This window comes from Oncorhynchus clarkii, chromosome 9, assembly GCF_045791955.1.
Source record: "Oncorhynchus clarkii lewisi isolate Uvic-CL-2024 chromosome 9, UVic_Ocla_1.0, whole genome shotgun sequence".
Classification (NCBI taxonomy): Eukaryota; Metazoa; Chordata; class Actinopteri; order Salmoniformes; family Salmonidae; genus Oncorhynchus; species Oncorhynchus clarkii.
In genome coordinates this window covers 19,181,607-19,320,001 of record NC_092155.1, presented here as the reverse complement: position 1 = coordinate 19,320,001, position 138,395 = coordinate 19,181,607, and the positions used below count along the sequence as shown (strand labels likewise).

The 138,395-nt window shown below is 43.9% G+C and overlaps 4 protein-coding genes and 2 pseudogenes across 6 annotated transcripts in view; 4 read left to right on the top strand and 2 right to left on the bottom strand.

The window, feature by feature from the left end:
• LOC139416061 (neuroligin-2-like) overlaps positions 1–13,384 on the top strand; it is a 272,768-nt gene extending 259,384 nt beyond the window's left edge. The window contains exons 5-9 of one of the 2 annotated variants that reach the window (XM_071164311.1): positions 17–202; positions 7,004–7,269; positions 7,616–7,769; positions 9,019–9,385; positions 12,391–13,384. In XM_071164311.1, coding sequence (XP_071020412.1) covers positions 17–202; positions 7,004–7,269; positions 7,616–7,769; positions 9,019–9,385; positions 12,391–13,219 — 1,802 coding nt within the window. In that variant the 3' untranslated portion in view covers positions 13,220–13,384. Of the gene's footprint in view, positions 1–16; positions 218–7,003; positions 7,270–7,615; positions 7,770–9,018; positions 9,386–12,390 lie in introns of both variants that reach the window. The other variant, XM_071164310.1, reaches the window with a different exon arrangement.
• A 15,284-nt stretch (positions 13,385–28,668) lies between these two features.
• Positions 28,669–48,078, bottom strand: LOC139416042 (up-regulator of cell proliferation-like). 2 transcript variants are annotated; one of them, XM_071164284.1, is made up of 4 exons: positions 47,753–48,039; positions 45,698–45,773; positions 40,527–40,629; positions 28,669–34,001 (listed from the first exon to the last, which is right to left on the bottom strand). In XM_071164284.1, the coding sequence occupies exons 2-4, from the start codon at positions 45,713–45,715 to the stop codon at positions 29,314–29,316; spliced, it is 4,809 nt and encodes a 1,602-aa protein (XP_071020385.1). In that variant the 5' UTR covers positions 45,716–45,773; positions 47,753–48,039; the 3' UTR covers positions 28,669–29,313. The 2 variants fall into 2 exon arrangements, with proteins under 2 accessions (XP_071020385.1, XP_071020386.1); XM_071164285.1 differs by lacking the exon at positions 45,698–45,773 and having other exon boundaries at positions 47,753–48,078.
• Positions 48,079–50,088: 2,010 nt separating this feature from the next.
• On the top strand, positions 50,089–90,884 carry LOC139416040 (interferon-induced very large GTPase 1-like). The gene is made up of 8 exons (XM_071164282.1): positions 50,089–50,381; positions 50,733–50,830; positions 54,901–54,992; positions 59,338–59,464; positions 60,195–60,452; positions 60,564–60,824; positions 60,932–63,405; positions 88,617–90,884. Exons 1-8 carry the CDS (start codon positions 50,260–50,262, stop codon positions 90,882–90,884), a joined length of 5,700 nt encoding a protein of 1,899 aa, XP_071020383.1. The 5' UTR covers positions 50,089–50,259.
• Positions 90,885–92,871: 1,987 nt separating this feature from the next.
• On the bottom strand, positions 92,872–98,339 carry LOC139416041 (perforin-1-like). The gene is made up of 7 exons (XM_071164283.1): positions 98,215–98,339; positions 97,429–97,799; positions 95,549–95,712; positions 95,217–95,436; positions 94,980–95,119; positions 94,433–94,856; positions 92,872–93,729 (listed from the first exon to the last, which is right to left on the bottom strand). Exons 1-7 carry the CDS (start codon positions 98,219–98,221, stop codon positions 93,271–93,273), a joined length of 1,785 nt encoding a protein of 594 aa, XP_071020384.1. The 5' UTR covers positions 98,222–98,339; the 3' UTR covers positions 92,872–93,270.
• A 4,212-nt stretch (positions 98,340–102,551) lies between these two features.
• LOC139417492 (endonuclease domain-containing 1 protein-like) lies at positions 102,552–103,793 on the top strand (annotated as a pseudogene).
• Positions 103,794–109,942: 6,149 nt separating this feature from the next.
• On the top strand, positions 109,943–112,299 carry LOC139417491 (endonuclease domain-containing 1 protein-like; annotated as a pseudogene).
• The last annotated feature ends 26,096 nt before the right edge of the window (positions 112,300–138,395 follow it).

The following is a 138,395-nucleotide window of genomic DNA, read 5'->3' as shown; positions in this document are numbered from 1 at the left end:
CCTCACCTTTGTAAAGGTTTCCTGAGTACAGGGGACCAGTCAGCCAAGGGGAACTACGGTCTGTTGGACCAGATCCAGGCTCTGCGTTGGCTCAATGAGAACATCGGCCATTTTGGGGGCGACCCCGAGCGCATCACCATCTTCGGCTCCGGCGCCGGGGCATCCTGCGTCAACCTCCTCATCCTCTCGCACCACTCCGAGGGTAAGGGGCACACTGGTGGGTTACATTCATATTTTATTTGATTTACTTCTCAGTTCTTAGATGACTTACTCTTACCCGGTAGAACAAGGGTACATGGATATACTATCTGGTTACTCCCAAGGATGGATTGGTTCAAAGTGAGTTTGGAGTGACATCATCTTATACCCCATAGAATACCAGAGCCAAAAGTAGTGCACTACGTAGGGATTAGAGTGTCATTTGAGACAGAAGATCAACATTTATATTGAGAGCAATGTGGTCCAATGACCTGCAGGGAAACCTTGACAACCGCACTCCTCTGCGTTGAGCATATTATACTGACAGGTATACTCTGACCCCTCTGAGAGAGAGAGAGAGAGAGAGAGAGAGAGAGAGAGAGAACGTGAGTGAGACTGTGTAGAGTGAGAGAGAGACTGTAGAGAGAAAGAGAGAGACTGTGTAGAGAGAGACTGCAGCGAGCGAGAGAGAGAGAGCGAGAGACAGTAGAGAGAGAGAGAGAGAGAGAGACTGTGTAGAGAGAGAGAGAGACTGCAGAGAGCGAGAGAGAGAGAGCGAGAGACGAGAGAGAGAGAGACTGTAGAGAGAGAGACTGTAGAGAGAGAGAGACAGAGAGAACGAGAGTGAGACTGTGTAGAGCGAGAGAGAGAGACTAGAGACAGAGACTGTGTAGAGAGAGAGAGAGACTGCAGAGAGAGAGAGAATGAGAGACTGTAGAGAGATAGAGCGAGAGACTGTAGAGAGAGAGACTGTAGAGAGAGAGAGACTGTAGAGAGAGAGACAGTAGAGAGAGAGATATACTGTAGAGAGAGAGAGAGAGAGAGAGAGAGAGAGACTGTAGAGAGAGAGAGAGAGAGAGGCTGTAGAGAGAGAGACTGTGGAGAGAGAGAGAGACTGTAGAGAGAGAGAGAGAGACTGTAGAGAGAGAGAGAGACTGTAGAGCACATATGTCAGAGTCAAGGCCCGCGGGCCACATCCGGCCCGCAAGAAGGTTTTTTACGGCCCCTGGGATGATCTTGATTTATTATTAGAACCGGCCCGCAGCAAGCCGGCAGCCCGCAGATCTTTTACACGCACCAATACTACATTTCCCACAATGCAAAGGTGACGCACCGAGCAGTAGGCTGCTTCATTTCAATATTTATTGGCACAGCAGTCGTCAGCATCACAGTAAAATTAACTTTCAGATACCCATCAAAAATGGCAAAACGGAAGGTGGATACTGAGAACCGGGGGTTTCAAACAAGGTGGGAGTCGGAGTATATGTTCACGAAGGTAGCTGGAAAACCTGTGTGTCTTCTGTGTGGAGAAAGTGTGGCGGTACTGAAAGAGTATAATCTGAGACGACATTATGAAACGAAACACGCGGACAAAAACAAGAATATGGACATGGAACAAAGGCTACAAAAGGCAGAGGAATTAAAACGAGGCCTCAAATCTCGACAGGCTCTGTTCAAAAAAGCCAAATCACAAGGCCAGGCTGCTGTCAAGGCCAGTTTTATTTTGGCAGAAGAGATCGCTAAATCAGCCCGGCCATTTACGGAGGGGGATTTCATCAAAAACTGCATGATTAAAGTTTGTGACGAAGTTTGCCCAGAAAAAAGGCAACTCTTTTTAAATGTGAGTCTGAGCAGAAACACCATTGCCGAGAGAGTAGACCAGTTGTCCATCAATCTAAAAGAGCAGCTTGTGAAAAAGGGAAAAGATTTTATTGCATATTCCTTGGCTGTGGATGAGAGCACCGACATTTCTGACATTGCCCAGTTGTCAATTTTCATCCGCGGAGTGGACTCCAACCTAAGCGTGACAGAGGAGTTTTTGGCTTTACGTCCTATGCATGGCACAACTACGGGGCATGATTTGTATGAAGAGGTGTCAAGATGTGTAAATGAGATGGAGCTGCCTTGGGAAAAACTCGTGGGTTTGACAACCGACGGAGCACCTGCGATGTGTGGACACAGGAGCGGACTGGTGGCGAAGATACGGGAAAAGATGCAAGAGGAAAACGCGACAGGTGAGCTGACAGCTTATCATTGTATCATACACCAGGAAGCGTTGTGCGGTAAAGCCTTGAAAATGGAGCATGTAATGAGCATCATCACGCGCACAGTTAACTTTATCAGAGCCAAAGGTTTGAATCACCGCCAGTTCAAGGCATTTCTGACGGAGTTAGAAACGGAGCATGGTGATTTGCCTTATCACACAGAGGTGCGATGGCTAAGCCAGGGAAAGGTGCTTCAAAGATGTTTCGAGCTTCGTGAGGAGATTTGTCTGTTCTTGGACAGCAAAGGGAAAGACACAACACAACTCCGAGACGAAATGTTTCTGTGTGAAATGGCTTTTCTGTGTGACATTACGAGTCATCTGAATGCAATAAACTTGCAGCTGCAGGGTCGGGATCGTGTCATCTCTGATATGTACAGTACAGTGAAGGCATTTAAAACCAAACTGACTCTGTGGGAGACGCAGATGCGGAAAGAAAATTTGAGCCACTTTCCCAGCTGCCAGACCATGAAAGAGAAGCTCTCTACCAGTGCGTTCCCGAGCACACAGTTGGCTGATAAAATAGGTATGCTTGCCGCTGACTTTCGACGCCGATTTGCTGACTTTGAAGCACAAAAAAGCAGGTTGGAACTGCTCGGTAACCCATTTGCTGTTGACGTGGAAAGCTCACCACCAAACCTCCAAATGGAGTTGATTGACCTCCAATGCAATGATGCACTGAGGGCAAAATATGCGGCAGTGGGTGCTGCGGAGTTCGCCCGTTTCCTCCCCGGCACAATGCCCCAGCTGCGCATCCAGGCTGCTCAAACGTTGTCTATGTTTGGCAGCACATACCTGTGTGAACAACTGTTTTCTTTGATGAACCTGAACAAAACATCACACAGAAGTCGACTTACTGCTGAACACCTCCACTCAATTCTGAGGATTTCTTCAGCTCAGAGCCTTACCCCGAACATTGATGAACTTGTGGAAAAGATGGGACACCACCAAGTATCACCCTCAACCTCAAACAAGTGAACATTACTGTGCAATCACATATTTAGAGTTTTTACTCAGTTCAAGTTTAAAAGTTAAAATTTAATATTTGTTTTCACTGCATGTTACTTCTCCTTAAACAAAGTGTTGTTTTTGATTAATAGATTTTTGCACTTTATTTTTTTGTATTTCAATCCAATTATATTTTAAAAATATTTCAGTTGAGTGGATGATAGAAAATTGCTATTATTGTTTTTTCTTTGAAGTAAATTTAGCCCACTTTTGCTAAAATAGAAAATATAGTCTACTGATGGTGCCTTGAATACCGGTTTCTTTCATTTAATGTTCATGTTATGGGGATATTTATATAAAGGAAATTTGTCTTTTGTGTCTGTTGAAAATTAAAGATTACTGACAGAGCCATAAGAAAATATTGCTTTATTTATCTGATCATATTGTAATATATTTGTTAGGTTTTCAGTAGGTTCAATTAGGTTCACTAGACTATATGCGTCATTTAAAAATTTTTCAATGAACATTCGAACAGTCCGGCCCTCGTCTTGTAGCTGATTTTTTTATTTGGCCCTCCGTCCATTTGACTTTGACACCCCTGCTGTAGAGAGACTAGAGAGAGAGCGAGAGGCTGTAGAGAGACTAGAGAGAGAGAGCGAGAGACTGTAGAGAGAGAGAGAGAGAGATGCTGTAGAGAGACTGTAGAGAGAGAGACTGTAGAGGGAGAGAGAGAGAGAGAGAGAGAGACGGTAGAGAGAGACAGTAGAGAGAGAGACTGTAGAGGGAGAGAGAGAGGGAGACTGTAGAGAGAGAGACTGTAGAGGGAGAGAGAGAGAGACTGTAGAGGTAGATAGAGAGAGAGAGAGAGAGAGAGAGAGAGAGAGAGAGAGAGACTGTAGTGAGAGACTGTAGAGGGAGAGAGAGAGAGAGGGGGAGGCTGTAGAGGGAGAGAGAGAGAGAGAGAGAGACTGTAGAGGGAGAGAGAGAGAAAACCGTAGAGAGAGATAGAACCGTGGAAAGAGAGCGAGAAAGACTGTAGGGAGAGAGATAGGCTGTAGAGAGGGAGAGAAAGAGAGAGAGACTGTAGAGAGAGAAGGAGAGAGGGAATGTAGAGAAAGTAAGAGATGTATTTTTTCTGTGTTTGTGTGTGTGTGTGTGTGTGTGTGTGTGTGTGTGTGTGTGTGTGTGTGTATACATGAGACTGTGAGTAAACAACCAATATAGTATGTGCATGTCCTCCTTTCCTACCCTAACATACATGTCCTCTCCTCCTCTCCTACCCTAACCTACATGTCCTCTCCTCTCCTACCCTAACCTACATGTCCTCTCCTCCCCTAACCTACATGTCCTTCCTACCCTAACCTAAATGTCCTCTCCTCCTCTCCTACCCTAACCTACATGTCCTCTTCTCCTCTCCTACCCTAACCTACATGTCCTCTCCTCCACTCCTACCCTAACCTACATGTCCTCTCCTACCCTAACCTACATGTCCTATCCTCCACTCCACTCCTACCCTAACCTACATGTCCTCTCCTCCCCTAACCTACATGTCCTCTCCTCCTCTCCTACATGTCCTCCTCTCCTACCCTAACCTACATGTCCTCTCCTCCTCTCCTACCCTAACCTACATGTCCTATCCTCCACTCCACTCCTACCCTAACCTACATGTCCTCTTCTCCCCTAACCTACATGTCCTCTCCTCCTCTCCTACCCTAACCTACATGTCCTCTCCAGTCCTACCCTAACCTACATGTCCTCTCCTCTCCTACCCTAACCTACATGTCCTCTCCTCTCCTCCCTTAACCTACATGTCCTCTCCTCTCCTACCCTAACCTACATGTCCTCTCCTCCTCTCCTATCTTAACCTACATGTCCTCTCCTCCTCTCCTACCCTAACCTACATGTCCTCTCCTCCCCTAACCTACATGTCCTCTCCTCCTCTCCTACTCTAATCTACATGTCCTCTCCTTTCCTACCCTAACCTACATGTCATCTCCTCCTCTCCTCCCCTAACCTACATGTGCTCTCCTCCTCTCCTACCCTAACCTACATGTCCTCTCCTCCTCTCCTACCCTAACCTTCATGTCCTCTACACTCCTACCCTAACCTACATGTCCTCTCCTCCTCTCCTACCCTAACCTACATGTCCTCTCCTCCTCTCCTACCCTAACCTACATGTCCTCTTCTCTCCTACCCTAACCTACATATCCTCTCCTCTCCTCCTCTCCTACCCTAACCTACATGTCCTCTTCTCTCCTAACCTACATGTCCTCTCCTCTCCCCCTCTTCTACCCTAACCTACATGTCCTCTCCTCTCCTAACCTACATGTCCTCTCCTCCTCTCCTACCCTAACCTATATGTCCTCTCCTCTCCTCCTCTCCTACCCTAACCTACATGTCCTCTTCTCTCCTAACCTACATGTCCTCTCCTCTCCTAACCTACATGTCCTCTCCTCTCCTACCCGAACTTACATGTCCTCTCCTCTCCTACCCTAACTTACATGTCCTCTCCTCTCCTACCCTAACTTACATGTCCTCTCCTCCTCTCTCGTCTCGTCTCATCATTGACTCATCTCCTCTGCTGCCACTCACCCATACATTAAAACCAGTTCTCTCTGCTGTCAAACCCATCTTCATCATAATCACCGTCCTCATCGTCATCTAACACCAGCCCTCCAGACTACAACTCCTCCACCTGTCACTCAAAGCTCCCGGGGTGCCAGGTAAGGAACACTCTCGCTCCCCACGGGGAACACCAGTCATGTCATCCCACCACTCAACAAATCAACTGTGGCATGATACATGTGTTTATGGAGGAGAGGTGGATGAGAGGCGAGGGAGAGAGGAGGGGGAAGGGGGATACAGATCGTTATGATGAGAGTGGGAAAGGGAGGAGAGGGGAGAAGAGGGGGGAGGTAGCAGAAGGGAAGATGCACTGAGAGAGAGAGGGAAGGAGGAAAGAGAGAAACTGATTAGGATTTAGGATGAAATATAGATGAGTCACCTCTCTCCCCTTTCTCATACTTTCTCTCACTTACTCCCCCCCCCCCCCCCCCCCCCCCCATGAGGAGTAATGCTGAAGTAGCAGGTCGGCTGAGCCACGCGCTCCCTAATAGTCTTCCCTGGGAAAGAGGCTCTGCTCTGCGTCACTGCTTAATTATTCACCAGGAATCTGCAGGAGAGGGAAGGAGTGTGGAGGAATAGAGCAATACGAAGGAGGAAGAGGGTGAAGAATGAGAGCTCCCCCCTGTAACGAGGCACCACAGTAGTTCGTTTTCACCGCAGGACAGACAGAGAGAGAAAAAGAAAAGAGAAATCTGTAGAAAAGAGGAAGGAAATGTGTTTCTTTAATAAGAGACAGACTGTGCAGTCCCCCATCGATTCCCCAGTCCGGGCTGAATCTCATACAGTATCATCTCAACTATGGAGTTTAAAGCGCATTACTTTCTATCTGATTTTTTTACAGTGACTAAGAGAGGGAAAATAGAGAAATCCGTGGAGGGAGAATGGAACAAACGTTCACCACCTAACTAAGTATTCTTTAGAAAATGATCTTATCTTTTTCTGGAAGGAAAGTAGACAAGGAGAAGAAAGCCACTTTAGACTATAGAGACACAACCTTGGCTGCCACTGTAGTAATCGAACATGTACAGTACACTTTGGGCCGTATTCAATTTTCAGACAAGAAAAAGGGAATATCCGCTCACCTTTTTTCTTGTTTTGTCCTGCTCCTGATATTACATTGGACGTTCATAAAACCTCCTCCTTTCAGATTCACTCGTCTAACTTCTCCTTCCACTCTCTGTCCTCCAGGGTTGTTCCAGAGGGCCATAGCCCAGAGTGGCTCAGCCATCTCCAGCTGGTCGGTCAACTACCAGCCCCTCAAGTACACCAAGATACTGGCCCGGAAGGTAGGCTGCAGCCACTCAGAGACGGCAGAGTTGGTGGACTGCCTGAGGAAGAAGAACTTCAGGGAGCTGGTGGATCAGGACATCCAGCCGGCCCGTTACCACATCGCCTTCGGACCCGTAGTGGACGGAGACGTGGTGCCGGACGACCCTGAGATACTCATGCAGCAGGTGGGAGTAAGGAGCAGGGGGCGGGTGTATTGTTGGAGGTGGGGATGGGGTGGAGGTTAGTGTGGCTATATTAGTCATGGCTCTCTGACCGCAGAGACGTATTCTATTGGTTCTGATGAAATCTCAGTGCCAGTTACCAAGAGTAACGTAAAAAGATTAAGGTTATGATAAGACATTACTATAATGGTTAAGTGTCATTTAAGACAGGTTTATATTTTATGCTTTTTGGTGTTAATAGTGCTTTTCAAGGAGCCCAAAGTGCTTAAAATGTTATGAGGCAGCAAAATCTCATGCACTTCTAATGTGTCTACATACCTAACATGTCCTTCCCTCGTTGTGCCACAAGGGGGAGTTCCTGAACTATGACATCCTGATAGGAGTGAACCAGGGAGAGGGGCTGAAGTTTGTAGATGACAGTGAAGACAATGATGGGATCTCAGCTGCAGCGTTCGACTACACCATCTCTAACTTTGTGGACAATCTCTATGGATATCCTGAGGGTAATGGTCTCTATATCCCTACTAATTGTAAACTGTCATTGTCAAAGCATATAGATTCAAAGGTTGTAAAGATGGGTAGAGGTCTGTCCGTGATAAAGAGATGCTCTGCTTTTTTGACACCACACTCCACAAAGCAAGTCCTGCAGGCTCTAGTTTTATCTCATCTTGATTATTGTCCAGTCATGTGGTCAAGTGCTGCAAAGAAGGACCTAGAAAAAGCTCTAACACTTACCCCACCAGACATGCCACCAGAGGTCTTTTCACACTTCCCAATTCCAGAAAAAAATTCCAGAAAATGTACAGTATTATATAGAGACATGATTTCATGGAACTCTTCAAGTGAACAGCAAACCTTTTTTTTTTTTAATCAACACGGCGTGGACGATAACTGCTGCTATCGCAACAGCTAATGGGGATCCTAATAAAATACCAGAATACCAATACCAATTCATGTGCAGCTTTTTATAAAGTATTGAGTAAAGTAACAATATAATAACGATGTAAGAATATAATAACAATAATAATAATATCATAACAATATAATACATAACCTCTAGAGAGGAATGATGTCTCAAATCCAACTTTACTATTTGGTAAAAACGTCTCTTTAAACTTCAATTCACTATCATGTGCCTTTTTATCTGACCCCCCCCCCCCCCCTTTCCCTCCCATTCTCTCCCTTTCTATACTCTATCTCTATTTCTCTTTCCCTCACTCTCTCCCTTTCTATACTCTCTATTTCTCTTTCTCTTTCCCTCACTCTCTCCCTTTCTATACTCTCTATCTCTATTTATCTGTCCCTCACTCTCTCCCTTTCTATACTCTCTATTTCTCTTTCCCTCACTCTCTCCCTTTCTATACTCTCTATCTCTATTTCTCTTTCCCTCACTCTCTCCCTTTCTATACTCTTTATTTATCTTTCCCTCACACTCTCCCTTTCTATACTCTCTATCTCTATTTCTCTTTCCCTCACTCTCTCCCTTTCTATACTCTTTATTTATCTTTCCCTCACACTCTCCCTTTCTATACTCTCTATCTCTATTTCTCTATCCCTCACTCTCTCCCTTTCTATCTCTATTTCTCTTTCCCTCACTCTCTCCTTTTCGCTCATCTTCTGGCTCCATCTGTATCTCTCTTTCTCAACTTCCCTCTCTTGAATTGTCACTCTCTCTTGTGTCCAACCTCCCACCCTCCCCTCTCCCCACTGTCCCTCTCCTCCCACCACCCTCCTCCCACTCCTCCCCTCTAGGTAAGGACATCCTGAGAGAGACCATTAAGTTCATGTACACTGACTGGGCCGACCGTGACAACGGAGACATGAGGAGAAAAACCCTCCTCGCCCTGTTCACGGACCACCAGTGGGTGGCGCCAGCGGTGGCCACGGCCAAACTGCACGCCGAGTTCCAATCTCCTGTTTACTTCTACACCTTCTACCACCACTGTCAGACGGAGACGCGGCCGGAGTGGGCGGACGCAGCCCACGGGGATGAGATCCCCTACGTGTTCGGGGTTCCCATGATCGGAGCCACCGACCTTTTCCCCTGCAACTTCTCTAAGAATGATGTCATGCTCAGTGCTGTAGTCATGACGTACTGGACAAACTTTGCTAAGACGGGGTAGGTAGTGAACGGTAGAGGGTAGAAGGTGGAAAGAATGGGGGCTTTGTTTGGTTTGCTCTCTCTGCTCTTGAGGACTATTTAATTTAGGGCTCAATTCAAACCGTATCGCCAAAATTCAGCACTATAATGCGCTTGAAATGTAAAGGTTATTTCCGATTGAGCCAAACTGCAGCTAACCTATAAGAATCTAAGCCCTGTCTAAGCCCTGTCTAAGCCAGGGGGGGTTCCACTAAGCTATATGGAATTGTTTTAAGAAGGTCATACCAAGGATTTCGATTTTTGAAGTATCCCAAAAATTTGATGAAAAATTATGTTGGGCCTTACTGCTCTTAGCCCAAACAAACGCATTGAATAACAGATAGTCCTTACTGCTCTTAGCCCAAACAAACACACTGAATAAAATATTCACTACATGAAACAACAGATAGTCCCCAAGATCAGGAAACATTTGTTATTTGTTTTTACATGTGTTTAACCCCCTATTTTTGGCACTAAACAGTCTCCATATGTACTTCCATACATTTTATTCAACTGGTGCCGGGGGACCTTCAGACGAGTCTTGTGAGGCCTGTGGGCGTCCGTCAGAGAGTAAACACTACACTACAAATGATTTTGTGATAAGACCGATTTCCAGATGTCTCATGGTCTGACATACACCACTACAGCTCTGTCACCTTTCACCCCAGATGTCTCATGGTCTGACATACACCACTCTAGCTCTGTCACCTTTCACCTCAGATGTCTCATGGTCTGACATACACCGCTCTAGCTCTGTCACCTTTCACCCCAGATGTCTCATGGTCTGACATACACCACTCTAGCTCTGTCACCTTTCACCCCAGATGTCTCATGGTCTGACATACACCACTCTAGCTCTGTCACCTTTCACCGCAGATGCGAAAGTGCAAAATGTGGTGGATTGAGACGCATCCAATTTATGGGGACGTGGACATCAACCTTAAGGGGTGAATGCAGTCTCCGCTAGGCAGGAATGTAGCCTTTAAATGTAAATTGCACTATACCGCTGAACTTCAGCGATACGGATTGAATCGAGCCCTAAGTCTATGATTTCCAGCCAGAACAAGTGTATCATACTATATACAGAGCAATAAGCAGCAAAGGAAACATGAAGTCATGGAGTGCTCACAGGCAACTACACACAAACAAGATCCCACAAAAACCAGTGGGGAAATGGCTGCCTAAATATGATCCCCAAGCAGAGACAACGATAAACAGCTGCCTCTTATTGGGAATCATATCAGGCCAACATAGAAATAATTAACCTAGATAGGAACACCCCCCCTAGTCACACCCGACCTAACCAAAATAGAGAATAACAAGACACTGGGGGCCGGCACACTTCAGGGCGAATGCGAGGAGCAGGCACAGGACGTACCGGGACCGGGGACACGCACTTGAGGGAGAGTGAGAGGAACAGGCACAGGACGTACCGGACTGGGGACACGCACATCAGGGAGAGTGAGAGGAGCAGGCACAGGACATACCGGACTGGGGACACGCACATCAGGGAGAGTGAGAGGAGCAGGCACAGGACGTACCGGACTGGGGACACGCACATCAGGGAGAGTGAGAGGAGCAGGCACAGGACGTACCGGACTGGGGACACGCACATCAGGGAGAGTGAGAGGAGCAGGCACAGGACGTACCGGACTGGGGACACGCACATCAGGGAGAGTGCGAGGAGGAGGCACAGGACGTACTGGGCTGTGGAGGCGCACTGGAGACCTGGTGCGTAGAGCCGGCACAAATCGTACCGGAACGGTGAAACACACTTTAGGGCGAGTGCGTGGACGTACCGGACTGGGGAGGCGCACTGTAGGCCAGATGTGTGAAACTGGTGCAGATGACACCGGACTGGTGTCACGCTCCTCAGCACGCCCGCTCTGCAGCCCTCTCATCGCCACCACCTCTCTCCGGAATCTTTTGTCGAGTTCCTCCTTCGACTCCCTGACGGTCTCTGGCTCATTCCTCGGCTCTGCCGACCACCCCGTGGTGGCATTTGTTTGGTAAAAACAGTAGGATAAATACACATGTAGGTAGAGTCCATTCTCCTTTTACTCCCTTTCTTTTAAGAGCTTTGTCCCAATGGACCAGTCAGTCGATGCCCCCGCCCCCAAAATAACTAGGGCTAACTTTTGGGCTTACTCTGTGGCTGCGAACCCCGGCGTTGTCTCTGTCCTCCCTTCTCTCCCTGCATCTGCTTCCATGGAAGGCTTTCGTCTCCAGCCATAATTTCCTCCCAAGTCCATGATGTCTTCTCCTCCTTTATCACCTCCCAAGCCCAAGATACCTTCTCTTCCCGGGCACGCTGCTTGGTCCTGTTGTGGTGGGATCTTCTGTCACGATCGTCGTACGAACTGGAAATATACTCAGCCCAACGTGCAGCGTGATTTGGGTTCCACATGTTTAATAAAGGAAACTTACAAAAACAGCAAAGGAAACATGAAGTCATGGAGTGCTCACAGACAACTACACACAAACAAGATCCCACAAAAACCAGTGGGGAAATGGCTGCCTCAATATGATCCCCAATCAGAGACAACGATAAACAGCTGTCTCTGATTGGGAACCATACCAGGCGAACATAGAAATAATTAACCTAGATAGGAACACACACCCCCCCCCAGTCACACCCCGACCTAACCAAAATAGAGAATAACAAGGCTCCCTATGGTCAGGGCGTGACATGGTGATCTTAACTGACCGAAAACAGGGAATTTTTACTAGGATTAAATGTCAGGAATTGTGAAAAACTGAGTTTAAATATATTTGGCTAAGGTGTTTGTAAACTTCCGACTTGAACTGTATGTATGAAGCTGTGAAATGTATTGCGATTTTGAGGTATTTTTTTTCATGTTTTAATCTCAAATTCAAGAGGTTGTTTAACAGGGAAATATACTATATAGTGTCTGTGTGTAATAACTTTGGAATACCTTTGATTTAAATAATTTAAATGAGATTGGTATTCATTTCTCCTCCAGGGACCCCAACCTGCCGGTGCCTCAGGACACCAAGTTCATCCACACCAAGCCCAACCGCTTCGAGGAGGTCATCTGGACCAAGTTCAACTCCAAGGACAAGCAGTACCTCCACATCGGTCTGAAGCCCCGCGTCAGGGACAACTACCGAGCCAACAAGGTGGCTTTCTGGCTGGAGCTGGTCCCTCACCTACATTCCCTCCATGACGAATTCCCCCCCACCACCAGGCTACCTCCAGGCAGCACCCGCCCCCCCGGGGTCCCCTGGAAGCCCAAACCCCGCACCACAGGCCACCCGTACCCCACATTCCCTGACCCCGTGGAGCCCTACGGATCAGAGCGGCCCAGACTGGACCTCTTCCCCGGTGACACACGGGATTATTCCACAGAGCTGTCGGTGACAGTGGCGGTGGGGGCGTCGCTACTCTTCCTCAACATCCTGGCATTCGCCGCGCTCTACTACAAGCGGGACAAGCGGCAGGAGATGAGGCGCCACCGGCTCTCCCCGCAGCGCCACGGCGGGCCCGCCAACGACCTGGCGCACAGCCAGGAGGAAGAGATCATGTCCCTGCAGATGAAGCACTCGGAGCATGACCCGCACCACGACATGGAGCCCCTCCGGCCCCACGACATCCTGCGGCCCGCCTGCCCGCCCGACTACACTCTGGCCCTGCGGAGGGCCCCGGACGATGTGCCCCTCATGACCCCCAACACCATCACTATGATCCCCAGCACCATCACCGGCATGCAGCCCCTCCACCCCTTCAATACCTTCCCCAGCACCGGCCACAACAACACCCTGCCCCACCCCCACTCCACCACACGCGTATAGTAAAGCTAGAGCTCCCCCTGGGGGACCGGTGGACCAACTACTACGCTCTCTGGCTCCCTTTGTATGGATATCTCTCTCTCTCTCTTACTCTCTGTTTCTCCAACCGTCAGCCTGCTGCCCTGATGCTGTGTACTTCCTACAGTGCCACCTGTTGAGGTTAAGTGGAAGTGCAGCTGAACTGCAGGGGCAGCAGATGTTAAGGGGGGACATTGAGACATTTAGAAACTATTTTGATGGGGTCTCGTATTCTCTGACTCTGACAGCCCCCAGACCTTGCCAGAGGACAATCCTCTTACTGTGCTTTTCATTTTGTTGTTTTTTCATCCCCCTTTTTTATCTGTTTCTGTGCTGTAATAGGGCTGGAGATAGTTTTTTGGGGTGTTGGGTAAAGTGACCTCTGATATATTGGAAAACCTCTATCTCTCTACTCATGTCATCTGCTTACTTGATATAGTGTTTTCCCTTTTCTACGTCCATCTCTTTCCCTCTGTAGTTCTAAACCCCCCTCAAATGAACCCCTCAGCCCACCCTTAGGAATTGTTGGGAGTCTTTTTCATACAAGGCGTACAGTACATACAGTTAGCATCTATCATGAAAATATTGATATTCTGATATCGTCTTTCTACCAGCATTCTTGGTGCCAAGTACTGTGTTGTTTTCCCATAGGAGGGAACTGAGAGAGAATCAAGAGTGTGGAGCTGTATCAAGATAGCCTACTGACAGTGTTCATGAAAAGTGCCAATTTGGCCTATCTTGTGTGCTTTTTTCTTTGATTGTTTGATTGTTGCTTTCAGTTCTTATTTTTTTTGTGGAAAGAATTTTAAGTATATAGATATATAGTTATATATAAATGTGTACAAAGAAGAAGATATATAAATGGCTTTCTCAGTGGGGGATCTATGCATGAATTCTTTTTTTAAATGATGATGGGGGAAGGACACTGGATAGTCAATGTTTCCACACTTCTCCTGTTTTAAACCATTTCTATCGCTTTTTCTTCCTATTTTATTCTTCAAAAACAAAAAATGGAGGCAATTAAAAAAAACTGCACGGATGCTTCTTTGATTTGCACAATTATCCTTTACAACAAGAAGAACCTGACTGGAACAAACATGAATAAAATAATGATCATACACCTTGAATATACAACACATTGCGTATCATCACCATCTCCCATGTTCATTGCTTACTGTCTACTATTGCACCATAGACCACATGCTACCCCAACCAAATCAACTACCCCAGTAAATCAAAACAACCTTTATTCTTACAACACATATCAGTCACACAGAGACCCCTCTCTCCCTGCTCTGCTATCATCAGGCCAGGGCCCCTGAGGGCCCCTCTTATGTAATGTGAGATATTGGTGCCACTCTAGCAGCTCTGTCTTTGTCTCGTAATAACCAGGCCATCCACTGAGCCCTGGGCCCCTGTCTCTCTGTGAGTCATTATGGCAGGCATGGAAGCCATAATCTGCCACTGAAATGGCATCCTATTCCCTAGTGCACTACTTCTGGCCAGTCAGGCAAAAAGTAGTGCCTTATAGGCATTAGTGTGTTGTTTTGGACACATTTCTAGAGGTATTGGTGTCCATTATGCTCTGGTCAAAAGAAGTGTACTATGTAGGGGATAGGGTGCCCTATAGGTATTGCTGTCCATTATGCTCTGGTCAAAAGAAGTGTACTATGTAGGGGATAGGGTGCTGCAGGTAGAGATATTGAAGAGATACAGTACTCAAGTCTTGGAGGCTCATAGAATGTTACTTTCCTAATTCTGTTAGTAGGAAGGAAAGAAAAAGACGGGCAGTTCTCACTCTCCCTCCTTCTTTCACACATTCTGTCCTATTCTGTCCTATACCTCTATTTCCAGCACATGCATATTCTGTTTGATGTGTGTGTGTGTGTGTGTGTGTGTGTGTGTGTGTGTGTGTGTGTGTGTGTGTGTGTGTGTGTGTGTGTGTGTGTGTGTGTGTGTGTGTGTGTGTGTGTGTGTGTGTGTGTGTGTGTGTGTGTAGGTGTGTGTGTGTGTGTGTGTGTGTACGTACATGTCAGCACAGCTTCACCGGGGCATGGGTAATTAGAGTGCATGGAGAATGATGGAGGGAGACAGAGAGGGAGAGAGGAGAGAGAGACAGACGTCTCAACTCAGAGGCTCATCCCCATGATGCGAACAGTACTCCAAAATAACATTTCTCCAACTGCTTACACACACACATTCTATTTTCCCTATCCCTTTCTCCTTTCCTCCACCAGTAAACACCAACATTTAACTAACTAGGCGTAATAGCTACATGAATGTGAGGAGTTGAGTAGAACTCACATACTTTTAAACTCATAACTCTGCTGTGTACAGTCATTCAACCCTGCATCTCCTGACCCTTAATCCCTGACCCCTCACCCTGCTGACTCTGTTGCTCCCACAACCCCTTAGCTCTACTGCTGTATATGTAACTCTAAGCACACTGAGCAAGACTGGGGGTCTGTCAGCCAGGCCATGGTCTTTGATAACAAAGCTGGGAGAGGACCTTAGACCAAGAGGCAACAAAGTGATCAGTTGTTGCTGGGTTTTAGTTTTTCTTATTTTTATTTTTTTTTTACAGGGAAAAACACATAAAAGTCGAGGGAAAGTCTATAGAGAACGTCCCCGGCTGTAATGCTCTAATATGGCCAGTAGAGGGGGCCGACGGGTTAATATGATTAATCCCACTGAACAGAACTGTAGAGCTGTGAGTGTGAACCCACAGTTCACTGTATCCTCTATGGGAAACCGTTAGAGACCATGTTGTGTCTATGCTTGTGTTTTTTTATTTGGTTTCTATTTCATTAATACTTGAGGATTATGGAAGTTGAGGGGAGTATGTGAGAGAACACAGTGGTAGAGTCAGACTGTGTTAGCCTACTGAGAGAGACAGTGTGTGGTGGGGAAATGATCAGCTGCACAATATACTGTAACATAGACTGGACTGGGGTTGTGGTCAGTGGGAGCTAGAGAAGACTTAACACAAGCTGTGTTCTTGGACTAGAAGAAGAAACCTGGGAGAGAGACTCAAAGCATCCAAGTCATCATCACAACCTTAAACAAAGGGGAAAGGTTGTGGGATGTAACTGGCCAACTGGGACAGTGGACAGACTTATTTCATCGATGGGAGCAATCGGAGTCTGTCCTATGAAGAGTCGCTGTGCCATTATATTCTAGTGAACTATTTTATACTTATTCATGTGATGTCGCAGAGGAAACTACTACAACTACAACAAAACAGAACTTCAGCCAGTAGACAGAAGCTATTTATTTTTTTCTGTTATTTTCCTCGACTATTTTATAGGTTTACACACGAGAGGGCGCCATGGTGACACACAATCACCATAACAACGTACCTGTCATTCTCTGAACATTCGGAATGTGGAGGAATACATTGTTGCGACATAGAGACACGTCAAAAAAGAGGCGCAAAACTGTACATTTTTAAGTGTAAGAACAAACAAACAGGCAGAAATATTTGTAAATATAACGTTTCTTGTTTGTTTTTTCGAGTGAATGAAATGACTTTGTGACAACACCAGAGACAACAGGTGCAAGTTGAAAAGGGGCCACCAGCTAGTATTGTACCTTCACTGTACACCATTTGAATATATTCAGATTCTAGTTCTATTAGCCCCGTGTTGTCAGTGCAGGATGTAACCAAGTTGTGCAGAAGTGGGTAGACAATGGACATTCAGAACAAAGTCATAGAGTTGTCTATGTAGCATCTTGACTGCTAAAACCTGTGAAAGCACTAAGCAAACACTGTAGCAGGGATACTGACGCATTCTTACCCTGTGCTGTTGTTTATATGGTCTCTCTCCCACATTCAAATGGGACAATGATAACTGCAGGCCTTTGTTAGCTGTCTACCACACCAGCATATCTGTACGATGATGCAGGATACCTTAAAGACAGAATCTGTCGTTCCCACTTCCCCCTATGGCAACTACAATGCAGGGACACTTTTACCGGAAATTAAAGTTACAGAGTGCACCTTTAAAAACAACCTTGTGACTTCTGGAGTCCGGATATTCACTCCCTGTTGACTTCCGTATTGTAGCTTAGCCCCAAAATCACAGGGGGATAGAGAAACGAGGGCTTTACGTAACCTAAGATGCCTCTGATCTAGCCTAGTCCCAGATCTGGTTTTGCCCTCTTACCAACTAATACAGTCATTGTCACGACTAGGAGTTGACTAGACAGAACAAACAGATCTGGGAGCAGGCTACCTCTTATCCTCATGGGAAATCACATACTGCGGGTGGGTCACATGTGCCCCTGTATACACTGCGTTACGTACAATGTGTGTAGGTGTCCTGTTCATGTAGGTTGTGCTACATGACCTCATCATAAGCTATTGGTACAGCTACACTTGCCTTCCAGGTGGAGAGGTGTGGTGGGAATGAGTTGCTTTAGCCACTGCACGCCTAGTGGCCAGACGGTTGTGAGTGTATAAGTGAGAGCATGTGTTAGGATAGCTAATGTGTTGTGTATGCGTTAGGTGTGTACTCCATTTTGTTGTAGCCTTGGTTTGGACTGACACAGAGGGAGCAGATATCTAGTGTTAGTTTAAGATGACTTTCAAACAATTGAACCGACCCCCCCCCCCAAAAAAAAAAAAAAATCCATATTGGATTTTAATGTATTATTCCTCGCACTCAGACCACGATGAGAGTCATTATTTTTGGTCCTAAACCAATTTTGTTGACGGTGTGTTGATTTTCAATGATAAATCAGTTGTTAAATGATTATAAAGCAGTTATCATAGTTTTATAGATTTGCCGGAGCGGTGCTCTGTTGGGATAACACCCGAAATAAAAGGGGCAGTACGTAACAATGTTTCATGTAGGTGAACTTCCTGCCTCGCTTGTGACTACGTGTCATGGTTGACCTTCAAAACAAAGAAAGGTTTGTATATGTTCTGGTCGATGTGCCTGAGTCCAGGTACACTGAAGCACATGACCAATAACCCTGGGAAACATTCAGAGTTGGGTGTCAGTTCGGCCTGCATAGCAACATTTGCACCTGTTGTCTTCTTTTACATTTCTTTATTGAATTAAGAAACCCAAGACTTGAGATGAAGAAAACATGTTAAAAATTCATTTCAAAAAAGAGCATTATTAAACAGGTAAAATCAAAGTATATAAACAAGGTGATGATATTTCTGTTTAGTTATGACACACTGTATGCTGTGATTCTGATGCGAGGCGCATAAAGACGTCCATAGCCAGGCTGTCGCGTACGTCTCTTCATTTACCTAATGCACCCCCTCAACTTCATTCAGAAGACTGCTTCTTCCAGTCGAGTACGTCTCTTCATTTACCTAATGCACCCCCTCAACTTCATTCAGAAGACTGCTTCTTCCAGTCGAGTACGTCTCTTCATTTACCTAATGCACCCCCTCAACTTCATTCAGAAGACTGCTTCTTCCATTAAAGCCCCACAAAAGTAAAAATGCACTTTTTCCAGCTGAAAGACAATCCCCAGAGTTTACCCATGATGTTGCACAATGATTTAAGCCAATTAAACATTGTTTTAGTCAAAGTATGATATGGGTTTGAAGTGGGAAATCCGAAGTGTGAAAGTGTTTCCCCTTTGAGATGACGTGCTAATACTTTTCAGACGACGTTTCTTTTCAGGGCTGGGTTTTATTTGCACGTTACCACCCACCAGCATGGCATTGTTTTATTTAGTTACCTCCCACCAGCATGGCATTGTTTTATTTAGTTACCTCCCACCAGCATGGCATTGTTTTATTTAGTTACCTCCCACCAGCATGGCATTGTTTTATTTGCACGTTACCACCCACCAGCATGGCATTGTTTTATTTAGTTACCTCCCACCAGCATGGCATTGTTTTATTTAGTTACCTCCCACCCACCAGCATGGCATTGTTTTATTTAGTTACCACCCACCAGCATGGCATTGTTTTATTTAGTTACCTCCCACCAGCATGGCATTGTTTTATTTAGTTACCACCCACCAGCATGGCATTGTTTTATTTGCACGTTAACACCCACCAGCATGGCATTGTTTTATTTAGTTACCACCCACCAGCATGGCATTGTTTTATTTGCACGTTACCACCCACCAGCATGGCATTGTTTTATTTAGTTACCACCCACCAGCATGGCATTGTTTTATTTAGTTACCTCCCACCAGCATGGCATTGTTTTATTTAGTTACCTCCCACCAGCATGGCATTGTTTTATTTGCACGTTACCACCCACCAGCATGGCATTGTTTTATTTAGTTACCTCCCACCAGCATGGCATTGTTTTATTTAGTTACCTCCCACCAGCATGGCATTGTTTTATTTAGTTACCACCCACCAGCATGGCATTGTTTTATTTAGTTACCTCCCACCCACCAGCATGGCATTGTTTTATTTGCACGTTACCACCCACCAGCATGGCATTGTTTTATTTAGTTACCACCCACCAGCATGGCATTGTTTTATTTAGTTACCACCCACCAGCATGGCATTGTTTTATTTGCACGTTACCACCTACCAGCATGGCATTGTTTTATTTAGTTACCACCCACCAGCATGGCATTGTTTTATTTAGTTACCACCCACCAGCATGGCATTGTTTTATTTAGTTACCACCCACCAGCATGGCATTGTTTTATTTAGTTACCACCCACCAGCATGGCATTGTTTTATTTAGTTACCTCCCACCAGCATGGCATTGTTTTATTTAGTTACCACCCACCAGCATGGCATTGTTTTATTTAGTTACCACCCACCAGCATGGCATTGTTTTATTTAGTTACCTCCCACCAGCATGGCATTGTTTTATTTAGTTACCTCCCACCAGCATGGCATTGTTTTATTTAGTTACCACCCACCAGCATGGCATTGTTTTATTTAGTTACCTCCCACCAGCATGGCATTGTTTTTTTAGTTACCACCCACCAGCATGGCATTGTTTTATTTAGTTACCTCCCACCAGCATGGCATTGTTTTATTTAGTTACCACCCACCAGCATGGCATTGTTTTATTTAGTTACCACCCACCAGCATGGCATTGTTTTATTTAGTTACCACCCACCAGCATGGCATTGTTTTATTTAGTTACCTCCCACCAGCATGGCATTGTTTTATTTAGTTACCACCCACCAGCATGGCATTGTTTTATTTAGTTACCTCCCACCAGCATGGCATTGTTTTATTTAGTTACCACCCACCAGCATGGCATTGTTTTATTTAGTTACCACCCACCAGCATGGCATTGTTTTATTTAGTTACCACCCACCAGCATGGCATTGTTTTATTTAGTTACCTCCCACCAGCATGGCATTGTTTTATTTAGTTACCTCCCACCAGCATGGCATTGTTTTATTTAGTTACCACCCACCAGCATGGCATTGTTTTATTTAGTTACCACCCACCAGCATGGCATTGTTTTATTTAGTTACCACCCACCAGCATGGCATTGTTTTATTTAGTTACCACCCACCAGCATGGCATTGTTTTATTTAGTTACCACCCACCAATATGGCATTGTTTTATTTAGTTACCTCCCACCAGCATGGCATTGTTTTATTTAGTTACCTCCCACCAGCATGGCATTGTTTTATTTAGTTACCACCCACCAGCATGGCATTGTTTTATTTAGTTACCACCCACCAGCATGGCATTGTTTTATTTAGTTACCTCCCACCAGCATGGCATTGTTTTATTTAGTTACCTCCCACCAGCATGGCATTGTTTTATTTAGTTACCTCCCACCAGCATGGCATTGTTTTATTTAGTTACCTCCCACCAGCATGGCATTGTTTTATTTAGTTACCTCCCACCAGCATGGCATTGTTTTATTTTGTCACCCCCCTTCTAGGCCTACTGTATATAGTAGTAACCTCAAGGGGTGGGTGAGGCCAAGAGCACAAATCTGTAGGAAGTGTTTGGAGCTGCTCAAAATAGGATATCATCAGGTCCCAGGTGGAATAAAATGAGTTTACCCTTGAATGGTATACTTAATTTTATTCCAATTTTAGGAACAGCATCAAATCTTTGAGCCTAAGGGAGGATTGATAGATTTCCAATCCAATAAAATCCTTCTGCGGGCCAACATGGAGGCAAAGGCAATGACATCTAGCTGTCTGTTGGTCTATTGCTGTCTTGTTCTCCAAAAATAGCCATTTCTGCGCGAGGCTGCAACTCTATGTTACATGCTTCAGAAAGGGGTTTAAATCAATAAAATAGACCAATAGTCTGCCAAGCGGGGACCAGAACATGTGAGTCAAGTCCGCCAAGGAGCTTTTACACCAGTCACATGTACCATCAATATTTGGGTAGAATTTGGACAATCTGGCCTTACTGGAACGGATACAGTGAAGTACCTTAAACTGTATAAGCCTGAGCCGGGCACAAGAAGAGCTTCCATTTACCCGAAGGCAGGCACTATTACAGACTTTTGTCACAGATCTCTCCACCAAGTTCCTTTTTCCACTCAGATCAGATTTTATTGAATGATGGGTTGTCAAGGGACATGGTGATCTAAAAAATATGGGATGAATCCCTTTATGATAGAATTGGAAAAGTGGGGCTTTGAGTCAGATTTGGAAATACGTAAATGCATTTGAATGCTGTAGATTACATTTGATAGTGAGGTCATTGAAATTGGCATAGGTGCCATCAATATAAAAGGTCAGTAAACTTAGTAGTGCCATTCATCTGCCATAGCCTAAAAGATACATCCAGTTTGCCTGGAAGGAAGAGGTGATTATTACATACAGTGCATTCAGAAAGTATTCAGACCCCTTGACTTTCCTGATCAATCTACACACAACACCCCATAATGACAAAGCAAAAATAGTTTATATTTTTTGTATTTAGTAAAAATTAAAAACAGATATCTTATTTACATACAGTTGAAGTCGGAACTTTACGTACACCTTAGCCAAATGCATTTAAACTCAGTTTTTCACAATTCCTGACATTTAATCAGAGTAAAAATTCCCTGTCTTAGGTCAGTTAGGATCACCACTTTATTTTAAGAATGTGAAATGTCAGAATAATAGTAGAGAGAATGATTTATTTCAGCTTTTATTTCTTTCATCACATTCCCAGTGGGTCAGAAGTTTACATACACTCAGTTAGTATTTGGAAGCATTGCCTTTAAATTGTTTAACTTGGGTCAAACGTTTCGGGTAGCCCTCCACAAACTTCCCACAATAAGTTGGGTGAATGTTGGCCCATTCCTCCTGACAGAGCTGGTGTAACTGAGTTAGGTTTGTAGGCCTCTTTGCTCACACACGCTTTTTCAGTTCTGCCCACACATTTTCTATAGGATTGGGGTCAGGGCTTTGTGATGGCCACTCCAATACCTTGACTTTGTTGTCCTGAAACCATTTTGCCACAACTTTGGAAGTATGCTTGGGGTCATTGTCCATTTGGAAGACCCATTTGTGACCAAGCTTTAACTTCCTGACTGATGTCTTGAGATGTTGCTTCAATGTATCCACAGAAATGTCCTGCCTCATGATGCCATCTATTTTGTGAAGTGCACCAGTCACTCCGGTAGCAAAGCACCCCCACAACATGATGCTACCACCCCCGTGCTTCACGGTTGGGATGGTGTTCTTCAACTTGCAAGCCTCCCACTTTTTCCTCCAAACATTATGGCCAAACAGTTCTACTTTTGTTTCATCAGACCAGAGGACATTTCTCCAAAAAGTACGATCTTTGTCCCCATGTGCAGTTGCAAACTGTAGTCTGGCTTTTTTATGGCAGTTTTGGAGCGGTGCCTTCTTCCTTTCAGGTTATGTCGATATGGGACTCATTTTACTGTGGATATAGATACTTTTGTACCTGTTTCCTCCAGGATCTTCATAAGGCCCTTTGCTGTTGTTGATTTGCACTTTTCGCACCAAAATACGATTTCCGTCTCTAGGAGACAGAACGCGTCTCCTTCCTGAGCGGTATGACGGCTGCGTGGTCCCATGGTGTTTATACTTGCGTACTATTGTTTGTACAGATGAACGTGGTACCTTCAGGCGTTTGGAAATGGCTCCCAAGGATGAACCAGACTTGTGGAGGTCCACCATTTGTTTTCAGAGGTTGATTTCTTTTGATTTTCCCATGGTGTCAAGCAAAGAGGCACTGCGTTTGAAGGTAGGCCTTGAAATACATCCACAGGTACACCTCCAATTGACTCAAATGATGTCAATTAGCCTATCAGCTTCTAATGTCATGACATCATTTTCTGGAATTTTCCAATCTGTTTAAAGGCACAGTCAACTTAGTGTATGTAAACTTCTGACTCAACGGAATTGTGATACAGTGAATTATAAGTTAAATAATCTGTCTGTAAACAATTGTTGGAAAAATTACTTGTGTCATGCACAAAGTAGATGTCCTAACCGACTTGCCAACACTATAGTTTGTTAACAATGTAAAGCTCCTGACTTCATCTTTAAGTATTCAGACCATTTGCTATGAGACTTGAAATTGAGATCAGGTGCATCCTGTTTCCATTGATCATCCTTGAGATGTTTCTACAACTTGCCTACACACTTGTCTATAAGGTCCCACAGTTGGCAGTGCATGTCAGAGCAAACACCAAGTAATGAGGTCGACGAAAGAGTTCCGAGACAAGAACGACAACCGCTGAAACATTCATTCTATAACAAATGAATGAATGAATGTCACTCTGAACTATCCCCTCTAACCGAGAGAGAGAGAGAGAGAGAGAGAGGACGAAACTCTCCAACAGAAACTAACTTTTCACCAGCGATCAAGACGACACACTGAGCGTAAATATATACAGTGCCTTGCGAAAGTATTCGGCCCCCTTTAACTTTGCGACCTTTTGCCACATTTCAGGCTTCAAACATAAAGATATAAAACTGTATTTTTTTGTGAAGAATCAACAACAAGTGGGACACAATCATGAAGTGGAACGACATTTATTGGATATTTCAAACTTTTTTAACAAATCAAAAACTGAAAAATTGGGCGTGCAAAATTATTCAGCCCCTTTACTTTCAGTGCAGCAAACTCTCTCCAGAAGTTCAGTCAGGATCTCTGAATGATCCAATGTTGACCTAAATGACTAATGATGATAAATACAATCCACCTGTGTGTAATCAAGTCTCCGTATAAATGCACCTGCACTGTGATAGTCTCAGAGGTCCGTCAAAAGCGCAGAGAGCATCATGAAGAACAAGGAACACACCAGGCAGGTCCGAGATACTGTTGTGAAGAAGTTTAAAGCCGGATTTGCATACAAAAAGATTTCCCAAGCTTTAAACATCCCAAGGAGCACTGTGCAAGCGATAATATTGAAATGGAAGGAGTATCAGACCACTGCAAATCTACCAAGACCTGGTCGTCCCTCTAAACTTTCAGCTCATACAAGGAGAAGACTGATCAGAGATGCAGCCAAGAGGCCCATGATCACTCTGGATGAACTGCAGAGATCTACAGCTGAGGTGGGAGACTCTGTCCATAGGACAACAATCAGTCGTATATTGCACAAATCTGGCCTTTATGGAAGAGTGGCAAGAAGAAAGCCATTTCTTAAAGATATCCATAAAAAGTGTTGTTTAAAGTTTGCCACAAGCCACCTGGGAGACACACCAAACATGTGGAAGAAGGTGCTCTGGTCAGATGAAACCAAAATTGAACTTTTTGGCAACAATGCAAGACGTTATGTTTGGCGTAAAAGCAACACAGCTCATCACCCTGAACACACCATCCCCACTGTCAAACATGGTGGTGGCAGCATCATGGTTTGGGCCTGCTTTTCTTCAGCAGGGACAGGGAAGATGGTTAAAATTGATGGGAAGATGGATGGAGCCAAATACAGGACCATCTGGAAGAAAACCTGATGGAGTCTGCAAAAGACCTGAGACTGGGACGGAGATTTATCCTCCAACAAGACAATGATCCAAAACATAAAGCAAAATCTACAATGGAATGGTTCAAAAATAAACATATCCAGGTGTTAGAATGGCCAAATCAAAGTCCAGACCTGAATCCAATCGAGAATCTGTGGAAAGAACTGAAAACTGCTGTTGACAAATGCCCTCCAACCTCACTGAGCTCGAGCTGTTTTGCAAGGAGGAATGGGAAAAAATGTCAGTCTCTCAATGTGCAAAACTGATAGAGACATACCCCAAGCGACTTACAGCTGTAATCGTAGCAAAAGGTGGCGCTACAAAGTATTAACTTAAGGGGGCTGAATAATTTTGCACGCCCAATTTTTCAGTTTTTGATTTGTTAAAAAAGTTTGAAATATCCAATAAATGTCGTTCCCCTTCATGATTGTGTCCCACTTGTTGTTGATTCTTCACAAAAAAATACAGTTTTCTATCTTTATGTTTGAAGCCTGAAATGTGGCAAAAGGTCGCAAAGTTCAAGGGGGCCGAATACTTTCGCAAGGCACTGTATATTGATTGCAATTGTTCCAGAATGAGTGAGTGTTCATGTGCAAAGGATTAGCATTTCAATTGTTATAATTATCACTCTGTAGTGACTTCTTAGTCAACCCCCACTTCCCCTTTTGTCTAACAAGCCGCCATGCCGGTTTAGCCCACTAGGGCACATTCTCCTATCATTTCATGTAACCACATTTACTGTTTGTTTATGAATTTCTGTGAATTACTTAGTTAGTAATAAATAAATGATTTAAAACAATTGATGTATGGACGACTCATAGTGAAGACTGGGTTCGTGCAGATAACCAACAATTTACGACGTTTGGAATAAGACTAACATGAGGTAAAGTAAATAATTCATTAATTCGAAGACTAATTGATCAGATAAAATATCTGAAGTTATTTTAGGAAATGATAACTTTGTAATCTGAATATTTTTCCTTGGCGCCCCGACTTCCTAGTTAATTACAGTTACATGATTAATCAGTTGATCGCGTGATACTAATTACAGAGAATCTTTGATAAAAACTATAAGTCAATTCAATTTAATGATAGTAAAGACACGACAGTGATTTCAGTTTTTTTTCATAAGTTTGCAAATATTTCTAAAGCTGTTTTTGGTTTGTCATTATGAGATATTGTGTGTAGATTGATGAGGTGGAAAAAACAATTTAATCCATTTTAGAATAAAGCTGTAAAGTAACAAAATGTGGAAAAAGTGAAGGGGTGTGAATACTTTCTGAAGGTACTGTATAGGACCTTGAATAGAGAAATCACAGAATTTAAAATGTTCACATAATTGAGCCAGCATTTTAAGAGTATTGACAACAATTTGATTGGATGTAAGTGGAAATTGGAGGTGACTACAGCTGACGAAGAGGAAGAGAAACCGGAGTTGGCTTCTGGTTGACACCAGTCAGTTACTGGGGTGCGAAGCCAGTAAACAATCTTTTGTATATTCGCTGTCCATTAATAATACAAACAGTTATGAAGGCCTAGTCCTCCATGTGTTTTCTCTCTCTGGAGGAATGCTTTACGTATTCTTGGACTCCCACCGCCCCATAAAAAAAAGTTACACTTATCCACTAAAGTGATCAAAGACTTTGGTAGAAAAAGAGGAAGACATTGGAACAAATACAGAAATCTGGGCAATGCATTCATCTTGACACAATTTATTAGCTAAAGTCAAATGGAGAATACTCCATCTCTGAAAGTCCAGTTTAAGTTTGCTTATCAGGGGAATAAAGTTATCCTCATGGAAGGAGGACATGGTACGGGTGATATTGATCCCTACATATTTAAAGCCAGACTTGGACATAGGAAATGGAATAGTTTCCTGTGGAATGTGTAAAGCTAATTCATTAATAGGAAAACATAAACTTTGAGAAATTCAATTTAAAACTAGAAAACACACCAAACCTACGTAGTAGGTCTACTATATCAGGGACACACACTTCATTGTCTGAGATGTATAAAAACAAGTCATCTGCATACAAGGAAACGTTGTGTTCCAGTCCCCATCTGTAGATACCACGTATTGAGGGTGTGGCCTTTAGCACAATAAAAGGGGTGTAACAGAGGGGACATTGGACATTATTGGCGTCTGGCCCTTGATAATGGGAAATACTGTGAACAAAGTTTATTTGTAAGTACTGATGCCTTAGGTGATGAGTACAACAGTCGGACACGGGAAATTAAGTTTGCACCAAAGCCAAATTTTCCCCGTACAGAGCATTAATATTCACATTCTACCCTGTCAAATGCCTTCTCCGCATCTAAAGAGATATTTACTGCAGGAGAGTGTATGACATTAAGCAGATGTTGAATGTTAGAAAAGGAGTGACGACCCTTAATAGACCCCTTCTGAGCCGTTGAGATGATGTCTGTCATATTAGACTATTCGAGAGGTGTGCAATTTCACTCACATTTTTACATCTGCATTTAACCGTGAGATCGGTCTGTATGAGGCACACTCAGATGCATCTGTGCCGGGTTTTAACAAAAGTGTGATCGACACCTCTGTCAGGGTTTGGGGTAAAACCACCCTGGTCCAGGGCGTTTTCAAACATTTCAAGCAGGAGGGGTGCCAGTTTGGAAGAAAACTCGATTGCGTAGCCATTTAGGCCAGGGGATTTCCCACTTTGCATGGCTGTAATATAATTAATAATCTCCTCTAACCGCAAAGGTTGATCAATTTCCTCTCTCTTTTCTGTACTAAATGGTAGGAGTTTACAAATTGTCAAGAAAATCATTAAAAATGGAATTGTCTTCAGGTGATTCTGATGTGTAAAAATCTTAGTAAAATGTTTTGAAAGTATTATTCATTTCAATGGGACTAACTGTTAAAACACCCGAGGTTTTGTGAATTTGAGGGAGAGAGGCAGATTTGCACTTGATTGATGAGTTAGAAGTCGACCAGCATTTTCTCCATGCTCGTAAACAAAACGGAGCTTGCGGAGGAGCTGCTGCTCAGCCTTATCTGTGGATAGCAAATTCTACTGAGTTTGAAGCCTATCTCTGTAAAGTTCTGGTGATGGCGAGGCGGAGTATTGTTAGTCTAATTCCAGAATGGCGTCGTTGTTTATTGAGAGTTTCCCAAAGTGTCAATGGAAAAATGTAATCTGTTATTTGTCTCAATAAAGACATAATTTGCATTCGATAGAACGGTGCAGAATGAATTGTTCGAAAGTAAAGATGTGTTAAGTCTCCATGGGGGGGCGAGAGCATGACATTGTTTATTAATCAGAAACAACTGCAAAGTCCTTCCTCATCATGAGTTGCGACTGAGCTGAGCCAAACTGCCTCTTGACGTCCCCTTGCCTGAGCCATCGGAACAAATAAAAATAGGGGGTGAAAACTTATGTTGTTTTTTTACCAGAAATGTTTTGAGTTAGTCTGTATATATATACATATATATATACACATCAAGAAACTTGTGAGAACCTCTGTTTTTATATTACTTTGAGGTATTAACAGACACTAGTAAATATTCCTATAATATTATTAAGTACTACTTTCTTACAGAGAAACAAACAGACAAGCAGACTTGAGTAAGTTTATTTTCATTAAATGAAATGTGTAGGTATGTTAGAATCTAAGAGAACATTGCCATTTCAATGATGATCCTTTTCAACACTGAATCACATCAGTAATAGGGTAATAACAATGTGTGGTTTGATCCGTAACAAAATTAAATGAAAATGTTAACCCTATTCACCACATAACAACCAAAATATATATATTTTGAAATATATATAGGAACATTTTGACTCCCAAAACGTATAAGGCATGAATAAAATGCAATGAACATGTACAATTTTGAAACTTGAATTCTTTTTACTTACAGAAGTGAAGTTCTTAAGCATTAAAAAACTGATTTAGCCTCAGAGCCTAGTACCCTAGGTAGACTGATTCACAGTAGGATTCATTATTTAGCAAATAAAACCCACAATATGGCCAGACAAGTATCTAAGGCCAAGTGCAAGACAGATTATCATACCAGACACCATTCCATGGCTTTTTTTTATTGGTAGATTTCAAGGGCCCATGTCTTGACTGAAAACTAAGAATACTTGTTTGGTGTTTAATCTAAGAATGTTCCATGCAGTCTCTTGAGAAGTATTGATGTTTCGGGACTCAGTCAAACCAAGTTAAGGCTACTGCTCTTTGAGGCAATTTAGAGAATCTCACTTAATGCTAAAAGACTCTTTTATGCTTCTTTCTGCCTGTTGCTTTGAGATCCATTTCCAGGCAGGGGGAATATCTGCAGGCAGTGCATCATACTCTTCGGCAAAGTGCTTGTTGAATTTTGCCATCACAAATTTCCAGTAGTCCGAGGCCTGTATGCTGGAATCCGCAGGAATAAGCCAGTCAGGGTAAATGTCCCGGTATTTCTTGTAAGGATGCCACTGTCCACGTGTTTTATAGCATCTGAAGGCGGTATCATTGAACACTGAAGAGGAGCAGATGTCAGTGACAAGATTTCTTGAGCCCTCAAACCTAAAACGACCAAGTCCCTCTGGTCGATGTATTGAGGCACAGTGGTTTGTGTGGGCTTTTCCTCCTGCCTCGCACGGTGCCTTGCAGAATGGACACTGCTTCCCACAGCCAAACACTTTTGTGAACAGCTCGTTCTGTGGCTTGATGTTCTGTCTTTCCAATTTCGTTTTCACATCCTTTGCTCTTTGGAACTCTTCTCTCAGCGACTGTTCCATATCCACTACAGATATTGTAAGCCAGTGGGCAAACGATTCCTGTTTGGAATTGTTGAAGATCATGGTGGCTTCCAACGCATCTTGTGGAAGCACCAGCTTCTCTCCTAGGAGCCTGCATATGTCCTTAATGAATTCCTTTATGTTGCCCTTCTCATTCATCTGTGCTTTTGTGATTGCCTCAGTGATGACACTGATGATCCCTTTGAGTTGACAGTCTTCCAAATCAAAAATGTTGTTTCCTTGTGAGAAGCGCTTCAAGATTTCATCCAAAATCCAATTCTTGACAAAGCCTTCGTAGTCACAAATGTAGCTCACATAGTTGGCAAAGTTGAATTCTGACAGTAGTTGCTTCAAGATAGAGTACTGGAAAAATGCCCGAGAGCTGAATTGAAAGGCATTCTGTCCCATCAGCATTACATCAACAATTTCCGGACCCAGGGAACTGGCAACATAGGCTTTTACTGCTGGTTTGAGACACAGGGTGGTGAACTGCTCAGCTTTCTTCTGACACTGATCTTGTCCACTGACCAAGTCTTTGAAGTCTTCCAAGTATTTATCTTTAAACTGTTCAAGGCACAAACGAGGATTATTGTCAGTTATGAACGTTTCATGCAGATCCTGGAAAGTCCTGGCTGCAAACCCACAAATGTGCAATTTGATGTTCAGTTCAAATTTGAGGCTTTTGTCAAGTTCTTTGTTGGCATCCAGCTTCTCTTCAATCATGTGCAGAATCTCTTGTATGTATGTTTCATGGTAGTCTGTTTTCTTTTGGACCTTCTCGAACACAAACTCTTTGCATTTGGCTATAAGGTTGTCTGCCATGGCCTGGGTTTTTCTTGTGTGCTCATCCATGTAAAACGCCTTTACTAATCTCTTGAAAACCCCCTCTGGAGTGACTATGAAGGGTTCTTCTCCATGATCTTTAAGTTTCACTTGGTTCAGCTTTTCATTCACTGAACTTCCCTTCTGCACCATGTTAGACCGAAGCTGGTTGAAAACATCACTCAAAACATCTCGTGGCCTCAATCCTTCAAAGTTGGATAGCTCATTCACGGTTTCCTCCCATACCTTTTCAAATTCTTTATCAAGGTCCTGCTCAGACCACCGAGATTTACTCTTTCTGCAGTCCTCAAGCAACCTCAGCACTTTTTTCTCCATCACAGCTGTGTGGTTCTTCTTTATTGTGTCAAGCTTGATCATTCCTTTTCGAATCTCAAAAGCAGCTTCCAGTTTACTCATTATAGAGTTTTCCATCTCCCTTTTCATACCTTTGGTGCTGTTTGCAAAATCCTCTCTGTATCTCTCCACAAGATAGACATGGCCCTCTGTCTGCTCGTAGTACTTGGACAGGTTGTCAAGAATGGTCTTCTCCCATTTGATAAGTTCCATTGAGGCTTCCATTTTCAATTTGCTGTGAAAATCCCTCATGTTGTCCATCTGGTATTTCATCGCAACTGTCCCAAAGTTGGAAATCCTTGTTTCAGCATTTGTTGTCCATGTGTGCATGTGCTTTTTGAATGACCATTCCCACTTACTGAACTCAACACACAACTTCATGTAGGCATCAGCCACCAGGCTGTTTCTGAAGCTGAAGATGAAGTTTTCATACTTCACAGCATTCCAAAGGCTTTTTGTCCACTCTAGAAAGTCCATGATGTTCCCAGGGGTCTCACAGTCCTGGAAAACCTTGATCATGTTCTTTTTGAACTCGTAGACAGACTCGCTGTACCCAGCGTTGACAGGTGCCATTGGAGGGTTACCATGCCAAAGTCCAGGGATGTACCAGTTACCAGTCTCTGGGTTGTACTCCATCACATCTGTGAAGCTTTTGTTCTTTTCCTTTTTTTCCATTCTGGCTGCTGCCTGAGTCATCTCGTTCAATTGCTCCAAGAGCATCTTCCGGTCTCTCATGTTCTTGTCGTGTGCCGAGACATCTGCCACATTCTGGTGGACAAACTGGCACTTGGGTTTCTTTCCCACCTCTTTCATTCGAAGAAAAGCATGGACAACAATTTGAAGGATGTCCTTCATCTCTGTCGAATTCTCCATGGCAATATTGACAATTGTGACATCACTCAGTCCAACAACTAGAGTGGCTAGCTCATTGTCGTGCTCATAGCTGTCATTCAGCTGTGCCAGCTCTGGCGACTTCAGTCCTTCTGTGTCGATGATCACTAAAAAATCGCAGTTCAGCTCCTTTTTGAAGTCGTCTTTGACTTTGATGAGAAGCATGAAGGCCCCTCTTGTGCATCTGCCGCTACTGACTGCGAACTGCACTCCAAACATTGTATTCAGTAGAGTGGACTTTCCTGTGCTCTGAACACCTAGAACGGTTACCACCAGGATCTTGTTCTTCGGCTGCACCAAGACATTGAGCTGATGTAGCACATCACTCACCCATCTCAAAGGTATGTTGGACGCGTCTCCGTCCACCAGCTCCAGAGGAAACCCATCCAGAAGCAGCTCAGCACATAGTCTGGGCAGGTTCTGCATTTGTTGCCGTGACACATCAGTTTCTCTGAGCAAGACAGAAGACTCATAAAGTTGACCCATTTCACGTAGGAAATGCTCGGTTCCCAAAGAACTGTTTGAAATCTGTCTGTCAAGGTCTGCAATTTCTTCTTTGTTTTCAGAGGAGTTCTGGCACTTCTCTTTGTACTGCTCTCTGAGGCCAGACAAGTTTCTACGAGACAGATTGTCCAGGTTCATTCGTATCCATTTCAAGAAGTAGGACCTTTCTTGCCCAGTGCTTGACATTGCATTTATGAAGCAAGACATTGCACCTGATATGTCATAGTTTCTCTGCTTTTTCCTGAGTTGTATCTTCTGTGATTGGAGATCACATTTATACATCTCTATGTTCTGATTCCTAGCTTTCTGCAGTCTGCATTCCTCCTTCTCTAGACGTGCCAGCTCCTTCCAGACCTGTCCTTGCAAGGGAAGCTGACTTTCCTTATACTGTGGTATGTCATGTATGTTTGAAGTAATTGCATCAGCATTTTGCTTTGCACTTTGACATTCTTGGCAGTCCTCGTCAACCAAGATCCCAAGCTCGTGTGCCACTTCAGCCATCTGCTCCAATGGCATTTTGGACTTTGAACTCTTGATCACCTGACCAACTGAGTTTCGCAAGTTCTTCACAAAGTCTGCATCATTCATCTGTTTGTTCTTCAGGATGACGTTGCTCGTCTTCAAGTTTAGCTCTTTGGCGGTTTTCTTCAAAGCATCAATGCTGAAGCTCTTGCTCTGTAAGTTACCCACTAGAAACAGATGTGCCTTGGTGTTTTGGCTGGTCAGTAGCTTGTACTTGTTGTCCAAGTTGTCGAAGAACACAAAGACTGCTGCAGAAGTCTGACAAAGAAAGGAGTACTGGGTCTCAAACAAACTGATGTCCCCTCTTAGATTAGCTATAGCGACAGGTTCACCAAAGATGTCAATGTTCTTGTTCCCACAGGGAAGGTACCAGCTTATCTCAACCAATCCATTGGATATCCTCCTTGGACTATCACCACATTCCATGTCACGGTGGACAAATGTATCATGATACTGTTGGGGATTACTCAGAAGCTTGTTCAGAATCTGTGACTTGGATAGAGAGCACTCACCCAATCTGACAAAAGAGATCATGGGGAGGTCAGAGAGAACAATCCTGTCTTCAACAAATCCTCTTGGGTCTGCCAATGAATGAGGCCTAAACTTCTTGACAATGTCTCGCATTGCCCAAAGCATGAGCATGCACTGTTTTGTGTCACAATTGGGTAGAAGCAGGGGCACAGAAAACTGACACATTGACATTTTCAAGACCATCTCTTGCTGCAGAAAACCATTGGAACACAGAAAGAGAGCAGTAACAATGTCTAAGGGGTTTACAACATTACTAGAGTCCAGGTTATTAAACAGACTCTCCAGATCTAGCTCTATGTTGCAAAATGAAGCATCACAACTTTCCTCACCTCCTGATGAGGTACATTTCACACTCCTAGCTGTTACATTAACCATCATTAACCTCTTCAGGAAAGACCATGGTAGGGCTGAGAGAGTGTGAGCGGGTTCATCTGTGACGGTCTTCTCATCGATCTGCAGCACGGTGCTCAGGGTGAGCTTCTCTGTGTAGTGTTGCTCCAACCCCAGGTTCAGCAGCAAGCTCTCCAGGTGGGTTTCTGTGGGGGGAAAGATAGAGATATTTTTTTGCTATGATCAGGTGAATTTAATACATATTTTTTTAATTAAATCTGTAAAGTACAACCCTTATTTTATAGATGATGACATATCAGAACAGGGGCAGACTGGCCAGCTGCCATTTCGAGAAAATGCCAGCTGGTCCATTTTGAGCCCAGTGGGCCTGTCTAATTATCATTATCTGGCTTATACTGTGAGCCTCAAAGAATTATGAAAAAGAAAACACTAATATATCTTAATTAGATAAGTATTCACCCCCGAGTAAATACCATGTTAGAAACACATTTGGCAGCATTTACAGCTGTGAGTCTTTTTAGGTAAGTCTATGGGCTTTGCACACCTGGGTTGTACAATATTTGCCCATTCTTCAAGCTCTGTCAAGTTGGTTGTTGATAATTGCTAGACAGTCATTTTCAAGTATTGCCAATGATTTTCAAATAGATTTAAGTCAAAACTTTAAGTTGGCCATTTTGGAACATTCAATGTCATCTTGACGTTGAATGTGTATTTGTCTCCCAGTGTCTGTTGGAAAGTGGACTGAACATGGTTTTCTTTTAGGATTTTGTATGTGCTTAGCTCCATTCTGTTTCTTTTTATCCTGAAAAACTCCCCAGTCCTAGCCAATGACAAGCATACCCAAACAGGATGCATGTTTTGGAATATTTGTCTTCTGTAAAGACTTCCTGCTTTTCACTTTGTCATTTAGTTGAGTATTGTGGAGTAACTATAATGTTGTTGATCCATCCTCAGGAGTCTCCTATCACTGCCATTAAACTGTTTTAAAGTCACCATTGTCCTTATGGTGAAATCCCTGAGTGGTTCCCTTCCTCTCTGGCAACTAAGTTAAAAAGGACGCCTGTATCTTTGTAGTGACTGGGTGTATTGTACACCATCCAAAGCCAAATGAATAATTTTAGGCTCATGTTAACCACTATTATTGCACACAGAGTGAGTCCTAGTTAAAACGTTTATATGAAGAACAATTCTCATTTAGAAGGCTAACATCACATTACATTTTTTCACAAATAGTTTAATATGTACTCATTCATTTTATCCAACATCTAGATGTAAATCTGATAATTGAAAAGTGTACACAAACAGATACAGTAATGTGGGTTTCCTGTCCTTCATGAGATCACTAAATGAAACACTCATCATGACTGTCCTTTAAGTGTCCACGGCCACTCCCACATTCTCAAAAAAATTAATATTGTTTAATTATTCAAACTTTTTTTTTGAATTTTTTTATTTTTTTGAATTTTTACCCCTTTTTTCTCCCCAATTTCGTAGTATCCAATTGTTGTAGTAGCTACTATCTTGTCTCATCGCTACAACTCCCGTACGGGCTCGGGAGAGACGAAGGTTGAAAGTCATGCGTCCTCCGATACACAACCAACCAAGCCGCTGCTTCTTTAACACAGCGCACATCCAACCCGGAAGCCAGCCGCACCAATGCGCCGGAGGAAACACCGTGCACCTGGCCACCTGGCTAGCGTACACTGCGCCCAGCCCGCCACAGGAGTCGCTGGTGCGCGATGAGACAAGGACACCCCTACCGGCCAAGCCCTCCCTAACCCGGGCGACGCTAGGCCAATTGTGCGTCGCCCCACGGACCTCCCGGTCGCGGCCGGTTACGACAGAGCCTGGGCGCGAACCCAGGACTCTGATGGCACAGCTGGCGCTGCAGTAAATTATTCAAACTTTTGATGTCCAAGTGTTTCTCTGTGTTCCACAGTTTACATTCCAATCTCAAACACTACAGAGCATAGGGGCAGTGTATTTTATGACCGGCTTACAGCCGACTTCCTGCTCTCCCCCTCTATGAGAGAGAGCACGCTGTAGAGCAGACCCACTGTAACCTGATCCTTCTAACCTTCACAGGAGAGTTATGACAAGTACCGACAGGATGCACTGTGTCACTGTGTGTAGACAGCCTGGTCTCTTAAACTGGATGCACTGTGTCACTGTGTGTGACGAATGCAGAGAAAAGCTCAAACCAAGTTTTTTCACCACACTGGATTCTGCATTTATATGCCATAGCTTGCACATAACCAAACAATATTTTATATGTCAAGACAAAGTTTAGGGTGTGACTTCTCAGAAATGTTCATCTGTTTCCCAGAACTGCCTGTTGGTCTATTGTTGAGCGGCTGGTCTCGGGTGATGTGTGTTCCAGCTTCCACTGCCAACAAGAAACACAACAGCTTAACACATTGCATTTGTGTCAACCATACTTTTATTCAGTCAAATCCAGCTGAACCCAGTTATACCTGTTGTAAATGTTTTTTTATCGTAACAAACTGTGTCTAAAGTTTCATGACATATATTTGAGACTTTAACAGTTAACATGGACATGGGAGGAGATCCTGACTCACTGACACTGACTCAACTCCAGCCACTTTAATAATGGGAATTGATGGGAAATGATGTAAATATATCACTAGCCACTTTAAACAATGCTACCTTATATAATGTTACTTACCCTACATTATTCATCTCATATGCATACGGATATACTGTACTCTATATCATCGACTGTATCCTTATGTAATACATGTATCACTAGCCACTTTAACTATGCCACTTTGTTTACATACTCATCTCATATGTATATACTGTACTCGATACCATCTACTGTATCTTGCCTATGCTGCTCTGTACCATCACTCATTCATATATCCTTATGTACATATTCTTTATCCCCTCACACTGTGTACAAGACAGTAGTTTTGGAATTGTTAGTTAGATTACTTGTTGGTTATTACTGCATTGTCGGAACTAGAAGCACAAGCATTTCGCTACACTCGCATTAACATCTGCTAACCATGTGTATGTGACAAATAAAATTTGATTTGATTTGGATGGTAAGAGACCCTGGAGGCAGGCTGGGGAGTATCGCCGTCCACAGGAGGAACTGGAGGCAGCTAAGGCGGAGCGGCAACAGAATGAGGGAATACAGCTGGCAAGGAAGCCCAAGAGGCAGCCCCCAAAACATTTTTGGGGGGCACACAGGGAGTGTGGCTTAATCAGGTTGGAGACCTGAGCCAACTCTCCGCGCTTACATTGACTGGTCCTTGGTACCGGTACCCCCTGTATATAGCCTCGCTACTGTTATTTTACTGCTGCTCATTAATTATTTACATTTTTTACTTTTCTATTTTTTACTTAACACTTATTTTTCTTAAAACTGCATTGTTGGTTAAGGTCTTGTAAGTAAGCATTTCAATGTAAGGTCTACACTTGTTGTATTCGGCGCATGTGACAAATACATTTTGATTTGATACAAGAGATGAAGGCGAGCCTTGAAATGAGTGTTGAGAAAGCCGCAACAGTTGAAAAATAAACTAAAAAGTTGAAGGGTACACTTAATGTTATCGAAGCTGACGATAATGAACCTAAAAAACGAGAGCTGTTGTTAAGAGAACTTGTTATACAGACTAGATCAATGCACGAAAATCAGGTGAATTCATGGTTAAAGCGGTGCAGATCCCAGGCAATACTGTTGACCAAATTTAGGGCATCGATACAAGTGCCAATCATTGCCAAATTCGCACCCTTTAAAGATAAAATATTGGTTAAAAGCCGGGGCAAAAAACTTGCCGGCTTTCAAAAAGGCCTGAACGATCCGTTCCCAAAGGGAATAGCAGAACGACGCAAAGTACTGTACCCATCTTCAAAGACAATAGACTAAAAGGCAGACGAGTAGCTCTCATAGTCAACAAGCTATACATACATTGATAACTGTTTCAAGAAACCAAGACCACTCCATGGCTATTCAAAATGAAATGGAAATCAAAACCTATCAATGGTAGGGATTGTAATATAGAAAAATAAATATTTAAAAAATACAATTTATAAAGAAACTACACAATGCATTCAGAAAGTATTCAGGCCCCTTCACTTTTTCCATATTTTGTTAAGTTACAGCTTTATTCTAAAATTGATTAAATCGTTTTTTCTCCCTCATCAATCTACACACAATAACACATAATGAAAAAGCACAAACAGGTTCATTTTTATACATTCGCAAATGTAAAAAATGAAATATCACATTTACATTCAGACCCTTTACTCGGTACGTTGTTAAAGGCACACCTGTATTTGGTGTTCCTTTATCACTGCAGATCCTCACAAGCTCTATCAGGTTGGATGGGGGGGCGTCGATGCAGAGCTATTTTCACGTCTCTCCAGAGATGGACCACTCAAGGATATTCAGAGACTTGTCATGAGACTTGTCACATTCTCCCAAGATGGCATAGCAGTTCAGACGTATTTTTGTCCTCGTCCTGTCGTGTCCCGTATATATATATATATATATATATATATATATATATATATATATATATATATATATATATATTTACAACTTTTTTTCACATACATTTTTAATTTTCCAATAACTCATCTTCAGAACACTCTCCTGCAATCCATTTCACCAATTTATATTTATATAAAAAAGTATTATTTACCTCAGATCTGTGATCCTCCGAGAGGCTAGCCAGAAATTAGCCAGAAGCTAGCCGGGAGCTAGCCAGAAGCTGGTCCAGAAGCTACTCTCTACTCTCGCTTATTTACTGGCTAATCGTTGGTACTCAGCTGACCAGCTGGTTTGTGGTCATCGGCTGTCCTTTGGCTCGAGAATCTATCGCCAGTTTTGTACGGCGCGGTGCAGCGCAGCGCGGCTCGGAGCGGAACATATCGGACCAATTTTTTTCTCTCCATGTCCCTGGATTTCGGCCGCTGGCTCTGGACGTCCATGCCTGGATCTCGCAGCTAGCTAGCTGCTATCCGTGTGACTATCGGCTTTCGTCGATTCCGGAGCTAACATCAATTGTTCCGGAGCTAGCCAGCTGAAGAGTTCCATCAATCACTCCTGGGCTGCAGTCACCTATCCGGACCCGTTTTGCTGCCTACGCGGAGCACCATCGGGCCTTCACGGCTAGACTGCCGACGTTGTCTACTCGAGGGAACTGTCCGGCTGGCTCCTCCGGCGCAACGTTGCTTGGGCGCCCATCTGCGGCCTGCTAGCCGTTGGCTATCTTATCGGCTGCTATCTGAATAGACAATCGGACAATTTTTATTTTATTTATTTATTTATTTTTCTTCTTGGGCCTCTATAACTATATCTATTGTTTTTATTTTTGTTGTTGTTGTGTGATTTGGATTCATCCCCTCTACCACACGGAAACCCACTAATCTACTGACGGAACGCAAGAGTTGGCTAATAACAGACCTCCATCTTTTGCTAGCTTGCTCCTATGCTAGCTTGCTACCGATTTAGCTGTCTAAATCGCCGTGACCCCCAACCAACCTCTCCACTCACTGGACCCTTTTGATCACTCGACTGAGCATGCCTCTCCTTCATGTCAATATGCCTTGTCCATCTGGCAAGTCAGTTAAGAACAAATTCTTATTTACAGTGACGGCCTAACCCGGCCAAACCCTAACCCGGACGACACTGGGCCAATTGTGCGCCGCCCTATGGGACTCCCAATCATGGCCGGTTGTGAAACAGCCTGGAAACGAACCAGGGTCTGTAGTGACGCTTCTAGCACTGAGATGAAGTGCCTTAGACTGCTGCGTCACTCGGGAGCCCTATAAGAATGTTGTGGAGTAAAAGTGAAAGTAGTCAATAGGAAAGTACAGATACCCCCAAAAACTACTTAAGTAGTAATTTAAAGTATTTTAGTTTAGTACTTTATACCACTGCATTCTAGTCAACACAATGCGCCACGACAATCTCGCCACAGTGGAGTAAAAGGGAAATGTAGGCCCTCTGATCTTTATTTGTATTTTTTTGGAACTCATTTGGGTAATCAACTTATTGTTGAGAGATAGAATAGTAGTAAACACAAGGTAGGTGCAATTTTGAAATTTGCTTGTGCATCAGAAATGTTATTTTTTTATGACAGTCACTGACAGTCACTGAATTAGTCCGGGATACCCAGGGATGGGCAACTGGCGGCCCTCCGTTTTGTAGCCCTGCGGATCAATTTCCCAAAAGAATAATAACAACAAAAAATTTAAAAATGAATTGGGGGGGGGGGGGAAACTTAGTCGACGTCTAAACTTACAGTTGAGAGTTAGAATAGTAGAATACTAGGGATGTGCACCTTTCCCTTTGAAGATAATTTGATACGTACAGTCCATTTAAATTGAGAAAATAAATGCATTAAAAGCATTTATGTGAAGATTTGTGATTGACAAGGACAATTTGATGTTGGACAGCAAACTTTAAATCATGCTTAAGACTGATGAAAGGCAACGTTTGTTCTGGTGGGGTTGGCGGGACTTTTAAATACATCATGACTAGGTCACAGAGAGGAAGTTTCCATGACACTCTGCAGCTTGCAGTCTCATGGCCTATTCCCAGGAACTAACTTGTCGTGATTCCTTATTCTACATCCCAGAGAGGCATGTTTCTTATACAAAATAAATGTCTATCTGAAAGCTGGCCAACGTTGTGTCCTGCTGAACATGGCCCTGTTTAGATGTCTGTTTAATACCTGCTACGGCAGCATCCATTGGTTGAGCTGGCTCAGACTTTAGACCGTCAGTTTGTGCTCTGTGAGAAGAATCCTCTTCTTCCCCAAGGTATAAGTCACAGTCCTGCAAATTAAGAAAAAAAATCCAAGATTTAACAAGTTAAAATGAATGGTTTAATCTTTTGAAATGTCAGCCAATAGAATAATTTCAGAATTTCACACAGGGGACTCTTTGAGACAAAAACAGGGAGACTTTGTTCAGCTGGAAATGCAATCTAGTCTGTATTGTCACATGCTATTCCCACCTGGAAGTGGGAACTATGGAATTTTCATCCCAAATTGCCCCACTCACTCTTTAACAGCGACATTACTGCCCCTCGAGCCAGGTCTAACTCTTGAGGACTTCTTGTTCGTTCATTTTGTGGGCTGAGAGAGGAGATAGCTATTCCTTCTAACACAAATAATACTTTATAAAATATTTAAAGTTATTTCAAAATAGTAATTACCATCAGAGTGATACAAATACAGCAGTTCGGTCAATAGTCCGACTGTCACGACTCCTACCGAAGGTGGCCCCTCTTCCTGTTCGGGTGGCGCTCGGCGGTCGTCGTCACCGGCCTACTAGCTGCCACCGATCCCTTTTCCCTTTTCTGTTTTTTTTGTCTGATTAGTAACACCTGTTTCTTGTTTACGTTTAGTTGGACTATTTAAGCCGGCAGGCCCGCCTGCTCTTTGTGCGGGCTTATGTCATTTCCAACTGTGTATTTTGTGTGGTAGTGCTGGTTGTTTTGGATTTTCCCTCCGGACTGGTGTGGTCCTGGTTTTGGGCGATTGTTTATGTGCGGCCAGTTTCTTGGCGAGTACATTTTTCCCGGTGCGTAATAAAGCGCTACTCCACCACACCCAGTGCGTTACAGAAGCCCGCACCCCAAATGGAGTCAGCAGGAGCAGCGCCCACCCCCCTTCCATCGATGGAGGAATGCATCCTCCATCATCCTCGGATTGGGTCCGCGATGGACCAGATGATGGAGCGAATGGACCGATGGGAGAGGAGTGGTCTCCCCACTTCACCTCCGGCTCCTCCGACAAGTCTACCTACTCCTTCCCCGGCGTCCGGCTCCAGCGCACTTCGTCTTGCGCCCCCGAGGGAGTACGATGGAGCGGCAGCTGGGTGTCAGGGGTTTCTACTCCAGCTCGAGTTGTACCTGGCTACCGTGAGGCCGACTCCCTCGGGGGAGGAGAGTGTGAGTGTCCTCATCTCCTGCCTGACGGGTATAGCTCTGGAGTGGGCCAACGCGGTGTAGAATGGCCCGGACTTGGCGAGAGAGCACTATCCGGAGTTCACCCGCCATTTCCGGGGTGTATTCGACCACCCTCCGGAGGGCCGAGCAGCGGGTGAGCGACTAATCCACCTTAGGCAGGAGACGAGGAGCGCGCAGGACTTTGCGTTTTCGAGTTCCGGACCTTGGCCGCTGGGGCCCGGGTGGAACGATAGGGCCCTGATGGACTACTACCGGTGCAGCCTCCGGGAGGACGTCCGAGGGGGCTAGCGTGTCGGGACGCCACTCTCTCCCTCGACGAACTTATAGACATGTCAATCCGGCTGGACAATCTGCTAGCTGCCCGCTGGCGTTCAGAATGGGTTCTGTCAGTTCCACCTCCTAGCCCTCTCGCTTCCATTCCTATGGAGTTGGGGGGGGCCGTGTCGAGGCTCCTCCTGCACCAGCTGTGGTCGGAGAGGACACACGGCCGACTGGTGCTGGAGGAGCTCGGCAGGGAGTCGAGATTGCAGGCAGAACACTTCTCGGTCACCCCAGGTGAGTCAGCATCAAACTCACCCAGAGCCCCCTGTTGGTCACATGTTTGCGTACATTTTTTCCCTGGATTTTTCTCCCTCTTCCCAGCATAGGGCGCTAGTCGATTCAGGCGCAGCTGGGAACTTTATGGATCGCGGACTCGCCCTCAAGCTGGGAATTCAGCTGGTGCCGATAGATCCCCCCTTTCCGTGCACTCCTTAGATAGCCGGCCATTAGGGTCAGGGCTGGTCAGGGAGGCCACGGTCCCACTGGACATTGTAACGCAGGGGATCATAGGGAGCGGATTAGTCTCTTCCTTATCGATTCACCTGCGTTTCCAGTGGTGCTGGGGGTTCCCTGGCCAGCCAGTCACAATCCCAGGATTTCGTGGAGACAGAGGGTTCTCCAAGGGTGGTCAGAGGAGTGTTCGGGTAGGTGTATGGGAGTTTCCATCGGTGGAGAGTCCAGACCAGGTTTCCACTGTGCGCATTCCCTCTGAGTATGCTGATTTGGCTATCGCCTTCTGTAAGAAGAGGGCGACCAAATTACCACCTCATCGACAGGGGGATTGTGCGATAAACCTCCAGGTAAACGCTGCGCTTCCCAGGAGTCACGTGTATCCCCTGTCACAGGAGGAGACGTTGGCTATGGAGACATATGTCATGGAATCTCTGGAACAGGGGTACATTCGGCCCTCCATTTCACCCGTCTCCTTGAGTTTCTTTTTTGTGAAGAAAAAGGAGGGAGGTCTGCGTCTGTGCATTGATTATAGAGGTCTCAATTCCATCACAGTGGGGTTTAGTTACCCGCTACCTCTCATCGCTACGGCGGTGGAATCATTTCGCGTTTTTTCACAAAACTGGACCTCAGGAGCGCGCATTATTATCCTGGTGCGTATTTGGGAGGGAGACGAGTGGAAAACCGCGTTGAGTACCACATCGGGCCACTATGAGTACCTCATCATGCCGTATGGGTTAAAGAATGCTCCAGCCGTCTTTCAATCCTTTGTAGACGAGATTCTCAGGGACCTGCACGGGCAGGGCGTGGTTGTATATATCGATGATATCCTGATCTATTCCGCCACACACGCCGCGCATGTGACTCTGGTGTGCAGGGTGCTTGGTAGACTGCTGGAGCATGACCTATACGTCAAGGCTGAGAAGTGTGTGTTCTCCAAACGAGCCGTCTCCTTCCTGGGTTATCGCATTTCCATCTCGGGGGTGGTGATGGGAGTGTGACCACGTTAAGGCCATGCGTAATTGGCCGACTCCAACCACGGTGAAGGAGGTGCAGCGGTTTTTAGGGTTTGCCAATTACTACTGGAGGTTTATCCAGGGTTTTGGCCAGGTAGCGCCCATTACCTCACTGCTGAAGGGGGGGCCGGTGCATTTACGGTGGTCGGCAGAGGCTGACAGAGCCTTCAATCGGTTGAAGGCGCTGTTCACTGATGCGCCCGTGTTGGCGCACCTGGGCCCCTCTTTAGCGTTCATAGTGGAGGTGGACGCGTCCGAGGCTGGGGTGGGTGCCGTGCTATCACAGCGCTCAGGTACGCCACTGAAACGCTTTCTTTTCGAGGAAGCTCGGTCTGGCGGAGCGTAACTATGATGTGGGAGACCGGGAGTTGTTAGCTGTGGTCAAGGCCCTGATGGTGTGGAGACACTGGCTTGAGGGGGCTAAGCAACCTTTCCTCATCTAGACTGACCACCGGAATCTGGAGTATATCCGGTCAGCTAGGAGACTGAATCCGCGTCATGCAAGGTGGGCAATGTTCTTCACCCGATTTAGGTTTACTATCTCGTATAGACCATTATTTTTCCCACAATAGTATTTTGATCTTTGAAAGCTGTATTTTTCCCACAATAGCATTTTGATCAACGGTCATATGCTTGTGCTTCTCAGAATGCATCTCTCCCTCATACGTGCGGACAAGGAGTGAGAGTCAGCAGCCGACAGCGTAACAGGGACAGGCAGATACTTTCATAGCAGGAATTAACATAATGCAGAGGCTATTAAAGCTGACCAAATAATGGATTTTTGAACAATTTACGGGAGCGTTGTGTATATTTTCTTTCTTTAAATCACAGAAAATTACTGATGTAAGCTAAATGCTTAGGTAAGAGGAAAGCAATGTCGGTGCTGGTAATTCGGTTTATCTTCCCAGGTCTACTATAACACTAACCACACCACAACAACGCAATAAGGCACAGGGGCATGTGGTATATGGCCAATATACAACGGCTAACGGCTGTTCAAACGCACAACGCAGCGCGGAGTGCCTGGATACAGCCCTTAGCCGTGGTATATTGGCCATATACCACAAACCCCCGAGGTGCCTTATTGCTATTATAAACTGGTTACAAACCTAATTACAACAAGAAAAATAAAAGTTTTGTCATACTCATGGTATACGGTCTTGTATACCACAGCTCTCAGGCAATCAGCATTCAGGGCTCAAAACCTCCAGCTTAAAACTACATTTTAGTCATTTAGCAGACATACAGAAGCAATTAGGGTTAAGTGCCATGCTCAAGAGCACATCAACACATTGTTCATCTCGTCGGCTCACGGATTTAAGCCCACAACCTTCCGGTTACTGGCCCAACACTCTTAACCTCTAGGCTAAGATGTAATCGTTTAACCATCAGTTACCTATAAACAAGTGTTTAGAACATGTCAAAACAGAACAGCTCAAACCAAGCTACAACTTTAGCTCATCAGGTTCAAACAAGGTAACAAGACACTTGTCAAGCTCGGTCTAAATTCACTCTCTATTAGCAACGTTCAGCTTCAAAATAGTCAAAGGCAGGAAGCGGTATAGCTCATTTCAACAGGAAGCTACATGCATACAGGGTCAGCTCGCCTCCACGCTATTGCCCTCCTTTTCAGCCTTAGCAGAGTTGCAAAAATGGTGTAACAGAAAGGTGCAGTTGATGATGGCACCAAAACAACCTCTCTTTTTCTCTGCCTTTCATCTGTCCATCTTCACCAACATGGTCAGACGACCAAGTTAACCAGCAGTGAGGCCTCTCATGCTTCTCAAGACATTTCCAGTCCCTTTTCTCTCCACCCTCCTCTCAGTCTCTGGGCAATAGACAACTTTAGCCTCTGCTCCGTCTGCCTGAAGGGGTATCCTTGGTGGTGCTATAGTTTTACACGATCTTGACAGTATGCAAAGCATCTAGCTATCTGAACAAATATGAATGCCCTCCAATCTGGACACTGTCCTCCTGTACCTATGTAAAAGCATCAAAAGTCTTTCCTTGAATTCTACTCCTTTCCTCCTTTCTCAAAACGCATCAGAGATCCATTGCATTGCATTTAAGGAAGGGGGTGAGGAGAGAGGACGTGAGGAATTGAGAAAAGATTTAAGGTTCAACTCCAAGTGTCACAACCTACCTCTTCATTTATATCCATTAGCAGGGTGTTTTCAGCCACGCCTCTCAAAGGTCAAAAACTTTCAGATGGCCTGGATCTGAAATAAGTATGGGATAATAGATAAGTTAACCAATGTAACAATGCTAATTAAATGACCTTAGGATCAAAAAAACTGCATAAACTTCCATTACAAGTGTTGGTAAAAACATTAATAGATGCTTTATGGTAAATGGTATGTCACTGAAGAGAGAAAGCACTAGATCTGACCTTGTTTTACTGATCTTAGATTATATAATACTATTCCCCCCCTAGATTTGGAGATGGTAGGCTGATCCTAGATCTGTGTCTAAGGGGAACTTTAACTGGGCCGCCCCAAAATGACATGGTAAAGGGGAACCAGTATTATCAAATGAATTAATGATCTGGAATGGTATGTTATTGTGGCACTCACTAACCATTTTGCCAGAATTTACTTCACTGACAGGTAGCAGTATGACAAAATACCCAGGCAGCACATTTGGATCCTTGGAAGTTGAGGGACCGTACATTTTTGCTTTCTCATTGGTTCTGGGAACGAAGCCATAAGTTTCCTGACCGGTAAAACTGAACGTTTTTTAAAGCTTCTGAGAACGAAAGTAAACATTTAGCCTGTTCTGGGAACACACATTGTTTGGTTGCAGGGAGTAAATGTTTTACTATGGTTCCCTGAAAGTTTTCCAGGGAGGTTTCATTAACATTCTGAGAATTAAAATGATAGGTTATTTGAAAATAATTAATAACGTTATGAGAACATGTTTCAATAACGCTTTTAATAACACTGCCAGCTTAGTTTGGCTTAACTGTTTTGAACTCCAAGCACAGATAGGACACATGGAACTTTATTTAGTTAGGCATTAATTATACCCCCAAAAAGTTTTATTGTGGCACATGGTCAGTGAGATTCAAACCTATGATCTTCTGTTCCCTATTCATGGGATTATTCCACTGTGCCACCAGGATGTAGTTAGCATGCCATCTTTTTTTCAATCCATTCATTTTATTCTATTCAAACAGACCCTATTTCAGAGGAAACAAGTACTCATTAAGATCAATAATTGGACGAAGCCAACACACCTGAAGACACTTAACAAGATCAAGGCTATAGAGTTTTATTGAAGCTCAGAAAGGACTAAGTTTTTAAATAACATTCTTATAACGTTACTAGTGTCTTCTTGTGGTTTATGGTATGTTTCTTAATGTTCTGAGAAAATGACTTTAAATAGAACCACAAGGAAACCTGCAGAAAATGTTATGCTGAAGTTATGAAATTCCCACAGAAAAATGGTTGTTTCTTAACCTTCTCTGGATAATTTGAGAAGATTACTTCAAATAGAACCATGAAGAAACCTGTGGGAAGCATTATGCTAAAGTAAAAATATTCCACTTTAAGAAACACATGGTTCTCAGAACGCTATGTGCTAGCTGGGTATTCAGCACTATTCCAGAATATTGTGGGAAGGTTGTATTATGGGAAGGCTGTACGCAAAATAACCATAGGTCAACCATGGCTCTCACCAAGCTCGAATAAGCATATGGTTCTTGGAGTGTTAACGTGTGCTAGCTGGGTACATATTTAGTTTTCACTCATAAAACAGCCATGACTCTCCTCTCTTCCTCCATTGCATTTCAAGCAACAAAGCGTGAGACATCGAGGACACTTCATTTACAGAAAATAACCTGCCACACAACAAGAAGTACGCTACTACATCTCAAGCTGAAACTCTTTTGCATTGCATGTGTAACTCTAGGCCACGTAGCATATTATGAATATTTACATTTGCCATCATGCATGTGTGCACACGTGCAATCCCTGAGTTAAATCAGAAAATATGACTGTTGGAATTGATGATGCAGAGCGCACCGATTATGCTAATGATAGCATAACAACAAGCCTCACAATTTATTTTAAAGGCTTCTATTGACGTTATTAAAACATAAAACAAACAACTTGTCTATTGCCTTGATGATTTAAACTATTATTTGAAAGTTTCATGTATTCTCCCTAGCATATCACATACTTTCCGCGAACCAGCTCACCTCAATACGTCTTCCAGAGAGTTCAGCAATCAAATAAAAATGTGTTTCATTTTCACCATAAAATGCTCTCGGAGTGAGGTGGTGGGAGGTTTCTGAACATTTGCATATGAAACGATAGGTATCCGAAGACTATCTTTCAAATAAGATTGAACTGACTGTTGTCTCCTTTATCCAACATGTCATACAGAGACAAATGTGGTGTTCACGATCACATTGCCGAATGTTTAAAAGCAAGGATAAAGTTTTGGTTCAGTCCGTCCAATATTCTTTCAGTTTCGTTTTTCTGTAAATTGGAAGCAAGCAGTTTTGTTTCGACCAACAGTTTACAGAGAAGGAAAGAAGGGTTATATATATATACAGATCACATTATTGGATATATAGGCTTTAATTTTTACAGTGTGTTTGGATCACAGCTCAGGGAGGCGATGGTGACCATAATCCCTCTATTTCACCAGAAAGACGCGACAGTGGCATGTATTCATTGATGTCAAGGGAAGGCGATAAAATATTTAGCCAATTAAAAAAAATACATAGATATACACATTACTAGTCAAAAGTTTGGACACACGTAGTTGTAAAGTTGCTAAAACGTAGTAAGTAGTTGCAAAGTTGCTAATTAATGAGATTTGAACATGCAACTTTTGAGTTGGTAGCTGTTCGGGTTGCAACACATTCATGCCCATCCAGCCATTCCAACTTTTATTTCCCTCACCAACTTTAAACATCAGCTATCTGAGCAGCTAACCGATCACTTCAGCTGTACATAGTCTATCTGTAAATAGCCCACCCAATCTGCCTACCTCATCCCCATACTGTTTTTATTTACTTTCCTGCTCTTTTGCACACCAGTATCTCTACTTACACATCATCATCTGCTCATTTATCACACCAGTGTTAATTTGCTAAATTGTAATTTTTCGCTCCTATGGCCTGTTTGTTGCCTACCTCCTCATGCCTTTTGCCCACACTGTATGTAGACTTTATTTTTTTCTACTGTGTTATTGACTTGTTTATTGTGTTATTGGCTTGTTTATTGTTTACTCCATGTGTAACTCTTTGTTGCTGTCTGTGTCACACTGCTTTGCTTTATCTTGGCCAGGTCGCAGTTGTAAATGAGAACTTGTTCTCAACTGGCCTACCTGGTTAAATAAAAGTAAAATAAAAATCAAATAAATGTAAAGAACAAACCACCCTCCTTTCGTTTTTGCCTTAAGTAACCTATCTATCTAAGGTAACCAGTTCTACAGCTGCACCATCGAGAGCATCCCGACAGGTTGCACCACCGCTTGGCAAGGCAACTGCTCGGCATCCGACTGTAAGGCGCTTCAGAGGGTTGTGCGTACAGCCCAATACATCACTGAGGCCAAGCTTCCAGCCATCCAGGACCTATATACTAGGTGGTGTCAGAGGAAGGCCCAAAAAAATGTCAAAAACTCCAGTCACCCAAGTCATAGACTGTTCTCTCTGCTATCGCATGGCAAGCGGTACCGGAGTGCCAAGTCTAGGTCCAAAAGGCTCCTTAGCAGCTTCTACCCCCAAGCTATAAGGCTGCTAGACAATTAATCAAATGGCCACCCGGACTGTTTACATTGACCCCCCACCCCCTTTGTTTTTACACTGCTGCTACTCACTGTTTAAACTTTACCCCTACCTACATGTACAAATTACCTCGACTAACCTGTACTAGGTACCAATACCCCCTGTATATAGCCTCGTTATTGTTATGTAATTTTATTGTGTTACTTTATTGCATTTTTTTATTTAGCTTATTTGGTAAATATTTCCTTAACTCTATTTCTAGAAGCGCATTGTTGGTAAGCATTTCAAGGTAAGGTCTACCTACACCTGTTGTATTCAGCGCATCTGACAAATAAAATCTATTTGATTTGATAGTAAACGTTTACATTAGTCTACAAGACCTGTCTGGGCTGCCATGATACATGTGACACAGACCCAGCTACAACGGGCTGGACACTGCACTCTCCCTGGAGGTAATTCTACACTTTACAGTAAAACAATACAATTAAACATGGCTGCGTCTGACACCCTATTTCTTCTATAGTGCACTACTTTTGAGCCCTAGTTTTAAAAGTTTGTTGGCTACTTAGAGAACATTTGCCATTTAATTTTTTGGGACCAAGCAGACTTTGAAGGGAAAGTGTTCAATGGCTCGGATTCAAGCCACACACATTTGAACCAGTACACCAATTAGTCTGCTAAATGTTCATTCATGTTCAAGACCATTCTTCATTAAGTGCCATTGAAAACGTTCTGCAGTCTGCCTTGTCAAAACGAAACTCAACCTAGTCTATTCTATTCTATCCCCTTACCATTTGAGTGAAATGAAACTGAAATAAAAGTATAGACGGACTGAACCAAATGATAACAAAATCAGGCTATATATATATATATTTTTTTTAACGTTAACTACATTCTAATAAAGTGTAGGCTAAAGTTATATGTGAATACAGTGAACTACTGAACATTTTATAAATGTGATGGCATGAATGTTGTCAGTCTGGCACAGTAGACAGTTTCATACTTACACATGGTTCATCCCAATGGCATTTAGTGCTGTAGCTGGAACGTTTGATCATGCGTTGTCATTGAGCTGCGTTGTGATATGCAGGTGAGTCGTGTCTCGTAAAGTGTTGCTTATCAAACTGTCTAATAGCTTAAATCACAGGGCCACTTATGTTTTTATCCTAACGAAGTGAAAGATAATACAACCTGTAAGCCAACGAAATTGTAAATCTAATATCACATTAGCTGATTATAAACCAAGGTTGCTGAAAGCCAATACTTTTTACGAATGCAAATGTTTGAAAGGGTAGCCTAATAGATGTCCTTTTTTCCCAACATTCTTATGATCTGATTATGCGGCATTGATAAACAGTTTTATTCATTCTATGGGGTGTCTAAATTAGTACAACATTTCACTTTACTGTTAGGCACATATTTCTATTGAGTTGTGTTCCAGACATTTTCAGAAAATGAAGTGTCCTCGATGTAACACCCTTTGTGAGGAGGGACAGCAGTTTTGCTTGAGATGCAACGCAATCGTCGAAGAAGAGATAGGTAAGTAGCGTCGGGCCTTTTCTAGACGAGTGATGAGTCCTGTCGGCTGGAGGCCTATTTCTTCAATTCAATCTTATCCTGTATCAGTGTCAATAGTGGTCCTCCAGCTCAGTTGGTAGGCTATGACGATTGCAATAGGATAGTGGGTTTAAATCCTGGGAACACCCATATGTATACACGCACGACTGCGTCTCTTTAGATAAAATAGTCTGCTAGAATATCATATTACATACATTTAACCCTATTCCGATAAACTATTGGCCCATTGTCTGTATACAGTATGTATTTATTATGGATGTCCATTAGTACCTTCCAAGGCAGCAGCTACTCCTGGGGTCCAGCAAAATTAAGGCAGCTATATACAATTAAAAAACATTACATTACATTAAGTGTGTGAACTCAGCCACTACTCTACTACCACATACACTATTGTTCAAAAGTTTGGTGTCACTTGTTTTTAAAAGGAAAGCACATTTTTTGTCCTTTAAAATAACATAAAATTGATCAGAAATACAGTGTAGACATTGTTAATGTTGTAAATGACTATTGTAGCTGGAAATGGCTGATTTTTAATGGAATATCTACATAGGCGTACAGAGGCCCATTATCAGCAACCATCACTCCTGTGTTCCAATGGCACGTTGTGTTAGATATACAAGTTCATCATTTTGGGGGGTGGCAGGGTAGCCTAGTGGTGAGAGATCTGTCGTTCTGCCCCTGAACAGGTAGTTAACTCACTGTTCCTAGGCTGTCATTGAAAATAAGAATTTGTTCTTAACTGACTTGTCTAGTTAAATAAAGGTAAAACATTTAAAAGGATAATTGATCTTTAGAAAACCCTTTTGCAATTATGTTAGCACAGCTGAAACTGTTGTTTTAATTAAAGAAGCAATAAAACTGGCCTTCTTCAGACTAGTTGAGTATCTGGAGCAACAGCATTTGTAGGTTCGATTACAGGCTCAAAATGGCCAGAAACAAAGTACTTTCTTCTGAAACTTATCAGTCTATTGTTCTGAGAAATTAAGGCTATTCCATGAAAAAATTGCCAAGAAACTGAAGATCTTGTACAACGCTGTGTACTACTCCCTTTACAGAACAGCGCAAACTGTCCCTAACCAGAATAGAAAGAGGAGTGAGTAGTGGGAGGCCCTGGTGCACAACTGAGCAAGAGGACAAGTACATTAGGGTTTGAGAAACAGACTCCTCACAAGTCCTCAACTGGAAGCTTCATTAAGTAATACCCGCAAAACACCAGTCTCAAGGTCAACCGTGAATAAGCGGGTACTATTTAATGAAGCTGCCAGTTGAGGACTTGTGAGGCTTCTGTTTCTCAAACTTGACACTCTAATGTACTTATCCTCTTGCTCAGTTGTGCACCGGGGCCTCCCACTCATTCAGAAGAAAGTACTTTGTTTCTGGCTATTTTGAGCCTGTAATCAAATCCACAAATGCTGATGCTCTAGATACTCAACTAGTCTAAAGAATACCAGTTTTATTTCTTCTTTATTCAGAACAGTTTTCAGCTGAGCTAACATAATTGCAAAAGGGTTTTCTATTGATCACTTAGCCTTTTAAAATGATAAACTTGGAGTAGCTAACACAGGGCGGCAGGTAGCCTAGTGGTTAGAGCATTGGACTAGTAACCAGAAGGTTGCAAACTTGAATCCCTGACCTGACAAGGTCCACCTGTCGTTCTGCCACTGAACAAGGCAGTTAACTGACTGTTCCTAGGCCATCATTGAAATTAAGAATTTGTTCTTAACTGACTTGCCTAGTTAAATAAAGGTCAAATAAAAAAAACTGTGCCATTGAAACACAGAAGTAATGGTTGCTATCTGCCAGCTACGATTAACAATGTCTACACTTTATTTCTGATCAATTTGATGTTATTTTAATGGACAAAAACTTGTATTTTCTTTCAAAAACAGGGACATTTCTAAGTGACCCCAAACTTTTGAACGTTAGTGTATCTGCAAAACAAAATCCATGTGTATGTGTGTGATTGTATTTTATAGTGTGTGTGTGTATGCTGTGCATGAGGATGAGGGAGTGGGAGGGCTATATCATGAACAGTTGTCAGAATGAGGACGGTCAGTTTAGTGCTTTTTGTCACTGGTGTTACAGTGGGGAGAACAAGTATTTGATACACTGCCGATTTTACAGATTTTCCTACTTACAAAGCATGTAGAGGTCTGTAATTTTCATCATAGGTACACTTCAACTGTGAGAGACAATCCAGAAAATCACATTGTATGATTTTTAAGTAATTCATTAGCATTTTATTGCATGACATAAGTATTTGATCACCTACCAACCAGTAAGAATTCCGGCTCTCACAGACCTGTTAGTTTTTCTTTAAGAATCCCTCCTGTTCTCCACTCATTACCTGAATTAACTGCACCTGTTTGAACTCATTACCTGTATAAAAGACACCTGTCCACACACTCAATCAAACAGACTCCACCCTCTCCACAATTGCCAAGACCAGAGAGCTGTGTAAGGACATCAGGGATAAAATTGTAGACCTGCACAAGGCTGGGATGGGCTACAGGACAATAGGCAAGCAGCTTGGTGAGAAGGCAACAAATGTTGGCGCAATTATTAGAAAATTGAAGAAGTTCAAGATGACGGTCAATCACTCTCGGTCTGGGGCTTCATGCAAGATCTCACCTCGTGGGGCATCAATGACCATGAGGAAGGTGAGGGATCAGCCCAGAACTACACGGCAGGACCTGGTCAATGACCTGAAGAGAGCTGGGACCACAGTCTCAAAGAAAACCATTAGTAACACACTACGCCGTCATGGATTAAAATCTTGCAGCGCACGCAAGGTCCCCCTGCTCAAGCCAGCGCATGTCCAGGCCCATCTGAAGTTTGCCATAACCATCTGGATGATCCAGAGGAGGAATGGGAGACGGTAATGTGGTCTGATGAGACAAAAATAGAGCTTTTTGGTCTAAACTCCACTCCCCGTGTTTGGAGGAAGAAGAAGGATGAATACAACCCCAAGAACACCATCCCAACCGTGAAGCATGGAGGTGGAAACATAATTCTTTGGGTATGCTTTTCTGCAAAGGGGACAGGACAACTGCACCGTATTGAGGGGAGGATGGATGGGGCCATGTATCACAAGATCTTGGCCAACAACCTCCTTCCCTCAGTAAGAGCATTGAAGATGGGTCGTGGCTGGGTCTTCCAGCATGACAACGACCCGAAACACACAGCCAGGGCAACTAAGGAGTGGCTCCGTAAGAAGCATCTCAATGTCCTGGAGTGGCCTAGCCAGTCTCCAGACCTGAACCCAATAGAAAATCTTTGGAGGGAGCTGAAAGTCCGTATTGCCCAGCGACAACCCCGAAACCTGAAGGATCTGGAGAAGATCTGTATGGAGGAGTGGGCCAAAATCCCTGCTTCAGTGTGTGCAAACCTGGTCAAGAACTACAGGAAACAAATTATCTCTAATTGCAAAGATTTCTGTTCCAAATATTAAGTTCTGCTTTTCTCATGTGTCAAATACTTATGTCATGCAATAAAATGCAAATTAATTACTTAAAACTCATACAATGTGATTTTCTGGATTTTTGTTTTAGATTCCGCCTCTCACAGTTGAAGTGTACCTATGATAAAAAATTACAGACCTCTACATGCTTTGTAAGTAGGAAAACCTGCAAAATCGGCAGTGTATCAAATACTTGTTCTCCCACTCTATATAATTATGTAATAAGGGCCAAGGGGGTGTGGTACATGGCCAGTATACCACGGCTAAGGGCTGTTCTTATGCACGACGCAACGTAGAGTACCTGGATACAGCCCTTAGCCGTGGTATATTGGCAATAAACCACAAACCCCTGAGGTGCCTTATTGCTATTATAAACTGGTTACCAATGTAATTAGAGCAGTAAAAATACATGTTTTCTCGTCCCTGTGGTATATGGTCTGATATACCACAGCTGTCAGCCATTCAGGGCTCAAACCACCCAGTTTATAATGGAAAATAAAGCATCTTATAATGTTATATGTTTTTGATGTGCTGCAACATGAGCTCATCTATTATCCCAAATGTATTGCAGAGCCAGGCAGTCTGAAAGATGTGACCTATGACCTGGGTAGGAGTGGGGCAGCTGAAGACACCTTGCCAATGGACAGTTCCTCAGATGAAGAGGTAGGGTTTTCTGTTCCTCTTTCACCAAAAGGTTTTTGAAGATAGATATGTATTGTATAACTTATCATACAGAATCAAAAACCTTGTCAGTTCAATATACAGTACCAGTCAGAAGTTTGGACACACCTACTCATTCCAGGGTTTTTCTTTCTTTTTACTATTTTCTACATCTATGAAATAACACATATGGAAAGTGTTAAACAAATCAAAATATACCTTATTTTTGAAATTATTCAAAGTAGCCACCCTTTGCCTTGATGACAGCTTTGCACACTCTTGGCATTCTCTCAACCAGCTTCTTGAGGTAGTCAACTGGAATGCATTTCAATGAACAGGTGTGCCTTGAAAATGTATTTCCTTAATGCATTTGAGCCAATCAGTTGTGTTGTGACAGGTTAGGGACGCTATACAGAAGATAGCCCTATTTGGTAAAAGACCATGTACATATTATAGCAAGAACAGCTCAAATAAGCAAAGAGAAACAACAGTCCATCATTTCTTTAAGACGTGAAGGTGAGTCAATGCGGAACATTTCAATAACTTTTAACGTTTCTTCAAGTGCAGTCGCAAACACCATCAAGCACTATGATGAAACTGCCTCTCTTGAGGACCACCACAGGAAAGGAAGACCCAGAGTCACTTCTGCTGCAGAGGATAAGTTCACTGCACCTCAGATTGCAGCCCAAATAAATGCTTCACAGACACAGAGTTCAAGTAACAGACATCATAACATCAACTGTTCAGAGGAGACTGCGTGAAATCAGGCCTTCATAAACGAATTGCTGCAAAGAAACCACTTTTAATGGACACCAATAATAAAGAAGAGACTTGCCTGGGCCAAGAAACACCAGCAATGGACATTAGAAAGGTGGATCAGTCATTTTATTTGATGAGTCCAAATTTGAGATTGTTGGTTCTAACCACCATGTCTTTGTGAGACGCAGTGTAGGTGAACAGATGATCTCCGCATGTGTGGTTCCCAACGTGAAGCGTGGAGGAGTGATGGTGTGGGGGTGCTTTGCGGGTGACAATGTCTGTCATTTATTTAGAATTCAAGGCACACTTAACCAGCATGGCTACCACAGCATTCTGCAGCGATACACCATTCCATCTGGTTTGCGCTTAGTGAGGGTATCATTTGTTTTTCAACAGGACAATGACCCAGCACACCTCCAGGCTGTGTAATGACTATTTGACCAAGAATAAGAGTTATGGAGTGCTGCATCAGATGACCTGGCCTCCACAATCACCTGACCTCAAACCAATTGAGGTGGTGTTTAGATGAGTTGGACCGCAGATTGAAGGAAAAGCAGCCAACAAGTGCTCAGCATATGTGGGAACTCCTTCAAGACTGTTGCAAAAGCATTCTAGGTGAAGCTGGTTGAGAGAATGCCAAGAGTGTGCAAAGCTGTCGTCAAGGCGAAGGGTTGGTATATAAAGGGTGGCTATATTTTGATTTGTTTAACACTTTCTTGGTTACTACATGATTCCATGTGTTATTTCATAGTTTTGATGTCTTCACTATTATTCTACAATGTACAGTGCCTTGCAAAAGTATTCGGCCCCCTTGAACTTTGCGACCTTTTGCCACATTTCAGGCTTCAAACATAAAGATATAAAACTGTAGTTTTTTGTGAAGAATCAACAACAAGTGGGACACAATCATGAAGTGGAACAACATTTATTGGATATTACAAACTTTTTTAACAAATCAAAAACTGAAAAATTGGGCGTGCAAAATTATTCAGCCCCTTTACTTTCAGTGCAGCAAACTCTCTCCAGAAGTTCAGTGAGGATCTCTGAATGATCCAATGTTGACCTAAATGACTAATGATGATAAATACAATCCACCTGTGTGTAATCAAGTCTCCGTATAAATGCACCTGCACTGTGATAGTCTCAGAGGTCCGTTAAAAGCGCAGAGAGCATGAAGAACAAGGAACACACCAGGCAGGTCCGAGATACTGTTTCTGAAGAAGTTTAAAGCCGGATTTGGATACAAAAAGATTTCCCAAGCTTTAAACATCCCAAGGAGCACTGTGCAAGCAATAATATTGAAATGGAAGGAGTATCAGACCACTGCAAGTCTACCAAGACCTGGCCGTCCCTCTAAACTTTCAGCTCATACAAGGTGAAGACTGATCAGAGATGCAGCCAAGAGGCCCATGATCACTCTGGATGAACTGCAGAGATCTACAGCTGAGGTGGGAGACTCTGTCCATAGGACAACAATCAGTCGTATATTGCACAAATCTGGCCTTTATGGAAGAGTGGCAAGAAGAAAGCCATTTCTTAAAGATATCCATAAAAAGTGTTGTTTAAAATTTGCCACAAGCCACCTGGGAGACACACCAAACATGTGGAAGAAGGTGCTCTGGTCAGATGAAACCAAAATTGAACTTTTTGGCAACAATGCAAAACGTTATGTTTGGCGTAAAAGCAACACCCTGAACACACCATCCCCACTGTCAAACATGGTGGTGGCAGCATCATGGTTTGGGCCTGCTTTTCTTCAGCAGGGACAGGGAAGATGGTTAAAATTGATGGGAAGATGGATGGAGACAAATACAGGACCATTCTGGAAGAAAACCTGATGGAGTCTGCAAAAGACCTGAGACTGGGACAGAGATTTGTCTTCCAACAAGACAATGATCCAAAACATAAAGCAAAATCTACAATGGAATGGTTCAAAAATAAACATATCCAGGTGTTAGAATGGCCAAGTCAAAGTCCAGACCTGAATCCAATCGAGAATCTGTGGAAAGAACTGAAAACTGCTGTTCACAAATGCTCTCCATCCAACCTCACTGAGCTCGAGCTGTTTTGCAAGGAGGAATGGGAAAAAAATGCAGTCTCTCGATGTGCAAAACTGATAGAGACATACCCCAAGCGACTTACAGCTGTAATCGCAGCAAAAGGTGGCGCTACAAAGTATTAACTTAAGGGGGCTGAATAATTTTGCACGCCCAATTTTTCCGTTTTTGATTTGTTAAAAAAGTTTGAAATATCCAATAAATGTCGTTCCACTTCATGATTGTGTCCCACTCGTTGTTGATTCTTCACAAAAAAATACAGTTTTATATATTTTTGTTTGAAGCCTGAAATGTGGCAAAAGGTCGCAAAGTTCAAGGGGGCCGAATACTTTCGCAAGGCACTGTAGAAAATAGTACAAATAAAGAAAAATCCTTGAATGAGTAGGTGTGTCCAAACCTTTGACTGGTACTGTACATACAGTGCCTTGCATAAGCATTCATACCCCTTCGATTTCTTCACATTTTATTGTGTTACAAAGTGGAATTGACATGGATTTAATTGTATGTTTTTGTCTACTCAAAATACTATGTCATGTCAAAGTGGAAGAACATATCACATTAAAAAAATATTAACGAAAATGTGATAACCAAAATGTAGTCGTTGTTTAGTTATTCCTTAGCCTCAATAAGTTCAAGAGTAAATTTGGCTTAACAAATAACATAATAAGTTGCATGGACTTTGTGTGAAATAATAGGGGTGGACATCATTTTGGAACGACTAACCCTTCATCTGTCCCCCATACAAGCAACAGCTGTACGGTCCCCCAGTCAAGTACTGAATTTCAAGCACAGATTCAACTACAAAGACCAGAGAGCTGTTTCAAAAGCCTCATAAAGAAGGGCAGTGATTGGTGGATGAGTAGCAATAACAAATCAGGGATTGAATATCTCTTTAAGCATGTTCAAGTTAATATGCTGTAAGATTATGAATTAAACCACGGGCACATGCCAAAGATACAGTCGTCCTTCTGAATTGAGCTGTGGGACAGGAATGAAATTGCTCAAGGACGTTACCATGAGACCATTGGTGATTTTAAAACAGTTACAGTACGGAGTTCAATGGCTGTGATGGGAGAATACTGAGGATGGATCAAACACATTGTAGTGACTCCACAATAATGACTGATGATTTGAAAAGAAGAATACAAATATACAAAAATTTGGAAAAAGTAAAGGGGTCTGAATACTTTCCAAATGCACTGTATATATTCTTATTATTTTTAATATGTTGTATGTTTTACAAATGTTAAAATGTTTCTTCCACTTTGACATTACAGAGTATGTTGTGTAAATCATTGACAGAAAATGACAATTAAATACATTACAATCTCAATTTGTATCACAAAAAAATGTGGAAAAAATCATGGGGTGTGAATAATTTCTGTAGTTGTCCTTAAAATGTGCCCTCTTTTATCAAGTAATTTGCTTTGCAATTTGCAATGTGGGGACATTTTTTTATCATTACATTGACAGAAATTTGAACGTGTAAAACCTTTCATTCTAGCTGTGAACGTTTTTCTATTCATTTGAAGGACTTTCATGATGCAAGTGATCAATTCCTTGACTTAAAACTTGGGGAAGATGAGGACACATGTCAGAGAGTACAAGTTGACGGTCTGGAGGTAGAGCCAGCTCAACAGATGGAGGCTGCTGTAGAAGGTGCTTCAGTAATATTAGAGAAATGTATATAATTTACAAAATACTGTATCTCTGAATTATTGTCAAGCTTAGAGTATTTTTTATCATTTCATAAAATGAATATCAGTTTCTTTCCATTCACATGAAAACACTGCTTCTGTATGCATATTAGGGAGTTGTAGTGATATTATGTTGTAACCAGTGGTGTAGTGGGAGGAAAACACATGTCAATGATTTGTATTATGTTCAAGAGTTTACTCGCATATCATGGAAAAGTGCATAAAATATAGGGAGCATTATTTTATTCACTGTGAACAACCATAAGCAGTTACCCACCAATTTGATTTACCACTACATCAGTTGTATTTGTTAATAACCGTCAGCGGTTGTATCTGTTTTTCACTGCTAGCATAACAACAGTAGCGATAATACAGTATACAGAAAAAGTATTAATTTATAACCTTTTCATACCATCATCATAAAAACTTGTTTTATTCAATTAAGAATTTCAAATGTCATGGTATATCCCTGTGTGTAACAATGTCACAATGATAATATCATTTAATAACACAAGCTTTTCATTGTTACAATAGGCCTAATATTCATTTTCTCCTAAAATGAACATTCACACAAGTAATCGAATACTAAACTCCATTTGGATATTCGAATAACTGTGCCCATCCTTAGCTGCTACAACTCTTTCCCAGAGATGAACATTATTTATAACTGAACTTTTTACTCTCTTTCACAGAGCTGTCCTCCCCCGGAGAAATAACAGTTGACTATGTTGGCAGTGACTCTGTTTCTCTGAGCTGGCTTCCTTTTGACCCGGCATGGAGGTACAAATTGACCTACTCCTGCTACACCCAGAGAGAGATCCTGTCCATCCAAGGATCCAACAGCACTGACGTGGAAGGCTTGTACCCGGGGACAGAGTACACTTTCAGCATCTCATCGGTCACTGACGATAGGAATCAGAGAGCATCGGTCCCAATGTCCGTGTATACAAGTAAGTGCTTTGATTCAAACATGGCCTCTTGCATTACAGGGAGAATTATGTTTAACTTGTGTTTTCATTATTTCAGTTATAATTGGATTGGGTCCTTTTTCCTTTTTGCAGAACCTGTGCCACCTGAAAAGATAAAGATAGATCATGTCAGCAGTGAATCAGTGTCTCTGAGTTGGGACAAACGTGTTGGTGTTCCTGAGGCATGTCTCGTGACCTGTTCCTGTAATGGAGAGGATGTGCAGAAGATAACAACAGAATCCAACACCCTGACGTTCTCCAGTCTGAGTCCAGGTGTCAAATACTCCTTCCACGTCGCTACGGTGCTGAAAAACGGGACACAAAGCAAGTCTGCTGTGACATATGTATGCTCAAGTGAGTGTATTAAGAATTTTCACTGTGTTACTTTGACAGGATGCTTTCTAATGGATTGATTGTCAACAAAGGCGCTCAGATCTGAAACCCTTCTCGTTCCCCCACAGAAACCCACCTGGAGAGCTTGCTGTTGGACCTGGGGTTGGAGAAACACTACATAGAGAAGCTCGCCCTGAGCACCGTGCTGCAGATCGATGAGAAGACCGTCACAGATGAACCCGCTCAGACCCTCTCAGCCCTACCATGGACTTTCTTGAAGAGGTTAATGATGGTTAATGTAACAGCTAGGAGTGTGAAATGCATCTCATCAGGAGGCGAGGCAAGTTGTGATGCTTCATTTTGCAACATAGACCTAGATCTGGAGAGTCTGGTTGATAACATGGACTCTAGTAATGTTGTAAACCCCTTAGACATTGTTACTGCTCTCTTTCTGTGCTCTAACAGTTTTCTGCAGCAAGAGATGGTCTTGAAAATGTCAATGTGTCAGTTTTCTGTGCCCCTGCTTCTCCCCAATTGTGACACAAAACAGTGCATGATGATGATTTGGGCAATGCGAGACATTGTCAAGAAGTTTAGGCCTCATTCATTGGCAGACCCAAGAGGATTTGTTGAAGACAGGATTGTTCTCTCTGACCTCCCCATGGTCTCTTTTGTCAGATTGGGTGAGTGCTCTCTGTCCAAGTCGCAGATTCTGAACAAGCTTCTGAGTAATCCCCAACAGTATCACGATACGTTTGTCCACCATGATATGGAATGTGGTGATAGTCCAAGGAGGATATCCAATGGATTGGTTGAGATAAGCTGGTACCTCCCAAGTGGGAAAAAAAACATTGACATTTTTGGTGAAGCTGTTGCTGTAACCAATCTGAGAGGGGACATCAGTTCCTTTGAGACCCAGTACTCCTTTCTTTGTCAGACCTCTGCAGCAGTCTTTGTGTTCTTCGACAACTTGGACAACAAGTACAAGCTACTGACCAGCCAACACACCAAGGCACAGCTGTTTCTGGTGGGTAATCCACAGAGCAAGAGCTTCAGCATTGATGCTTTGAAGAAAACAGCAGCAGAGTTGAACTTGAAGAAAAGCAACATCATCCTGAAAACCAAACAGATGAATGATGCAGACTTTGTGAAGAACCTGAGAAACACAGTTGGTGAGGTGATCAAGAGTTCATATTCTAAAATGCCATTGGAGCAGATGGCTGAAGTGGCACATGAGCTTGGGATTTTGGTTGACGAGGACTGCCAAGAATGTCAGATTGCCAAGCAAAATGCTGATGCAATCACGTCAAAAATTAATGACACCCCACAGTATAAGGAAAGTCAGCTTCCTTTGCAAGGGCAGATCTGGAAGGAGCTGGCACGTTTAGAGAAGGAGGAATGCAGACTGCGGAAAGCTGGGGAGATGAACATTGAGACGTACAAAAGTGAACTGCAAGCAGAGAAAAGACAACTTAGGGAACAGCAAAGGAGGTATGACATGTCAGAGGCAATGACCTGCTTCATACATGCAATATCAAGCACAGGGCTAGAAAGGTCCTACTTCTTGAAATGGATGCGAATGAACCTGGACAATCTGTCTCGTAAAAACCTTTCAGGCCTTAGGGAGCTGTACAAAGAAAAGTCTCAGAACTCATCTGAAAACCAAGATGAAATTGCAGACCTTGATAGACAGATTTCAAACAGTTCTTTAGGAACTGAACATTTCCTACGGGAAATGGGTCAACTGTACGAATCTGCGGTCTTACTGAGCGAAACTGAAGAGTCACGGCAACAACTGCAGCACCTGCCCAGACTATGTGCTGAGTTACTTCTGGATGGGTTTCCTCTGGAGTTGGTGGACGGAGACGCGTCTAACATACCTCTGAGATGGGTGAGTGATGTGCTGCATCAGCTCAATGTCTTGGTGCAGCCAAAGAACAAGATCCGGGTGGTAACTGTTCTAGGTGTTCAGAGCACAGGAAAGTCCACTCTACTGAATACAATGTTTGGAGTGCAGTTCGCAGTCAGTAGCGGCAGATGCACAAGAGGGGCCTTCATGCTTCTCATCAAAGTCAAAGAAGACTTCAAGAAAGAGCTGAACTGCGACTTTGTAGTGATCATCGACACAGAAGGGCTGAAGTCGCCAGAGCTGGCACAGTTAGATGACAGCTTTGAGCACGACAACGAGCTAGCCACTCTAGTTGTTGGGCTGAGTGATGTCACAATAATCAATATTGCCATGGAGAACTCAACCGAGATGAAGGACATCCTTCAAATTGTTGTCCATGCTTTTCTCCGGATGAAAGAGGTGGGAAAGAAGCCCAAGTGTCAGTTCGTCCACCAGAATGTGGCAGATGTCTCGGCACACGACAAGAACATGAGAGACCGGAAAATGCTCTTGGAGCAATTGAACGAGATGACCCAGGCAGCAGCCAGCATGGAAAACAAAGAAGAGAACAAGATCTTCACAGATGTGATGGAGTACAACCCAGAGACTGGTAACTGGTACATCCCTGGACTTTGGCATGGAAACCCTCCAATGGCACCTGTCAACGCCGGGTACAGCGAGTCCGTCTACGAGTTTAAAAAAAACATGATTGAAGTCTTGGAGAAATGTGAGGCCTCTGGAAACAACATAACAGAGTTTCTGGAGTGGACAAAAAGCTTGTGGAATGCTGTGAAGTATGAAAACTTCATTTTTAGCTTCAGAAACAGCCTGGTGGCTGATGCCTACATGAAGTTGTGCACTGAGTTCCACAAATGGGAATGGTCATTCAAAAAGCACATGTATACTTGGGTAACAAATGCTGAAACAAGGATCTCCAACTTTGGTACAATCACTGTGAAATCTGAGGCATCAGACATGAAAGACTTGATTGGCAAATTGAAAAACAAAGCTTTGTTTGAGCTTTCCAAATGGGAGAAGACCATTCTTGACAACTTGACCAAGTATTATGAACAGACAGAAGGCCATGTGCATCTAGTGGAGGGGTACCGAGAGGTCTTCTCAAACAGTGCAAAAAGCCTTCGGCGAGAAATGGAGAACTCTGTGCTGAATCAACTGGAAGCAGCTGCTGAGATCAGACAGGGAATGAACAATTTGGACACAATAAAGAAGACCCACACAGCAAGACTGGAAGAGAGTGTTCTGGGATTAATTGATAAATGCAGGAAGAGCAAATCTGAGAAGTCAGATCAGGAACTCGAGAGAGATTTTGATCAGATGTGGAATGAAACTGTGCAGAAGTTGTCCTTCCCAGGATTGAAGAAGAAAAACATTTTTGGAAAGATTTCTCGCCAGCTCCGTTCAAACATGTACCAAAAGGGAAGTTCTGTGAATGAAATGATAGCTAGAGTAAAGTTGGAAAATTTAGGAAAAGAGCCATTCAAAGTGCCTTCTGATGGGTTTCTAAGGAAAGTAAAACAATGGCTTCACTTTGATCAACACACACAGAAAACCCAGTTGATGGCTGACAACCTCATAGAGACTTGCAGACAATTTGTGTTGGAGAAGGTGGAAAGGGAAACAGATTACCATGAGAATTATATTCTGGAGATCCTACACATGATTGAGGAAAGATTAAAAGCCAGCAAAGATCTTGAGACGGATGTCCTATTTGAAGCCTTACTAAAACTACATATCTGTGGAGCTGCAGCCAGGGCATTTCAGCAAATGCATGAACATTTCATACAAGTTAATGACCCACGCCGATGCCTTGATCTGTACAAAGACAAGTACTGCTCTGACTTCAAGGACTTGTTCAATGAACGAGACCAGTGTCAGAAAAAAGCAGAGGAATTCACATGCCTCTGCCTCAGACCTGCAGTGGAAGAAAGTGTTGCCCATTCATTGGGTCCAGATATCGTTGATGAAATGCTGACAGGAAAAAATGCCCTTCAATTCAGCACTCGTGCATTTTTCCAGTACTCAATCTTGAAACATTTGCTTACAGAATTTAACTTTGAGAGCTATGACAGCTACATTTGTTCGTATGAAAAGTTTGTCAAGAATTGGATATTTGATCAAATCAGGGCGCGCTTTTCAAAGGGGCAAAAAATGTTTCAGTTGGAAGATAAACATCTGAAAGCAATCGTCAAGAAAATAATGGATGCCATTACAAAGGCCCAAACCAAGAAAAACAGCAACTTTGAGAAATTAATTCAGGACATTTGCACAGAGCTAGGAGATACACTGGTCATTCCCAAGGATGCTCTGAGTGCCTTCATGATTCTCAATAATGCTGAACAAGAGCAGTTTTCCCATTGTCTCAAAACATCTGTTGAAGAAATGGAACAATCCCTGAGGACCAAGTTCCAAGAGGGAGTGGATGCACAGAGGAAACTGGAACAATTGAGGATTAAACCACAGAATGTTCTTTTCAAAAGAGTATTTGGCTGTGGGAAGCAATGTCCATTCTGCAAGGCACCATGCGAGGCAGGAGGAGAGGCCCACACAGACCACTGTGCCTCAATACACAGACCACAGGGTCTGGGTCAGTACAGGTTTGTGTACTCAAGGAAACTCGTGACTGATATCTGCTCCTCCTCTGTGTTCAGTGAGCAACAATTCCAATGCTACGAGACAAATCAAAAATACCATCCTTACAAAAAGTACAGAGACATTTTTCCCAACTGGAATATCCCGGCTGATCCCAGCATCGAGGCCTCAGACTACTGGAAATATGTAATGGCAAAATTCAACAATGAATTTGCCAAAAAGTATGACGCACTCCCAGCAATAACACCACCTGCCTGGAAATTGATCACAAAGGAACAGGCAGAAAAAAGCCTCAAAGAGTCTTTTAGCATCAAGTGAGAGCCTCTACCTCAAAGAGGAATTGTAATATAATGAACAATGGTGTCGGGCCGTAGTCTAATAAAATACATTACCTGCAGGAATAAATGTCAGATTTAATATCAGATTTCAAATATGAATTTTTCTGAATCTGTTTATGCACGTTTTCATACTCAAATCATGGTCCTTGCCATCTGCTTCATGAGCAGTATGTTCTCTAAATTGAAGGGGGCTGGAATGATAATCTGTTATACACCACTGTGCCACAACTACTTGTCACTTACTCTGTTTTGCATTGCTTGAAAGCAATTCGCAAAAGATACATCAGTCTTTGAACTTGATGTGTTTACTTGGTAGGCACTGACAACGATCATTGAGTAATCTGTTTTCCAATGCTTTAAAGTGGTAATCAGCAGTTGGTATATCCACTTTTGGACTTCACTTTTGAAATTAATCATCATATGTACCCATTGATTCTTGAAGAATATACAGTAACTTATGCCTCATGGGTTTAGTTCAACTGTCGTATCCCATCAGAAACCAAAATATAAGCTTGTTTTACTCCAACGTTTGTAAACCAAGAACATTTGAACAAACACTATATAGCCTCAAACATCCACAGCTCTGTCTATAAATAGCAGCCATTTAATGTTTGGGTTCTTACAGTATGTAAGTGGTGAATGGGATTCATTTTCATTCCTCTGTAACATTCATTGGGTTTGGTAAAATCAAGCATTTGGTCTGACCTTTTTATTTTACTTACACTTAGGTGATTCAGGAAAGTGTTGAGAAACAATTACATTTGAAAATGGTGGTGTTCTCTGAGACTATAATTATAGTCTATTGCGTTATTGTCCCCATGAAATATCAGTACTATTGTAGTAGCTTAATATTTGGATTAGATTGTGTAGTTACTTACAATACTGTAACTGAAGTACACACACAATCATCTTGATGCCTCTTACTGTATAAGTAGTTCCCACCAAATATATTCCATAATCAACTAATCACTTTCTTATATAATATATCAATGAAAAATCATCTTAACAGTTTGTCATTGAACTGGTCCAGTTTGTTGACGTGTTGCAGTCAACACTCTAGCTATGAATGTCTTTAAACAAGGTAGGCTATTCCAACAGTAGTAACAGTTCCTATGTAAAAATGTATTAAATGATGATATATTTAGAGAAAAATAGGTTCCATTGAATACCACATAACATCCGATGTAATAAACGTACTGAATTATCAGTTCAAAATTTCAATATCAAGCTTTTTATTGCATTGGCAGCACAAACATGGCACAGTCATGAGAGGATGAAAACAAAAGGCTGACAACTTGAGTTTCATTCATCATATTTCCTGTGAGAAGTATGTTGCAATTGTACGTGATCCTTGTCAAATAAACTTAAAATGTTTTTACATTTAAAGAAACCATTATCTTCAGAAATATATTGGTTATACTTTGGACGTTGTTGTCGATTTTCTTGTTGTTGGTTTGTTTCTTTTAATGACAAAAGTCAAATACTTTCTGATTCAGAGCAAGAGGTTAGAAATGGTATGCATTAATGTTAGATAGGCAGGCTTAGGTTTAGAACATGCCAAGATTTACAGTGCATATGTTTTGATCACGGCTCACTGAGGGCAGGGAGACAAATTGTGACCATTATTACTCTGCTTCACCATAAAGGCCAAGGGGCGTCCTAGGGGCCGGCCCATCCAGATATGAGCTATATTGAGGTTGTTGTTGGACGTATAGAGGTCAGAGTTCATCCCAAAGGAGACACACTGTGCCCCAGGACTGGAGTATCTTGTAGGGGCAGTTTTTTTTATTTAACTCGGCAAGTCAGATTCTTATTTACAATGACAGCCTAGGAACAGTGAGTTAACTGCCTTGTTCAGGGGCAGAACGACAGATGTTTACCTTGTCAGCTCGGGGATCTAGCAACCTTTCAGTTACTGGCCCAATGCTCTAACCACTAGGCTACCTGCCACCCAAACGGTAGTACACTGTTAAAATGAAGTGTTTTGTAACACTAAAACTAGTGCCAACTAAGCTGTCACCACCTTAAAGACGACGAAACCTTAACTTGGCTGGAGTATTGAAACACATGGTTGTGAGGGTATTGGGGCAGATTTAAGATGTACTGAAACATTCATCCTGAGGTGTTCTCAAACATGACATGGTGTGTGGTTGTTAGAATAATTATGAACAAACAATATCCTCATTTTAAATGGAACTGTAACTAAGTAAACTTATACTCTGTTTTATTATATCTGATTAACAATAGGAGTGTTACGGTTTTCTTCAGTCGAAGGAGAGGAGGACCAAAATGCAGCGTGGTTAGTTCGATTCATGTTTAATAAAAAGATAACCACGAACAATACAAACAATAAACGTACCATGAAAACCTAAACAGCCTATTCTGGTGCAAACTAACACAGAGACAGGAACAATCACCCACAAAACACTCAAAGAATATGGCTGCCTAAATATGGTTCCCAATCAGAGACAACGATAAACACCTGCCTCTGATTGAGAACCACTTCAGGCAACCATAGACTTTTCTAGACAACCCCACTATACCACAATCCCAATACCTACAAACCCCAAGACAAAACACACCACATAATAAACCCATGTCACACCCTGGCCTGACCAAAATAATAAAGAAAACACAAAATACTAAGACCAGGGCGTGACAATGAGTTCATAAGAAGGGATTGTGTGACACAGACAAGGCGTGATTAAAGTTAATGAACACCATTCCAACTAGGAAGAAAGAAAGGGTTTGTGGATTAAGTAAACTGATAAGGTAGTTAACCTATGGTTGAACCGACGAAACTGAGCTCTGGGGTGTTTTAGATAAGGCTGTGAGTGCATTCCTATGTTCTCTGTTAATTAGAACTGTCAGCTAAGTGGTGATCGATAATGTTGGGGGGTCAAAAGTTAATTCAGTTATGTTGTGTGACCTGTGAGTGTGTTAGTGAGTTAGAATGAACTTTTAACCTTACTTTGTCCCGGTCGAGAGGAGGGGATTCTGTTAAGCAATGAAATGACGTCATGTTATTGTATATAAACTGTTGCTCGTGGTAACGTGGCAGCGCGCTCCGAGAATAAATTATGTTACCTATTATTGAAATGGCTGGTCTCCGTCTATTTTATGCAAACAAGAATCTTACAAATAATCATAAAATAGATTAAGGGTTTTCAATTAATGAAAACACATTGGCATAATTAAATTACAGTAACAGTGGTAACACCACATAATCAAGAGTTGTGCAACACCTTGGCTGAGTCTGGCAGCACAAACCCAGAAAAGGTTGAAAACACCTGGTGTTTCGAGTCCTGTGTAATGCAGAATTAGAAGTCGAAGCTTCTCAGTGCAAGGCTCCAAGACACTTGCCCAGAGGTAAGTTACAACCCTTACCCGTTCCACAACGGCCATGGTCGCACCTGTTGGTGGATTTCTTTACTGATCTACCACCATCACAGGGTAACACCACGATCCTGGTCATTGTGGATCGTTTTTCTAAGTCCTGTCGTCTCCTCCCTTTGCCCGGTCTCCCTACGGCCTTACAAACTGCGGAGGCCCTGTTTACACACGTCTTTCGGCACTATGGGGTGCCTGAGGATATAGTGTCTGATCGGGGTCCCCAGGTCACGTCTAGGGTCTGGAAGGAGTTCATGGAGCTTCTGAGGGTCTCGGTCAGCCTGACCTCAGGTTTTCACCCCGAGAGTAATGGGCAGGTGGAGAGAGTTAACCAGGATGTGGGTAGGTCTTATTGCCAGGACCGGCCGGAGGAGTGGGCAAAGTTCGTGCCCTGGGCAGAGATGGCCCAGACCTCTCTCCGCCACTCCTCCACTAACCTTTCTCCCTTTCAATGTGTATTAGGGTATCAGCCGGATCTGGCTCCTTGGCATCAGTCAGACCGAGGCTCCTGCGGTGGACAATTGGTTCTGGGGTGCGAAGGAAACCTGGGAGGCCGCCCACGTCCACCTTCAGCGCGCCATAGTGCGGCAGAAAGTTGGCGCAGACCGTCACCGCAGTGAGGCCCCGGGGTTCGCACCAGGGGACAGGGTCTGGCTCTCGACCCGAAACCTGCCCCTCCGCCTGCCCTGCCGGAAGCTGGGTCCGCGGTTTGTGGGGCCGTTTAAAGTCCTGAGGAGAGTGAACGAGGTATGTTATAGGTTACAGTTACCCACGAATTACCGTATTAACCCCTTGTTCCATGCGTCTCTCCTCAGGCCGGTGGTGGCTGGCCCGCTCCAGGAGGCTGAAGTGCGGGATGTTCCTCCGCCCCCTCTGGACATCGAGGGGGTCCCTGCGTACTCCGTTCAATGCATCTTTGATTCGAGGCGTCGGGCGAGGGGTACGGTCCGGAGGAGAGATGCTGTGTTCCGGTGGAGGAGTATGTTAGATCCTTCCATGCTGCGAGAATTCCACCGTCTCCATCTGGATCACTTCTGCCGAAGTCGAAGCCTCTCCTTGTTCGGGTGGAGCTCGGCGGTCGACGTCACCGGTCTTCTAGCCATCATTGATCCATTTTTCATTTTCCATTGGTTTTGTCTTGTCTTCCTACACACCTGGTTTCAATCCCATTCATTACCTGTTGTGTATTTAACCCTCTGTTTCCCCTCATGTCTTTGTCAGAGATTGTTTGTTGGTCAGTTTTGTGTTTGTATTGGTGCGCGACGGGTCCTTGTACCCACTTTGTTTTATTATTATTCATAGTTTTGGAGTTATGTTTTGTTTACAGTCATTAAGCAACGCCATTTCATTAAGTTTGATTCTCCTGCGCCTGACTTCCCTGCCACCTACACACACGACTCCTTCTTCTGGAGTTTCCAAATACTGTAAATGGGAGTCCCTCCTCTTACTGTATATTCCCTACTCTTCTATGGTGTGTTTATAAAATCCTCATTGGTAATTCCAAAAAGTCAAAAGTTCCGTATTATGCTCAAACAAAGGACACAAGAAGAGATTGTTTTGTGAAAACACAGACTAAGTTTGTCCAGAATAATAATTTTACAAAATCGCTTTTTCCAAGACATGATTTTGAAGCTTTAAATGCTTTGTCTTTTATTTGCAAATTATCAAATTACTAAACATTTGTATATTGATAAAGAAAGATAGTTCAACAATATGTGAGATATTTATCATATTAATATTCTTCCAAATCAACAGCTGCTGGCTCCAGGTGGTTGGGTTGGCGGAGACCAGGCAGTGCAGAGTGGTCATGAAATCCTGGTTGGAAAAGCTATCCACCATGGTCAGGAGGGCGGTGTTGCCACCAGACGAGGAGAGACCCGTAACAAAGTCCAGAGTGATGTGACACCAGTGGTGAGGAGGGATGGGAAAGCTTTGAGGAGGACAGCCGGAGCTTGTCGAGGGGTCTTGTTCCGTGCACAGACAGCGTAGGCAGCGACAAAGGTGTCAACATCTGGAAACATGGTAGGCCACCAAATGCATTGTCGCAAGTCAGGGTCCACCGGGAGCCCGGGTGGCAGGCAAGCCTGGAGGAATGGGTCCACTTCAGGACCACGGATCGGACAGCGTCAGGCACAAACATCCGGGTTATCTGGGCCTCCCCCCAAGGTTTGTTAGGGACCGCTGCGCCTCCCGGACCTGTTTTCCGATACCCCAGCTGAGTGCCGTCTCCAGGCACGAGGTGGGAAGGATGGTCTCGGGCTCAAGGGTGGTAGCCGTGAGGTTATAGCGGTGAGACAGGTTATCCGGCTTGACGTTCTTGGACCCCGGCCGGTAGGAGAGGGAAAAGTTGAACCGGTTAAACAGCAGGGCCCATCTCGCCTGCCTAGGGTTGAGGCGCTTGGCGGTGCGGAGATACTCAAGGTTTTGTGGTCGGTCCACACAATGAATGGATGTTCCGCCCCTTCGAGCCACTGCCTCCATTCCTCCAATGCTGTCTTCACCGTGAGGAGCTCGCGATTCCCCACATCGGAATTCCTCTCCGTGGCGTTGAGGTGGTGGGAGAAGAAGGCGCAGGGATGCAGCTTCAGGTCCAGGGCAGAACGTTGGGTCAGGACAGCCCCCACTCCGACATCCAAATCCTTGGCTTCCACTAAGAACTGACGGGAAGGGTCCGGATGAACCAGGATTTGAGCTGTGGTGAAGCTGTGTTTAAGGTCCCGGAACACTCGGACAGAGGCCATGGACAACGTGAACCGAACCTTGGCAGAGGTGAGGGCAGATGGGGGAGGCCAGGGTGCTGTAACCCCGGATGAAGTGGCGATAAACGTTGGTGCAGCTGCACCCTCGACGTAGGCTGAGGCCAATCCATCACCATTTTCACCTTCTTGGGATCCATCTGGACACTCCAAGCAGAGATGATGTAGCCCGGGAAGGGATTGATGGAGCAATGGAACTCACACTTTTCCCCCTTAACGAACAACTGGTTCTCCAGAAGGCGCTGGAGAACCTGCCAGACATGGATTACGTGTTCTGGGGGAGCGGGAGGAGACGAGGATGTCATCAAGGTAGACGAAGATGAACTGGTTCAGCATGTCACAGAGAAATTCATTCACCAGAGCCTGGAACATGGCAGGGCCGTTGGTGAGGCCAAAGGGCATGTCCAGATATTCGTAGTGACCTTGGCCGTGTTAAAGGCGGTCTTCCACTCGTCCCCCTCTCATATCCATACCAGGTGCTATGCGTTTCGTAGATCCAGCTTGGAGAAGATCGTGGCCCCCTGGAGTGACTCAAAGGCCGAGGACATGAGTGGTAGCGGAAAACGTTTTTTCACAGTAATGTCATTGAGACCCCGGTAGTTAATGCAAGGGTCTTGTCCTTCTCCACAAAGAAGAACCCTGCGCCAGCGGGACAGAAGGAGGGAAGCATAAATCCTGTAGCTAGGGTATCCCCAATGTAGTTCTCCATAGCCTTGGTCTCTAGTCCTGACAGCGAGTACAGACGTCCCCTGGTACTAGGGAGAAGGTGTGACGAAAGGGAAGTGGCCTTGGCCTTGCTGAACACCTCCCGGAGGTCCTTGTACTCCACGGGAATGGCGGAGAGGTCCACCAGGGTACTCGCTCCCTGGTGAGCCTGGTCCTTCACCGGGCACGAGGACACAAAATTACCAAAAATCCCACAATACATACAGTTCTTTGTGCTGATCCTGTGTTGCCGCTTTGCTGGCAACAGCCCAGTCCTGTATAGTTGCATGGACTCGGAAAATAGTGCCTTGGCCCTCTTCGGTGACTCTCGAAGAAGGCCGGGTAACCTCTCGGCCACGAGACCGTCGGGAACTTGCGGGATGGCTTGGAGGCGAGGTGGAATTCCTGTACATGCGAGTGACGTCGAATTCCCTCTCCATCCGTCTTTCCCGCAATCGCCCATCGATGAGAATGGTCAAAATGATGAGGGAGTCAAGATCCGTGGGCAACTCCCGAGCCGCAAGCTTGTCCTTAACCTCTGCTGAGACGCATTGCAGGAACATGTCGAACAATGCTTCCGGGTTCCATGCACTCTCCACTGCCAACGTAAGGAAATCCACCGCATAGTAGGCCACTGTGCGGGCTGGATTAGCTTCCGGGCAGCTTCTCTCCCGGAGAGCGGGGCATCAAAAACCTTCCTTTCTTTTCCCACGAACCCCTCCAGGCTCATGCATATGGTCAGCTGCTGTTCCCATACGGTGGTAGCCCGGGTGAGAGCACTTTCAGACATCAGCGTGAAGAGGTAGGCCACATATGTCAGAGTCAAGGCCCGCGGGCCACATCCGGCCCGCAAGAAGGTTTTTTACGGCCCCTGGGATGATCTTGATTTATTATTAGAACCGGCCCGCAGCAAGCCGGCAGCCCGCAGATCTTTTACACGCACCAATACTACATTTCACACAATGCAAAGGTGACGCACCGAGCAGTAGGCTGCTTCATTTCAATATTTATTGGCACAGCAGTCGTCAGCATCACAGTAAAATTAACTTTCAGATACCCATCAAAAATGGCAAAACGGAAGGTGGATACTGAGAACTGGGGGTTTCAAACAAGGTGGGAGTCGGAGTATATGTTCACGAAGGTAGCTGGAAAACCTGTGTGTCTTCTGTGTGGAGAAAGTGTGGCGGTACTGAAAGAGTATAATCTGAGACGACATTATGAAACGAAACACGCGGACAAAAACAAGAATATGGACATGGAACAAAGGCTACAAAAGGCAGAGGAATTAAAACGAGGCCTCAAATCTCGACAGGCTCTGTTCAAAAAAGCCAAATCACAAGGCCAGGCTGCTGTCAAGGCCAGTTTTATTTTGGCAGAAGAGATCGCTAAATCAGCCCGGCCATTTACGGAGGGGGATTTCATCAAAAACTGCATGATTAAAGTTTGTGACGAAGTTTGCCCAGAAAAAAGGCAACTCTTTTTAAATGTGAGTCTGAGCAGAAACACCATTGCCGAGAGAGTAGACCAGTTGTCCATCAATCTAAAAGAGCAGCTTGTGAAAAAGGGAAAAGATTTTATTGCATATTCCTTGGCTGTGGATGAGAGCACCGACATTTCTGACATTGCCCAGTTGTCAATTTTCATCCGCGGAGTGGACTCCAACCTAAGCGTGACAGAGGAGTTTTTGGCTTTACGTCCTATGCATGGCACAACTACGGGGCATGATTTGTATGAAGAGGTGTCAAGATGTGTAAATGAGATGGAGCTGCCTTGGGAAAAACTCGTGGGTTTGACAACCGACGGAGCACCTGCGATGTGTGGACACAGGAGCGGACTGGTGGCGAAGATACGGGAAAAGATGCAAGAGGAAAACGCGACAGGTGAGCTGACAGCTTATCATTGTATCATACACCAGGAAGCGTTGTGCGGTAAAGCCTTGAAAATGGAGCATGTAATGAGCATCATCACGCGCACAGTTAACTTTATCAGAGCCAAAGGTTTGAATCACCGCCAGTTCAAGGCATTTCTGACGGAGTTAGAAACGGAGCATGGTGATTTGCCTTATCACACAGAGGTGCGATGGCTAAGCCAGGGAAAGGTGCTTCAAAGATGTTTCGAGCTTCGTGAGGAGATTTGTCTGTTCTTGGACAGCAAAGGGAAAGACACAACACAACTCCGAGACGAAATGTTTCTGTGTGAAATGGCTTTTCTGTGTGACATTACGAGTCATCTGAATGCAATAAACTTGCAGCTGCAGGGTCGGGATCGTGTCATCTCTGATATGTACAGTACAGTGAAGGCATTTAAAACCAAACTGACTCTGTGGGAGACGCAGATGCGGAAAGAAAATTTGAGCCACTTTCCCAGCTGCCAGACCATGAAAGAGAAGCTCTCTACCAGTGCGTTCCCGAGCACACAGTTGGCTGATAAAATAGGTATGCTTGCCGCTGACTTTCGACGCCGATTTGCTGACTTTGAAGCACAAAAAAGCAGGTTGGAACTGCTCGGTAACCCATTTGCTGTTGACGTGGAAAGCTCACCACCAAACCTCCAAATGGAGTTGATTGACCTCCAATGCAATGATGCACTGAGGGCAAAATATGCGGCAGTGGGTGCTGCGGAGTTCGCCCGTTTCCTCCCCGGCACAATGCCCCAGCTGCGCATCCAGGCTGCTCAAACGTTGTCTATGTTTGGCAGCACATACCTGTGTGAACAACTGTTTTCTTTGATGAACCTGAACAAAACATCACACAGAAGTCGACTTACTGCTGAACACCTCCACTCAATTCTGAGGATTTCTTCAGCTCAGAGCCTTACCCCGAACATTGATGAACTTGTGGAAAAGATGGGACACCACCAAGTATCACCCTCAACCTCAAACAAGTGAACATTACTGTGCAATCACATATTTAGAGTTTTTACTCAGTTCAAGTTTAAAAGTTAAAATTTAATATTTGTTTTCACTGCATGTTACTTCTCCTTAAACAAAGTGTTGTTTTTGATTAATAGATTTTTGCACTTTATTTTTTTGTATTTCAATCCAATTATATTTTAAAAATATTTCAGTTGAGTGGATGATAGAAAATTGCTATTATTGTTTTTTCTTTGAAGTAAATTTAGCCCACTTTTGCTAAAATAGAAAATATAGTCTACTGATGGTGCCTTGAATACCGGTTTCTTTCATTTAATGTTCATGTTATGGGGATATTTATATAAAGGAAATTTGTCTTTTGTGTCTGTTGAAAATTAAAGATTACTGACAGAGCCATAAGAAAATATTGCTTTATTTATCTGATCATATTGTAATATATTTGTTAGGTTTTCAGTAGGTTCAATTAGGTTCACTAGACTATATGCGTCATTTAAAATTTTTTCAATGAACATTCGAACAGTCCGGCCCTCGTCTTGTAGCTGATTTTTTTATTTGGCCCTCCGTCCATTTGACTTTGACACCCCTGAGGTAGGCTATTCTGGAACAATCCAAGGGGAAGGAGGTCTGAACCTCGAAAATGAGGGCACATTGAGCTAAAAACACCCTACATCTGTCACATCAGGACCTGTTTACCCTGTTCTACTCAGCGACTCCTGAGCACTTTGATGGTAATCTTGGCGCTTGCAGAGCCTTTCTTGTGCAATGTTCACTAGTATTTGAGCAACAGCCCTACTCTTATGCTAGTGAATGAGCCAAGATGTATTTCTTGATTGGCTGCCTTCGTGGAGCAGCGCTTTCCTGGGCCACTGAGTTGTGGGAGAGACGGTCACCAATCTGCTTCTCCTACGGTGGATTCACGATGAGATGAGTACGGTCCGCGGAAAGGATGCCGCTAAACAACTTCTGTCCCTTCGTCAAGGCTCCCAGAGTGTGGCTGAAATGGCATGGGGGTTCCGCACCCTCGCTGCAGAGAGTGGCTGGAATGACAAGGCTCTTCAGGGAACATTCCGGAACGCACTCACTGAGACCCTCTCTGTTGTCCAGAGAGGAGCCTGATGGATTTGATGTACTCATTTCTCTCACTATCCGCATTGACAACTGTCTTCCTTGAGCATCGGAGGGAGAGGGTAGGTAGGGTTGCATGCCCCATAACATCTGCTTCAGTGCCTTGCTCTCCTTCTCCGACTGCATCACATCTCCAGGCATGTTCTAATCCTGAACCCATATAGCTCAGCCAGACCCGTCTATCTCCAGAGGAGAGGCAGCAGCGTATCAGTACTAGGAGCTGTCTATATTGTGGCCAGGTTGGTCACCTGGTCTCCACTTGTTCCCTGTGTCCAGCAAAAGAGGGGGCTCAGCAGTAGTGGGGGATATACTGTTGAGCCAAATCGCCTGCCCATCATCTCCCAGACCCCTGCTTGAGGCCAACCTTGTGTGGCAGAGCCAGGCTTTTCCTCTGCCTGTTCCCATCGATTCAGGCGCCGACTAGAGCTTTCTGGACCGAGGGGTTGTTAATGACTCCAACCTAAGTGTATGCAAACTTCCGACTTCAACTGTAAATAACTTCATTTGAGTAAGGAAATGTTCAGCCTATAATTAGCTAACTAGAAAATGTATATTTAAAACATATTTAATTAGCTAGCTAATTTCAAGCTGCTAGCACGCAAGCTAAAGTTATTAGCTGGCTGGCTTTGGGCTTAGCATTTCTAGCTATGCTTAGCTGACATTAGTTGCTACTTGCTAGCCACAAGATTGGAACGTTTTTCAGGTTGCAGTTGTCTGATATGTCACTCGTATATATGTTTTACAAATACATTTTAAAAAAACAGGACAAATCTAACAGGGCACATGCCCTTGTACCCGCTATGGGCATGACGCCTCTGGGTGAGAGCACACCAAACACACAGATGAAACTCTCCAAAACAATCCAAGAAAGTATGTGTCAACAAAACATTGTGTTCTCACGTTTATCACATTAAAGAAGGAAAAAGAAAAAGGAATTCACCTAACAAGAGTGTTTTGTTTTGTGTAGCATTTCGGCCGTTAATGCTAATAGTCCGAGCCAAACAGCCATTTTGATTCATTTATCAATTTTCATGATGCTACATGTAATTGACACGTTATTGTTTGCCCCTTTCGAGCACTTGTTTTTATGCAAATCAAGGCCTGCTTTAGTTAATACTGCTGGCTTGTTTGCCTACTAGCTTTGAAAATAAAAGAGAGCCGCACACTCTAGGAGCTCAGATGCAAAAATGCAATTACCAACAGCCAAGCTGTCTTCATCAGGGTATAATCACAAACACTGCGGGATGACTCGTTTATGTAGTGTCAAAAGACACAGTCTAATCATGGCCAAGAGTGGCCTAATATCATTGGTTAATTATCAAATATTAAAATGTCATACAAAGAACAGCATACAAACAACATAAGATCATAGCATAAGATCATAAATTAATTTGACTACACAAGCTTACAAACAATTACAATGGCAAAGTCACAATAATCACAAAAATGGCTTCAGATCAAAGTCTACTTGAGAACGAAGGGAACAAGGGTCTTTAAGTTAAAGATCCAGGCAGCCTCTCATTTTAACAATAAATGATCAAGGTCACCCCCTCTCCTAGGTAGGGTGACATGTTCGATGCCAATATAACGCAGAGACGAAATCGAGTGGCCTGCCTCCAAGAAGTGGGCCGCAACTGGGTAAGTAAAGTGTTTACACCTAATGGTGCTACGATGCTCTGAGATACGTACTTTTAATTCGCGCTTTGTTTTACCCACATAATTTTTACCACAAGGACAAGTTATAAAGTAAATAACTGCGTTAAGAACACCTTTGATTGGGATCGATTTCCCTGTTTGTGGGTGTTTGAAGGATCTACATTTATGAGTGCCCTTGCATTGAGCACAGCCATTACATTTGTAATTTCCATCCAGTAGGGGCGCAAATAGACGTTGTTCAGGAAGATCTTGGGGTGGTAAATCAGAGTGTACCAATTGGTCTCTGAGATATCTGCCCCGCGAGAATACGACCAAGAGAAGGTCCGAAAACACATTACCGATACTATCATTGTTTTTTGCTAATTATTTTGATTCGACAGAATTGGCTGAAAGGCAAAGTACTTTTCAAGGGAAGTGGGTGACAACAATCAGCCCTCAACAAACTGTTACGATCAGTAGGCTTCCTGTAAAGATCAGTGTATAGAACATTATCTTCACACAAGATCAGAAGATCAAGAACACTGATTTGATGTCTATCAGATTGCATAGTAAATCTCAAATGATCAGAACAGGAGTTAAGAAAAGCATCAAATAAAATAAAATTAAACTTCCATCCACTTCCTTGTGTCTGAAACACAGGCTTCTAGCGAGGGCAGTTTTGGGGCTTCACCATGTTTCATTGAAATGTACAGCTGTGTGTCATCCGCATAGCAGTGAAAGTTAACAGTATGTTTTCGAATAACATCCCCAAGAGGTAAAATACATAGTGAAAACAATAGTGGTCCTAAAACGGAACCTTGAGGAACACCGAAATTTACAGATGATTTGTCGGAGGACAAACCATTCACAGAGACAAAACTGATATCTTTACGACAGATAAGATCTAAACAAGGCCAGAACTTGTCCGTGTAGACCAATTTAGGTTTCCAATCTCTCCAAAAGAATGTGGTGATCGATGGTATCAAAAGCAGCACTAAGGTCTAGGAGCACAAGGACAGATGCAGAGCCTCGGTCTGATGCCATTAAAAGGTAATTTACCACCTTCACAAGTGCAGTCTCAGTGCTATGATGGGGTCTAAAACCAGACTGAAGCATTTCGTACACATTGTTTGTCTTCAGGAAGGCAGTGAGTTGCTGCGCAACAGCCTTTTCTAAAAATCTTGAGAGGAATGGAAGATTCGATATAGGCCGATAGTTTTTTATTTTTTCTGGGTCAAGGTTTGGCTTTTTACTGCCACTTTTAGTGAGTTTGGTACACATCCGGTGGATAGAGAGCCATTTATTATGTTCAACATAGGAAGGCCAAGCACAGGAAGCAGCTCTTTCAGTAGTTTAGTTGGAATAGGGTCCAGTATGCAGCTTGAAGGTTTAGAGGCCATGATTATTTTCATCATTGTGTCAAGAGATATAGTACTAAAACACTTGAGTGTCTCTCTTGATCCTAGGTCCTGCCAGAGTTGTGCAGACTCAGGACAAAAGCATGGAATGCCTGGAGCTGTTTTGATTCACCCCTCCATAGAACAAAAATATCATCAATATACCGTTTCCAAATAATGATGTGAGGCAAGAAAACATTTTCGAGAGGATTGAAAAAAGACTGTTTCTCCATGTAACCCACATACAAATTAGCCTAGTTAGGAGCCATGGGGGATCCCATAGCAGTACCCTTCGTCTGAATAAAGAAATAATTTAGAAACATGAAGTAGTTGTGTGTGAGTACTATTTCAGCCAATGTTATAATGCATGCACTGGAAGGTAGTTCATTAGGGTCATGTTGCAGAAGAAAATGTTCCATAGGCTCAATACCGCCCTCATGTGGAATATTTGTGTATAACGACTCAACATCAAAAGTAACTAACAAGGTATTCTCAGGGAGAGGATCAAGAGATTCAATGATAGAGATCATACTGCTGGTGTCCATTACAAAGGAGAGGAGCTGTTCTGCAGAGTGATCTAATAAAAAAGTCAACACAAGTAGATAGAGGGGCCGTTACTGCATCAATGCCCACTACAATAGGGGACGTTACTGCATCAATGCCCACTACAATAGGGGTTGTTACTGCATCAATGCCCGCTACAATAGGGGTTGTTACTGCATCAATGCCCACTACAATAGGGGTTGTTACTGCATCAATGCCCGCTACAATAGGGGTTGTTACTGCATCAATGCCCACTACAATAGGGGTTGTTACTGCATCAATGCCCGCTACAATAGGGGTTGTTACTGCATCAATGCCCGCTACAATAGGGGTTGTTACTGCATCAATGCCCGCTACAATAGGGGTTGTTACTGCATCAATGCCCGCTACAATAGGGGTTGTTACTGCATCAATGCCCGCTACAATAGGGGTTGTTACTGCATCAATGCCCGCTACAATAGGGGTTGTTACTGCATCAATGCCCGCTACAATAGGGGTTGTTACTGCATCAATGCCCGCTACAATAGGGGTTGTTACTGCATCAATGCCCACTACAATAGGGGTTGTTACTGCATCAATGCCCGCTACAATAGGGGTTGTTACTGCATCAATGCCCGCTACAATAGTGGTTGTTACTGCATCAATGCCCGCTACAATAGGGGTTGTTACTGCATCAATGCCCGCTACAATAGGGGTTGTTACTGCATCAATGCCCGCTACAATAGGGGTTGTTACTGCATCAATGCCCGCTACAATAGGGGTTGTTACTGCATCAATGCCCGCTACAATAGGGGTTGTTACTGCATCAATGCCCACTACAATAGGGGTTGTTACTGCATCAATGCCCACTACAATAGGGGTTGTTACTGCATCAATGCCCACTACAATAGGGGTTGTTACTGCATCAATGCCCGCTACAATAGGGACGTTACTGCATCAATGCCCGCTACAATAGGGGTTGTTACTGCATCAATGCCCGCTACAATAGGGGTTGTTACTGCATCAATGCCCGCTACAATATGGGTTGTTACTGCATCAATGCCCGCTACAATAGGGCGCCCTGGAGGTTTTGTAACATTCTTGGGTCATTTCGGCAAAGTATAGAAAGTGGCAATTTTAGGGTGTTGAATGGCCAAAAAATCATGTTGTTTTTTGGTTATCTGACCAGAACTTAAATACCCATCTAGGACAGTAAAGATAGTATTCTGAAATTGGGAAGTAGGGTCACTTCTGAGTTTCTTGTAAAAGGTGTTGTCAAGCAGGTGTCTATGACACTGTCCCACCCATGAGTACAACCGACCCACCCTTATCAGCAGGACGAATAAGGACTGACATATCGTATTGTAAATCAAGGAAAGCTTATTTTTCATCCTTAGGTAAATTATGGAAAGATTTGAAAGATTTTTCCACAAGTCTGCAATATGTCTCGATAGAGTGATTGCGATTGGCTGGAGGTATAAAATAACTCTTGCTTCTAAAAGGAGTCGGAGTATGTGCAGGAGAGCAACCTACTGGTTCAATAGAAGTGTCAGAATTAGGGGAGCTAAAGTATTCCCTTAAACGGATATTTCTAAAAAACTTAAACATGTCTACCTTAACATCAAAATCGTTGCACTGTGTTGTAGGCACAAAAGATAACCCTTTATTAAGCAAAGAGACATGGGCAGGGCTCAATATCTTGCTTGATAAATTAAAGACACTCTGGGACCGTGTGAACGGTCTCCTCTGCCTCTGATAGTAGTTTCTTCTTACCCCATCGGGTGCAGCATCTCGTAGATGTGCGTACCTGCGGCCAACTCCTACCAGCTTTACATACTGTTTGATGTGTGACCCACATGTTTAACACTAAATTCCACTGCCAATTTAGCCTGTTCTAGCAATGGCCTGCCACACCATATGTTATATGATACAATAAATACCACTTCCAATTTAGTATGTTCTAGCATTGGCCTACCACACCACATGTTATTGCATCCTACTTTTGACATTCATATTGTTATCTTGTTGCTATATTTGCATAGCTTAATCACGTAGGCATTTTGCATATTTCTATTAATGTTTAATAACTGTGTTATGACAATTTGCTTTGGAGAAATCTAAGATTTCTAAGTAGCCAATGTCACTAGGTGAGTGGAAGGTAGCAGTTAGACTTGTTCTTTACGCACCTCAAACATAGCAATAGTGGTTACATTGAATGAATGTTGATCCGTAGAGTTGACTGTAGCAATCCTTTGTATCTTCTTTGGCGTTTCTTGCATTTTCTTGCATTCATTTGCTTTGGTGTCACACCCTGATCTGTTTCACCTTGTTTGTCAAGTCAACCAGCTGTTTTGTTTCTCAGCTCCTGCTTTTTCACAGTCTCTTTTCTCACTCTCCTGGTTTTGACCCTTGCCTGTCCTGACCTCGAGCCCACCTGCCTGACCTCTCTTCCTGCCCACCGACCTGTACCTTTGCCCCCCGCTGGATTTTTGACCTCTGCTTACCCTGACCCTGAGCCTGCCTGCCGTCCGGTACCGTTGCCTCACCTCTGGTTTACTGACCCCTACCTGCCTTGACCTGTCTTTTGCCTGCCCCTATTGGATCATTAAAACAAACTATTGTTTATTCGACGTGGTCTGCATCTGGGTTGGCTGGGGGTCGGTCTGCCATGGTGGTAATCCCACCGCCCATCAGTAACTCGGCGGTTAGCAGCGCCGCCCTACCGGCCACTCCTCCTTCCCAGGAGCCCCTGTTACCTCCCCCAGAATGCTTTAATGGAGAGCCTGAGCACTTGTTAAGCGGAGAGACACAGGGGAACCCAAGAGCAGACTCAGATGAGGAAACGGGGATGAATGAACCAAAATATTTATTGTTACACAGGGAGATATGGAGTGCAGATCCGGGGAAGCTTAGATGTGTTGTAGAAAAAACAGATGTGGAGACTGAGGTTGAAGTTAGCTGAGTAGAACAGGGTAAACAGGTCCTGGGGGAATCCAAGGTAGTGGTGGTGAGTAAAATCCAGAGCAAGGTAGTTGGGTGGTGAGATGTGGAGACAGGAGCCAGAGACAGAGCGGTAACTGTAATGAGAGGATAAACGTTGTCAGGCAGGGAAACAGGCACAGCAGAGTAACAAGATCTTGAATAATCATAAATGGCTGGTCTCCAACCACACAATCACACAGAGAGGGAGAGAGAGAGAGTGTACAGGGGGAGTAACTGCAGGTCAAGAAGACACCGGATGAACACCAGAGTGTGTAGCAGGAGCAGATGTGACAGTACCCTCCCCCTACGGACGCCACCTGGCTCACGACCTGGCTTGTCTGGGTGTGAGGTATGAAAATCCTGTAAGAGGGAGGGATCCAGAATGTGATGACAGGGCACCCAGCAGCGCTCCTCAGGCCCGTATCCCACCCAGTCCACCAGATACTGCCAATCACGATCCTGACGGCGCACATCCAAAAGCCGCCGGACTGTATAGGCAGGATGGTCGTCGATGAGCCGAGGGGGTGGAGGAGCAACTGCAGGAGGGGACAGAGGACTGGATCAGACTGATTAAATTAAGTATACATGGAAGGTGGGGTGAATTTTGAGAGAGTCTGGAAGTTTCGTGATGAACAGCAGAGGGTTTATGACATGTTCAATCTCAAAGGCAACAATGAATCGGGGAGCTAGTTTTTTGGAAACCACTTTCAGGGGCAAGTCCTTAGATGAAAGCCATACCTTTTGGCCTGGAGTGTAGATGGGGGCTGAATCACGGCGACGGTTATCTTGGGATTGGGTCCTGGCTGAGGCAGGAAGAAGAGCAGCCCGGACCCTCCTCCAGGTGCGACGACAATGGTCCTGAACTGAGGGCACCGCTACTTTGACCTCTTGGGCAGGGAACAAGGGAGGTTGGTAACCCAGAGCACACTCAAAGGGAGACATACCTAATGATACGTTGAGGGCATATACCACCCAGGGTAGCTGGGCACTCCAAGAGGAAGTCACACAGCGTATTGCATTTTCCAACTCCTGTTTGGCCCGCTCGGTCTAGCCGTTGGTCTGGTGATGATATCCAGACTAAAGGCTAACATTAATACCCATAACTGTACAGAAGGTTCTCCATGCCTGGGATGTAAACTGGGGTCCTCTGTCAGAAACAATGTCACTAGGGAAGCCATACAGCCGCAAAAACATGGGGTACCACCAGCAGGTCCTCAGTCTCCCGGGAGGAAGGAAGCTTGGAAAGGGGAATGAAGTGAACCGCTTTGGAAAATTGGTCAATAATAGTGAGGATGACTGAGTTACCATTCGATGGGGGAAGGCCAGTGATGAAGTCCAAAGCTATGAGTGACCAGGGACGACTGGGTATGGGAAGAGGACGAAGCAGACCAGATGTAGGTTTGGTGGAGGTTTTGTTCCGAGCACAGACCGAGCAGGCTGAGATTAATTCCTGAGCGTCCTTCTCCATGGTGGGCCACCAAAATCGCTGACGCAGGAAGGCGACAGTCTGGTTCATGCCAGGGGGACAGGTGAGGTGAGTAGAATGGGCCTATTGAAGAACATCAGAACGAACTGAATCTGGCACAAACAGAGCCTTACAAAGACAGTTTCTAGGATCAGGATGGTTCAGCTGAGCATGATGAACATGGGACTCAATCTCCCAGGAGACAGCAGCAACGATGCAAGAGGATGGCATAATGGTTTCTAGCTCGGAACTTGTGTTGTCTGCGGTGAACTGACGGGAGAGGGCATCACTATTCTTAGTATTCTTAGATCCGGGGCGATAAGTAAGTGTGAAGTTGAATCTTCCAAAACACAATGCCCGCCTGGCCTGTCGAGAGTTCAGACGTTTGGTGGTCTGGATGTAGGCTAGATTTTTGTGATCCGTCCACACAATGAAGGGAAGGACCAAACCTCTCTAACCAGTGACGCCACTCCTCAAGAGCCAGCTTAACAGCTAGGAGCTCCCGGTTACCTATGCAGCTGAGAGCTTGCGGGTCAAGAAGGCACAAGGATGGAGCTTCTGATCCGAGGGAGAACGTTGAGACAGGTCTGCACCTTCCACGGTGTCGGAAGCGTCCACCTCGAGGACGAACTGGAGTTCTGGGTCTGGCTGGGTAAGGATAGGAGCAGAAGTGGAGCGGTGCTTGAGTTCCCGGAACGCTGCCTCTGCCTCAGGGGACCAGCAGAATGGAGTGGAGGTGGAGGTGGAGGTGAGAGTGGTGAGAGGAGCTGCCAAACGACTGTAGTCACGGATTAATCGTCTATAAAAATTGGCAAACCCCAGGAAACACTGTAACTGCTTCAGATTCGCGGGCACAGGCCACTCTGTGACTGCCCTAACCTTGGCAGGGTCCATTCATAGCTGTCCTTGAGCAATAATGTAACCCAATAAGGACACAGAGGAAACATGAAACTCACATTTCTCAGCCTTAACAAATAGCTTATTCTCCAACAGGCTTTGGAGAACTTGGTGGACATGTTGCTTGTGAGCCTCAAGGTCCTTCGAAAAAAATAAGAATGTCATCCACATAGACAAAAACAAAACACCCAATGACAAAGCAGGCTCTGAAAAATAGCCGGAGCGTTAGTGAGACCAAAAGGCATAAGTTCAAACTGGTGCCATTAATACAGGTAACGAGTGGAGGACAGAGGAGCCTCTTAAAGAAGAAGTTACAGGTCTGTGAGAGCCAGAAATCTTGCTTGTTTGTAGGTGACCAAATACTTATTTTCCACCATAATTTGCAAATAAATTAATAAAAAATCCTACAATGTGTTTTTCTGGATTTTTTTTCTCATTTTGTCTGTCATAGTTGAAGTATACCTATGATGACAATTACAGGCCTCTCTCATCGTTTTAAGAGACTTGCACAATTGGTGGCTGACTAAATACTTTTTTGCCCCACTGCATATCTACAGGAAAATGAGTTCTATATCGATACAACCTGAAAGGCCGCTCAGCAAGTGTAACAGTATAACTTTAGACTGTCCCCTCGCCCATACCCAGGCACGAACCTTGGACCCTCTGCACACATCAACAACAGTCACCAACGAAGCATCGTTACCCATCGCTCCACAAAAGCCGCGGCCCTTGCAGAGCAAGGGGAACTCCTACTTCAAGGTCTCAGAGCAAGTGACGTCACCGATTGAAACGCTATTTAGCGCGCACCACCGCTAACTAAGCTAGCCGTTTCACATCCGTTACACAAGGAAGAAGCCACTGCTCCAATACCGCCATAAAAAAGCCAGACTACGGTTTGCAACTTTTTGGAGAAATGTCCTCTGGTCTGATGAAACAATAATAGAACTGTTTGGCCATAATGACCATTGTTATGTTTGGAGGAAAAAGGGGGAGACTTCAAGCCGAAGAACACCATCCCTACCGTAAAGTACAGGGGTGGCAGCATCATGTTGTGAGGGTGCTTTGCTGCAGGAGGGACTGCTGCATGTCACAAAATAGATGGCTTCATGAAGAAGGAAAATGATGTGGATATATTGAAGCAGCATCTCAAGACATCAGCCAGGAAGTTAAAGCTTGGTCGCGAATGGTCTTCCAAATGGACAGTGACCCCAATCATACTTCCAAAGTTGTGGCAAAATGGCTTAATTAAGGACAACAAAGGCAAGGTATTGGAATGGCCATCACAAAGCCCTGACCTCAATCCTATAGAAAATTTGTGGGCAGAACTGAAAAAGCGTTTGCGAGCAAGGAGGCCTACAAACCTGACTCAGTTACACCAGCTCTGTCAGGAGGAATGGGCCAAAATTCACCCAACTTATTGTGGGAAGCTTGTGGAAGGCTACCATAAATGTTTGACCCAAGTTAAACAATTTAAAGGCAATGCTACCAAATACTAATTGAGTGTATGTAAACTTCTGACCCACTGGGAATGTGATGAAAGAACTATAAGCTGAATTAAATCATTCTCTCTGTTATTATTATTCTGACATTTCACTTTCTTAAAGCAAGTGGTGATCCTAACTGACCTAAGTCAGGGAATTTTCTTGTAGGATTAAATGTCAGGAATTGTGAAAAACTGAGTTTAAATGTATTTGGCTAAGGTGCATTTAAACTTCCGACTTCAACTGTATATGTTCTTTCTTGGATTATCCTTATTGGATGTCTTCTGTTTACATAGTACAATGTGAATCACCCATGCATTCTAGCTACTACTTGTTTATTTCTGGTTGCATAACACCCCTGCTCTTACCTTCCTGAATTCATGAAGGACCCAAATACAGGGGAGGTGCACACAAATGTACCTGTTTTTATACTTGACCATAGAGTTTGCTAGAGGGCAAACCTGCCACGAATACCCTCTCTACACCTCCATGCCTCAGACTAGGTGAATTCTGAAATGTGCGGCAGCACAATGTTTGAAATTCACATTTTGCTTCTGGTATTGGAGACCAAGATCCTCACACAGTATGTGGCTGTGTGATTGAGTGGGTAAAATTCCAAAGAAACGTACCATTTTACTGCCCCAGCATTCGAGGGTTAATTTCCCACTTCTGCCTATCCAACTTTCACTCCTGATCTGTCTCCTCCTGTTTATAATCGGTCTAAACAAAGCACAGAAACATTAAAGGTGGAATTTCAGATATAAATATTCTCTATTATCCCTATTCAGGCTTAACAAAGCATACTCCCCGCCACGGTTTCCCCAAAAAGCTGAGGGATTCATAAACAGAGCTGTGGATGCAAGGACTGACCATTCATGACATAAAAATTATAGTTTTAACCATATTTTACATGGTTTATATACAGAGTTTGTTACATTTTCTTTGTTTACAAACATTGGATTAAGACAAGCTCATATTTTGGATTCTGATGGGATACTACGATTGAACCAAGCTCATAAAGCATTTATAAGTTATATTCTTCAAGAATCAATGGGTACATATCATGAATGTATATGTCCAAAATCTGATGTAGCTACTACGGATTGCCCTTTTAAGATGAGGTGATGTAACATGAATTGAAGTCCTTGCTTTAATTGATTCTATGTTAAGTCTACTTATCTCAAGTCTGAATCGGGCCCCATGTGCTCAGTGTAACAAGGGTGGTTCGGCATAACAATGCCGTCCTGAAGACTGGCTAAGTTGACTAAGGCATTGTTTTGACAAGAAGGAGACCCAGGTTCACATACACCTCCTCACATGAATACCAGTAAAGAAGGCACCGCTTATACATGTTACCTCTGCTATAACTTACATATCCCTAAACATATTGATTAGAACGTTATTTATAATCTCACAATGGGCCTGGCAATTGTGGCCTATAATACGTGACAAAGAGGTGGGAAAGAAACCCAAGTGCCAGTTTGTCCACCAGAACGTGGCAGATGTCTCGGCACATGACAAGAACATGAGAGACCGGAAAATGCTCTTGGAGCAATTGAACGAGATGACCCAGGCAGCAGCCAGCATGAAAAACAAAGAAGAGAACAAGATCTTCACAGATGTGATGGAGTACAACCCAGAGACTGGTAACTGGTACATCCCTGGACTTTGGCATGGAAACCCTCCAATGGCACCTGTCAACACTGGGTACAGCGAGTCCGTCTACGAGTTTAAAAATAACATGATCAAGGTCTTCCAGAACTGTGAAGCCTCTGGGAACAACATCATGGACTTTCTGGAGTGGACAAAAAGCCTTTGGAATGCTGTGAAGTATGAAAACTTCATCTTCAGCTTCAGAAACAGCCTGGTGGCTGATGCCTATATGAAGTTGTGCATTGAGTTCAACAAGTGGGAATGGTCTGTCAGAAAACACATGCACACATGGATGACAAGTGCTGAAGCAAGGATTTCCAACTTTGGAACAATAGCAATGAAATCTCAGACAGGAGATGAGAGGGATTTTCTCTGTCAATTGAAAAGTGCAGCCTCAACGGAACTTGTCAAATGGGAGAAGACCATTCTTGACAACCTGACCAAGTACTACGAGCAGACAGAGGGCCATGTCTACCTTGTGGAGAGATACAGAGAGGATTTTGCAAACAGCACCAAAAGTATGAAAAGGGAGATGGAAAACTCTATAATGAGTAAACTGGAAGCTGCTTTTGAGATTCGAAAAGGAATGAAAAAGCTTGACACAATCAAGAAAAACCACACAGCCGTGATGGAGGAGAAGGTGCTGAAGTTGCTTGAGGACTGCAGAAAGAGCCATTCTGAGCGGTCAGAGAAGGACCTTGATAGAGAATTTGAAAAGGTGTGGGAGGAAACCGTGCAGGAGCTCTCTTTTACAGGATTAAAGAAACGAGACATTGTGAGCGATGTTTTCAACCAACTCCGGTCTAACCTGAAGCAGAAGGGAGGTTCAGTGAATGAAAAGCTGAACAAAGAGAAACTTGAAGATCATGGAAAAGAACCCTTCATAGTCGCTCCACAGGGGTTTTTCAAGAGATTATTAAAGGGTTTGTACATGGATGAGCACACAAGAAAAACCCAGGCCATGGCAGACAACCTTATAGAGATTTGCAAACAATTTGTGAATGAGAACATCCAAAATAAAACAGATTACAATGACACATACATTCAAGAGATAATACATATGATTGAAGAGAAGTTGAACGCCAACAAAAATCTTGAAACAAGCGATAAATTTGAAGTCTCCATTAAATTGTACATTTGTGGGTTTGCATCCAGGGCTTTCCAATCAATGCATGAACAGTTCATTTGTGACAATAATCCTTGTTTGTGCCTTGAACAGTTCAAAGGTAAATACTTGGCGAACTTCAAAGACTTGTTCAATGGACAAGATCAGTGTCGGAAGAAATCTGTGGAGTTCACCAACCTGTGTCTTAAACCTGCAGTAGAAGTCTATGTTGCCAGTTCCCTGGGTCCGGAAATTGTTGACGAAATGCTGACAGGACAGAATGCCTTTCAATTCAGCTCTCGGACATTTTTCCAGTACTCTATCTTGAAGCAACTACTGTCAGAATTCAACTTTGCCAACTACGTGAGCTACACTTGTCACTATGAAGACTTTGTCAAGAATTGGATTTTGGGTGAAATGTTGAAACGATTTTCACAAGGGAAAAAAATGTTTGAGTTGGAAGACTGTCAACTCAAAGGGATCATCAGAGTCATCACTGAGGCAATCACAAAAGTACAGACGAATAAGAATGGCAACATAAAGGAATTAATTCAGGACATATGCAGGGAACTTGGAGAGAAGCTGGTCATCCCCCAAGATGCATTGGAAGCCACCATGATCCTCAACAATTCCAACCAGGAACAGTTTTCCTACTGGCTCAAAACATCTGTGGTGGAGATGGAACAGTCTCTGAGAGAAGAATTCAGAAATGCAACAGATGTAAGTAAGAAATTGGAACAACTGAGGATTAAACCACAGAACGTCCTGTTCACAAGAGTGTTTGGCTGCGGGAAGCAGTGTCCATTCTGCAAGTCACCATGCGAGGCAGGAGGGGAGGCCCACAATGATCACTGTGCTTCAATACACAGACCACAGGGACTTGGTCGATACAGGTTTGATGGTTCAAAGGAACTCGTGACTGATATCTGCTCCTCCTCTGTGTTCAGTGAGAGTTCTTTCAGATGCTATGAGACAAATGGAAAATACCACCCTTTCAAAAAGTACAGAGACATTTTTCCCAATTGGCATATTCCAGCAGATCCCAGCATACAAGCCTCAGACTACTGGAAATATGTGATGGCAAAATTCAACAAGGAATTTTCCAAAGAGTATGATGCATGCCCAGGAGATATCCCCCTTTCCTGGAAATTGATCACAAAGGAACAGGCAGAAAAGAGCCTTAGAGAGTCCTTTAGCATTACTAATGCTTTGAGTCCCACGGTATCGCCAGCACATTCTAGTGCTTCTAACCCCTTTTAAACATTGTGTGTTTTAGCTACAGACTGGTGTTTCTTTTGCATTAGATTCGTCTATATCTTCTGCATCTGCCAAAACCAACCATTCGCCTGCGCAAATTAACAGGTGCTGAACTAGAGCAGTGTTTGTGAGACGAGGGCAGACCCCGAAAAAAACGGTTGTTCTCACAAAAAAAACGTCTGTAATGTCTGAACGGTTTGAGCTATAAAACTATTATGACCCCACTATGAAAAGCTGAGACTCTCACGAACACACACAAGTAATGTTTTGCTCTATGACATGCACAAGCCACACAAGCCATTAGAAGGTAAGGGTTCTTCTACATGCATCCCAGGACATAGTGGCTCAGCGGTCTAAGGCACTGCATCTCAGTGCAAAAGGTGTCCCTGGTTTGAATCCAGGTTGTATCACATCTGTCTGTGATTGGGAGGCCCATATGGCGGTGCACAATTGGCCCAGGTTTGGCATGGGTAGGCCGTCATTGTAAAGATTAATTTGTCCGTAACTGACTTGCCTAGCTAAATAAAACATTTGGTCTATAATACTGTAATAAGCTGACAAAATTGTTTGCACAAACTCCACATAGTTGTCACTGGAAATAATATGGTATAACACTTGAATATGAGGGCAGAGTAAGCAGATAAATTAAAGTAGTGAATTTCAGGTATTTTATCCAGGTATTCCCTGTGTCTAAAAAAGTTTTTAATTGAGAGCCCATTCATCCTCGCGAAGAGGAATAGCATCTTGTAGAGTGTCGGGCCATAGTAAAAAAAAAAGAATAAGCCTTTGCCGGTAAGAAAAAGGGTCAGATTTAACACTAAACAAAGAAGATACATTTATGATAAAGATGCTTAAAGATGCTTAAATCTGATTATGTTTTAGGTTTTAGTTTACAGAATCAAGAAAAGGCATCTGCTTCATCACTTAGCAGAATAGTCTAATCGAAGAGCCACAAAATGGTGGCTGGAATGATAATCTGTTATACACTGTGCCTCAGCTTCTTTGCTTGAAAGCAATTCGCAAAAGATACATCAGTCCTTGAACTTGTTGTGACTATCAGTCTACTTTGGCAGGCACTGATAACAATCAACAAGGAATCTGTTGTCCGATGCGAACTGCAGAATATTGCATAATATTTTTGTGAATCTTCTACATTTAAATAAATGGTCGTATTTACAGAGAATCATTTTCTAATTTTGTTTTGTATTTGTGCTAGTATTAATTTACAGTTTTTTTTATGTGGTTTTATCTTTCATTTTTCTGTAACATTGGGTTTGGTAAAATCAATCATGGTCTGACATTTAACTTACACTTCTGTGATTCAGGAAAGTGTTGAGAAACCATTGAATTGGGAAATTGTGAGAATATAATACTTTTCTAAACTTTTCGCTTTTCTAAGAGACTTTGAGATGATATTGTCCCTGTGAAATGTCAGTGCTTAGCTATTTGTAGTAGCTGAATAGTAAGATTAAATTGTGTACTTACAATACTATACCCTGAAGTACACACACAATCATCCTGATGCCTCCTACTGTCAGGGTTGGGTTAAATTCAATTTAAATTCCGGTCAATTCCAAAAGTGAACCAAACGCCAATTCAAATTAAAATTGTTCGAAACTGAAGTGATCTGGAATTGTAATTTTAGTGTACTGTACATCCTGATCTGACTGGAGCTGAAATGCAATTGACCCCAACCCAGCTTAATGTATTAGTGTTTCCCACCAAATATATTCCATAATAAAGAAATGACTTTCTTGTATAACATATCAATGGAAAAGAATCTTAACAGTGACTCCTTGAACTGGTCCAGTTGGGCAATGAAGAGGTGCAGTCAACAAAGTAGGCTACACCAACTGTAGTAAATATTCCTTTCTAAAATGTATTCAATGATTATATATTTAGAGAAAAATGGCTTCCATTGAATACAACATCAAAGCAGCACATTAGTTTTCAAGTGAGGGTCAATGAATTGATGTTCTGGACTAGCAGCTGAATATTTCAAATCAAGGAGCTTTTTATTGCAGTGGTAGCACAAACAACATGGCACAGTCATGAGAGAATGAAAACATAAATGTCAATTTGAATGCATGATATTTAATTTTATAATTGTACATGGCCCCTGTTCAATAAACATATAAACATGTGTATAAACCATTACCTTCAGAAATACATAGGATATACAGCACTTTGGATGTTTTTGTTGATGATGATTTTTTTTTTTACCAAAGTAAAATGATTTATGGTTCAGAACAATAGGTTAGAAATGGTATGCCTTAAAGTTAGATAGGCCAGGATAAGGTTTATAGTGCATAGCATAGCGGTTTTGATCACAGCTCACTGAAAGCAAGGAGACAAGGGTAACCATTATCCCTCACATGCGATGTGAGATTCATGTGTTTTTTCCATGACCATTAGCCTTCTGCTTAACCACGAAAGCCAGGGGGTCTCCTAGGGGCCGGCCCGTCCGGATGTGAGCCAGCAGATCCTGGGTCATGTTGAGGGAGTTGCGGGAGGTGTAGAGGTCAGAGAGGTCAGAGTTCATCCCAGAGGGGACATACTCCCCACAGGTGGAGCCCCCAAGTCCTATGGCACAGTCAACCTTGTAGGAAAAGTACAGGGTTCCATGATTCATGGGACACATGTTGTTGTGAGAACCCAGCCGGACGCTGCACTCCCCCAGGAGGTCGTTCCAAGACTTGTACCAGGTTTTGTCTTCATCATACACAGCAAACTTCAGCTCGCTGGCCAGGGAGAGCTTGACAAAACCGAAGTCTAATAATTGGTTCCAGGCGGGGTTGTTGTTGTTGTAGATCACCCTGGTCTGCATGGCTGCTCCATCCATTGACACCTTGACGGATCAAACCAAATCAAACTTTATTTAAAGGTACTGTATGTGATTAGAAAAAGAAAAAAAAATGGGGCCCCCTGCCACTTGTTTTAGTATATACACTACATGGCCAAACGTGTGTGGACACCGGCTCGTTGAACATCTAATTCCAAAATCATGGACATTAATATAGAGTTGCCCCCCTCTTTCCTGCTATAACAGCCTCCACTCTTATGGGAAGGCTTTCCACTTGATGTTAGAGCATTGCTGTTTGGACTTGCTTCCATTCAGCCACAAGCATTAGTCGGGCACTGATGTTGGGTGATCAGGCCTGGCTCGCAGATGGCTTTCCTATTCATCCCAAAGGTATTCGATGGGGTTGAGGTCATGGCTCTATGTAGGCCAGTCAAGTATGGGCTCTATGCAGGCCACACCGATCTCGACAAACCATTTCTCTATGGACCTCGCTCTACTGCCAATGTTTGTCTATGGGGATTGCAATGGCTGGCTGTGTGCTCTATTTTATACACCTGTCAGCAACGGGTGTGGAGGAAATAGCCAAATGCACTAATTTGAAGGGGTGTCCACATACTTTTGAAGGGATGTCCACATTGTGTAGAGGGATGTGGCTACGGAAATGTAAATCACGTAAAATCCTAGACTTTAGCATTCAAGTCCATTTAAAAACAAATTTCTTAGTAAGATAAAATAAAAGAGATAATACCTTGACGAAGCCGTCGGTCTCAGAGGTGGTGTCCCCCCAGAGGCCCTTGGCGTTCTTCACAGTGACGGTAAGGCGGGCCTGGCCCTTCTCCTGCGGGCAGCACTGGCTCGTCATCTCCTTGCTGGCCTGACACACACACTGGCAGGAGTCGTGGGCACTGGAGCTGGAGCCTCCCTTGCACTTCCCAGAGCAGCGCTTGACCAGAGCATGTTCCAGGATGTAGTCTTCCACAGCCTTCTTCAGCCCAGCCCTCTTACTTGCCTTCTTCACCAATAGGTGGAGGGGGTGAAGGGAGTAGTTGATGACGTCAGGGATGGTCTTCAGGCTGCTCGCCCAATCAGCGAAGGCCTTGGAGTTTCCACCCGTTTGGGAGAAGAGCAAGTCTGGCGTCCCGTCCGTCTGTCCCCCCACCACCTCGGTAAACCTGTTTGTTCATCATTAGTCATGATTTGTCTTAAACGAGGACCACAATGGAAATATGTGTTTTATAAGTCTTGTATAATGTCCATTAACCCCCAAAAATATATCCAATCAAAATCAATCGAACCTCTCTTGGAAGGTGCTGCTGAAGCGGTCCTTGATGTCACGTTTCTGAAGATCCGCCTTGCAGAACTTGGTCTCTGTCTTTACTTCGGCTGTTCCGGTAACGGTGGCGACGGAGGCCTCAGCCTCAAGACAGTCCTTGACCTGGATTATTATAGTTTTTAACGTAATGTACATTTTCTTTAAATAAATAAATAGATGAATATATTTACTAATATATTTTGATTGAAAAGGACTTGACCTCGTTCTCGTTGTAGCCACTCAGGGCCGCCTGACACACTCGCAGGGAGGTCACGCTCTTCACCCGCCCCCCCAGGAGAACCTTCTTGATGAAGTGGGTGCCAAAGTTGGCAAGAAAATATCTGTATTCAACCTTGGTCTGGGCTGTGTAGAGGGGGGGCAGGAGGCCCAGGGAGCGAGAGAACTCAGGGTGCAGGGGAGGGTCATCTAGCAGGCGGTATCTGAGAAAGAAACACACAAGATGGAGAGTTTATAGCCTGTAGAGAGCAGTGTTGGTTCTATAAAGTTAAACTTCTAGAATACAAGTGTTGTTATATTCATAAGGTATATCACCTGTAATAAGAGCAGTGTATATCCTGTTTGATGAAGCTGTACTTGTCCTTCTTCGACTGGCTCATCACCGTTTTGGCAGCTCTGGAGTGGGTGCCCCCCACCATGACCGACCCCTTAGCCTGGGGGGTCATAATGTCCAGACCAATCTTCCAACTGACATCTACCTACACATGGTGGTGGATAAGGTGAGTTTACCCACATAAAGCACTTTGAGTATTGGGAAAAGAGCTATATTTAAATATATATTGAATCAATTATTCTTATTTATATTATTATTATACTTCTGACTATTATTATAAATCTCTCTCTCTATATAAATATATATTTTATATACTGAACAAAAATTTGAATGCACCATGTAAACCTTCCAAATATTTTACTGAGTAACAGTTCATGTGAGGATATCTGTCAATTTAAATCAATTCATTAGGCCCTAATCTATTGATTTCACATGACTGATAATACAGATATGCATCTCTTGGTCACAGAAACCTTTAAAGAAAAAATGGGCTTCACAATGGGATTCACAATGGGATTCACAATGGGATTCACAATGGGATTCACAATGGGATTCACAATGGGATTCACAATGGGCTTCACAATGGGATTCACAATGGGATTCACAATGGGATTCACAATGGGCTTCACAATGGGATTCACAATGGGATTCACAATGGGATTCACAATGGGATTCATTGTGAATTTTTCAGGACATATGTGGCAATAATTTATTTCAGAAGGAGCCAGCAAAACTAGTGCACTGTGTGTGCTCCGGGTCATTAGACACCATTAAACATGCACCTCTCTGGGGTGTGGACACGACTGGCTTTTCCTGTAACTGTGTTATGGCCAACTATGTACTGTTGCTATGGTTAAGCCTCTTGGGTTTTTTTCCAGAACAGGGGTGTCCCTTTCAGAGGAGTTAGCAGGATGACATGCATGGTTATTCCTGTAAAGTGCCAAGGTCTGTTACTATGGTCCTACATGCATGAACCTGGCTTAAGGCGAGTGCAGACTATTTGTGTCTATTTCTGTGGATCTAGGGTTCCATGCCCTCTAATACGAAACCAATAAGATAATGGTGGCTAAATGCCTGAGGGGATGAGCCATTGAGAGGAGTTACTGTGAGTGTGGCGAAAGGACGACAAATATATCAAACGTGTGTGCCAAGACTGGAAGGCTGTTGTACTCATGAACCAGCTCGGCTTTTGTTAAGTGGTAATGAAAGTCTGTTTGAACTCACATGCTCCAGTATTTGTGAAATATCACTGACCAAATTTTTCCACGACAGCTTCAGGATCTCGGCACGGTATTTCGGGTGTATTCAAATTTCCATCGATAATATGAAATTGTGTTCGTTGTCTGTAGCTTATGCCTGCCCATACCATAACCCCAGAACCACCATGGGGCACTCTGTTCACAAAGTTGACATTAGCAAACCGCTCACCCACATACAGTATTTGTTCTGTGTTTGGAAGGCTGGTTGGACGTACTGACAAATTCTCTAAAACGACAGAAGCCGCTTGTGGTAGAGAAATTAACATTAAATTCTCTGGCAACAGCTCTGGTGGACATTCCTGCAGTCAGCATACCAATTGCATGCTCTCTCAAACCTTGAGACATCTGCGGCATTGTGTTGTGTGACAAAACTGCACATTTTAGAGTGGCCTTTTACTGTCCGCAGCACAATCAGCTCATTGATATGACACGCCTGTCAAGTGGATGGATTATCTTGGCAAATGAGAAATGCTCACTAACAGGGATGTAAACAAAGTTGTTTGCAAAATGTTTGAGAAATACGCTTTTTATGTGTATGGAACATGTCTGGTAACTTTTCTTTCAGCAACCAACACCTGACATGTTGAGTTCAGTAGTATTACCTCTGTCTGGCTGCTGCTCACAAACGCCTCGCTGGAGTCGTAGACCATACTGGCTAACTTCATGTTGCACTTCTGCGAGGGACGCCAGTCCACCACAGCCGCAGGCAGCCTCTGAGTCTGGCCTTCCATGAAAGGGTTAACACAGAGGGTACAGGTCCCGTTATCGCTCTTCCTCCAGGTGTCCACGTCGATGACATAGGCCTGCTTGCGTTCCATGGTGACGACGTCAAAACCCTCGCCCGCCAGGTTGGTACCCGGAGCTGACAGCGCAGCCTTGCACTCTGCTGGCCGGCCCGTGGTGCACGAGGACAGGACAGGGGAAATCCACGCTCCCCACAGCCACAGCAGGGCAACCAGAGAAGTCTGTGTGCCTGGAGAGGAGGAGGAGAAAGTAGATTTGACATACATTTAAATCCAGGTCAATTCAAATGGTAAACTTAACGGGATATTACATTCCAATATCAACGTTTGTCAGATGTTTTCAGAACTCAAAACGTGTCTAATGTTAAGATATTGTGGCGTAATTTGATTTGTCTAGCGGAAAATCACTGTTAATTCCTGGGTACATATGCCCGCGTGGGAGACAGGGGTTCGAGCCCTGAGTCAACTGCACAGCTCATCTTTCTCCTTGCTCACTTCACCTCTGTAACTATCTCCATTAAACTATACAATGTGTAGGGTGAGCAGACTCCTGTTCCCCTACAAAAAGAAAAGGGAGGAAAAAACAAGTGTTGCTCTCTTTTGGAGACATACATAGAGAGTAAGCATAGATATATAACCTCTTACCTGACATAATATCAATCACAATCTCTTGGTGATGATGATGGGTTTGATGAAGATGATCATGGAACAATGGAGCATTCTGTGTCTGTCGGATGTCTTACTGACTAGCTAACTACAGGGAAACAAACAGCAAGATGTCTGTGGGTTCCATCCTGGAGGCGGCGTTTCAGTTGTGGTCAAGGCTTTGTTTATGTAGATGGGGCCTGCAGTTTCCTTTGGTTATGAACCACCACCTGCTGTTGCTATGTGTGTTTAGGTGTGAGGGTTGGTGTTCACTTATAAGAAAGCCTTTGCAGACAGATAGTTAATATCTGTGCATTAGTGAATGTTTCGTGGCACCAGAAAAACAAGACTAGACCCAGCAGTTTCCTAACTTCCTAATTCCACACACCTGTCTGCTACTGCTTTTCCATAAATAATCAACCAGGCATCCAATAAAACGGGTCCCTGGCACTGCCACTTTACATACAGAGCCATTTGCCTGCTTAGGCAGTCATTCTCCCTCTGAGATCTGTGGATAGGGCTGGGCGATATGGTCAAAATATCATATTGCAATATTTTGAACTCTGTGTTCAAATCAAACTGAAGAAGAGATAACCAAATCACATTTGACTTGTCACATGAGCCGAATACAGCAGGTGTAGATCTTAGCGTGAAATGCTTACAAGACCTTAACCAACAATGCAGTTATAAGAAAGATAAGAGTTAAGAAAATATTGACTTAATAAACTAAAGTAAAAAATACATGAATAAAATAACAATAATGAGGCTATATACAGGGGGACCGGTACCGTCAATGTGCAGGGTTACAGGTTAGTCGTGGTAATTGAGGTAATATGTACATGTAGGTAGGGGTTAAGTGACTATGCATAGATAATAAACAGCCAGTAGCAACAGTGTAAAAACAAAAGCAGGGGGGTGTCAATGCAAATAGCCCAGGTAGCCATTTGATGAACTGTGCAGCAGTCTTATGGCTTTGGGGGTAGAAGCTGATAAAGAGCCTTATTCAAAGAATAGACCGTCTGCTACAGTGGTGAGAAGAGGGCTTTAATGTGGCGGTGAGCACAGTTGAAACCCTTCCTCTGGAACTCCGGCATGGTGGATAGAAGTATTGATAAGCACAGCACTAAATTACACTTCCCTCACAATGAACAGGTCTCACTGTGAACAAAGTGCAGGTAAATGGTACACATTGTTACATAGTACTATTGATATTCCTGTTTGCAATTTGTATAATAACTCATTTTTATACACATTCATCTGTTGCATGCTACTCCTCTCTCTCTCTCTCTCCTCTCCAGCTATCCAGTGGCGCCTGTACCGTGTAGCATCTATGTTCTGTCTGTGTAATCACACACTGCTCTATCCCTCTCTATCTACTCCAGCTGTCCAGTGGCTCTAGCACAGGTAACATGCAGCCATCCCCCCGGTCTACATCCAGACTCCTAGCCATGGAGCAGAGCCAGGCATGGCCAGCTGGACCCCGACCAGCACCAGTCCCGGGGACAAGGCCTCCACCTACAGCCCGACCAATGTGGTGCCCCAGGCCAAGGAGTTCCTCCAACACACGCCGCAACAACTACTGCCATGGAGCGGTCTATGTTATCACCGGCCTCACCACCGCCAGTAACACCATTCGGAGAGGTATTGTTAACTGGGAGGGGTACAATTTTCATTCACCAATTATTTGTTGCTATGCCCAATACACACGTACAGAAACATAAACTGTTATGGCCTTGACAAGGAAATGGATCAACTGAATCACTCATGTCATTGAGGTACAGTGGGGCAAAAAAGTATTTAGTCAGCCACCAATTGTGCAAGTTCTCCCACTTAAAAAGATAAGAGAGGCCTGTAATTATCATCATAGGTACACTTCAACTATGACAGACAAAATTAGGGGAAAAAATCCAGAAAATCACATTGTAGGATTTTTTATGAATTTATTTGCAAATTATGGTGGAAAATAAGTATTTGGTCAATAACAAAAGTTTATCTCAATACTTTGTTATATACCCTTTGTTGGCAATGACAGAGGTCAAATGTTTTCTGTAAGTCTTCACAAGGTTTTCACACACTGTTGCTGGTATTTTGGCCCATTCCTCCATGCAGATCTGCTCTAGAGCAGTGATGTTTTGGGGCTGTTGCTGGGCAACACGGACTTTCAACTCCCTCCAAAGATTTTCTATGGGTTGAGATCTGGAGACTGGCTAGGCCACTCCAGGACCTTGAAATGCTTCTTACGAAGCCACTCCTTCATTGCCCGGGCGGTGTGTTTGGGATTATTGTCATGCTGAAAGACCCAGCCATGTTTCATCTTCAATGCCCTTGCTGATGGAAGGAGGTTTTCACTCAAAATCTCAAGATACATGGCCCCATTCATTCTTTCCTTTACACGGATCAGTCTACCTAGTCCCTTTGCAGAAAAACATCCCCAAAGCAGGATGTTTCCACCCCCATGCTTCACAGTAGGTATGGTGTTCTTTGGATGCAACTCAGCATTCTTTGTCCTCCAAACACAAAGAGTTGAGTTTTTACCAAAAAGTTATATTTTGGTTTCATCTGACCATATGACATTCTCCCAATCGTCTTCTGGATCACCCAAATGCTCTCTAGCAAACTTCAGACGAGCCTGGACATGTACTGGCTTAAGCAGGGGGACACGTCTGGCACTGCAGGATTTGAGTCCCTGGCGGCGTAGTGTGTTACTGATGGTAGGCTTTGTTCCTTTGGTCCCAGCTCTCTGCAGGTCATTCACTAGGTCCCCCCGTGTGATTCTGGGATTTTTGCTCACCGTTCTTGTGATCACTTGAGTGGAGCCCCAGATCGAGGGAGATCATCAATGGTCTTGTATGTCTTCCATTTCCTACTAATTGCTCCCACAGTTGATTTCTTCAAACCAAGCTGCTTACCTATTGCAGATTTAGTCTTCCCAGCCTGGTGCAGGTCTACAATGTTGTTTCTGGTGTCCTTTGACAGCTCTTTGGTCTTGGCCATCGTGGAGTTTGGAGTGTGACTGTTTGAGGTTGTGGACAGGTGTCTTTTATACTGATAACAAGTTCAAACAGGTGCCATTAATACAGGTAACGAGTGAAGGACAGAGGAGCCTCTTAAAGAAGAAGTTACAGGTCTGTGAGAGCCAGAAATCTTGCTTGTTTGTAGGTGACCAAATACTTATTTTCCACCATAATTTGCAAATAAATTCATTAAAAATCCTACAATGTGATTTTCTGGATTTTTTTTTCTCATTGTGTCTGTCATAGTTGAAGTGTACCTATGATGAACATTACAGGCCTCTCTCATCTTTTTAAGTGGGAGAACTTGCACAATTGGTGGCTGACTAAATACTTTTTTGCCCCACTGTACCTGACACTTGTTTCCCCTTTAAAGGGTGTGCTGGAAGGGCTCTCTTTGATTTCCCATCAAGTCATGCCTGAGTACACATGACACCAACACAACCTTACATGGTCATGCAGCATAACCATATACAGGACCATCTATGAGTCTAGCCACCACAGCCTTCCAGGAAGAGACTGAAACCTATCACATATGATATGACGTATGAAACACCAACACATCTATAAAAAAAACTTTTGACACGTTAAGTGACAGGAACTGGCCCCTCAGAGCGAGCTGAGGTAAGTTTGGTTTTCCATCCACTATGGTCCAACCTCTAGTACTCAGGGGAAAAAGCTCTTGACAAGTGACAGGAACCGCTCGTTCTAAAGTGACCAAACAGTCACCTGTCAATCAGTCTGTTTTCAGTCTTTAGAGGTTTCAGTCCAGCTGAATTAATTCACTTCCTCCAACCACCAATGGAAAAACCCATCAGGATTTGGGAATAGCCTACCCTGGTCCCAGATCGTGTGCTGTATTGCCAACTTATATAGTTGATGTCATGACAAAGTCCATAGCCATTGGCTCTACAGCACAAATACATCTAGGACCAGGCTAGCAATGACCTCTTTATTCCTCCTTATAGCCAATGATGGGCGAGTCAGCTGGGCTAAAAGGTGCATGGCTTTGCATACTTTGCCCAGATTAGGGAGAGCTAACGCTGAGACACGGGTGTACCTCTCCTTCAGAGCTGCCGACACAAAGAGCTCAGGGACACATATAGGTACTAAGAGGGACGGAAAGACAGACAGACAGATAGTAACAGAGAGAGACACATGCACAGGAATGCAAAGGACATATCACCTCATTGAAGCTCCTCAGACTCACACACAGACTTCTCCTTTCCTTCCATTGGGACAGCTTAACTCCATTTCTACATCGTGACCTTGTAGCTGAAGTCATCATGGCCCTACTCTGGGCACAGGGCCTTACTACTGGTCACCATGGCAATGACGGATGGTGTTCAGGGGACGGTGGAGAAGGAGTTGCTGTACATGGAGACGCCCTCCGTGGGCCTAGAGGACCACTCGCTCCAGAAGATCTGCCAACACTACAACAAGCCGCACTACGTCACACTGTATGACACGGCCGACCACGTCCCCATTTACTCAGCCTATACCTTCAGGAGCTCTGACTGGGAGAAGAGGGGGGATGTGCCCTGGATGTACGCGCCACAGGCTACGTGGTGACATTTCAAGTAAATGGTTACATCCCAAATGGCACCCGGTTCCCTATTTAGTGCACTACTTTTGACCAAGGCCCATCCGTCCAATGTATTATTCCATACTGATTGGCTTTCACTGATAGACTGTTTATTTATTTCTATTTCTTTCTTAATGTATGTTTTTTTTCTATAGCATTTGAATTTGAAAGTATGTGGTGCTAACTCAATAAAATGACATGTAATTTTATGGGCAAAAGCACCTAATTTCATGGGCTTATAGTTGACTGATCATAAACTGCATGCCATAAAGTCTCCTTTTCACAGCAAGCATGTATTTGAAGAAGTAGCATATTCACTCATCTCCATATCAATATCCATAACAATCACACTTTATATCCACCCTTCATTATCTCATATTGCCTGTCTGTTTGTTTCCCACCCAGCTGTCCACTGTCTCTGACACTGGCGAGTTGCAGGCATTCCCGTGTGGCTACATGCACTGGCCGTGCTGGAAAACTACACCAATGCCAAACTTTACAAACATGGCCACCTCAACCCTGACGACCACCAGACTGACCCAGACCACAAGGCCTCCACCTAAACACTGACCAATGTGGTGCCTCAGGTCTGCCATTTTGTTTTCAAAGGATTTAGTGAACATTTTACTTGAAGACAATGTCACATTTGTATTGAACAAAATATAATTCCTCAACAGTGGGATAATGTACTGAGATACGTTACTAATTTAAAAAATGTTTTAAACCCCAAAAAATACAACATCCAGTCATAACTTTTTATACCAAGTAAGTAAAATAGCAACACCAGTGGTAAAATGACTTCCTAAACCCCAACAACCAATAAACATGCACAGGTATGATGTGGCACTGTCTTTCAGGTCTGAGAATTCAGCGCTGGCACCTGGAAGGAACAGGAGCACGTCATCCACAAGCGCCTCAACAACTACTGCCGCTGCACCACCTACATTATCACCAGAATCAGTGAACATGATCCGGTGCCATAACATCAACATTACAGCCACCAGGGCAGATTGTTCATCAAGACGTTTACATTCTAGTCATTTAGCAGACGCTGTTCTCCAGAGTAATTAGGATTAAGTGCTTTGCTAAATTGCGAATCGACAGATTTTTCATCTAGTCGGCTTGTGGATTCAAACCAGCAACCCTTCGGTTACTGGCCCGATGCTCTTAACCGCCAGGCTATCTGCCATCCATGAACTATTGCTTGCTCGCTCCAGTTGTTCACTCAACAGCTCAGGCAACCTGGGCACCTGGAACAGGCAAGTGCTAACGTCAACACTTGCTACAGTGGTCCCTAACAGTAAGCCAGGCCTGGAGTGCCACCAGGCAGAGCCCAGCCGTTGTGTCTGAACGGCTGGGTGGGTCTGCCTTCGGGTCTGAAGCATAGTGAGGAGGACGTGGAGGGCCATTATATCCTTTACCGGATGTTTAAATGTTAACAGATGATAGATGATCAACCTGGAACTGGGTGAGTTGTGTTTGGTGTGATGTTATTTGAAAGCCAAGAAAAAAATGCAAAATGTAAAAGTACATTACAATGATATATTTGACTTTATGGGGACTGAATGCTGAGTTAAGGCTGCCAGGCTTGCTAGGACAGACCAGATACAACTTCAATTAGCACTGAGGTGTGAAGTGAAAGGTGTCAAGGTCTTTGGGCCCCAACAAGTGGCAGGAGTCTTTGAAGTCCCCTTTGAAGCCCCTTTCTGTCACGCCCTGGCCAAAGAGAGGCTTTTATTCTCTATTTTGGGTAGGCCACGGTGTGACTAGGGTGGGCATTCTAGTTCAATTATTTCTATGTTTTCTGTTTCTATGTTTTGGGTTTTGGGTTTGGTTCTCAATCAGGGACAGCTGTCTATCGTTGTCTCTGATTGGGAATCATACTTAGGCATCCTTTTTTCCTTTGTATTTTGTGGGTAGTTATCTTTGTTAGTGGCACTATAGCCCTCGTAAGCGTCATGGTCGTTTCTTTGTTTCTGGTTTTGTTGGCGACATTTATATAAATAAATAAATAAATGTACGCTCACTACGCTTCACCTTGGTCCGGTCATTTCCACCCCGATGATGGCCATGACACCTTCTACTGTTGAAAGAGCATCCACTGGCATTTTCTACAAGAAATCTGCCTCCAGAAGTAAAAGCTTCTCCCAAGTGGGTGTGACACCTACTCCTGTTGCCTGCTGCACTGCTGCTTGGATTCCACCTGGCAATCTGTTCACCGTCTGCCCTGGCCTGTCTCCCCCTGTCAGGTACCCCCATCACACTCCCCACTAGATGTCAACAATCTTAATTCAAGGTTCATGTTTGTTTTTTAAAAAACAAGCAAGAATTTGGAGTTTTGGTGAAGAGGGCACTGGTTCAATATCAATGGACGAAGTTGTTTGGACGAAGTTTAGCGGTAGCTTTTTGGACTCCTTTGTCTGCAAGTTGAACGAGTGGATTACTGAAATTAATGGCGCCAACTAAACAGACTTTTTGGGATTTAAAGAAGGATTTGAACTAAAAAAAAAAGACCATTCATATTGTAGCTGGGACCCTTGGGATTGCAAGCAGAGGAAGGTTGCTGCCGCCCCGAGGTTGCTGCCGCCCCTATCATCGCCAAGCCCATATCTGAACTTTTGAACCTGTCTTTCATTTCCGGGGAGGTTCCCATTGCTTGGAAGGCAGCCATGGTTCGTCCTTTATTTAAAGGGGAAGATCAAGCTCATCTTAACTGTTATAGGTCTATTTCTATTTTGCCCTGTTTATCAAAAGTGTTGGAAAAACTTCTCAATAATCAACTGACTGGCTTTCTTGATGTCTATAGTATTCTCTTTGGTATGCAATCTGGTTTCCAATCAGGTTAGGGTTGTGTCACTGTGTGTTACTAAAACCATTAGTAACACACTACGCCGTCATGGATTAAAATCATGCAGTGTATGCAAGGTCCCCCTGCTCAAGCCAGCGCATGTCCAGGCCCGTTTGAAGTTTGCCAATGAACATCTGGATGATCCAAAGGAGGAATGGAAGAAGGTCATGTGGTCTGATTAGACAAAAATAGAGCTTTTTGGTCTAAACTCCACTCGCTGTGTTTGGAGAAAGAAGAAGAATGAGTACAACCCCAACAACACCATCCCAACCGTGAAGCATGGAGGTGGAAACATCATTATTTGGGGATGCTTTTCGGCAAAGGGGACAGGACGACTGCACCGTATTGAGGGGAGGATGGATGGGGCCATGTATCGCGAGATCTTGGCCAACAACCTCCTTCCCTCAGTAAGAGCATTGAAGATGGGTCGTGGCTGGGTCTTCCAGCATGACAACGACCCGAAACACACAGCCAGGGCAACTAAGGAGTGGCTCCGTAAGAAGCATCTCAAGGTCCTGGAGTGGCCTAGCCAGTCTCCAGATCTGAACCCAATAGAAAATCTTTGGAGGGAGCTGAAAGTCCGTACTGCCCAGCGACAGTCCCGAAACCTGAAGGATCTGGAGAAGGTCTGTATGGAGGAGTGGGCCAAAATCCCTGCTGCAGTGTGTGCAAACCTGGTCAAGAACTACAGGAAACATATGATCTCTGTAATTGCAAACAAAGGTTTCTGTACCAAATATTAAGTCCTGCTTTTCTGATGTATCAAATACTTACGTCATGCAATAAAATGCAAATTAATTACTTAAAAATCATACAATGTGATTTTCTGGACAAAAATTCAGACAAAAATTCCAAATTATATCCATAATGTCCACAGAAACATGTCAAACGTTTTTTATAATCAATCCTCAGGGTGTTTTTCAAATATCTATTCAATAATATATCAACCGGGACAGTTGGTTTTTCCCTAGGACCGGGAGTAACAATGGCCGCCTGTCTTTTGCGCACAACTCCCTCTGAGAGCCCCCACCTGTCTACTTACGCAATGTGATTGTTCACGCTCATTCTTCAAAATAAAAGCCTGAAACTATGTCTAAAGGCTGTTGACACCTTAGGGAAGCCATAGAATGAGGAATCTGGTTGATATCCCTTTTAATGGGCAATAGGAATGTATAGGAACACAGGGGTTTCAAAATAAGAGTCACTTTCTGATTGGATTTTTCAGTTCTGTTACACTCACAGACAATATTTTTACAGTTTTGGAAACTTTAGAGATTTTTCTATCCTAAGCTGTCAATTATATGCGTATTCTAGCATCTGATCCTGGGAAATAGGCCGTTTACTTTGGGAATGTTATTTTTCCAAACATAAAAATAGTGCCCCCTAGCTTCAAGAGGTTAAGGGCGCTGTACTGCAGCCACCAGAGACTCTGGGTTCGCGTCCAGGCTCTGTCGTAACCGGCTGCGACCTGGAGGTCCGTGGGGCGACGCACAATTGGCCCAGCGTCGTCCGGGTTAGGGAGGGTTTGGCCGGTAGGGATATCCTTGTGTCATCGCGCACCAGCAACTCCTGTGGCGGGCCGGGCGCAGTGCACGCTAACCAAGATTGCCAGGTGCACAGTGTTTCCTCCGACACATTGGTGCGGCTGGCTTCCGGGTTGGATGTGCGCTGTGTTAAGAAGCCGTGCGGCTTGGTTGGGTTGTGTATCGGAGGACGCATGACTTTCAACCTTCGTCTTTCCCGAGCCCGTACGGGAGTTGTAGCGATGAGACAAGATTGTAGCTACTAACAATTGGATACCACGAAATTGGGGAGAAAAAGGGGGTAAAAAATAATAAGAAATACATCCACAGGTACACCTCCAATTGACTCAAATGATGTCAATTAGCCTATCAGAAGCTTCTAAAGCCATGACATCATTTTCTGGAATCGTTTTCTGCAAGCTGTTTAAAGGCATGGTCAACTTAGTGTATGCAAACTTCTGACCCACTGGAATTGTGATACAGTGAATTATAAGTGAAATAATCTGTCTGTAAACAATTGTTGTCGTAACTGACTTGCCAAAACTATAGTTTGTTCACAAGAAATTTGTGGAGTGGTTGAAAAACAAGTTTTAATGACTCCAACCTAAGTGTATGTAAACTTCCCACTTCAACTGTGTAAATATGTGAAAACATGAAAACACACATTCTCTCCTCTCTCACATATCTAGGCCTACAATTGGAGAGTGCAGTTAAGAAAAGTTATGATTCAAATCAAATGTTATTATTTTATTTATCACATGGTTAGCAGATGTTAATGTGAGTGTAGTGAAATGCTTGTGCTTCTAGTTCCAACAGTCAGCAATATCTAACATGTAATCTAACAATTTCACAGCCACCTAATACATACATCTAAGGAAAGGAATGGATGAGCAATTATTTCTACTCATTGTTGTTTGAACCAATAACAGTTTTATTACAGATTTTCTGTTTCCACACCACATGAGGGGAGGAAGATTTTTAATTTGGTTGTAAATCACATTTCTCATGTCTTCTTTGTGTGGCTACAACTACAGTATTAGACTACATCCTCTATTTCCTGTAATGCTTCCTGTCACCTCTATTTCCATTATTACGATCGTTAATAACCGACACAATTCTATAATGAATGCATATTAGAATTATGATACATAGTAGTGACCAATAGTTACTGTATTGTGATTGTTTAGTGTTTTATTTACTCAACAAGTACTTCCCCAAGGTGTGGTCGAACCGTGTCTCAAAAGCAGCAGATACTTATGCCCATCCTCCATCCCCGTCCACAACATTAAAACTTGCTTGAAGGTAACAGCGCTCACTGATGCCCCTAGTGGCTGGTTTCCTCGTCATTAGACATGGATGGAAGTTGAATACTGACTTGTATCACGGGGGACCTGCCTGCTTATTCAGAGCAACATTCAGCTGGTGTGTGTGTGTGTGTGTGGGGGGGTTGGGGGGTGTCAACTTGTGAACAGCTCACCAGCTAAAACATACAACAGGAAATAGAGGTTGTAGTCTAGTCCTGTTGCTGTACATACACACAGAAGATATGAGAATGTGGTTTACAACCCCTCAGGGGGAAATTAAAAACCTTCCTCTCCCCTCATGTGGTTTGGAAACAGAAAATATGTAAAACAACAGTTATTGGTACAAATAGCAATGAGTAGAAATAAAAACTCAAAGTCATTGCTGCTAATTTAACTGATGATCCTGGATGGAATGTTGTTTTTCTGTACATCTACAAGCTTATTCACTAGAAGCCCATCATACTAATTCCAGTGACAATCAATGAATCCACAACGTGTCTGTGATTTGAAATAATCATAGCACAGCTAGGTCTCCATTTTGTTTCAGAGCCTTCCTCAAGTCTCCCTCCCAATCTACCACTGCACAAAGCCTTGTTCTGCTCATACCTCAGTCTTTCATGAGAAGAGCTGAGAAGGCTAGCCACAGATCTACACACACACGCTCAGACAGACTCAAGCACACACACGCACACACACACTTTGCATATCTCCACTTCGGGGAATGAGAGGCAGCGGTGTGTAATGGATCTCGTCCTCCTCTTCTGAGGAGGAGTAGCGAGATGGATCGGAGGACCAAAACACAGAGTGGTAAGTGTTCATGATTAAATATTTAATGAATCAAAACTGAACACTGAAATACAAAAAACGATAAAGTGAACGAACGAAAACCAAAACAGTCCTGTCTGGCGACATACACAAAGACAGAAAATAAACACCCACAACTCAAAAGTGAAACCAGGCTACCTAAGTATGATTCTCAATCAGGGACAACGATTGACAGCTGCCTCTGATTGAGAACCATACTAGGCCGAACACAGAAATCCCAAATTATAGAAAAACGAACATAGACAACCCACCCAACTCACGCCCTGACCATACTAAAACAAAGATATAATAACAGAACCAACACACAAGGGACCTTGAGTTCCTCTCTACTGAGCAGAAAGCATGAGATTGACAACAAAAACACAGCCTTTCAGGGCCTAACAGAGGCTGCAGAGCATGAAAGAGAGGAGACGATAGTGTCAGCCAGTAAAATACGTCTATCTGATGATGATGCTCTATCTGGGCAATTTAGAAAGGCGGGAGGGAGAGACAGACGACTCAAGCACAGAATACTGTGTTAAGGTCATAAGGAGAGAGGGAACACATGCTGAGACAGTGTTAACTGAAAGAGGCAGACAAGACCACTAAAGAAGATAGGTGCAAGGACAATGAGAGAGAGAGAGATGGTCATCATGAGACACCTATCCATCTACTCTTCTCTGTCCCTGGCTGTGGTGCTGATCCTGCTGGGCTGTATGCGGGAGTCCCCGGCAGGGGTGGTGGGGGTCTTTAACCACATGGAGCGCTGTAAGGACTCCCTGTACATGGGAACCCCACCGCAGGGCTACCTCCTCAGTAACTCCCTGAAGAAGATCTGCCAGCGCTACGAGGACTAGCCGCGCTTCGTCACCCTCTGCGACCTCCACAAACTCATCCCCATCTACTCGGCCTATACCTTCAAGAAGTTTGACAGCGGGAAGAGGGTGGACCTTCCCTGGATGTTCGAGCCACAGGTATGTGGCAAGTAAGTGTGTGTGTGTGTGTGTGTGTGGATTTTGAATGAACATAGGCTTTCTAGATAGCGAGTTAGAGCCCTATGTCATTTCAAACATGTTCTCTCATGGATGCAGATGACTAACACCCATACACTAGTTGGACTGGCTTGCTGAGCTGTGAGGATAATACTGCTGCTCTACGCAAAATGAAACACTGGAGATAAGCAACTTTATAGGTTGTGTGAATGGGTGTTACAATGGGATATTGTTGTGATAGCCGTTCGCGTAGGAAGCAGGTGTTGTGCATATGCAAAATGAATTGATCCTCCCCTCATTTTCGATCTCTCCCCACCTCTCCACCTCCCTCTATCTATCTGTATCTGTCTCTACCCCCTCTCTCCCTCCATCCCTTCCATCCCTTCCTCTCACCCTCCTTCCCTTCCACTTTCTCTCCATCCCTTCCTCTCTCTCCCTCTGTAGTTGGTGTCAGAGAACGGCAGAAAGCAACATGGACCCGTTCCCCCAGTCCTCCACACATGCACATGAACTTCGAGGACAGCCGTGCTGGAAGACTATGCTGACGTTGCCCGGTACGAGAGAGGCCTCCTCGACCCTGATGAGCACCAGTCCGACGCCCTGGACATGGCCTTCACCTACACAATGACCAACGTGGTGCCCCAGGTACGTTCGTTCTGTCTGCACATTTTAAAGAAGGTTTGGTGTGTCTACCTTAAACCGTTTCAGTGCTGGAGAGGATGGAAGATGAATAATAATCAGAAGACGTATGGGGAATCTAAGTAATGTTGTTGCCTCTTGCCGCAGATCCGCAAGTTCAAGATCGGGCCCTGGGTCAAGCACGAGGACCTCATCCGCAAACGTCTTAACAACTACTGCCGTGGCAAAGCCTTCGTGGTCACCGGGGTCACGACCTCCGGGAACAGGAGTACATGTGGTTGGCGTACTGCTGCACCGACTACGACCAGAACGAGCCCTACAAGTTCCCAGTGTTCGGGGCCTACGGGCTGAACGACCGTGTCAACAAACACCTGGTGGAGGTTCCAGTGAAGAACCTGGAGAATTTACTCAGAGGAAGGATAGATGTGGACAAAAACTTTCAGATCATAAGAATTACTGTTGGAGAATTACTGTATTCACATGTGATATTTACCAGGCTTGTAGACGGTCATCTTTAAAAGGCCCAATGCAGCCATTTATTATATCAATATCTGGAATAGTGTTCCATTAAAATAGTAAAAAATAAACAAAAATAGCTTTTTTATTGCAAAAACCTATTTCTCAAGCAACAATTTAGCTAGGACTGTCTGGGATTGGTCTGAGTGGGGAGGGGAAAACGGAAAAGTGGCTGTTATTGGCTGAGCGATTTGGAACACGCTCTTTGTTATTGGTCTATTATACCTATTACATATATCGATCATGTCACCAGGAAGGCTGAAACAACACCCATGCAAAACCTGCTGATTAGAAGGTCCTGTGTAGATTGTATTTTCAACAAGCAACTGTCAGGAAATAGCACTGAACAATTTTTTTTAACACTTTTAAAGTGTTAGTTTCATCAGGTGCTGTACAATATAATACAAAACACAGGGACTGCAATTGGCCTTTAAAGGTTTAGTTATTGCCTCACACTGTATGAAGAGTCTGCAACTGCAGTCATCCACAAGAGGGAAATAGTGTCCTACTCATGCAATACTCCCTACTGATGCACAGGACTATACAAGTAGGCTATATTTAACAGATATTTGTGAATATGTTTACAACAGCCATTTAATGAAGTGATTATCTAAGTAAGACCTTACAAGAATCCTCTGTCAAAGAGTTCACAACACAATGAGTCTCCATTTCCGGGCTGATCTGTCCTTCTCCCTTTAATTTCCTAGGAGTCTGAGGCAGACAGGTTATAGAATAAGCTATCATCCAGTGACCCCACGTTTTCCATGACACCCACCATGCACTGATGCCCTCTCCAGTGGAGGCCTCACCCTAACCTTAACCACACTGATAACCGTACGCCTAACCCTAAACCTGACGCCTAACCCTCAACTTAAATTAAGTTAATTATTTTCTCAAGGATTTTTACAAAATAGCCCAAAAATATATACACAACCGCAAAATTGCAACTCTGTTCGTCACTGAAATGGTTCCCCTTATCAGCAAACGCTGATGATTGTGTTCCTATCTGGGCTTGCTTTAGCGGGAGCAACATGCGTGTGCGCAATTTCATAAAGAGGGCGCTTGGCTTGTCATTGGAAAATGGGAAACCTTTAAAGCATTACAGATTCTCTATATTATTATACACTGCTCAAAAAAATAAAGGGAACACTTAAACAACACAATGTAACTCCAAGTCAATCACACTTCTGTGAAATCAAACTGTCCACTTAGGAAGCAACACTGATTGACAATAAATTTCACATGCTGTTGTGCAAATGGAATAGACAACAGGTGGAAATTATAGGCAATTAGCAAGACACCCCCAATAAAGGAGTGGTTCTGCAGGTAGTGACCACAGACCACTTCTCAGTTCCTATGCTTCCTGGCTGATGTTTTGGTCACTTTTGAATGCTGGCGGTGCTTTCACTCTAGTGGTAGCATGAGACGGAGTCTACAACACACACAAGTGGCTCAGGTAGTGCAGCTCATCCAGGATGGCACATCAATGCGAGCTGTGGCAAGAAGGTTTGCTGTGTCTGTCAGCGTAGTGTCCAGAGCATGGAGGCCCTACCAGGAAACAGGCCAGTACATCAGGAGGGCAACAACCCAGCAGCAGGACCGCTACCTCCGCCTTTGTGCAAGGAGGAGCAGGAGGAGCACTGCCAGAGCTCTGCAAAATGACCTCCAGCAGGCCACAAATGTGCATGTGTCTGCTCAAACGGTCAGAAACAGACTCCATGAGGGTGGTATGAGGGCCCGACGTCCACAGGTGGGGGTTGTGCTTACAGCCCAACACTGTGCAGGACGTTTGGCATTTGCCAGAGAACACCAAGATTGGCAAATTCGCCACTGGCGCCCTGTGCTCTTCACAGATGAAAGCAGGTTCACACTGAGCACGTGACAGACGTGACAGAGTCTGGAGACGCCGTGGAGAACGTTCTGCTGCCTGCAACATCCTCCAGCATGACCGGTTTGGCGGTGGGTCTATGTAAAGAAATAAGTATTTAATAAGAATATTTAATTCATTCAGATCTAGGATGTGTTATTTTATGTGTTCCCTTTATTTTTTTGAGCAGTGTATATTAAGTTTCCTTCTTTAACACCCTCCCCCTCATTTTGCATCAAGCGCACACCTGTAGCCTACATTTTTGATTGACACCTGGCTGTCAGTGATGATCAGTCTGCATTCTATTAATAACCTGTCAGTCTTACCGTTTTAATAGTCGAGTAGATCTGTTTTTCTTACTAAATTGGATATTGTTCTCAGATGATCTCCCTCAGTGCTTGACTTGGACTGAAATAGGTGCTGGTACTCATTTTGGGTGCTGGCACAGTTTATTTTTAGGTGCAGGAGCTCCACAATAGTTTTGAGTTCATATTCTATAACAGGAACAGGAGCTCAAGAAGTAGAAGGGTGAGCTCCTGCCAGACACACAGGGCCTGTTCTGTCATTGACCTTGAAATACTGCCAGCCAAAATAATACTGAGAAATACCATTTACTTACTCTGGACTCACTCCCATAGTACTGTAATCCTGAATATAGGAGCATTTCAGATGTAGCCTAGAGACACCATGTGGTGCAGGAATTCAGTGGCCGTTGGATCATCACAAAGACAACAATATGATGGTGAGAAAAGGATGCCTCTGCTTTCGAATAATTACCTCAACTGCAATTCCCACATTTATTTATTCACATTTTACCTGTAGTTCGTCTTTATCCCAATGTTGTTCTGATTTTAGGGGACTTGGAGACACAATTGAGACAGGTTTTTGGCTTGAATGAGAACCGGTGGACCAAAACGGCAGAGTTGGAGGCATCTCGAGATGACCGTTGGAATTCAAAAATGTGTAATCATCGACACGCGGGCACAAGTTAGGGAGAGTTATAGGATAATTACTTTAGGCCTATTGATGGTTCTTCTCCTCACCCTTGCAGCTGAATGGATAATGGCTGATATATTCCAACAAGCTGCTGTTATCTCCTGGAATATTCCCCACCCTCAGTGGCAGCCTGATAGTCAGAGGGGTTCTTACCTGTTGACTGCCACCAGAGAGGAAGAGGCGAAATGACACAACTGTTGTTACCCCTTGGGGTAACAGGTAGCCAATACCCTAGCCTAGTGGTTAGAGTATTGGGCCAGTAACCAAAAGGTTGCTGGATTGAATCCCTGAGCTGACAAGGTAAAAATCTGTCATTCTGCTCCTGAACAAGGCAGTTTCAGTTCCCTGGTTAGCTGTCAATAATTTGTTCATAACTGACTTGCCTAGTTAAATCAAATAAACTGGGCCAAAAATGTATTCTCCAGCAGGTGGTGTTGTTTTGCTTCTTTCGCTCACCAAGCGAGGAGTTTTTGTATGGAGGTCAATGAGACGAGTGTACTGATATAAGTAGGACAGACACGTCTCGGGCAACTTTGAGAAAAAACGCTTTATATCGGAGTTGTCTCGAGATAGCTATGCATATTCATGATATGAGGCTAGTAGCATAGCATCTCTGTCCATTGAATACAAGCGGTTGACATCAACGCCCCTCATCCACTATTCAAAAAAGTGTTAAAATAATGAGATGTATACACCAATCCAAAGAAAGGAATAGGCGGGAGCTTAAAGCCTAGGACCAAGAGGCATGGAGGGGCAGCCTTTAGTTACTATGCCCTCAGCCTCAGGAATAGCCTGCCAGAGAACCAGAGGAGGGATGAAACTGTGGACATATTTATAAGAGATCTTAAAACACACCTTTTTAGCTTTGCTTTTCCTCAGGGTGCGTTTTAGTCATTCAGTTTTTATTATTCTTCAGTTTAGTATCTCCTTATGTTTGTTGTGTAGTAAATATCATTATTTATTTTCATTGTTTTAAATTTGTTTTTTTCCCAGTGATGCACATTGCATTGCCTTCCATGTTTGAAATCTGCTGTATAAATAAATCTTGATTTGATATGATAGTGGAGGTCATAGGTAGCCATGTTGGGGTAAATGGCTCCTCTCTCTTTTTCTCCTACAAATCAAACAAATTCAGAGATGTTGTATCCCTCCAACTGGGATCAAGATATAGTGGGTTAAATACAGTATAGCTTACATCAGGATGGGAATGCATGTGTTTTTTGTGATATGTTCCATTTTCTCTAAATAGACCAAATATTATGTACCTACCCCCATCATGGCACTCACAACTAACCTCTTATAGTGGCACCAGAGATTATATAATGAATGACAAGGTACCTATGTCTCCACCCTAACGTTGGGAGTCATTGTCCACAGAGCCGAATGTCCGGCTTTGGGATGGTTAAAAGGCCAATGCCAGAGCACCTGAGGAACCTACTGGGTATGTAACTTAAAAGCATGTCTGACATGTATTGGGGTGCACAATCATGGGTTGATTTAAAAACCATAGAATAATCTAGAATAGATTCTTAGAAGAGTCTTAAAATGAATTCTAAAACTTACATGCAGTCAGTGCAGAGACTTTAAAACCGGTGTAATGTGTGCTCTCCGTCTGGTCTTGGTCAGTACCCATGCTGCAGCATTCTGTATGTTTTGCAGTTGACCAATGTCTTTCTTGAGTAGACCAGACAGTCAATCACATGAATTTATAAAGCCCTTTTTACATCAGCAGATGTCACAAAAAGCTTATACAGAAACCCAGCCTAAAACCCCAAACAGCAACCAACGCAGAAGCACGGCAGCTAGGACAAACTCCTAGAAAGGAAGGAACCTAGGAAGAAACCTAGAGAGGAACCAGGCTCTGAGAGGTGGCCAGTCCTCTTCCATTAAGGCAAGATCGTTCTTCAAGATGGCCATGTAGTCCTGAGGCATAGTCCTAGGGTGGAAAGAGGCGGGACAGAGCGGGGGACAGAGTTCTGAGCCAGTGTGACACTGAAGAATGCTCCACAGTCATCAATCAAGAAGAATGATAGTGAGTATAGGCCTAGCACATGTGTAATGCATGTGATAACAGAGGTAATTTTCAGGCGAACCTAAATATTGACTGGCTTTCATCAAGCTGCCCAATCAAGAGAAAGCATCAAACTGTAATCAGAACCTGCCCCATGGTGCAGGTTATCAGTCAACCTACCAGGGTGTTTACAAATAGCACTGGTGAAATCATCCACATGTATTGATCACATCTTTACTAATGCTGCAGAAATTTGCTTTAAAGCATTATCCAAATCCATAGGATGTAGTGATCACAATATAATAGCCATATCTAAGAAAACCAAAGTTCCAAAGGCTGGGCCTAATATAGTGTATAAAAGGTCATCAAATCAAATCAAAGTTTATTTGTCACGTGCGCCGAATACAACAGGTATTTACAGTGAAATGCTTACTTACAGGCTCTAACCAATAATGCAAAAAAAGTATTAAGTGAACAATAGGTAAGTAAAGTAATAAAAACAACAGTAAAAAGACAGTGAAAAACAGTAGCGAGGCTATATACAGTAGCAAGGCTATAAAAGTAGTGAGGCTGCATACAGACACTGGTTAGTCAGGCTGATTGAGGTAGCCATTTGCTTACATGTTCAGGAGTCTATTGGCTTGGGGGTTAAAACTGTTGAGAAGCCTTTTTGTCTGAGACTTGGCACTCCGGTATCGCTTGCCATGCAGAGAGAACAGTCTATGACTGGGGTGGCTGGGGTCTTTGACAATTTTTAGGGCCTTCCTCTGACACCGCCTGGTGTAGAGGTCCTGGATGGCATGAAGCTTAGCCCTAGTGATGTACTGGGCCGTACGCACTACCCTCTGTAGTGCCTTGCGGTCAGAGGCCGAGCAAATGCCGTTCCAGGCAGTGATGCATCCAGCTCTTGATGTTGTAGATGTAGAACCTTTTGAGGATCTCAGGACCCATGCCAAATCTTTTCAGTTTCCTGAGGGAGAATAGGCTTTGTTGTGCCCTCTTCACGACTGTCTTGGTGTGTTTGGACGCATTCTAGTTTGTTGGTGATGTGGACACCAAGGAACTTGAAGCTCTCAACCTGCTCCACTGCTGCCCTGTCGATGAGAATTGGGGCGTACTCGGTCCTCCTTTTCCTGTAGTCCACAATCATCTCGTTAGTCTTGGTTACGTTGAGGGATAGGTTGTTATTCTGGTACCACCCGGCCAGGTCTCTGACCTCCTCCCTATAGGCTGTCTCGTCGTTGTCTGTAATCAAGCCTACCACTGTTGTGTCATCTGCAAACTTAATGATGGTGTTGGAGTTGTGCCTGGCCATGCAGTCGTGGGTGTACATGATGTACAGGAGAGGACTGAGCATGCACCCCTGGGGGGCTCCAGTGTTGAGGATCAGTGTGGCAGATGTGTTGCTACCTACCCTCACCACCTGGGGGCGGCCCGTCAGGAAGTCCAGGATCCAGTTGCAGATGGAGGTGTTTAGTCCCAGGATCCTTAGCTTAGTGATGAGCTTTGAGGATAATATGGTGTTGAATGCTGAGCTGTAGTCATTGAATAGCATTCTCACGTAAGTATTCCTTTTGTCCAGGTGGGAAAGGGCAGTGTGGAGTGCAATAGAGATTGCATCATCTGTGGATCTGCTTGGGCGGTATACAAATTGGAGTGGGTCTAGGGTTTCTGGGATAATGGTGTTGATGTGAGCTAACCATGTGTATGTGACAAATACATTTGATTTGATTTGATTACCAGCCTTTCAAAGCACTTCATGGCTACGGACGTGAGTGCTACGGGTCAGTAGTCATTTAAGCAGGTTGCCGTTGTGTTCTTGGGCACAGGGACTATGGTGGTCTGCTTGACACATGTTGGAATTACAGACTCAATCAAGGACATGTTGAAAATGTCAGTGAAGACACCTGCCAGTTCGTCAGCACATGCCCGAAGCACACGTCCTGGTAATCCATCTGGCCCCGCAGCCTTGTGTATGTTGACCTGTCTAAAGGTCTTACTCACGTCGGCTACCGAGAGCATGATCACACAGTCGTCTGGAACAGCTGATGCTCTCATGCATGCCTTAGTGTTGTATGCCTCGAAGCAAGCACAGAACTGATTTAGCTCGCGGGTAGGCTCGTGTCACTTGGCAGCTCGTGGCTGTGCTTCCCTTTTTATTCTGTAATAGTTTGCAAGCCTTGCCACATAAGACGAGCATCAGAGCCGGCGTAGTATCATTCAATCTTAGCCCTGTATTGACACTTTGCCTGTTTGATGGTTCGTCGCAGTGAATAGCAGGATTTATTGTAAGCTTCCCGGTTAGAGTCCCGCACCCTGAAAGCGGCAGCTCTGCCCTTTAGCTCAATGCGAATGTTGCCTGTAATCCATGGCTTCTGTTTGGGGTATGTACGTACAGTCACTGTGGGGACAACGTCCTTGATGCACTCATTGATAAAGCCAGTGACTGATATGGTGTACTCCTCAATGCCATCGGAAGAATCCTGGAACATGTTCCAGTCTGTGATAGTAAAACAGTCCTGTAGTTTAGCATGTGACCACTTTTTTATAGACTGAGTCACTGGTGCTTCTTGCTTTAATTTTCGCTTGTAAGCAGGAATCAGGAGGATAGAGTTGTGGTCAGATTTACCAAATGGAGGGCGAGGGAGAGCTTTGTATGCATCTCTGTGTGTGGAGTACAGGTGATCTAGATTTTTTTCCCTCTGGTTGCACATTTTTTATTTTTTTTTTTTTTATTTTTTTTTATGTTTTTAAAAAATGTTTACCCCTTTTTCTCCCCAATTTCGTGGTATCCAATTGTTGTAGTAGCTACTATCTTGTCTCATCGCTACAACTCCCGTACGGGCTCGGGAGAGACAAAGGTTGAATGTCATGCGTCCTCCGATACACAACCCAACCAGCAGCACTGCTTCTTAACACAGCGAGCATCCAACCAGCCGTACCAATGTGTCGGAGGCTACACCGTGCACCCGGCAACCTCGGCCCGCCACAGGAGTCGCTGGTGCGCGATGAGACAAGGACATCTCTACCGACCAAGCCCTCCCTAACCCGAACGACGCTAGGCCAATTGTGCGTCGCCCCACGGACCTCCCGGTCGCGGCCGGTTACGACAAAGCCTGGGCGCGAACCCAGGGACTCTGATGGCACAGCTGGCGCTGCAGTACAGCGCCCTTAACCACTGCGCCACCCGGGAGGCCCCTGGTTGCACATTTAACATGTTGATAGAAATGTGGTAGAACAGCGCCTCTGGGTGGCGCTGTTTGCTTATTTCCTTATACAACTGACTGAGTGTGGTCTTAGTGCCAGCATCTGTCTGTGGTGGTAAATAAACAGCCACAAAAAGTATAGCTGAAAACTCTCAAGGCAAGTAGTGTGTCCTGCAATTTATCACAATATACTCTACTTCTGGCGAGCAAAATCGACAGACTTCCTCAGATTTCGTGCACCAGCTGTTGTTTACAAATATGCACAGACTATACAATAAGTTTTGTAATGATTCCTGTGTTGAGTAATGAGGAGCAACCAGACACTGCCACAGGACTTCCTGACGGGCCGCCCCCAGGTGGTGAGGGTAGGAATCAACATCTCCACCCCGGTGATCCTCAACACTGGGGCCCCACAAGGGTACGTTCTCAGCCCTCCCCTGTACTCCCTGTTCACCCATGACTGCGTGGCCATGCATGCCTCCAATTCAATCATCAAATTTGCAGACGACACAACAGTAGTGGGCTTGATCACCAACAACAACGAGACAGCCTACAGGGAGGAGGTGAGGGACTTCGTAGTGTGTTGTCAGGAAAATAACCGCACACTCAACTACAACAAAACAAAGGAGATGATCGTGGACTTCAGGAAACAGCAGAGGGAGCACCCCCTATCCACATCGATGGGACAGTAGTGGAGAAGGTGGAAAGTTTTAAGTTCCTCGGCGTACACATCGTGGACAAATTGAAATGGTCCAGCCACACAGACAGCGTGGTGAAAAAGGCGCAGCAGCGCAACAGATGCAACAGTAGCTAACATGGGGAGAGGTCTATCCATAATAAAGAGCAACTCTGCCTTAGCAACACTATCAACAAGGCAGGTCCCGCAGGCCCGACTTTTGTCACACCTGTCCATTCGTGTGGTCAGGTGCCACAAAGAGGGATTTAGGAGAATTACAATTGGCCCAGAAAAAGGCACCTGGGCTGGCCCTTAAATGTAAACTGAGAGGTAACATTAATCATATGCATGTCAATCTCTCCTGGCTCAAAGTAGAAGAGAGTTTAACTTCATCACTACTTGTTTTTGTGAGAAGTATTGACATGTTGAGCTGTCTGTTTAAACTACAAGCACACAGCTCAGGCACCCACGCATACCCCACAAGGCGTGCCACCAGAGGCCTCTTCACAGTCCCCAAGTCCAGAACAGACTATGGGAGGAGCAGAGTAATACATAGAGCCATGACAACATGGTACTCTATTCCACATCAAGTAACTCATGAAAGCAATAAAAACAGATACACCCCCCCCCCATAAAAATCCCCTTATGGAACAGCAGGGACTGTGAAGAGACACACACAGGCACAGACACACGCATACACACACACGATAACATACGCACTGATGGCGCTGACAGAGATGGCCGCCTCGCTTCTAGTCCTTAGGAAACTATACAGTATTTTTTTAATGTATTGTTTTTATGTATTATTTCTTACATTGTTAGCCCAGAAAATCTTAAGTGTTGTTGCATACAGCCGGGAAGAATTATTGGATATCAGAGCAATGTCAACTTACCAACATTAAAACCAGGAATACGACTTTCCCGAAGCGGATCCTTTGTTCGCACCACCAACCAGGACATTGGATCTGATTCCAGAGGCCAACCCAAAACAACGTCGCCGCAGATGAGGTAGACGGAGCAGCCTCCTGGTCAGACTTCGAAGGCATGCACACCAGCCACCGCTTCCGAGTATATTACTCGCCATTGTCCATTCTCTAGATGACAATGTAAACTAAATTAGGGCAAAGGTTGCTTTCCATTGTAATATTCTCTATTTCACAGAAACATGGCTCTCTCGGGATATGTTGTCGTAGTTTGTACAGCCACCGGGATTCTTTATGCGTCGCGCCAACAGAAATAAACATTAACGACTCATGGTGTAATCGTAACAACATACAGGAACTCAAGTCTTTTTGTTCACCTTACCTAGAATTCCAAATGCCGACCATATTATCTCCCAGGAGAATTCTCGTTGGTCATTATCACAGCCGTGTATATCCCTCCTCAAGCCGATACCATGACGGCCCTCAAGGAACTTCACGGGACTCTGTGCAAACTGGAAACCATATATCCTGAGACTGCATTTACTGTAGCTGGGGATTTTAACAAAGCAAATTTGAGAACAAGGCTACCTAAATTCTATCAGAATATTGATTGTAGCACTTGGATCACAGCTACTCTAACTACCGCAATGCATACAAGGCCCTCCCCCGCCCTCCCTTCGACAAATCCGACCACGACTCCATTTTGCTGGATATACCCGTGACTAAACCTATCCAACGCTGGTCTGACCAATCAGAATCCATGCTTCAAGATTGTTTTGATCATGCTGACTGGGAAATGCTCCGGGCAGCCTCGAGAATACCATCGATTTACATGCAGATTTGGTGAGGAAGTGCATTGGAGATGTTGTACCCACTGTGACTATTATAACCTAACCAGAAACTGTGGATAGATGGCGTAATTCATACAAAACTGAAAGCGTGAACCTCCGCATTTAAACATGGAAAGATGACTGGGAAAAAAGCTGAATATAAACCGTTTTGTTATTCCTTCCGCATGGCAATCAAACAAGCGAAATGTCAGTATAGGGACAGAGGGGAGTCACAATTCAGCGGTCTGCCCAACGCATCACCGGGGGCAAACTACCCACCTCCAGGACACCTACAGCACCCGATGTCAGGAAGGCCAAAAAGATCATCAAGGACATCAACCACCTGAGCCACTGCCTGTTCACCCCGTTAACATCCAGAAGGCGAGGTGAGTACAGGTGTATCAAAGCTGGGACCGAGAGACTGAAAAACAGCTTCTCTCTCAAGGCCATCAGACTGTTAAACAGCCATCACTAGCACATTAGAGGCTTCTGCCTATAGGCATAGACTAGGAATCACTGGCCACTTTAAGGAATGGAACACCAGTCACTTTAATAATGTTTACATATCTGGCATTACTCATCTCATATGAGTATTCTGTACTATTCTACAGTATCTTAGTCACTTAATGTTTACAAATCTGACATTACTCATCTCATGTGTATATACTGTTTTCTATACTATTCTACTATATCTTAGTTCGTTCCCGCTCTGACATTGCTCGTCCATATGTATATAGTCTGAATTCATTCATAATTAGATTTGTGTGTATTGGGTATATGTTGTGTAATTTGTTAGATATTAGTTGTTAGATATTACTGCACTGTCGGAGCTAGAAGCAGAAGCATTTCACCACACCCGCAATAACATCTGCTAATCATGTGTATGTGACCCATAAAATGTGATTTGATTTGATTTATCCCTGTGCCACCATTGCGACTACAAGATGCTCTCGGATTATGAGAGAACACACAGTCAGGTGACGAGAGAACAGCTGGAGAAGCAGTGTTCTCTGGGCTGTCTCGTCATTGTTGGTGATCAAGCCCACTACTGTTGTGTCGTCTGCAAACTTGATGATTGAGTTGGAGGCGTGCATGGCCACGTAGTCGTGGGTGAACAGGGAGTACAGGACAGGGCTGAGCACACACCCTTGTGGGGACCCAGTGTTGAGGGTCAGCGAAGAGGAAATGTTGTTTCCTACCTTCACCACCTGGGGTCGGCCCGTCAGAAAGTCCAGGACCCAGTTGCACAGGGAGGGGTTGAGACCCAGGGCCTCCAGCTTGATGATGAGCTTGGAAGGTACTATGGTGTTGAATGCTGAGCTGTAGTCAATTAACAGAATTCTTACATAGATATTATTTTTGTCCAGATGGGATAGGACAGTGTGCAGTGTGATGGCGATGGCGTCGTCTGTGGACCTGTTGGGGTGGTATACAAACTGAAGTGAGTCTAGGGTGGCCGGTAAGGTGGCGGTGATATGATTCTTGACTAGCCTCTCAAAGCACTTCATGATGACAGAAGTGAGTGCTACGGGGCGGTAGTCATTTAGTTCAGTTATCTTTGCCTTCTTGGGTACAGGAACAATGGTAGCCATCTTGAAGCATGTGGGGACAACAGACTTTCGATAGGGAGCGATTAAATATGTCTGTAAACACACAAGCCAGCTGGTCCTCGCATGCTTTGAGGACGCGGCTATGCCATCTTGGCCAGCAGCCTTGCGAGGGTTGACAAGTTTAAATGTTTGACTCATGTTAGCCACTGAGAAGGAGAGGGGGGGGCAGTCTTTGTTAGCGATCTGCGACGGTGGCATTGTATTATCCTCAAAGCGGGCAAAGAAGTTGTTTAGTTTGTCCGGAAGCATGACGTCAGTGTCCATGATGTGGCTGTTTTTGTCCCTGTACCGGCATTTTTGATTGCCTTGCGGAGCGAATAACTACACTCTTTATATTCAGCCATATCTCCAGACATCTTCCATGGTTAAATGCAGTGGATCGTGCTTTCAGTTTTACACGAATGCCGCCATCCATCCATGGTTTCTGGTTAGGGTAGGTTTTAATGGTCCCAGTGGGTACAACGCCTCCAGTGCACTTATTTATAAATGCACTCACCGAGTCAGCGTATAGGTCAATATTGTCCTCTGAGGCTGATCAGAACATATTCCAGTCCGTGTGATAAAAACAATCTTGTAGCGTGGCTTCCGATTGGTCAGACCAGCGTTGAATGGTTCTCGTCACTGGTACATCCTGTTAGAGTTTCTGCCTATAAGCCAGGACGAGCAAGATGGCGTTGTGGTCAGATTTGCCGAAGGGAGGGCAGGCTTTGTATGCATCGCGGAAGTTAGAGTAGCAGTGGTCGAGAGTATTAGCCTTACGTGTCGTGCAATCAATATTCTGATACAATTTAGGTAGCACTGTTCTCAAATTTGCATTGTTATAAGAGAGGATCTGCTTCTACCTACAATACAACATGCCCACAAATGAGCAAGACTGTTACACAAATAGGCCTGAAACTAATCTAAGTCCACATTGACAGTCACAAGTACTGAGCAATCAGACAGTTCAAACAGCAATGACTAACTAGGCTACTAAATAAAAGACAGCACTTAAATTAAATTACCCTAGCAAGACAATACCAATCAAAACTTATCCTTGCAGCTCTTGTAAGAGTTGATCCCCTTCCAAACTATAGATGCAGACTAGACGAGAAGCTTGTTGAAGTTGACATAATATAGACAAATTATATTGACTAATTGGATGGGCTACTGATGGTTCATCAGTGCTTCTCCTCCTTGCAGTGATTAGTGAATGACATGACAATACTGTTCCTCCTATCTCCTCTGTCCTTGCAGCAGAAGAGTCAGACACCACAGTGGGCCCACTCCGGACTCGACCGAAGAGGCCAACTTTCTATTGCTGGACAACCTTCTCTACTTCCAAACACTTGATCCTAAGTTTACTTCAGGTGAGTACAGAGGACTTTAAGCTAAGAGAATACAATGAAAATACACTAATAAAATAAACAATGTGAAAATAATATGTTGATTTTGTTTGCATGAATAATGTGTCTGAAAGCATGCGGTGTTGAGATGAAAATGGGTAGAACCCACAGGTAGTGAACTGTACTGGGGTCCAGATGGATCAGGTAGTTTGAGTATCACCATGAGTGTGGTGGGGAAACTCCCTCATAGGTAGGGCCCTGTGTTTCGGTTGATCATGTCACATGACCAGGATTTGAACCTTTATTTAAAGCTTTTTCATCCCACTGTCTTTTTATGTCAGATGGTCCTGAACATAATGGATGGTACTGGTAGACAGCTTTCTAAACAACCTGACAGGACAAACAATAAACTGAAGCCTCCAATAGAACTACAGCAAATTAGTCCAATTCTCATTTGTCAGCGGTCTTACACAGGCTAAAACTTGGATAATTTCCGACCCTAAGAAGAATCTAAAGGATGGTCCTCAAACAATTACTTACATTTTTGGTTTAATTCTCATTTCTGGAAAAGGCTTAAAATAAAAGTTAAGGTCATGTGACATGATAAACCAAAACACAGGTCATACTCATAGGTCATACTCACAGGTCATACTTCTATTTTCTTCTGTACAGAGTATGTTTTTTTCTGAAACAAGGACTTGAAAATAATATGTCTAAATACTGCCTGTAAAAGCTGTGCAAAAAATCCAGAGTTAAACTGAACATAATGGATGTTATGTACTGTACCTATGATTAACTGAACATACCCATAAAATCCCAATCTGTGCTTTCCAAAAAAGCCTGCCATTTCAACGAGCATCAACATATCCCCATTGTGAAAAGAAAGGAAACAATCATGTTAACATAGACAACTGAGAGGCTTAACATTTCTTCCCCTCTATAGCTTCGTATGTGCTCTGCATCCCTATCTGCTGGAGAAACTCATTGTTGAATTTTTTTTAGGTATTTTTCTTAAACTGCATTGTTGGTTTTTGCTTCTTATGGCTTGAATCCTGCTAACGGGATCGATATGACAACAGCCAGTGAAAGTGCAGGGCGCCAAATTCAAAACAACAGAAATCTCATAATTTAAATTCCTCAAACATAGAAGTATTTTACACCATTTTAAAGATACACTTGTTGTTAATCCCACCACAGTGTCCGATTTCAAAAAGGCTTTACGATGAAAGCACACCAAACGATTATGTTAGGTAAGCACCTAGTCACAGAAAAACACAGCTATTTTTCCAGCCAAAGAGAGGAGTCACAAAAAGAAGAAATAGAGATAAAATGAATCACTAACCTTTGATGATCTTCAACAGATGACACTCATAGGACTTCATGTTACACAATACATGTATGTTTTGTTTGATAAAGTTCATATTTACATACAAAAATCTGAGTTTACATTGGCGCGTTATGTTTAGTAGATCCAAAACATCCGGTGATTTTGCAGAGAGCCACATCAATTTACAGAAATACTCATAATAAACATTGATAAAAGATACAACTGTTATGCATGGAATTTTAGATCCACTTCTCCTTAATGCAACCGCTGTGTCAGATTTCAAAAAACCTTTACCGAAAAAGCACACCATGCAATAATCTGAGTACAGTGCTCATACAACAAATCAAGCCATACAGATATCTGCCATGTTGTGGAGTCAACAGAAGTCAGAAATAGCATTATAAATATTCACTTACCTTTGATGATCTTCATCAGAATGCACTCCCAGGAATCCCAATTCCACAATAAATGTTTGATGTGTTCGGTAAAATACCTCCTTTTAGTTTGCGCGTTTTTCTCAGTAATATTAAATGCTCAATGTGCTAGGTTCAGACGAAAAGTCAAAAAAGTTATATTACAGTTTGTAGAAACATGTCAAACAAAATATAGAATCAATCTTTAGGATGTTTTTATCATAAATCTTCAATAATGTTCAGAGAATTCCTTTATCTTCAGAAATGCAATGGAACTCAAGCTAACTCTCACGTGAACGCGCGTGGTCAGCTCATGCCTCTCTAGCAGACCTCTGACTCAATCCCCTCTCATTCCCCCCTCCTTTACAGTAGAAGCATCAAACAAGGTTCTAGAGACTGTTGACATCTAGTGGAAGCCTTAGGAAGTGCAATTTGACCCCATAGACACTGTATACTCGATAGGCTAAGAGTTGAAAAACTACAAACCTCAGATTTTCCACTTCCTGGTTGGATTTTTTCTCAGGTTTTTGCCTGCCATATGAGTTCTGTTATACTCACAGACATCATTCAAGCAGTTTTAGAAACTTCAGTGTTTTCTCTCCAAATCTACTAATAATATGCATATATTAGCAACTGGGCCTGAGTAGCAGGCAGTTTACTCTGGACACCTTATTCATCCAAGCTACTCAATACTGTCCCCAGCCATAACAAGTTAAGGGCTTGTAAGTAAGCATTTCACTGTAAGGTTGTATTTGGCACATGTGACAAATAAAATGGGATTTGATTTGATTTTCCCATCACAGGAAACGAAGCAGTTCGTATTGGCGACTGTAGTCTTACTTGCAAGGTCAAAGCCACGTTCTTATGTGAATCTCTTATGGTCAAGACTTGACTGTTTAGTCCAGCTCTGGATCTAGGACCTAACTGTTGCATTTGAATCAATAACATTCATAGGTGGAAAAAATTACAAAGAATTATACCACATTATATAATCACATGGCCTTATCTGATGCTTTTCATTACAGCATTAACCTTTCCCATGATAGAGCCAACTTTAGGCATTAGGAAGCTCAGGGCTCAGTCAATGAACAGGGGCCTCAATGATTTTATAGATAACAGATTATTCAGATAGGGAACTCTGTGGCTCAAGCGAGTTCAACCACAGAACCACAGCACCTGCAAGAAAAGATCCATGCATTTTTATTAGTTTGTTACGCTTGTTGGATTTGCGCCTCATTGAATTGGCACTAAAACAGCTGTTGTATTGGGTAGTTTGGAGTGTGTTTTCTATTATGCAATGTTACACAATGGGATTGGGGCTTCGGAGAATGTAATTGGCTTCTGCTCCCTAAGTTTGAACAGCTGTGTGAGCCCTCAGCCCTGCACTGCTCATAGTCATAGGGATCTCTCTTTTGGCACAGTTCGGGAGCATAATGGATGTTACAATGTTTTGGTTTTGTTTGATGAGGTTGTGGCATTTAAATAGGGCCACGGTGTTTTGATTGCTCACCTGCCACAAGTTAAAATGTCAATGGACCTACCAGAGTAGGGCCTGCCAAGGTACTGGTAGACAGCTTTCTAAACAACCTGACAGGACAAACAATAAACGGAAGCCTCCAATAGAACTACAGCAAATTAGTCCAATTCTCATTTGTCAGGGGTCTTACACAGGCTAAAACTTGGATCATTTCCGACCCTAAGAAGAATCTAAAAGTAGGCTGACCTTTCCCCGTACAGAAGTGTACGGTAATATAACTGTTTATTATTCATTCAAGTGATTACAGAAAAAATCTATGGAGGAGTGACTAAGTTAAATACCGAACATATATCTGCTGTTTCCTGCCAGTGTAACAAGGTTATTCTAGCGACGTGGAACCAGTCCCAGACCAAGTTGTTGTTTATCAGTAGAGGAGGCTCTTCTCAGTCTATTAAAATCTTCCTGCTGAAGAGTCGCCTGGTCTTCCTAAAACAATCAGCAGGGGTGACTCGGGGTCGGCTAGGCCACAGGGACAGGCGGTGTGTGGAGCCTGCCAAAAGTGAGATTGTCATATACAATGCAGTTCAAGTGTGTCTGGCATCCAGATACTGACTTAGAGTGGGGAGGTAGTTGTGATGGTTATCGTAAGCATTGTTTACATCCATAAGGCCAGGAAGTTCATAAAATGTATTAGCCTAAGTGGCTACTTGCTACAGTTATTATGGGCAGGACACAATACAAAGACTCGGGGGAGGGGCTCCCTAGCCTTGTGGTGACGAGCTTCGGGGCTTCCTGTCCCAGAAAAGCCCTATTGGACGTGAACAGTATCACAAGTGACCAGAATGCTGTAGAGGTCACGACATTAGTGGAACCTGTCCCAGGCCAGACACGACTGGAAGATTACTCTGCCTCCGCGGACAGACGCCTGTGTTGGTCCAAAACAATAACTTCCGACAGGCTACTGTCCTGGCTCCTGCCTCTCTGGTCTACCCATTCTTTCATGTGAATTTCCTGTCTTGTGTCGCGCCAGTGGACTGACCTCCAGAAAGTAGATCTATCTGGCTCTCTTCCCAGCGGTAGGGAGAAAGACTGCCGCCATGAACTTTCACTGGTGCTGTTTACTATGTTGTGGATTCTCTCTCTCTCTCTCCCTCCCCCCTCCGACTCCTGGCTTTCTTTGTTTATTATCAAAAAGGGCAGGGGGGTGTCCTTGGGTTCATCCCGCTTTCCCTTTTAAATCATCCCTAATTCAACGACAACATCGGTTCTACCAACGGAGTCATTATGACGGGACGCCCCCGCACCCAGCCCCGATACATGGCTTGCAGCACGTACCTTGTCTCTCTGTCCCCTCTCTCATTTTGGCTCAGACATAAGCAAACAGCCCAGAGTTTTATTTGAGCAAACAGTACAGCAAGCCATGGTCCCAGACAGACTGAGAACCATGACTATGTTAAGAGCCAGTGGGACTGGACAGTCAGTCACATGTGGGTTGTCTTTGACGCCTCACTGCGTGTCTTTGTGAAGGTGTCCTTTGTAGTCCACCTGTCCTTTGTAGTTTATCTGTTCAAGGTGCCCACAAGTTACTTGAAATGCAATATTTTACAGCAATAATTGGTTAGAAATCCATCTTCCATGGTTTTTAACAACTATTTATAGAAAGTCTGAAATAATGCCATTATTGTTTGAATTTGAATTTGGTCTGTCGTGTTTCACTTCACCATTGACCTTTGTTTCTTAGCAAGTTTAAGATTTTTCTTAAAATTCTATCAGTTGCTATAATGTGTTCCAAACTTATTTAAAGTTGCACTGTGTATAAATTGCTCTTCCATTTTCTGGTTGCTAAAATTGTAATAGTTCGCCTAACTTCAGTTTATGTGACAAAACAAGCAAGTACAGTATAGAGAATCATTGTACCATCAAAACCGCTGTGAAATATATTTTCCTTAAACAAAACGATTGTATTTTCAGCTGTTTGAAGCTGGTGTACAAAACCGAAAGTAAAAGATGCAAAAACCAAACTTAAAGCTGCAATATATTACTTCTTGGACAATGTGACCAAATTCACATAGAAATGTGAGTTATAGATCTGTCATTCTCATTGAAAGCAAGTTTAAGATGCATTAGATCTGTTCTATGTGCATTAATTCTATAATTCTTGTATTTTCAGCTTCAAATAACTGAAAATAAAATATTTTTGGTTATGTAAAAGATACTATATTTCAAAGCTGTTTAGATTGTACAATGATGCTCTACACCAGGTATTCCCAAACTGGAGTATGCGTACCCTCATGGGTACGAGCAATACGCCAAATAAAAATGTGATTCACGTTTATTTATTTATTTTTTCACATTTTCAAACAGTCCATTTAGATTTTCCAACGGGGCTATACATCTGGTTGATGTTTTTTTCTTGCCTGAGTAGCCTCGTTTCACTGCCAAAAATACAATTAAACCGTCTAGTGTTCAGCGAAATAACAACACAATGTCAAATACAGGTAGCCTAGTCAAATAATTAACATCTAATCACATTAACCGGGAATTACACTATGTAGCCAAATGTAGCTGCTGCAAATTAGTTTTGCTCAAAAATTTATTCATGTTTAAAAAAGTAAGGCCTGCATTCATAGAGACACATACCAGCTCTACTTGTAGTACTGCTACTATCAGCAGTACTGCACCTGCACCTGTCAACGACACAAGCTGTTCTGTTTCCATGAGCACATCCAATGCTAGCATCAGTAATTCTACATCTGTTGTTAGCCCAGCTAGCATGGACACTGAAAGTTGTGAATCTGATGCAGCCGAAGAGCTACTGCCTCCTTACCCGGGAAATCACTGAACAACAGACAGGGACGTTGGACCATCGAAGAAGCGCAAAATGATGAGAACTACATTGATTTGGGGTTCACTTATATTGGAAGTAGTGCCTTTCCTCAGCCACAGTGTGTTATATGTGCAAAGTACTATCTCACAACTGGATGAAACCTTCACTCTTGCGCAGACATTTAGAAACAAAACATACCAATTTGAAAAATAAGCTACAGGAGTTTTTTGAGCAAGAATTAAGATGACTTTCGAGTATTAAGACATGTATAAAAGTAACAGATACCATTAATAAGAAGGGGCTAGAAGTGTCTTACATGGTGAGCTACCGAGTGGCTAGGGCAGGCAAGCCCCATACTGTGGAGGACTTAATTATTCATGCTCCCGTGGATATGGCTGGGACACTGCTGGGGGAAAAGGCCCAAAAAACTATACAGACAATGTCTTCATCAAACAACACCGTTTCACAACACATCAGTGACATGGCAGGAGATGTTTTGAAACAATTAGCGCTTCGCATACAAGCCAGTGAATTCTATGTGTTACAGCTGGATGAGTCAATAGACGTGGCGGGCCTGGCACAGCACCTGGTATATGTCCGTTACATTTATGGAGGGTCAATTAAGGAAGACATCCTCTACTGCAAACCACTGAAAATCAGGACAACAGGAGAGGATATTTTTTAAGTACTGTACAGCTTAATGACATCAAATGGACTTTGGTGATCAAGATGTGTTTACCTGTACTGATGGCGCAAAAGCCATGACAGGGAGACATAGTGGAGTGTTAACGCGCGTGCAAGCAGTTGCTCCCGATGCTATTTGGATACACTGCAGCATCCACCGAGAGGCTCTTTCTGCCAAGGGAATGCCTGACAGCTTGAAGACGTTTTGGACACTACAGTAAAAATGGTTAACTTTGTTAAAGCAAGGTCCCTGAAATCTTCTGCGCTATGCAATGATATAGGCAGCGACCATGTAACACTTTTACAACAAACAGAAGTGCGCTGGTTCTCAAGTGGCAAAGTATTGACACATTTTTTTAAATTGAGAGACGAGCTTAAAGTTTTCTTTACTGACCATCATTTTCACATGTCTGACAGCTTGTATGATGACGAGTTTCCGACACAACTGGCCTATCTGGGTGATGTTTTTTCTCGCATGAATGATCTGAATCTAGGATTACAGGGACTCTCCGCAACTATACAAAATGGAGGCAATGTTCAAGAAGTTGGAGCTCTTCTCTGTCTGCATTAACAAGGACAACACACTAGTCTTTCCATCACTATATGATTTTTTGTGTGCAAATGAATTCAAGCTTACGGACAATGTCAAATGTTATATAGCGAAGCACCTGAGTGAGTTGGGTGCGCAATTACGCAGGTACTTTCCCGAAACGGATGACACAAACAACTGGATTCATTATCCCTTTCATTCCCTGCCTCCATTAAACTTACCAATATGTGAACAAGAGAGCCTCATCGAAATTGCAACAAGCGGTTCTGGGAAAATTTAATTTAATCAGAAGCTACTGCCAGATTTGTGTGCTGCCTTGGAAAATCGCACTGTTAAGACACTGATGCCCTTTGTAACTACGTACCTATGTAATAGTGGATTCTTGGCCCTCACTAGCATGAAAACTAAATAGAGGCACAGACTGTGTGTGGAAAATGATTTAAGACTGAGACTCTCCAATACAACCCAACATTGCAGAGTTATGTGCATCCTTTCAAGCACACTCTTCTCATTAACCTGTGGTGAGTTGTTCACAATTTCCGATTAACATATAAGGTTTTATATGTAAGATGGCTAAATAAAGAGCAAAATGATTGATTATTATTATAATATTATTATTTGTGCCCTGGTCCTATACGTGTCACATCTGATCCTGCCATGCAATCTGGTGCTCATCCGGTGTCCCATAGTGTCGCTGAGATGGCAATCGAGTTTCGCTCCCTCGCTGCTGAGAGTGGCTGGAATGAGGAGGCCCTTCAGGGAGCATTCCAGAACGCTCTCACTGATACCATCAAGGATGAGTTGGTGTCCAGGGATGAGCCTGGTGAACTCGAGGAGCTCATCTCTCCCGCCATCTGCATCGACAACCGTCTCCGTGAGCATCAGAGAGAGAGGGCAGAACCAAAACCGTTTCTCTCTTGAGGAGAGGCATCGGCGAGTCAGCACTAGGCGCTGCCTATACTGTGGCCAGGTTGGTCAATTTGTCTCCACTTCACTGAGGCCAGCTGAAGGGGGTGGCTCGGCTGTTGTGATGGATATACTGTTGAGTCAAGCAGCCTGCCCTCATCAACTAGGGTGCCGACAAGAGTTTCCTGGGCCGAGGTGTTGTTACGCAGTTGGGTCTGGACACTGTTCCACTCGATTCACCCCTCGATGCCAACGCTCTCAATGGACAGCTCAATGGACAGTGTCAGCGAGAGAACTGTGCCAGTCATCCTGCGTCTCTCTGGGAATCACCAGGAAAGGATCAGTCTCCACATAATCGACTACCCTTGCTCTCCCCTGGTTCTTGGCCATCCTTTGTTAAAGCTGCACAACCCACAGATCGACTGGACTGCTGGAAGGGTCACCACTTGGAGTACATCTTGTCACTCTAATTGTCTACATTCTGCCCTTCCCCCTGCCTTGTCTGTGCCCCAGTCCATTCCAGAACCCCCAGACCTGTCATCTGTTCCTCTAGAGTATCACGATCTAGCTCCTGTGTTCAGCAAGCACCCCACCCTGTCTCTGCCGCCTCATCGGCCATACGACTGCACTACTGACCTCTAGCCTGGATCTCCTCTCCCCTTTAGCCGGTTGTATAACCTATTTCGCCCAGAGCAAGAGGCTATGGAGGGGTACATCCAGGATTCCCTGGCTGCAGGACATGTCAGGCCTTCTTCCTCTCCGTTAGGGGCTGGATCTTTCTTTGTCAAGAAAATAATTAGGCACTGAGGCCATGCATAGACTTCCGTGGGCTGAATAGTATCACTTTTAGGAACAAGTATCCCTTGCCACTCATCAGTTCTGCTTTTGCCCCCCTCCATGGTGCCATGGTGTTCACTAAACTCGACCTCTGGAATGTCTACCACCTTGTCCGCATCAGAGAAGGGGACGAGTGGAAAACGGCATTCAACACACCACTTGGACACTTTGAGTATTTGGTTATGCCGTTTGGTCTCACTAACGCTCATGCTGTTTTCCAGAGACCGGTTAATAACAGTCTGAGGGATGTGATTGGACGCTTAGTTTTTGTCTATGTGGATGACATTCAATTTTTTTCTAAGGACCCTGAGGCTCACCAGCAACACGTTTGCCAAGTTCTCCAACGGCTGTTGGAGAATAAGCTTTTTGTTAAGGCTGAGAAATGTGAGTTTTATGCTTCATCTGTGTCCTTCCTGGATTACATAATTTTACAAGGACAGTTACAGATGGACCCTGCCAAGGTCAGGGCAGTCACAGAGTAGCCTGTGCCCTCAAATCTGAAGCAGCTACAGCGTTTTCTTGGGGTTTGCCAATTTTTACAGACATTTCATCCGTGACTACAGCCATTTGGCAGCCCCTCGCACCACTCTCACCTCCACCTCCACTCTGTTCCACTGGTCCCTTGAGGCAGAGGCAGCATTCCGGGAACTCAAACGCCGCTTCACTTCCGCTCCGACCTTCACCCAGCCAGACCCAGAACTCCAGTTCGTCGTTGAGGTGGAAGCATCCGACACCGGGGTAGGTGCTGTTCTGTCTCAAAGTTCCCCCTCTGATCAGAAGCTCCACCCATGTGCTTTCTTGTCCCGCAAGCTCTCACCTGCAGAAAGACATTTTCGACATAGGTAACCTCTTAGCGTGGAGATCCCGCTAGTGGGATCAAATTCAACAACATCCAGTGAAATCGGAGCGTGCCAAATTCAATATACAAAATCGTAATATTAAACATTCATGAAAATACAAGTGTCATACATGATTCTTTACCTTAGAATATTGGTAATCCTACTGTGTTGTCAGATTTCAAAAAGGCTTTACGGCGAAAGCATAGCATTTGATTGTCTGAGGACAGCGTCTCACATTAGCATATTTTCCAAACGAGCACAGGCTTCACGAAATAACAAATATCGATAAAATAAATCACTTACTTTTGAAGATCTTCCTCTGTTTGCAATCCCAAAGGTCCCAGCTACACAATGAATGGTCGTTTGGTTCGATAAAGTCCTTCTTTATATCCCAAAAATGCTGTTTAGTTGGCGCCACTGAATTCAATAATCCAGTCCTTCAACATGCATACGAAGGATTCCAAAAAGTTACCAGCAAAGTTTGTCCAAAAGAGTCAAACTATGTTTTTTATTAATACTCAGGTTGTCTAATATCTAAATAAATGATAATATTTCAGACGGAGATTACTATGTTCAATAGCAAAGGAAAAGAACAAAGAGCGCGCCCACGTTCATGCGCAAAAAGACTACTTTTGCCCTGGCGCTCAACTTGGAAAGACTACAAATAGTTCTTCATTTAAAAAAACAAGCCTTAAACCTTGTATAAAGACTGTTGACATCTACTGGAAGCCATAGGAACTGCAATCTGGAAGGCGGAAATTAGATCTTTCAATAGCATTGCATTGGAAGTCCTCCAATTTTCCCGGGTTTTTGCCTGGTATATCAGTTCTGTTATACTCACAGACAATATTTTAACAGTTTTAGAAACTTCATAGTGTTTTCCATCAAATTCTACCAATTATATGCATATCCTAACTTCTGGGCCTGAGTAACAGGCAGCTTACTTTGGGCACGTCAGACAGGCGGAAATTCAGGACTCTAGCCTTACTCGCAGTTAGGGTAACTTGGAACTTCTGGCTGTGAAGCTGGCTCTTGAGGAATGGCGTCACTGGTTGGGGGGCTCGGTTCTCCCCTTCATTGTGTAGATGGACCACAAAAACCTGTCCTACATCCAGACCGCCAAACGTCTGAACTCCCTGCAGGCCAGGTGGGCATTGTTCTTTGGAAGATTCAACTTCACGCTCACGTATCGCCCCGGATCTAAGAATACCAAGCCTGACGCCCTCTCCCGTCAGTTCACCGCCGACAACACAGGTTCCGAGCCAGAGACCATTATGCCATCCACCTGCATCGTTGCTGCTGTCTCCTGGGAGATGGAGTCCCGTATTCGCCAGCTCTGAAGTTCTTTAGTGAGCCCATTCTACTCACCTCATCTGTCACCCTGGCATGAACCGGACTGTCACCTTCCTGCGTCAGCGCTTTTGGTGGCCCACCGTGGAGAGAGACGTCCGGGAGTTCGTCTCAGCCTGCTCGGTCTGTGCCAGGAAACAAAACCTCAACGAAACCCACTTCCGATCTGCTTCGCCCTCTTCCCATACCCAGTCGCCCCTGGTCACACATAGCTCTGGACTTTGTCACTGGCCTTCCCCAATCTAACAGTAACTCAGTCATCCACGCCATTATCGACAGATTGTCCAAAGCGGCTCACTTCATTCCCCTCTCCAAGCTTCCATCCTCCAGGGAGACTGCGGACTTGCTGGTGTCCCATGTGTTTCGTCTGCATGGAATTCCATACATCCCAGGTATGGAGATCCTTCTGTTCAGCACTTGGTATTAATGTTAGTCTTTCATCTGGATATGACCCCCAGACCAACGGCAAGACCGAACTGGCCAACCAGGAGCTGGAGACTGCCCTACGTTGTGTGACTTCAGCTAACCCTTCATCCTGGAGTGCTCAGCTACCCTGGGTGGAATATGCCCACAAGACCCTCATCAACGTCTCGTCAGGTATGTCACCCTGTGAGTGTGCTCTGGGCTATCAACCCCCCATGTTCCCTCCCCAAGCGGTCGAGGTAGAAGTACCCTCAGTCCATGATCACTTGCACCGTTGTCATCTCACCTGGAGGAGGGCCAGGGCTGCCCTCCACCATGCCTCCGTCAGGACTCAATCCCAAGCTAACCGTCACCGTACCTCAGCTCCAGTCTAAACTCCAGGCCAAAGGGTATGGCTCTTGATGAAGGACTTGCCCTTGAAAGTGGCTTCCAGAAAACATGCACCCCGATTCATTGGTCCCTTTGAAATTGATTGTGTCATTACCCCTCTGCTGTGCACCTGAAACTCCCAGACTCTCTTAAGATCCACCCAACCTTCCATGCGTCCCTGATTAAACCTGTCTGCTCCAGGCTCGTCTCCTCCTGCAGCAGCTCCTCCACTCCTCAGCTCATTGATGACCATCCCGCAGCTTTTGGATGTGCGCAGTTTGGGTCGTGGCTGGGACTGGGAGGGATACAGGCCTGAGGAGCGCTGCTGGGTGGCCCGCTGAAACATGCTGGACCCCTCCCTCTTATGGGATTTCCATACCTCACACCCAGATAAGCCTGGCCAGGTGGCGCCCGTTGAGGGGGGGGGGGGGGGGGGGTACTATCACATCTGCTCCTTCCACAACCTCTAGTGCTCATCCGGTGTCTCCTTGACCTGATGCTGTTTTCCTCTCCGCTACAGTTCTGCCTACTTGGTCCCTGTCTCCAGTCCGACTTGTCGTCAGTCCTGCTACTCTGTCCTGGATTCCCCACTCTACGCTCCCTTGGATTCCCCTCTGGAACCAGCTTACCCTGTCCCCACACCTCTCGCTCCAGCCTCAGCCTCCGCACCTGGTTTCCAGCAACCCGCCGGAGCTTCCCCTGACCTGCACTCAATCTTCTCCCCGTTTTTCAATAAATACCTTGGTTACCTCATCCCAGTCTCCTTGACTGAGTCTGCACTTTGGTTCGCCTGTTCCGCTCCACGTGACAATAAGAGCTCTTTGTCACTTCCCCGTGTTGTGACAAAAACTCACACTCATTCTTATGTTTAATAAATGTATCGTATAGTGTGTGTGTGGCAGGCTTATAATGATGGCAAAAAATATATTTGAGAGTGCGCTGACCCTGGTGCTAGAGGGGGTACGCAGCTGGAGGTGGAATGTTTGAAGGGTACGGAACTATAAAAAGTTTGGGAACCAATGCTGCTACACTATACAGTACTTGCTTGTTTTGTCACTTAAATCAATAAAATGTATTTATAAAGGCCTGCTATATTACTAAAATGTCAAAACTAAAAAATGAATGAACCAACAAACAATACAATTCAATACACAATACAATGCAGATACAATTGCTGTAGCTGCAGATAAGATAAGATACATCATATTACACCATATCATTGTTCAAAAATATGTTACAAATCATATCAAAATTATTTATATAGCCCTTCTTACATCAGCTGATGTCACAAAGTTCTGTACAGAAACCCAGCCTAAAACCCCAATAGCAAGCAATGCAGGTGTAGAAGCACGGTGGCTAGGAAAAACTCCCTAGAAAGGCCAGAACCTAGGATAAAACCTAGAGAGGAACCAGGCTATGAGGGGTGGCCAGTACTCTTCTGGCTGTACCGGGTGGAGATTATAACAGAACATGGCCAAGATATTCAAATGTTCATAGATGAACAGCAGGGTCA

Excerpts from the sequence above, each read along its gene's own strand:
- LOC139416042 (XM_071164284.1), bottom strand. Across the intron at positions 34,002-40,526 it reads AATGGATGCTGCCGTAGCAG|AAACCCACCTGGAGAGCTTG; the intron begins GTATTAAACAGA and ends TTCCCCCCACAG.
- LOC139416040 (XM_071164282.1), top strand. The coding sequence starts at position 50,260 with ATGTTGTCAGTCTGGCACAGTAGACAGTTTCATACTTACACATGGTTC. Across the intron at positions 59,465-60,194 it reads GATGGAGGCTGCTGTAGAAG|AGCTGTCCTCCCCCGGAGAA; the intron begins GTGCTTCAGTAA and ends TCTCTTTCACAG. Across the intron at positions 60,825-60,931 it reads TGTGACATATGTATGCTCAA|AAACCCACCTGGAGAGCTTG; the intron begins GTGAGTGTATTA and ends GTTCCCCCACAG.
- LOC139416041 (XM_071164283.1), bottom strand. Across the intron at positions 95,437-95,548 it reads ATACACTGCTCTTATTACAG|ATACCGCCTGCTAGATGACC; the intron begins GTGATATACCTT and ends TTTCTTTCTCAG. Across the intron at positions 93,730-94,432 it reads AGACCGACGGCTTCGTCAAG|GTGTCAATGGATGGAGCAGC; the intron begins GTATTATCTCTT and ends TGATCCGTCAAG.